The 144,179-nt window shown below is 36.4% G+C and overlaps 8 protein-coding genes and 1 pseudogene across 14 annotated transcripts; 2 read left to right on the plus strand and 7 right to left on the minus strand.

Annotated features, from left to right (window-relative positions):
- Positions 1 to 5,488: 5,488 nt before the first annotated feature.
- On the plus strand, positions 5,489 to 21,317 carry LOC105049393 (AT-hook motif nuclear-localized protein 10). The gene is made up of 6 exons (XM_010929016.4): positions 5,489 to 5,738; positions 6,054 to 6,633; positions 7,440 to 7,492; positions 19,397 to 19,528; positions 19,923 to 20,084; positions 20,804 to 21,317. Exons 2-6 carry the CDS (start codon positions 6,168 to 6,170, stop codon positions 21,011 to 21,013), a joined length of 1,023 nt encoding a protein of 340 aa, XP_010927318.1. The 5' UTR covers positions 5,489 to 5,738; positions 6,054 to 6,167; the 3' UTR covers positions 21,014 to 21,317.
- A 516-nt stretch (positions 21,318 to 21,833) lies between these two features.
- LOC105049396 (uncharacterized) lies at positions 21,834 to 49,914 on the minus strand. 2 transcript variants are annotated; one of them, XM_073262262.1, is made up of 5 exons: positions 49,682 to 49,914; positions 47,584 to 47,926; positions 46,841 to 47,112; positions 42,376 to 42,575; positions 21,834 to 22,667 (listed from the first exon to the last, which is right to left on the minus strand). In XM_073262262.1, the coding sequence occupies exons 1-5, from the start codon at positions 49,869 to 49,871 to the stop codon at positions 22,233 to 22,235; spliced, it is 1,440 nt and encodes a 479-aa protein (XP_073118363.1). In that variant the 5' UTR covers positions 49,872 to 49,914; the 3' UTR covers positions 21,834 to 22,232. The 2 variants fall into 2 exon arrangements, with proteins under 2 accessions (XP_073118363.1, XP_010927322.1); XM_010929020.4 differs by lacking the exon at positions 21,834 to 22,667 and adding an exon at positions 38,788 to 39,782 and having other exon boundaries at positions 49,682 to 49,911.
- On the minus strand, positions 25,267 to 30,995 carry LOC105049394 (pentatricopeptide repeat-containing protein At2g03880, mitochondrial). 4 transcript variants are annotated; one of them, XM_073262261.1, is made up of 3 exons: positions 27,386 to 30,995; positions 26,185 to 26,259; positions 25,267 to 25,448 (listed from the first exon to the last, which is right to left on the minus strand). In XM_073262261.1, exon 1 carries the CDS (start codon positions 30,680 to 30,682, stop codon positions 28,499 to 28,501), a length of 2,184 nt encoding a protein of 727 aa, XP_073118362.1. In that variant the 5' UTR covers positions 30,683 to 30,995; the 3' UTR covers positions 25,267 to 25,448; positions 26,185 to 26,259; positions 27,386 to 28,498. The 4 variants fall into 4 exon arrangements, with proteins under 4 accessions (XP_073118362.1, XP_073118361.1, XP_073118359.1 ...); XM_073262258.1 differs by lacking the exon at positions 25,267 to 25,448 and having other exon boundaries at positions 26,153 to 26,259; positions 27,386 to 28,077; positions 28,295 to 30,995; XM_073262259.1 differs by lacking the exon at positions 25,267 to 25,448 and having other exon boundaries at positions 26,153 to 26,259; positions 27,386 to 28,077; positions 28,265 to 30,995.
- An 8,575-nt stretch (positions 49,915 to 58,489) lies between the features above and the next one.
- On the minus strand, positions 58,490 to 60,137 carry LOC109506195 (heavy metal-associated isoprenylated plant protein 30-like). Its single transcript, XM_019852319.3, has 3 exons — positions 59,753 to 60,137; positions 58,995 to 59,067; positions 58,490 to 58,872 (listed from the first exon to the last, which is right to left on the minus strand). The coding sequence occupies exons 1-3, from the start codon at positions 59,756 to 59,758 to the stop codon at positions 58,685 to 58,687; spliced, it is 267 nt and encodes an 88-aa protein (XP_019707878.1). The 5' UTR covers positions 59,759 to 60,137; the 3' UTR covers positions 58,490 to 58,684.
- A 1,612-nt stretch (positions 60,138 to 61,749) lies between these two features.
- On the minus strand, positions 61,750 to 64,547 carry LOC105049397 (uncharacterized). The gene is made up of 2 exons (XM_010929021.4): positions 63,795 to 64,547; positions 61,750 to 62,243 (listed from the first exon to the last, which is right to left on the minus strand). The coding sequence occupies exons 1-2, from the start codon at positions 64,181 to 64,183 to the stop codon at positions 62,009 to 62,011; spliced, it is 624 nt and encodes a 207-aa protein (XP_010927323.2). The 5' UTR covers positions 64,184 to 64,547; the 3' UTR covers positions 61,750 to 62,008.
- Positions 64,548 to 71,842: 7,295 nt separating this feature from the next.
- On the minus strand, positions 71,843 to 73,063 carry LOC109506159 (pentatricopeptide repeat-containing protein At2g03880, mitochondrial-like; annotated as a pseudogene).
- Positions 73,064 to 77,289: 4,226 nt separating this feature from the next.
- On the plus strand, positions 77,290 to 82,367 carry LOC105049398 (uncharacterized). Its single transcript, XM_010929022.4, has 2 exons — positions 77,290 to 77,687; positions 82,055 to 82,367. Exons 1-2 carry the CDS (start codon positions 77,508 to 77,510, stop codon positions 82,226 to 82,228), a joined length of 354 nt encoding a protein of 117 aa, XP_010927324.1. The 5' UTR covers positions 77,290 to 77,507; the 3' UTR covers positions 82,229 to 82,367.
- A 3,094-nt stretch (positions 82,368 to 85,461) lies between these two features.
- On the minus strand, positions 85,462 to 95,989 carry LOC105049399 (chromatin remodeling protein EBS). 2 transcript variants are annotated; one of them, XR_012143357.1, is made up of 6 exons: positions 95,512 to 95,989; positions 95,072 to 95,414; positions 94,883 to 94,951; positions 86,796 to 86,934; positions 85,906 to 86,042; positions 85,462 to 85,819 (listed from the first exon to the last, which is right to left on the minus strand). XR_012143357.1 is itself a non-coding variant. In XM_010929024.3 (5 exons), exons 1-5 carry the CDS (start codon positions 95,582 to 95,584, stop codon positions 85,793 to 85,795), a joined length of 651 nt encoding a protein of 216 aa, XP_010927326.1. In that variant the 5' UTR covers positions 95,585 to 95,987; the 3' UTR covers positions 85,462 to 85,792. The 2 variants fall into 2 exon arrangements, 1 of the variants encoding a protein (XP_010927326.1); XM_010929024.3 differs by lacking the exon at positions 85,906 to 86,042 and having other exon boundaries at positions 95,512 to 95,987.
- Positions 95,990 to 98,127: 2,138 nt separating this feature from the next.
- Positions 98,128 to 114,570, minus strand: LOC105049400 (serine/threonine protein phosphatase 2A 59 kDa regulatory subunit B' gamma isoform). Of its 2 annotated transcripts, none has more exons than XM_010929027.4 (2): positions 112,898 to 114,565; positions 98,128 to 98,822 (listed from the first exon to the last, which is right to left on the minus strand). In XM_010929027.4, exons 1-2 carry the CDS (start codon positions 114,137 to 114,139, stop codon positions 98,436 to 98,438), a joined length of 1,629 nt encoding a protein of 542 aa, XP_010927329.1. In that variant the 5' UTR covers positions 114,140 to 114,565; the 3' UTR covers positions 98,128 to 98,435. The 2 variants fall into 2 exon arrangements, with proteins under 2 accessions (XP_010927329.1, XP_073118156.1); XM_073262055.1 differs by lacking the exon at positions 98,128 to 98,822 and adding an exon at positions 98,849 to 99,546 and having other exon boundaries at positions 112,898 to 114,570.
- Positions 114,571 to 144,179: the final 29,609 nt, after the last annotated feature.

The following is a 144,179-nucleotide window of genomic DNA, read 5'->3' on the forward strand; positions in this document are numbered from 1 at the left end:
CTTGAAGCCAACCCTATCCACTTTACCAGGAGCATGACTGTCAACAATGACAATAATTGCCCTAGAAGGATGGTTTGAACTGGTTCCTGGGCTGTGTTAACATCCATTTGGTAGAAAAAGATTATTGATTTTGATGCTTCATGCTTCTGCAGCCTCTATCACATCTCTCCTGATGATACCCAGAGTTTTTGAATTTCTCCTGGTGACATAAAAATACAAATAGATTTATGAACATTCAAACTAGCATGCCTTGCATCTAGTAATGGTGATACAAGACACCAAAATCAAGTCCACAGTGCGAAAATTAGTCACCAAATTCAAATGCCTGTTGAATTCTCTTGGCACCGGCTTCTCATTTGCTCATCCAATAGTTTAAGCCTAGAGAATGAAGAGGAGGTGAGTGTTTAGATCAAATGCCTATGGTTTGTAGATCCAGCATGATCTTAGAGATTGGACTTAAGGAGCATCACAAGAGAGAGTCATATAAAGCAAAAAATGCTTTGAGAAACCAATAACATTACCCAATACGATACAGAACCCTGCACAATCATACATTCAAGCAATAAATACATCACGGGATTGGGACATCATGGCATATTTAACTGTAAGTCTCTTTATTAAGCTCAAGGTCCGTTAGGTTGGAGAATGGTCATCTAATAATTTTTAAAAATTATTTATCTAAAAAAAATAATTATAAAAAAAATAATTTTTATTATATTTGGTTAGTAGAAAAATTACTTCGAAAAATAATATTAGAAAAAGATTATTACATTTGGTTAAAGATAAATCTATATAAAAATATGATGAAATTTATAAATATATCTTTTAATATAATATAATTTTTTAATACTAAGATAACATTATCATTTCGAATTAATTTTTATATGATGACTATAATCATATAGCTTTTTACGTAATGCCATCTCTATCTTATTTTTTTGATAAAAGCTAAATGAATTTGAAAAGATATTAGAACATATTCAATGCTTATATATACAGCTTTATTGGGGTATTTTTGTTAAGTGGATTATCATCATCAGAAAATTTATCAAATACCAATCTTCTATGGTATTTGCTTTATCTTCTCTCTTCGAAAAATAAACATGGGATTCATTAATTTTTTTACCATCTCTCTCTTTTATTTTTCATACTAAATATGGTAATCTGACGTGGAATTCATTTTTTCATGTTAGATTAACCCCAACTAAATGGACTCTCAAAATTTTCTAACTTTTCATTTCAAAACTGGCAAAGGGGGTGGTGATTTTTTCTTTCTAATAAAGAAAAGGGGCAAACTTACAAGACTACAAATGCTTGAAACTACAACCAAAGTATAATATGCATGTTGAATTATTTATCTAAAAAAAGTACAAAGTATAATAAAGAAAAGGGGCAAACTTACAAAGCTCAAGGTCCGTTTGGTTCGGGTACGATGATCTGATAATTTTTGAGAATTATTTATCTAAAAAAAAATGATTGCATAAGAAAATAATTTTTATTATATTTGGTTGGTAGAAAAATTATTCTGAAAAATAATACCGAAAAAAGATTACTACATTTGTTTGGAGGTAAATCTATATAGAAATATGATAAAATTTACAAATATATCCTTCGACATAATATAATTTTTTTAATACCAGGATAACATTATCATCTCCAATTAATTTTTATATGATGATTATAATCATATAGCCCTTTGCATAATGTCATTTTCATCTTTTTTTTTTTTTGCAAAAGCTAAATAAATTTGGAAAGACATCAAAACATATTCAATGCTTATATATGCAGCTTTATTAGGAGTATTTTTGTTAAGTGTGGATTATCATCATCAAAAAATTTATCAAATACCAATCCTTCATGGTATTTGCTTTATCTTCTCTCTTCAAAAAATAAATATGGGATCCATCAATTTTTTTATCATCTCTCTCTTTTATTTTTCATACCAAATATAGTAATCTGATATGGGATTCATTTTTTCATGCCAGATTAACTCCAATGAAATGTACTTCCAAATTTTTCGAACTTTCTATTTCAAAACCAGCAAAGAGGGTGGTGATTTTTTCTTTCCGACAAAGAAAGGGGGCAAACTTGCAAGACTACAAATGCTTGAAACTACAACCAAAGTATAATCTATGCCTCAAGGAGTATGTAAATGGGATGTTCATGATTCCAAATGCCCTTTCTCCTTCATAGAACAGGATATACTTGCAACTTGCATGCATGTTTGCTCCTTAATTTCCCTTCTAATACATATTTAACATAGGTGTGGTAGTTCTTAGTTTGTTGCCTTGTTTAGTATGCACTCGATAAGAATGGAGAGTGCCTCCATTTTTTCCAATCAAGTGGACCACCATATGAGAGTTACCCTCCATCCTTATTCTGCTCATCTCAAAGCAATCCATTGTATAAAGTTCCCCCATAAAGTTCCTATCAATTCGGTATTTTATACCAACATTAAAATAAGAGAGATGGCACTGACATCAAGCAATTTATCTAAGTAATCTCCGACAATAAAGCTTGCCCTTGTAATGTTGTTATCCATTGCTCCATTGAAGTTAATTTTGAGTCAGCTTGATTGTGTGGGTTTTAGGAGACTAATAAGGATATCTCTTAATTAAACCTTTAAGTCTAGATAATTATTTTAATTTTTCTGCAATAATAATATTAGGATTTCTTATTTTATAAGAGAGTTTTGTGTTAGAGCCTATTACTATAGATTGATCTGCGTTATAGGTTCAGCTATAATGCGGCTCAATGCACTTGTTTGAGGCCCATAGCTGAACCATAGCCTACGGATCAAATTGTAGGCCTTCTATAGGTCAAGCTTAATTTGCTATAATTTAATCTATGGCAAAATAGCTTGTGGGATGAACCGTAGGCTCGAATTGTAATATCCCAAGCCTCTCCTCTGATGAACAAATGATTAGGTAGACTGTCCACAATAAATGCTATAGACTAAGCTAATGAAAAAAAATACCACAACAGCTGCAACTACCTCAACATATATGTTTAACCACCTCAAATTATGGCTGTGGTACTTTTTTATTGACCTAGTCTACAGTATTTATTATAGATTAAATCTATTTAATATTTTTTCGACAGACAAACTCATGGTTCCTAACTCCTTTGCGTCATCCTTTCGTGCCTCTCGACCCCTTGCCAATGCTGGACCTCCTCTTTCTCTACTCTCCTAGTTTGTCTCTACACTCTCCTGTACTTACCTCGTCCCTTGCCAATGCTGGACCCTACAGCAACTGCCACTCCTTTCCTCCTTTGTCTTCCTCCTCTATCTCTACCCCCTCTTTCATCTTGCTTCGCTCTTATTTGCAACAAATCTATTTTGCTCTCCACTCTCTTGCTCATCTTGCCCTACCTCTCGTTGGCTTTATCCCCTTGCGGTCTCCCTCTTCTTCTCCTCCTTTGCCCTCTTTCTTTAGCTTTCCATCCAAACAAACAAAGTCGAGTTATATGCAACTCATCTACCTACAACTCAAGTTACATGCAACTTGAGCCATAAGTGGAGTTGAGTTAGAAGGCTCCAAATAATTTCTAAGGGAAGCATAATATATGAGTTCACTAATATGAAAGCATTCTCATAAAGAAATCATCAATAAGAAATGTGAAACAATTCACACAAATATATTAATCGAACTCTTTTTCTCGATGTGAACAGAAAAATGTTGATAAGATAATTTTATTTTGTAAAAAAATTTATATTTTTCTTTCAATAAGGAATTCTCTTAGGGTGTTTTTAGAAGCTATGAAAGCTATTCTTCAATTATATCATATATGGCATGGGTTTGAAAGAAGTTGGTGGCAGAGAAAATACAAGAGAATTTTTACTGATGAAAACTTCGAGCCAAAATCTCTAAAAAATTAAGGATATTAGAAATCACCTTTTGGAAAAAATATAATATTCTTAAGTTTCGGAATTTTATGTTATGCACGGCTTCCTCTTTTCATTATTTTTCTATCTTATAGTTGCTTTTCTATTCCAAGGATTCATTTTTATAGGGATTCATTATTGGTTTGGCATGCAAGTCCATACAGGCCTTAAAGATTAAAGTAATGGAGTCCCCAACTATTGCTAAATAAGTTGAGGTGAAAAATTAAAATTTATAGTATCATTTAAATAGATTCATATTATTTGTATATACTTTTAAAAAATCAAATAGAAAAAATAAATTATTGTGCAAATTATGTTTCCAAAACATATATTTTCTTCTTATTTTATAATTTTTAAGACTATAAATAAAAGTAAATAAAATAGAAAATCATAAGAATGAAATGTGATAAAGAATTTGTGAGAAATGTCCAGGTCAATTCATTGTATGTTTCTATTAGTACTTTTAGAAGAGTTTAAAAATATTTTTAAAATTCTTTTTATCTTGTTGGTGTCGTAAAATATTTTGATGTAATCCTAAATATAAATAGGTACCACTTGGATCCTGTTATTTTTTTATTATCTTTTTTTATATTTTTTAAATCCACTAATAAAATAAATAAAATAGAAATTATAGAAAGGAAATGCATTAGAAAGTTTCAAGAAGCATTAAATATTAATTCAATCTTATGTGAATGATTCATCATGATATGCTTTTATTGTTTATTCAATTTTTGCTACGATTAGGTCATTGAATCCTTGAAAGATTTGAAGATATTGAAAAATAAAGCATCATTATTTTATTTTATAAATTTTGATATTCTTTGATAACATATTTAATAAGATTTAGCAATTATATTTATGACAATTTAAAGCTTTATATTGTAAGTATATTCAAATAAATAAATCTAAGCATTAAAACAGTAAATATAATATGTTAAAAGATATGTGATTTAAAAATATTTTAAAATTTTGTAGAGAAAAATTTACAATAATGCTAGAAGAGAATTTAGGAGGTTATACGTCATCTACCATCCAAAGAAACACCATCAAATTGCCATTGTGGTTTTAAATATTAATTCTTCATTTATAAAATATACAATTGTTAAGTATGGCATATGAGGTTTCTAGAAATCATGTTAATTAATTCATAATAGATACCATTTAATTCAAGTAATGACAAATTTGTTTCAGGTTGGAGAACAACAAATCCAACAACACCACAGACGATTATTTCATGATAATATGGTTTTGATTAAATGCTCATTTCTAGATTATAGGATGGAAAAATGGAAAATAAAGTTTATGTATAAAATTTGCTAATTCTAAAAAAAAAAGGAAAAAATAAAGAAAATGGGATAAATGATGAAAATAATAATAAAGTAATTTTTACGCAATCTGCATTTCAGCTGTCAATAAAAATGGAAAAATATGCCTGCATGTATGTATGTATGTATGTATGTATTTTTCTTTATTATTGTGAGTGAAGCCATTTTGGTCTGCTTTACCTGTCCTTTTATTTAAAATAATAATTCTAATGGAGCCCTCCCCATGAGGGTTCGAGGGAATTAAAAGGCGGAGGAATCGTGTATTTTTTTTCCCCAATTTTCTCATCTGGGTCCGAGGCGTTTTGAGGCTCTCCGATTAGGGTTAGGTCTTTCTTCGTATCGCCGCCGCCTTTGCTTCGTTCGCCCGGATTCTTCTTATTTGTCGGACCCTTTTTTTTTCCGAAATATCCGCGGATTTGGTGAATTTTGCAGCGGAATTTTCGGAGAAAAAAAAGGATTTTAGGAAGCATCTGGCCCGAGGAATTCGTAATTTATCTGAATTTTCCGCTGAGATTTAATAAGGCCAGGTATTTTTCCCTTTTCCTTTTTTTTTTTTTACTAATTTCCGCTCGCTTTACCATTATTACTGTGTTTGAAATTATTTTCTGCTGCGAAATTTTGGAACAAGGAACTGATTTCAACCCCAGGGTTTAGGGTGTTTCGAAATCCTTCTCGTCGTTAGGGTTTTCGAGCTCGTTCTACTAGATTCTCGACGGACAAATCGCTCCTTTGGGACATTTTCGTGCCCTTTCTTCTTAGTATTTTGGGAAATTAGCAGACTTTCAAGTCTTTGATCACATAGATTTCTAAAATTTGCTTTTCTACTTTTGTTCTTCTTCCAGAAACGAGCAGAGTGCAATCATTGCTGGATGGTTACTGGATCTCCCTCGAGTAAAGACTGCAATAATAGAGGTAGAGTCGCAGGCGATAGGCTGTAAAGTTTGATCTTGGGGTACATGGAGGCGATGTCCGAACCGGGAACCATGGCGGCCGGAGAATTATCCGATGCAGGCAAGCAGAGAAACCCAGTCCAAGCGCTGCCGCCGGTGTACAACATGCGATTAGTCACCTCTTCTGATGGGACCGCAGTGTATGAATCCATAAGCAGTAATTCTCCTCCTCCACACCCAGCAGGAGGGGGATACGGTGATGGCAACTCGGTCGCCGGTGCACCGCATGGCCTCGGTGTCAGCACCGGGGGGGCGTTCAAACGAAAGCGTGGACGGCCGAGGAAGTACGGGCCCAATGGCGCCCTCGCCCTTCCGCTCACCACCATATCCCCGAGCGGGTCGGCTCCACCGGCGGCTGCTGGAGGGTTCTCGCTTTCTTCCTCTGCTGCCGCCACTGCTGCAGCACAAGCCATGAAGAAAGCAAAGGGTCGGCCGCCAGGTTCCAGCAAGAAGCAGCAATTGGAAGCTTTGGGTAATCTCAGTTCCCTCTTTCCGTCGCTACTTCCTATCTCGTTTGTTAGGTCGTGCGTTTTTGTAAGCTTCCAATGTTTTGGAATTTATGATGTTTCTGCCTTTGTAGATATAGAAACAAAGGATTATGTTTCTATTTGGGATTTACTTGTGTGTTCTCCAACAGACAGATGGGGGCTTGATGGGTTGTGAGCGTGTGGGAGGGAGTTGGATCCGCCAAAGTAGAAAAGAAAGGCTGATTTGTTGTGGTAGATACGAAGTTCTTTGGTAGATCTGACATGCTTGGAATGTGATGTGGTGAAATTACTGTTGTGTCCTTGATGTGGTTTCTGCGGTTGATGAGGACTGGGAAATTTAGAAATGATCGATACATTACTTAATTCCTGGATGTGTTCATTGGCACTTAAAAATTGATACTTATAGTAATGCATGATTGGGAAAGTTGTATTTGCTGGATATTATTTCTTGTTGCCCGATAATTGAGTGGTTCGACTTTTGCTTTTGTGTTAATGTAGTCATCTGCTATCAAAAGTAGTGTTGATTTTCGTTGAATTTATTCAATTTTATCTAAAAACTGCATCTAATTCTCAAAAAACTTGGATTTATGTTGAAGTTGTTGTTCCAAATACAATCTGTGTGATTTTCATGTTGACAAGAGGTATCAGTTATCAGATTTTGAATGTCGTATCTTGTTTTTATGGGTGACTTTGCACATCCTATACCTAGATTTTGTTTTTCCTTCTATATTTCCATTAGATTTTCTTTCTTGTGTACGGTACTAATTCTTGGGAAGGAAATTATTTGCAGGATCAGCTGGGATTGGTTTTACACCTCATGTTATTACAGTCAAGATAGGAGAGGTACTTCTTTCTCTCTGGCATAATGACTCTCTTTTAAATGTCCATAGTGCATTTTATGAGGGAAGTTTGTCACAATTGATTTAAGATCCTTGTATAGAATTAAAAAATGTTTTGTCCTGAGTCCTTATTGGGGATTTAGGTTTTAGGTTAATGATTAGTTTTCTCTTTTTTTTTTTTTTTTTCACTTTTGAACTTATGTCTGTCAGTTTTTGGTAAGAGATTATTCTCTCTTTCATGGCAACTTGTTCTTAAAATCTAAAAGTTATCTGTTGATTTAACATTAAGTAATTTGATCTCTACGTTGTTAACAAAGGCCTTATCAACTTTAAATGTTGATGTTATTTATAGTTACCAGTTATGTAGAGTCATGCTAAATATAACTAAAAACGTCATATCAATACTTTGAAATTTCAGAGTCTTTTTATGTATCCCGACCCTTATTTATCTTAATGATACCTCAGAATGTTTTTTTTCTGGTAATATACTTTAGAATGGTTGGAAGCACTTTTTCTTGGCCATTTTTATGCCTTCTCTAAGTATGAGATCTTGCTTAGGTGCTTGTGTTTATGCATTCTGATTCTTTAGCCTCCTAAACTAATTTGTTCTATTATTATGTAGCAGAAATAGTATCATTGTTTCAACACATGCATTTGATGTTAATTGTGATTGCTGTGTTACAGATCCTGGAGTGTCTCACTTATTTGCAGTCTGGGTTTCTCATAGATCAGCCTAGCATGGCCTTTTTATGCACAAAACTATGGCCTTTATATTGCCATCTCCAGCTCAGTCTAATCTTAACTCAAGATGTAACAAAAGCCCTAAGGACCACCTTCTTCCATCCCCCCCACCTGGAGCATTTGGTTACGTCAATCCTCCCTCTTCCTTTACCCCTCCTCTTTCTCTCTCATGTGTGCTTCTCTCATGTGTGTGCTACTCCATTTTCTTGCTTTCCCTTCCTTCGGCAATCAGTGCACTCACAATGATGGTGACATTGGTAGAGTTCTGTATGCAAGGATTCTGAAATTGGTATCGAGTCCTATACCGATTCTGATGCGGTATGGTATGGTACCGCATACCATATCGTACTGTGTGTTGGTACGCAATGGCGTACCGGTTCGGTACGGTACACCAACCAATTTTTTCTATTGAATTTGATTTAAAAATTTTTTATTACTTTTTAAATTACTTTATATCCAAATTAATGTTTATTTAAGTTATATAACAATTCTACCATCTCAAAAAAAAAATTCTAAAGAACAAACAATGCAATAATATCAATAAATATATTTAAAGTATAAATTATAAAGAATAATATGCTAACCTCAAGATCTCCGCTGATCTAATATCTCGTCGAATGTCTGTGTGGCTCGTAGATATCCGGATCATCCACATACTCTGGAGGAACATCAGTCCATCCCTCTAACCAAGTAGCACTGTAATCTTAAACATTTATCCCGTAAAATTTTCTCTTTGGATTGTAAGACATATCAGATCTCTCGCTCATCTGACTCTGAGAGGTATCCTCGGGATGATGGTATGGCTATGGAGGGGTCCATCCAAATATGTCAGTAGCAAAATCCGATTCATAAGGTGCTCCGGACCGCATAGGATAGTAAACACTAGAAGTCGATGTCTTAGATACACCATATCCATATGGATCATAAGCTGTCTGCAGGTCATAGGATCGATAGTACGAGGATGATTCAGATACATCCATGGATCCTACTTCACGTGCAAGGTCATTTACAGTTGTATCATGCACTGGACAACCTCTGGGAGGTCGTTGCCTATATGAGATCATCTCCTCGTGGGGTCTATCAGGTTGTCCACCGTGGTCTCTATATTGTGTGGCATGTGTAAATTGAGACTTATTAGTAAATTGAATACCATCCTGCGGCTGTGTCTAATGAATAGTGATCTCGTATCCTTCAGTCCCTCCTTAATCATCAGATCCATGACTGCTACTATCACTCTTACTGCCGTTGGTCTCTGAATCTGAGTCAACTGACTCCTGCACTCTCGAGGGTGCTGCAATTGTCGTTTCTTTTTCTTTGCCTTTTCGAGCTCCCTAAGTGTCTCTCTGTGATAGACCTCGTCTCAGCATTCCTCACTCAAACATCTGGCTGGATGATTCGGACATGGAGTCACGTGATAAATGACTCCTCTGTGATCTCTCAGGTTGTGGCTGATCAGTTGAAACTTTATGTGGAATATTTCTATCTGCCCACTGTCTTGGATCCACCTTGATCTCTCTAGCTACCACATTGGCTGGTCGTGGAGGAGATCTCGGCTCATCAAGTTCCAACTTCTGCTGATGGCCTGCAAGCCATCCAATCATCGGATCCTCATCATTAATGATATAATATCTATCGTCAGATCCGTATAATTCAATTGTACTTCATCTTGGATATATTTTAGCCTCAATCTCAAATTATAGTGCACATGAACAAGATCGTTGAGGCACTTCTATAATAGACGATTTTTTTGTTTGCTGTGGATAAAGACGAAAGTCGACTAATGCGCTCACATCCACTAGAGGAGACCGTTTGGGAAAGATTGCGGACGGTCACATTTTTTAAATTGGGTGCGGACTGTCCAAAATGGATCCAACATTCAGCTGTCAGAAAATTAAACAAAATTACATATCAGATTTTATGATATTAGTAGACATGTAATATCAATAAAGTCCTCACTGTTGATATGTAATTTATCTGGATTTATCTTTTTTTTGCTTACGACAGTCGATGAGACTCTAAAGCTGTCTGTCTTCTTTCTAAACTGTTTCATCTGTGAAAAATATATTTATTTTAGTAACAAATATATTATTAAGTTAAATGATCTCATCTTAATTGATATAACGTACCTTTTGCAGACACAGATGCGATTTTGGGATCGAGCACCATCTTTTATATAATATTACGGAGAGCAGTGAGAAGCTTATTATCTATATCTATCTCGAGTATACTGTACTGGAACCTCGGATTCAAATAGTAAGCTGAAAATAAATTCCATAAATGATCAAGTAAACTTGTACTAATACAAAAAAAGAAAAAATTTTAGATGAACTCTTGAATTCATGCTCATTGGCTAGATGCAAATTTCTACTCATCTGGTAGTTTCAACGGCGCTCAATGATATTGATGTATTCTCGGACATGGTTGGAATCATCTCACTGATCTATTGCTTTACCCTCTCCATCATGTGATACAGGAAGTCCATTTGGGGCTATCTCTCGCTGTCTATGGTGTGAAGCACCTCATATAATGGCTTGATAACTTTCACTATCTTATCAATCAATTGTCAGAATAACTGACTGGTCATCAAGTTCTTTACATTACTTTTCTCAGTGCCAGCCCTCGCATATCTGCTCTCCTATCACTCGACACTAATAAACATCTGACGCAAGGTTGCTTTCTTCTGTAGAAGGCTATCAAGTGCTATGTAGTTTGTAGCAAACCGTGTGACATTCGATCTCAAGATCTTTCCCTCAGTATATTTCCACATCAATGACAGCACCCATGTATGATGTATATAAATTTAGTAATAAATTGGGCTGTATCCACTATCTGCTGCACTCTACGAAGCTTCCCAATATCCATTAACATGAGGCCAATACAATGTGCAGCACATGGTATCCAGTAAATATGCGATCGCTGCTCCATCAGCAACTCACTAGTGGCCTTATATTGCGGCTCATTATCTGTGATAATCTGCACGACATTTTGCTCTCCAACTGAATCAGTCACCTCCTTCATCAGTCCAAAGATGTATGCGGCGTCGTGCACCCTATCTGAAGTATCAATTGATTTGTGAAAAAATTTTTCATCACAATATGTTAAGAAATTTATGATACTCCGTTTAGTAAGATCGGTCCAACTATCACACATCACCATTAGTCCATAGATGGGCCATTTACTCTTGTAAAAAGAGATCCATCTCTCTAACTCTTCTTTATTACTATTAAAAAGCTGACCATGGATATCCCTGGGTGCTGGGGGATCTACACCGAGGCCGGCAGCCTGTATGGCTGAAATGGTAGACCGATATCAAGTATTGTCTGCTGCATTTACTAGAATTGGCTAAAATAAAATCACGATCCAATAGCTCGCCATATATTCTTCTTATCCTTCTTCAGCATAGTATTAACCCTCTGTTGTTTTGAATCCTTGCAAGAAAAAGTATGTGGATCCAAATCATGAATAGTGGCTCCTACTGGAATATCTCTGTCGGATCTCTCCTACTGCCAAAAGCTTCCAGTATCGATGAAATACCCCTCCTGCCTGTACTAACTGGCTCCTTGACAAAGGTGGTTCTCCTGAACTCAGACTTTCCTCTAGTGGTCGCAGAGTCGGATCTCGATTCATAGAATGATTGTCCAAATCGCTCTCTATATTTGGCCATTTCCTCCCGCCTATACTGATTGCCCAGACTTGCTTGAATCGCAGTCTCAATCTCTGTCTCCTCGTCATACGGAGCAAAGGCCTCTTCTGACTCTCTGGAATGATAGGAAGGTGGCTTTCTAGCTCGACGGTCCACCTCTGCCCTCTTCTCCTTTGTCCTCTCCTTCGTTGCTTTCTGATCAACGAAGTGCTTCTTCATAAGCTGTCGAACCTTCTATGAACATTTTCAATACATGGCCACATCCCGATAACCATTAGCCAAATACTGCTTCAATCTAGTTACTCCTTTGAACTTTATGTCATACCATTTACATCTCCAATGATGTCGAGCTGAGAGTATCTCACTATGCTCCTAGCCAATGTCACGCTCTGGATCCTTCTTTTTACTCATTTCTGCAAGTTTAACAAAATACGACAGTTTAATAAATTTTTATTTTTATTTTTTTAATTATTTAATTATTTAATATATATATTTAAAAAATAATTAACGAAAATTAATGATTTTAGTGTCATCATATAAATTGTCTAACAATCTATAACATATAATGAAATCATATCAAAATCACAAATTTTGGCATGATTTTTTTTATTTTTCTATTTTTTTAACGGTTATTGGCAAAAAAAAGATAAAAAATAAAATATTTAGTGACAGAATGAAGGATTACCTTACTTTTGGTCGAAATTTGTCACCTCGTCAAAGAAGTTATAGAATTTTTTCAGGATTTTTTTTTTTGGATGTCGTTCGCACCCGTCATCGAAGTCCGAGACACGGGATTGCTCTCGGGCTTCTTTAGAGCTCTCAGGCTGAGGCTACCAAATAATTGGTAGCCCAGCCCCATTAAGGAGACAAAGCCAACCCCCTGGCGCCCCACCCCCCACCCACTCCCCCTTGCCCCCCCCCCACATGGGCATGTCGGTATGGCTCGGTTCACGTGCGAACCGAGCTGAACCGAGTGGAATCGAGCAAAACCGCTCAGTTTTGCATGGTTCGATAGCGAACTGTACCGAACCGATCTGATTCGATAGCGAACCGCACCGAACCGGACACGATAACGAACCGGTCCGGTTCGGTGCGGTTTGCTTGATTTACCCAAAATGGGGGGGGGTGAACCGATCCGTGGTTCGGTAGCGAACTGTACCGAACCGGTCCGATTTGGTAGGGAACCGTATCGAACCGGTCTGGTTCGGTGCGGTTTGCTTGATTTACCTAAAAAGTGGGGGGAGATGGGGGGACCGATTCGGTTCGGTACGGTTCGCTTGATTTATCCAAAACAGGGGGTGAACCGGATCGGTTCCCCCCCGGTTCAGTTCGGTATGCTCCGTATTGGCCGGTTCGGACCGGTACGGAAAATCTTGTTTGCATGAGCACTCGTATTTTCCTTGCCCAATTTATAATTCCATCTGTTTCCTCTTATGACCTTTCCTTGATCCAGCCATCTCCCTTAACTTTCTTTCCTTCTCTTCCATCAATTCTCCATATAAGCTGGTGTCCAAAGTCCTCTTCGACTCTTTTGATCCAGCCATCTCCCTTAACTTTCTTTCTTTCTCTTCCATCAAATTCTCCATATAAGCTGGTGTCCAAAGTCCTCTTCGACTCTTGAACCCACTCCCGCCCCCCCACCCCCACTTCTCTTTAGCCAACCTTGTGGCCCAATAGGAGCCTGTCTAGTCAGCTTGCAATTTCTTTGTGAATATTAATTGGGTACCAAAAGGTCTCAAGCCATATCAACTTATGTCGTACCAATATGATCTGATATAAGCCAGTATAGGTCAATACCCCACAATTTCAAGCTACAATGGCACGAATGTTGACATGCACCCCCCGCATGGTATGATATTGCATGAATGGGCACTTAACCTTGATCTCTGTACTTATTAGGTTCCTAAGTCTCATGGAAAAAACCTCTATTATCTAGAGCTACTTTGGATTGAAATCTAGTGCTTAACTTTAGAGGGTTGATGTCAAATTGGTAACCTATTGAAAAAGTTTTCTCAGCCCTAATGGAGCATTCCCAACTTAGAGATATTCTGGTTTTTAATAATCGTCTCACGTTTGATCGATCTGAAGAGGTCTAGGGGGTGCTGATGAGTATACTTGTTATTTTTTGAAATCAAGATTCTTTTATTGGTCAGGATCATTAAGTTGTATCTTAATGATATGATGTAATAAATGGTTTTCCCTTGTGCACTTTTGGCTAGAAAATAATTTTTATCTGTTCATGTGAAAGCATATCTGGTGATCTAGTTTGATTAAATTTGACTTTTAAAAAGTGCTATCTTGGTAATGGTAAGCTTTTTAGGTTTTGATGAAATCCAAGATCCAAGAGAGAGAAAATTGTGGTATTGCCCATGTTTAAATACTTCAGAGACACAGAAAAAAACTCCAAATGCAAGAATTATGTTATATGAGGCCTCCTAAAGGCAACTTGGCTGACCAATTGAATCTGTTACTTTTCTAGTTTCAATAAGGTTTTTCTTCTTCCTTAGCTTGGTTTCCAAAGTGAGATGTAGTTAATTGTTAATGCGAGACTTATTGCTTTCTCTAAATTAAAGGAGAGGGAAAAAGAGGACTTCAAAAAATATTTCCCTAGAAAGATTTACTATCAAGATTAAAAAGTTCACCATCTTTATGTTGGACACCATGCTAGTAGCATTCTGGTACAGTGTTAGTAATGCTTAATACTGGGTCAATTGGCATACTGAGATTTAATACACCCCTAGTATCGAGTTTCAATTCGAGACTGGTGTATTATGGTATGCTCGGTGCAAGACGATATGCATTGGTAGAGTGAACCATGATTTAGATTTTTTGTTAAACCCTTTCCAAATCCGGTTTTGATTAAGTTCGAATGGCAATTCTATTATTTGATTGGGTCCAAATCCAATTTTAGAATCAGCTGATAAATCTCGCTAGATTCTTATCCGAATTTGGATTCTAAATATCGATCAGCTTTGGATTTAGATAAAAAGAATTCTCTAAAATAAACCACAAGTCCTCGAAATTGAACTAGTGATTTTTTACTCATATATCAAGTACGTATCAATGACCAAGCTGCAGCATATTTTCTACTTTATATTGATAGTTAATTTAATTCATGTATATAACTTCGAGTAATTACATAATAATTTGATGTATATTGCAGTATTTTATTTTTTGATCATCATTTTTATAAAAGTTGTCTTTATAAAAAAAAATAAAAATTTTATATACTTTGTTTTATTCTATATGATATAATCTATTCATGAGAAAAGTCCAAAAGACTTTGATCTCTTTGAAAAAACAATTATCATAGGAGTTGCACATATAAATTCGAATTGATCAAGAAAATGGTTAATATTTCAATATGAATTTAATTTTTTTATTCATCATTAAATAATTTGAAGTATTTATTCAGTACAAAAATATTTATTATTCAATTAAATTACTTAAATTCTAAATGTGTACATATTCTTATATTTATCGTAATATAATAATAATAAATAAATAAATAAAGATAATAAAATTAAAAATCATAATAGAATAATATTAAATATGCACATTAGTAATTAATAAAATATTTACTATTAAATTACATTAATTAATTCTACATATTTATTATTATTATTATGATATTATAATAAAATATTAATAATAACACATTAAATTAGTTCTGAAAGATTAGAGTAAATTTTGACTCTATATAAAATATCAGTTTATTCAAAAATTTATTGTAAAAAAATATTTAGAATATTAATAACTTCTATGTGTTTGTATATTTGTGTATGATTTTTCTTACAAGATCTTGAAAAGTATATAATTCATGATTATTTTATTTATGCTATAATTAAAATGTAATGATGATATTTGATGTAAAAATTATTAATATTTTATCAATTTTTATCTTAAATAATTTTTGATTTTTGATATTTTAATACAAACTTGGTCGAGGCAATGATGGGAACGGCTAGGTCAGTCTTGATGCCAGTTTAGTTTCTTATGTGTTGTGTGCAATTGCATAGTAAATTCTGTTCCTGTACTTATGATTGTATAGTTAATGCTAATTTTCATGATTGATTATGCTAAAATCCAATTCATATCTGAATCATATCTAACTTATATTTGTATTTGGATAAAAAATATGGATATGACTAATATCTGATTTGTATCCATATTGTTTCAAAATAAATGTCCTAGCTGATTTGTATCCGTATCCATTTAGAACAAATGTGGGTATTTATTTTGATATCCTTTTAATATTCGTATCTATATTCAAATTCATAAAAAAAAAATATGGATATAAATATGGATATCTATACCATATCCGATGTCTCTTTATTCGTATCTAATCCATATCCGATCCATTCTTAGCACAACTTCGTAGCACAACTAAACAAAGTAGTCTGATGTGGAATAAAGAGACAAAGCAATATGTTTGGCACTTTTTTCTTAAAGTTTAGCACATTGCTTCTATGAGATCTGATGAGTAAAATTAGATAAATATAAAGAAAATAAACCCAAAAATTCTCTTAAAAAACATAGTTGTGCCTTATGGAAAGTTCTAGGTAGATATATGCCTCCCTTGTGTCAACTCATGTCAAGATCCATCTGATTCAAACTCTGATCTTGAGCTTTGATTAGCCAAGAGAGTAGAGGCTAATTTTGGATGTCATGTATTTGGATTATTTTTTTTTTTACAATTTTAGAGATAATCCATTATGACCTGTGAATTTCAATTCTTAATTAACCTTGGATATTTGACTAGGTGAATCCAAGTTATGATTAAAGAACTGATCATTGTATCAGTGATAAGCAATCATGATAGTGGAAAACACAGTTATAATTTTAATAATTTGGAAATTAATTCTGAAATAAAATCCTCAGATCCTTCAATCTCTCCATTAAAGGATCATACCACATGAATTATCACTTCTAAATTTGTAAGATGCCCCTTTATGGACCTCTAGAATTTCCAATGCCTTTTATCCTATGAATCCCTAGGGACCTATGCATCAATATCATTAAACATCTCTCTGTAGGATTAAAATCATTTATCATCTCTTCAACTTGATGGATTCTGCAGATGGAGGCACGCTAAAATGCTTTCTGCCACCTGATAATCTCATCAGCTTCTTTTCTGATGTAGATTCTGGTAGCGAGTTTCCATATCAAATTCATATAATCTTTCATGCTGATACTAGTTGTAAATCATACATGTTAACCAAATTTTCTTGAAGATCTAAACTGATACTAGATCTGCTTTGGCAAAGATTTGGAAAAAGAGAGCATGAGAGTTATTTCTTCTTATCTGATTACAACAGATATTTTCCTTTTATGAGCAATGCAACCAACCAATCTGTTCCAGGAATAATAATTAGGTGAGTGTCAGTATTGAGTGTTGTGAACTGGTACATTGTGGGTTCACAGGAAAAGAACGTGCCAGCTCAAGATTGACTCTTTCCATGTTTATTCAATGTGGTACAAATTCTGGCAGGTTCAAGTGATTCTTGTTAGTTCATGTCAGGGCCCTTTTTAATCCACATGCTTACCTTTTTTTTACGTCGCTAGAAAAAAGAGGAATGATAAAGATATTAATGAAGGAGTAAAAATATATATGGGAGAATCTCGGAACAAAGGCAATTGATCTTGAGGTCTGTATGTGTCATGCCTATATTTCATATATGTCAAATAAACAAAATTTTGTGACTTTTTTCCAGAGAATGCTATGTGTGTTATGACTGCTACTTGATTAACATATTTGAACTTGCATGAATCAATTAGTTTTTGATTCATACATGGTAACGCATTTTAAATTTTGGAATCTGTTTTTTGTTGTGTGTCAAAACCACACTTTTGGGGGGAAAAAATACATATAAATGATTAAAGAAAAAAAAATTCTGAGGCTTTTAAGTATATCACTCAATCTAACAAATGTGTACCTAACCATTGTCATTTCTATGCTTACAGTTCCTACATTGAACTAAAACTTGTCTTCTTACTTGTAATAAACATAAATTGTGGCTATAAAAACTATCATGATGTATGTAACGAAGACCAGACATATGTTGTAACCAAGAATGAGTAACCTTTTCTATATTTTTCTGCTGAAGTTTTTGTAGCAGTTTTTCTTAACGTTCAAAACTTGTTCATGATTTATCAACTTGTATACTTCACCCTAGTATCAAAGTTTCCTTACGCAGCCTAGCTAGTAGAAGATAGTATAAAAAGTCCTTGATATGATCTGTACTTATATGAGATCTATTACAATAGTATTTATGTGATATTAATCAATTGATGGAAATAAAAGGAAAGAAAAAATTGATCGAAGATAACTTTTCTGAACAAATGGGACTATAGCCATACATTTATGTGTTATCCATTTCAATTGGCACTGCATGCCACATGCCACTCAAATGTCTTACAAGCACGCAGCATGTTTTGTGCTGATGCTTGGCATGCGGCTAGCATGTCTGCTTGGGAGTGCCAAGACACATAAGGATATATATGTGATGGATAGCTGTGATTTCATCTACCACTGAAATGCTTGATAAAGTGATATAATGGGGAATGGTGAATGAAATTCAAATGGCCATTGAATGGGAGTCCAATTAATGGTCAAGAAAGTAAGTTGTCTGATTTTTTTTTTTTTTTGCTCACTCATATAGTGGTGAATGAAATTCAAATGACCATTGAATGGGAGTGGTGAATGAAATTCAAATGACCATTGAATGGGAGTTCAATCAATGGTCAAGATTGTTTTCTACTAAGTGGACTGGAGGAGAATCCTCTTGGATGTTTGTTGCAGAGGCACACCGCGAGAATTTTTATTACATTTAGTAGTTTTTAAATACTCATATAAGAGAAAAAGCCTTTGACTATCACGTGATGCCAAAAAATGGCCATGACATGAATATCACAGTTGTTATTTCATAGGACATTAATGTAAAAAAGACTCCCCAAAACTGTTGAGAAGGCATCTATTTGAAACCATGGGTCTATCCTGTGGTTTTGCCACAGACATATGATTACTTAAGTGACTGAATCAAACTGAGAGATTCACTTCCATGGTCCCCTTTTTATGGCACTTCACCATGTATCATTGGACTGTTGCTCCAAATAGTACCTCGCCAACATATGTGCCATGTGTGCTTCCATTGAGGTCATTATGGCTGCATATGGAGTCTCATTAGAAGTCATCACCAAACTGTGCACATCCTCTCTCTCTCTCTCTCTGTCTCTCTCTCTCTTGTGTGTGCATGCACTCGTGAGTGCATACGCATGCCATTACACACACACACCAGATATAGTCTTTAGGAGGTGGCTCTGTTTGGAAATTTTATTTTTCTTATAGATTGTTTTTTAAGTTCTCCATACTTTTATGGATTATACTTTGATCCATGAGTCAACAGCAGGTGGATGGGATAAGGCTTACAGGTCTTGCAGGTTAAGTCCAACACTGATTTTGAAGTTACATAACTAAATATACAAAAATTAAATTGTCATCAACTAATATATTTTATGTTTCAGGACGTTGCATCAAAAATTATGGCATTTTCACAGCAAGGACCACGTGCTGTTTGCATTCTTTCAGCGAATGGTGCTGTTTCAAATGTGACTCTTCGTCAGGCAGCAACATCTGGTGGAACAGTAACTTATGAGGTTTGTAACTTCAGAAACTTGCGACCGATAATATTTATTAATCTGCATAATACCAGAAACTTTTGTTTTCAGAATTCAATCTGTTTGTTTCCTTCACAACACCCTGATTATCTTTGTTTAGTTGATGTATTTGCACATATATGAGCATATCAATTACAAGCTTTGCGTGTAACTAGGTTATGAGTCCACTAAATATTCTTCATTCTGGTAGAAATTCAGCAATCTGGTAAAATTGTGCTGCTGGTGAATGATCCGTCGTTTTCGTAGTTGTAGAATTGTCTGCTTCATTAATCTAGTATGGCACATGAAATTTATGCTTATGATCGGTTAACTCTTATTAGTTTTTTATCACAAATTCATTCACCAGTATTGATGCCTTATTTTCACTATACAGGGTCGATTTGAAATCTTGTCACTCTCTGGCTCATTCCTGCTGTCAGAGAATGGTGGGCAGCGAAGCCGAACAGGGGGGCTGAGTGTGTGTCTGGCTGGTCCTGATGGTCGCGTATTAGGCGGTGGAGTTGCCGGGCTTCTAACGGCAGCATCTACCATCCAGGTCATTCTCAGTTCATATTGAAATTACTTTTTATGTGTCTTTCTTGGGGTTACTGAATATGATTATTCCATGTAAGTCCACAATTTGAGTGTATGTAATATGGTCGATCGATCAAGTTAATGTTAGTTTTTTTTTTTTTTACTGCTATCATGTACCATCCACGTAAAGCTTATGATACGGTTAGAAAATGTTCCTCAGAAGTCATCTTCTCCAGCACATTTTCCATTTCTTTTCATGAGATATGCAGGTTTTGTACAGGTCACATGGATTTCTAATTAGTTTTGTTTATTTCCTAGATAAAAAAGATCAATATAGGAATATCCTGTCCTCATTGTTTTGATGAAATACTCTCTCTCACCTAAATGATCAAAACAGTTTCAAAAATTCCTTTCCATCTCTCTCAATCCATTTTTTGGATCATATATCCTTTTTGATTAAATGCGTGTCCTAGTCTAGCATGTTAGTGCATGTAGCAAAATCTAATGTATTGTTAGTGCATGTTTTAGATGTTAAATATTGTATAAAGCTGTGTGAAAGGATTACATGTGTGTATGCGTATCTGTATGTGTAATAGTTTGCACAAGATGATGCTAAAAGAAAACTGCATTCTCTCTCAGATGTCGATCAGACTTTGCATTCTGAGAAATTTTATATATTATGCTCTACTTTTTATCAAATTTTTATTCTCAATGGTATGTAACAAACATCGTTCATTGCAGGTAATAGCGGGCAGTTTTATTGCTAACGGGAAGAAAGAGACAACTCAGATGAACGCATCGGAACCTATGTCTGCCCCTGGAAAGCTTGCTGGCCCTGGTGGGGTTTCACAAGGTACGCTGAGCGAGTCCTTTGATGGTCCTGGGGCTCCACTCAACCAGAGCATGGGTACTTGCAATAACAGCAACCAGCTGGGCGTGGCATGGAAGTAACTGCATTTCACACCTTATGTAGCCAGTTTTTAAAGCTTTAGATGTCTGGAAATCTTGTACTACTACCTAATTTGTACCCTTTGTAACCATAACTCAGAAATCCTAAATCCCTCATCTTGTCTTCTATGATGTGCACTTAGATGTTGGTTAGCCAGGGGCGGCTGCATCATGCCACAGAGGAAATTGGAGCTCCTATGCAGTCTCTGTCCGCACCTCTCCCCAGATTTGTCATTAAGAAGCGACTGAAGATGTATACAGATGTATCATGTGACAGATATTTATTATACTCGTTAGTTTCCCTGCATATTTTCTATTCTATCTTGTTTAGATGAGTTCAAAAATAGGCAGCATTCTTCAGTCTTTTCAGGTCTATCCATGTGTATGTCTATCAGTTATATATATTTAATCTTATATTGATTATGCATTAGATAAATCTTCATCGCAAAGGTTCTAACTGAAATGTCAACCAGTGTTTAAATAATTTCCAATTGTGGGCTCGCAATACCATTTAATTGGATGCTGCATTCCGAGATTGACTGCAACTGCAAAACTGTTTTATATCAATTACATCTTACGTGCACAAATTATGTAAAAGCATCTTAGCTTTCTGAAAGTCTGCAGCCAAAGCCTACACATCAATTGGTTGAGCTGATTAAACCCAGCAACATGCTCCAGCTTTTAAAAAAATACAAATATTACATGATTATTGAATATTTCTACATAAAAGTGGTAACAACTGACTTGGCTCTTGGCTGAAAAACTAATAAACTAATCTTTGATAAAACTTAAGAATGCCAAGACCTGTGAAAGAAACTAGAAATAAAAAATATGTGAAGTAACGATCCCTACTTTCAATAGATATAGTCCATAAGATGCTAGGAAACAAAACATGATCAAACGTTTTTGCTGCCTTCTAATGAACATAACAGATTCTGGAAAAGGCTCTCCAGAACTGTGCCAAAATGGTGAGTGTTGGAGGATGTATTTTGACACCTCTTAACCTTAGGCTCCAAAATAAAGTAGAGCTCAAAGAGCTTAGTCATGAAGCATGACATACCAAGATAATATAATTGAACCTTCAACTACAAACAGTAAATGGCTTGTCTCTGCCTTTTGAGATGTTCTGACCCAGCCTCATTTGACCTGCTTGTGGATGGAGGGTTTTAACACATGCATCAAATCAGAGAAAGAATGGGTCCAGTTTGTAAGAGAAATCGTCTCAGCTCCGGGCTCTTTTCAACAAATATCTCAGTGAGAAGAAGCCAAGGACCAAAGTCTGCCAAAACCAACCTTTTGAATTTCTTGGGTCAACCTTCCTTGACAGGTGCCATGCATAGATGCCTTCACCAACGTGCAAAGCTACTGATCCAAGAAAGACGAGTCTGATGGTCCACATTGATTGAAATATAAAAAGACTGAAGGCTCTCACCCAACCTACTGGTCCAACTGGGGGCAGGAAAGCAGCGGAAAACAATGCTGACATCCCGATTACAACAAAAAGCCACACATACATAGTTGGCCCATCTAATTCTCTCTTTTTTCTTTCCTGCCAATATGCTATAGTTGCAGCTAAACCATCTCGAGGGCTCACCATAGGTACATAGCCAAGCTCCTGCCTTGTTTTCAGAGTTGAAAAGTAATGGGTCACACCAATCTGTTTGAAAGGTTTCATTGGTCAGAGATCTAAATAACATTGCAGTCACAAACCTACAGACTATAATACATGGTTTGAAGTTTGAACTTAAGATATGCATAGTGGCATACAAAACGAGAGAACACAAGGCTTGTGAGCACCTGGGCAAGGCTCCTATTATAAGCGACAAAGTGATATTCACATAGTGTTCTCCGAATGGAGCTTTCATGTTGTAACCATGAAACGTGATCCCAGCATAATGTATTGTATCTCTGGGCTCATTGTAGCAATATGGCCTTCTTACAATTGAATATTAGAACTCAAATTACTGAAGGCCTTACTTTCTTTGGTTATAGTAAAGTCAGAAGGTAGTAAAAGCAACTGACAAAGGAAAAGATGTCCATTACTTCCGAATGAGATAGATAAACCTATGTTGATTTTGATTGCTGATAATAGTCAGCATTTAGTAATTTTCCGGCAACAAGCAAAAGGCTGGAGTTTGTTATGAAAATGTAGAAAACTCTATCAGAAGAAATGCAAATTTTAAACTAATTAATTGGCCTTATCACCTAAACTACAATGAATCTCCACCATTGTGTAAAAGGAGAAGGAAAGATAAGGTTTTCATCCTATTTCCTGAGGGGCTTGATAAATTGTGAAAATGCTTTATGGAGCCAAAAAATTCGGTATACGAATTGTCAATAATAGCAAAAAGTTAGTAGCAATAACATATTCCATTTTATCTTCTTTAAAAGATAAGCTAGATGGTATTTCCTGAATTGAATCATCGTGATGGCCCATTTCACATCTCTGGTGAGTTTTCCACCATAACATTATTAGCTAAAAAGTGAAACTGGTAAACAAATGGAAGTCAAGATAATTGCAATATTATGATTTGTCCACTTCAGAAAAAATTACACGAAGACTAAATGAGATCAGACAACATTAGTGAAACAAGTGGTACTCTCTGAACATGTGGTAAAGATAGTTAAGTAGTTGTATTTAAGATCAGTGTTTACAGCTTTGCATATAAAAATCGGCCTGACTATGTTTAAGTGTTGGTCAGACAAAGTTCAGCATTTTATCTTTGACAATGCTTCCATACCAGTATGGACAGGACAAGCGCAGTGATCTCATCTGTTTATTTCTGAGGCAACTCATAGACAATTCAACAAGAAGCTGGTTGTATCTAGTCATGAAAATTGCAGTTAAAAACTGCAAAAAGATAATAAAATTAAAAGATATGCACATGTTTTGCATAGAGCTAGCCCTTTCCTTATCATGGTAATTGTGTAAAAAGACCCTTCTTTTATATAATTACAGATAAACACCTCCTTTATGCAAGAAATACCCCAATATGACCTAGGTTATCTTTCCATCACCTATAATGGAACATTTATACATTTTTTCCCATGCCTCCCCTTGGCCTTTTCAAACTTCTAACTTGGGAGCTACTAGCACAACAACTCAAGACCATTATAATTAGGTTTGAGCTCCTTGCCACCACGATTTCTAAGGTTGCGATCTAAATTATAGCTCAAGCACAATAGGCAACGCCAAGGAACACGAGTCCTCGCTTGATAGGAGCTCCAAAGCTTAGTTTCCAAAATTATGAACAGGTGTAGGAGTAGGGAGGTGGATATTTTAGAAACATTTTTAGTAAGAAAGGGATGAGGAAACAGGCACATGTTCAAGATTCCAAGAAGTTTCTGAAGCAGACGCATTACTCTATGAAGAAGATTCTGAGGTTCAATGGGCCACATGGATATAGACATGGAAAAAGCCAAAATACATACCCCATTGTAGCTATTGTAAGCTTATATCTGAGTTCCCATCGAATAATTTTTCCAATGAGGGAGGAATCGACCTCCAAATATATAGAGGAGCCTTTATGTGAAAGTAAGCTGTAAAAGAAGGGGCTATATACAAAACTCTCAGAAATATTAGCTAAAGTAGAAGTTTTCTTTGTAATAAAGATAACCCAACTTTTAATGAGGTAGATCACGGTACAGATACCTGTTTTCATATATAAATGAATTTTCACTTTTCTGCTCTTGGTTTATTATTTCTTGTATTTAGTGAAAAAGACTACAACTAAGCAGCAAGAGAACAAAGATCTCTAAATAACTCTTAGACTGAACATGTCCTTGGTAATAAGTTCAAACAAATATATGAGACCATAACACCTCATACAATAGATTTGATGAATTAGGTCTTCAAAGTGGAAGCATCCCAATGCAACTGCTATATTCAACGAGGCATTACGTTTCTTTTTTATGACGATGGATCAAACTTTAGCACCACTAAAATAAGATCCTAATATAACTAAACTACAGATATATAAAAATAACTTTCAAGATAGAAAATATAGGCCCTACTAATGGCAGGCATATGAACCAAAACTTTAAAATAAGACATGCATATACAGTACCATATGAGAAAGTTCATAATGTTTATATGATCTAGCAGACTTCACCAAATAAGGTTGAACATATTGTATTAGCTTTTTCTCATGACTGTTGGTCCTTACCATCAGATATGAAATATGGCTGACCAGCAGTGACAGGCTGTCCTTCTCTCCCGAGAATGTCATCCAGAAGCCCCATGCTTGGTGATATCAGGGCAAGCACAAGGTTTTCAACATAGACCCAGTCTGTCTTCACACTTGGACTACCAACTTTAAACAATAACAGTCCCATCTTTGCAAGGGAAAGAATCCTTGGAAGGTGCCTCTCCTCACCTGGTCCATAGATACCAGCAGGACGGATAGCACAGGTATAAAGCCGAACACCATTTTTCTTCCTAGAACAAGGAGAAAAAAGCGCATCAAAATATAGTTCTTAGCTATTTATCAATAAAAAATAAACTCAAGGATGCATGAATTATTCATTAGGGACATAAATAAGACCTACATATATTGATACACACACACACACACACACACACATTAACATATATGTGTATATGTACATTTACATGTACATGTGTATATGCATATGTATACACACACACACAGAGGCAAACAACATGCACACGCCTGCATGTACATACGCAAGCACATGAACAAATTCATGCATGCATAGACACAAATGGATGCACACGTATGCTAGCTGCCTCAGAAACCATATGCAAAGCCATACGAGATTCTTTCTTTACAGGCTTACAGCACAAGTCAAAATGACATGGAAAGACATAGTCCCCCAATTTAATCTACATACAGACGCAAGAAGAATGTGCAGGGCCATGTTTCAAAACAGAAAACAAGATTACTTAGATGGACGACCATTGCTCTTCAGAACTAGCTGTTCTGCAACAGATTTACTACGAACATATGGATCAATATGGTCATCAAAAAGAAAATATGGTAAAGCTTCATTTCTGTTTACAATCTCCTTTCCCCCAAAAACCACATTGTAAGTACTTATATAGACAAGCCTTTTTATACCAAACTCATGGCAGACATCTAAGACATTGCAGGTTCCATTTATGATAACCTCATCAACATGCCTGGCTTGAAGCATTTCCTTCCCTGACATACCATACGAAGCAAGGTGAAAAACACAATCTGCCCCATGCAATGCTTTCTCAATATCCTTTTTCCGACTCACATCACCTGCAACATTCACAAGAACAAGAGGTTTGGTACTGCTATTGTGTTTATAGCTAGACTGGAAATCAACTCCACGATAAAAAAAGAAATTCAGATTATATAATGCATTGCTAGCTATGTCAGGCCACAGTTGAAATCCCAGATCATCTGCTGAACAGGACAAGAAAATTAGGGGCTAAAGACACTCCACAAAATTATAATGTAAATCTAGAAATTTTTTGAAGTCAAAATATAGGTAGTAGAGGTGTCTCTGCTGGTGCTATGTCATGTAGTCACCCATCACTTTGGAAAATTGGAAAGAGAAAACATAAATAAGTTTCAATATGGCAGTGATTGATAATAGGGTGATGGTCAATAAAATCAAACATATTCATCCAACAATCTTTCTACAACAAAAACTCTTCACAGAGTTTTTACATGTTAATGCATGGCCTTGTTGGAAGACTATTTATTTATTTATTTATTTATTTTTACATGACAGAGATTATCAAAATATTAGAAATGGAAAGATGAATTAAATAATTGCCCCTTATTACCAAGATTATAGGCATGTAGAACATATGATGAAGAAGAAAACAAGAGTAACCACAATAAAAAGGAAAAAGAAAAATTTATGAAAAGTATAAATCAACCTCCTTGTAAACTGATCATAGTGAGAATCTTATACTGCCTTGTCTGCTCTATGCCTGCTAATGGGATCTGGACTGTATGTGTATTTCAACATTCTACTTGCAAAAGTCCACTATAAAGACTTCTAAGAACCTATTAAATAAGAACACTGTGCTACCTTTCTTGTGTGTCCTTGTAATCATGCAACTCCAATCATGCATTTAAAGAGCATAAAGTCATGAATAGAAAACCCTGACAAAATCCAAAACCAAACATTAAAAAGCAGAAGAGAGGAAACAGTGACACAGTCAAAAAAATTACTCTGAAAGAGGAATTTGAAACTCAGGAAGGAAAAATGTTAAGAAATGAAGGTTAAACCCCCATAACTAGATGTTATCATTAGTATCATTAGTATGTAAAGATTGAACCAGGCATATATATAGATTAGTGAAAAGACTAGCATCACTCAAACAAGACATCTTAAGCTAAGAAAATAAACAATCTCATCATTCTGTGTTACCTCCAATAAGTACTTTAATTTAGATGGTGCTGGTTATAGTTACGCATGTTTTGGGTAGTCCAAAGTTGAAACTCAAGTCCATAAGAGTAAGCACTGATTGTTTAGTTTTTTGTATTTTTTCCATGTGGGACTAATGGAAGAGGATAGAAATTTGTTTTCTTTTAGAACTCTAAAATCTTCTACTTTGTCGCATCCCAGGCTTCCAGTCCGCTGTCAATCTGCGCGCATGCCCTGAACCCGCGTGACCTCGCCCACATCAGATCGCTCACGCCTGCGTCCAGTCCGCGTGAATTCAAATCGTGCCTCCTGCACAAGCCAAGCCAGCAACGCCCAACCATTCTTTTCTCTTTCTTGTGCATTAAATACACCATGGGCCCCCCATAAACTTCAAACTCTCCCTCTTGTAGACCTCATGCTGGCTTGTGGACCTCTTTTGGCTTTTGGCGCATGGGTTTTGGTTTACTTGGGCCCAATTCCACGTGTTAGTGACAGAGAGAGGGCTCCTGGACCTCTTGGCATGATGAGGGGGCTTGGGTTTCTTTGGAGTGACACCATGAATCGTAGCCATTGATTGGAACATTACTTCTAAGCTCTTAGATGATCTTCCTCCCCTTGATGTGGTTGCTTTTAGCCATTATACTTGGGTCTAAATCAGTTTGAATTAACTTGAATGGACCCAATCTACCAATTACCTGCAAAAGCGATTACGAAGCATCAAATTCAAACGAATATAAATTAAATAACACAAAATTTAATACTTCTAATATCCTATTTCATGTATTTATCACACTTTTATTCAACCAAGTTTGCATTCCCTTTTATTTGGCTTTGCTATATTCTATAACCTTGCTGTGTGAATTTAAAGGATGTGATAATTGCCTTAAAACATTAAGCTGGATAAATTCACACCATATCCTGACTTCTTCCAATATGCAAACTCTTGAAATTCCATCATCGCTTTGGACTGACCATCATAATTGATCAACTCAGCAAGGCTAACCACATATTCATGGCAGCATGTAGGAAGAGCTCTATGGTATCATGTAAGCAAAGCAGGATAAGACCTCACTAGCTTCACCTCTTCTGTGCTGTGTCTTTCTTCCTTTGGCAATGTTACCAGTAATCTCCACATGAACAAACTCCATCCTGAAAATGGTGGAAGCGAACTGGATCCCGTATTACAATGGTCTTGCCTTCACTCTTAGCAACAAGCTTCGCAAAGGTGTGGCAATCACCGCAGATCCTCAGATTCTTCATGATCCTTATGGGCTTTCCTTTTGTTGAGTTCATTACCCCAAATGCAACAGCCAGCTTCTCACTGTGATACCGAAGTGACTCTTCTTTTTGCTCTCGTCCTAGATCATGCAATACAAAGTCTGTGTTGGGAACATATCCCAAGTGAGTTATTCTACCGACCAATCGGTTCAGCTCTTTTACGATACAATCCATTTTCAGATGTGACGTGTCTCCTACAATGAAGACATGGATCTTTTTACCAACTTCAAGCCAGCTGCGACCTGGCTCTTTCCTCACCCCTCGGTCTCTCATGGCTTTCCTCACTTGTTCGACATCACTCCATTGGCGTGAGTCTGCATAAATGTTAGACAAGAGTATGTAAGTTCCCTCATCACCTGGTTCCAATTTGAGAATCTCCTTTGCTGCATATGCTGCCAAGTTCACATTTCGATGAACTCGACAAGCACCAAGAAGAGTTCTCCATATAACCGAATCTGGTTTGAAATTCATCTCGTGAATAAACTTCACAGCTTCCTCAAGCTTCCCTGCCCTCCCAAGAAGATCAACCATGCAACCATAGTGCTCCCTTCCAGGCTCTATACCGAAGAGTTTCTCCATCGACCTAAAATAGTACCACCCTTTTTCAACAAGACCTGCATGACTACAAGCAAACAGAACACCCACAATGGTAATATAGTTTGGTTTTGGCCCAATGACTTTCATTGATTCAAATAGTCTCAATGAATCTGCACTTCTCCCATTCTGAGCCAAGCCTGAGATCATTGTGCTCCACGAGATCACATCCCTTTCCGGCATCCTCTGAAACAAGGCATCTGCCTCTTCTAAGCTCCCACATTTGCAATACATATCAAGTAGAGCATTGTCAAGAATCAAGTCCCGCTCATACTTGAGCACATGTACATGGACTTGCTTCCCCATCTCCAACAGCACCATTCCAGTGCAAGCTCTCAAAACACTAGTCAAAGTCCCCTGGTTTGCCAAAAAACTAGCCCTCTTCATCCGCATAAAGAGATCTATAGCCTTGTAGCCATCCCCACCCTGAGCGAAGCCCCCAATGATCGAATTCCATACAATCAAGTCTCCCGTGACCATTTCACTAAAAACTCTATACCCATGCTCCAAATCTCCAAACTTTGAGTAGATATCGATAAGAGAACTCCTAACAAAGACATCCGACTCCAACCCAAACTTAATTATACAACAGTGGATCGACCAGAGGGTTCTCAGTGCCATGCAGGCTCTTAGGATTGACGAGAAGGTGTACATGTTAGGTCTAATTCCATATCTCTGCATCTCGACTAAGAGCATCAAAGCTTCCTCCTTTCGTTCGAGGTTGGTAAGCGCCGAAATCATGGTAGTCCAGGATACCACATTTCTCTCGGGCATTTCATCGAACACCTTCCGTGCTTCATCCAGGAGGCCGAATTTGATGTACATGCTCACCAACGTGTTGGAAAGGAACAATTTTGGGCAATGCCCATCAGAGGATAGGTGGTGGTGGATAAGCCGGCCATCATCGATAGAGCCACGGTTGAGGCAGAGTTTAATGAGTTGGGAGTAGGAGATGGGATCGGCGCGGAGGCCATGGGCCTGGAGGGAGGCCATGGCGGCCATTGCAGCGGGGAGGGGACCGTGGAGGCATAGGTAGGAGAAGGATTCGATCAAAGGGTGGTGGGGCGGGGTCGGGTTGGGGATTGCAGGGATGGTGTGAAAGAGGGAAAAAGAGAGGTATGTGAGAGAAAGAAGAGGAAGGCGAGGAGGGCGGAGTAATAAGATGGATCTGGAGAGGAGTTTCATATGGGGGGTTTGGATTTGGATCGGGATTAGAAACTCTGTCGTCGCTGCACCGCATATCCTCGGTGTCAGCAGCACCGGAGGGGCGTTCAAACGAAAGCGTGGACGGCCGAGGAAGTACGGGCCCAATGGTGCCCTCGCCCTTCCGTTCACCGCCGTTTCCCCGAGCGGGTCGGCTCCACCGGCGGCTGCCGGAGGGTTCTCGCTTTCTTCCTCTGCTGCCGCCACTGCTGCAGCACAAGCCATGAAGAAAGCAAGGGGTCGGCCGCTAGGTTCCAGCAAGAAGCAGCAATTGGAAGCTCTGGGAAAAATGGGTCAATAGCCCACAATTTCAAGCTACAATGGCGCGAATGCTGACATGCACCGCCCGCATGGTATGATATTGCATAAATGGGCACTTAACCTTGCTCTCCGTACTTATTTGGTTCCCAAGTCTCATGGGAAAAACCTCGATTATCTAAAGCTATTTTGGATGAAAATCTAATGCTTAACTTTAGAGGGTTGATGTCAAATTGGTAACCTATTGAAATAATTTTCTCAACCCTAATGGAGCATTCCCAACTTAGAGATATTCTGGTTTTTAATAATCGACTCACGTTTGATCTGAAGAGGTCTAGGGGGTGCTGATGAGTATACTTGTTATTTTTTGAAATCAAGATTCTTTTATCGGTCAGGATCATTAAGTTGTATCCTGATGATATGATGTAATAAATGGTTTTTCCTTGTGCGCTTTTGGCTAGAAAATAATTTTTATTTGTTAATGTGAAAGCATATCTGGTGATTTAGTTGGATTAAATTTGACTTTTAAAAGGTGCTATATCAGTATCGGTAAGCTCTTTAGGTTTTGATGAAATCCAAGATCAAAGAGAAAAAAAATTTGTGGTATTGCCCATGTTTAGATACTTCGGAGATATAAAGAGAAAAACTCCAAACACAAGAATTATGTTATATGAGGCCTCCTAAAGGCAACTTGACTGACCAATTGAACCTGTTACTTTTCTAGTTTCAATAAAGTTTTTCATCTTCCTTAGCTTGGTTTCCAAAGTGAGACGTAGTTAATTGTTAATGTGAGACTTATCACTTTAAGGAGACATAAAAAGAGGACTTATCACTTTAAGAAGACGGAAAAAGAGGACTTCAAAAAATATTTCCTTAAAAAGATTTACTATCAAGATTAAAAAGTTCACCACCTTAATATTGGATCCCATACCAGTAGCATTCTGCTACAGTGTTAGTAATGCTTAGTACTGGGTCAATTGGCATACCGAGACTTAGTACACCTCTGGTACCGAGTTTCAATTCAAGACTGGTATAGTATGGTATGCTCGGTGCAAGATGGTAGGCATTGGTAGAGTGAACCATGATTTAGATTTTTTGCTAAACCCTTTCCAAATTCGGTTTGGATTAAATTCGAATAGCAATTCTATTATTTCATTGGGTCCAAATCCAAATTTTGATACCAGTGTATAAATCTTGCTAGATTCTTATCCGAATTTAAAATCCAAATATCAATCGATTTTGGATTCAGATTTCTCTAAAATAAACCAGAAGTCCTCAAATTTGAACTAGTAACTTTTTACTCATATATCAAGTACATACTCAATCACCAAGCTGCAGCATATTTTCTACTTTATATTGATAGTTAATTTAATTCATTTATATAACTTTGAGTAATTATATAATAATTTGATGTATATTGCAGTATTTTATATTTTGATCATTATTTTTATAAAAAATATCTTTATAAAAAAATAAAAATTGAATATACCTTGTTTTATTTTATGTGATGTAATCTATTCATGAGAAAAGTCCAAAAGATTTTGATTTCTCTTTGAAAAAATAATTATCATGGGAGTTGCACATATAAATTCGAATTGATCAAGAAATTGATAAATATTTCAATATGAATTCAATTTTTTTATTCAGCATGAAATAATTTGAAGTATTTATTCAGTACAAAAATATTTATTATTCAATTAAATTACTTAAATTCTGAATGTGTACATATTCTTATATTTATAGTAATATAATAATAAATACATAAATAAGTAAAGATAATAAAATTAAAAATTATAATAGAATAATATTAAATATGCACATTAGTAATTAATAAAATATTTACTATTAAATTATATTAATTAATTCTACATATTTATTATTATTATGATATTATAATAAAATATTAATAATAACATTAAATTAGTTCTGAAAGATTAGACTAAATTTTGACTCTATAAAAAATATCAATTTATTCAAAAATTTATTGTAAAAAAATAGTTAGAATATTAATAACTTATATATGTTTGTATATTTGTGTATGATTTTTTTTACAAGATTTTGAAAAGTATATAATTCATAATTATTTTATTTATGCTATAATTAAATGTAATCATGATATTTGATGTAAAAATTATTAATATTTTTATCAATTTTTATCTTAAATATTTTTTGATTTTTGATATTTTAATATAAACTTGATTGAGGCAACGATGGGAATAGCTAGGTCGGTCTTGATGCCAGTTTAGTTTCTTATGTGTTGTCTGCAATTGCATAGTAAATCATGTTAATGTACTTATGATTGTATGGTTAAGGCTGATTTCCATGATTGATTTTGCTAAAATCCAATTCATATCTGAATCATATCTAGCTTATATTTGTATTTGGATAAAAAATATGGATATGACTAATATCTGATTTGTATCCATATTGTTTCAAAATAAATGCCCTAGCTGATTTGTATCCATATCCATTTAGAACAAATGTGAGCATTTATTTTGATATTCTTTTAATATTCGTATCTACATTCAAATTTATAAAAAAAAATATGGATATAAATATGGATATATCAGTATCTAATCTATATCCGATCCATTTTCAGCCTGACTAAACAAAGTAGTCAGATGTGGAATAAAGGGACGAAGCAATATGTTTGGCACTTTTTTCTTAAAGTTTAGCACATTGCTCCTATGAGATCTCATGAGTAAAATTAGATAAATATAAAGAAAATAAACCCTAAAAGTCTCTTAAGAAACATAGTTATGCCTTATGGAAAGTTCCAGGCAGATATATATGCCTCCCTTGTGTCAACTCATGTCAAGATCCATCTGATTCAAAGTTTGATCTTGAGCTTTGGTTAGCCAAGAGAGTAGAGGCTAATTTTGGATGTTATGTATTTGCATTATTTTTTTTTACAATTTTAGAGAGAATCTATTTTGACCTGTGAATTTCAATTCATGATTAACCTTGGATATTTGGCTAGGTGAATCCAAGTTATGATTAAAGAACTGATCATTGTATCAGTGATAAGCAATCATGATAGTGGAAAACACAGTTATAATTTCAATAATTTGGAAATTAATTCTGAAATAAAATCCTCAGATCCTTCAATCTCTCCATTAAAGGATCATACCACATGAATTATCACTTCTAAATTTGTAAGATGCCCCTTTATGGACCTCTAGAATTTCCAATGCCTTTTCTCCTATGAATCCCTAGGGACCTATACATCAATACCATTAAACATCTATCTGTAGGATTAAAATCATTTATCATCTCTTCAACTTGATGGATTCTGCAGATGGAGGCACGCTAAAATGCTTTCTGCCACCTGATAATCTCATCAGCTTCTTTTCTGATGTAGATTCTGGTAGCGAGTTGCCATATCAAATTCATATAATCTTTCATGCTGATACTAGTTGTAAATCATACCTGTTAACCAAATTTTCTTGAAGATCTAAACTGATACTAGATCTGCTTTGGCAAAGATTTGGAAAGAGAGAGCATGAGAGTTATTTCTTCTTATCTGATTACAACAGATATTTTCCTTTTATGAGCAATGCAAATAACCAATCTGTTCCAGGAATAATAATTAGGTGAGTGTCAGTATTGAGTGTTGTGAGCTGGTACATTGTGGGTTCACAGGAAAAGAACGTGCCAGCTCAAGATTGACTCTTTCCATGTTTATTCAATGTGGTACAAATTCCGGCAGGTTCAAGTGATTCTTGTTAGTTAATGTCAGGGCCCTTTTTAATCCACATGCTTACCTTTTTTTTACGTAGCTAGAAAAAAGAGGAATGATAAAGATATTAATGAAGAAGTAAAAATATATATGGGAGAATCCAGGAACAAAGGCAATTGATCTTGAGGTCTGCATGTGTCATGCCTATATTTCATATATATCAAAAAAAAAACAAAATTTTGTGACTTTTTTCCAGAGAATGCTATGTGTGTTATGACTGCTACTTGATTAACATATTTGGACATGCATGAATCGATTAGTTTTTGATTCATACATGGTAACCCATTTTAAATTTTGGAATCTGTTTTTTGTTGTGCGTCAAAACCACACTTTTGGGAAAAAAAATACATATAAATGATTAAAGAAAAAAAAAATTCTGAGGCTTTTAAGTATATCACTCAATCTAACAAATGTGTACCTAACTATTGTCATTTCTATGTGGTGTGGGTAGGCTGTGGGGGGACCTTCCTTAATAGTCCCACATCGGGCAACTCTGGTGTGTGCATGTGCTTAAGAGGAATACGAGCACACCTTCCCTCACGAGGCACCTTTTGCCCAAAGAGCGAAGGACAAAACCGTGAGGCCGTCCGCATAACGTTGGTCTGGGGAGGTACAACCCCCGATGGAGCCCGATCAGGAGCTCCAGGGACAACCTCCGGTGGGGACCACGGGGCACGCTCCCTGTCCGGACCTAGCCGAAGCGGACAATACTTCGTGGGGCGGAGCATGCGGTCTCCGACGACCTGCTTGACACGTGTGCACAACAGTGGCGCGCTAGGTAGGGGGCACCCGCCCCCTGTCCTCACGTGCACCCTCCAGAGTGGGGGGCATGTTGTGGGCAGGCTGTGGGGGGACCTCCCTTAATAGTCCCACATCGGGCAATTCTGGTGTGTGCATGTACTTAAAAGGAATACGAGTACACCTTCCCTCACGAGGCGCCTTTTGCCCAAAGGACGAAGGACAAAACCGTGAGGCCGTCTGCGTGATGCTGGGCCGAGGAGGTACAACCCCCGGTGGGACCCGATCAGAGACTCCAGGGACAACCTCCGGTGGGGACCACGGGGCACGCTCCCCGTTCGGACCTAGCCGAAGCGGACAATACTTCGTGGGGCGGAGCGTGCGGTCTCCAACGACCTGCTTGACACGTGTGCACAATACTATGCTTACAGTTCCTACATTAAACTAAAACTTGTCTTTTTACTTGTAATAAACATAAATTCTGGCTATAAAAACAATCATGATGTATGTAACGAAGACCGGTCATATGTTGTAACCAAGAATGAGTAACCTTTTCTATATTTTTCTGCTGAAGATTTCGTAGCAGTTTTTCTAAACGTTCAAAACTTGTTCATGATTTATCAACTTGTATACTTCACCCTTGTATCAAAGTTTCCTTACACAGCCTAGCTAGTAGAAGACAGTATAAAAAGTCCTTGATATGATCTGTATTTATATGAGATCTATTACAGTAGTATTTATGTGATATTAATCAATTGATGGAAATAAAAGGAAAGAAAAAATTGATTGAAGATAACTTTTCTGAAGAAATGGGACTATAGCCATACATTTATGTGTTATCCATTTCAATTGGCACTGCATGCCACATGCCACTCCAATGGCTTGCAAGCACGCAGCATGTTTTGTGCTGATGCTTGGCATGCTGCAGCCAGCATGTCTGCTTGTGAGTGCCAAGACATATAACGATATATTTGTGATGGATAGCTGTGATTTCATCTACCACTGAAATGCTTGATAAAGTGATATAATGGGGAATGGTGAATGAAATTCAAATGGCCATTGAATAGGAGTCCAATCAATGGTCAAGAAAGTAAGTTGTCTGATTTTTTTTTTTTTTTTTGCCAACTCATATAGTGGTGAATGAAATTCAAATGACCATTGAATGGGAGTCCAATCAATGGTCAAGATTGTTTCATTACATTTAGTAGTTTTTAAATACTCATATAAAAGAAAAAGCCCTTGACTATCACATGATGCCAAAAAATGGTCATGACATGAATATCACAGTTGTTATTTCATAGGACATTAATGTAAAAAAGACTCCCCAAAACTGTTGAGAAGGCATCTATTTGAAACCATGGGTCTATCCTGTGGTTTTGCCACAGACATATGATTACTTAAGTGACTGAATCAAACTGAGAGATTCACTTCCACGGTCCCCTTTTTGTGGCACTTCGCCATGTAATCATTGCTGTTGCACAAAATAGTGCCTCACCAACATATGTGCCATGTGTGCTTCCATTGAGGTCATCACGGCTGCATATGGAGTCTCATTAGAAGTCATCACCAAACTGTGCACATCCTCTCTCTCTCTCTCTCTCTCTCTCTCTCGTGTGTGCGTGCACTCGTGAGTGCATACACATGCCATTACACATACACCAGATATAGTCTTTAGGAGGTGGCTCTGTTTGGAAATTTTATTTTTCTTATAGATTGTTTTTTAAGTTCTCCATACTTTTATGGATTATACTTTGATCCATGAGTCAACAGCAAATGGATGGGATAAGGCTTACAGGTCTTGCAGGTTAAGTCCAACACTGATTTTGCAGTTACATAACTAAATATACAAAAATTAAATTGTCATCAACTAATATATTTTATGTTTCAGGACGTTGCATCAAAAATTACGGCATTTTCACAGCAAGGACCACGTGCTGTTTGCATTCTTTCAGCTAATGCTGCTGTTTCAAATGTGACTCTTTGTCAGGCAGCAGCATCTGGTGGAACAGTAACTTATGTGGTTTGTAACTTCAGAAACTTGCGGCCGGTAATATTTATTAATCTGAATAATACCAGAAACTTTTGTTTTCAGAATTCAATCTGTTTGTTTCCTTCACAACACCCTGATTATCTTTGTTTAGTTGATGTGTTTGCACATATATGAGCATATCAATTAAAAGCTTTGCATGTAACTAGGTTATGAGTCCACTAAATAAAGAAAAAAAAATTCTGAGGCTTTTAAGTATATCACTCAATCTAACAAATGTGTACCTAACCATTGTTAGTTTCCCTGCATATTTTCTATTCTATCTTGTTTAGATCAGTTCAAAAATAGGCAGCATTCTTCAGTCTTTTCGGGTCAATCCATGCGTATGCGTATCAGTTATAGGATGCATTTTGCTGTTCGGCTTGCTCAGAACGCTATGCCACGTTTGCCAAATGATTTATTTAATAATATTTCACTACTAAAAGGAAATTTCCGTCAAGGTTGCATTTGCAGCAGCTCCGCATTTATTTCTGCTTCGTGAATGTGGTAGATGGTTGTACCTCAGCATTGTTTTAAAGGTTGCTTGAGAGACTATCTGAGGATTTGGAGGGATATATATTTAATCTTATATTGATTGTACATATAAATCTTGAATGTTTATACAAGATTAAAAAATTTAAATAATATTTTTTGATAAAATTTTAGATTGTTGTAAATAGTATTAAAGTGAATTTGATCCACAGTCCATAGGGATTAAAAGATATTGCAGCATAAATTCATCATGGTTGATTATGAACTGATCCTGATGTTTGTGATTACACTTAAATGAATTTGAATTCTTAACTTGATGAGGATATCAAAGCTTATACGAGAGTTAAGTAAGAATCTATATGAGTGTACTTAATCCTAGATTGATTATTCGCTTGATAGATTTTGAATACCAGTACACAAACAAAGAATCCAAATAGTATTTTTTGAAAAAAAGTCCTGGATTATTACATGTATAGAGGACAAATATGAGTTATATCTACTGTAACTTTTATAAAGGATGAGGTCTTTTTGATCTGTAAGCAATTTAGTAGTAAATAACATTTCAAAACTTGGGTCATTGTTGAGGGATCTCCATCATTCAATTTAAAAAAGATGCAACTTTGCAGAAGCTACACTAGATATAACTTTAACTTGACCTCTCTCTCTCTCTCTCTATATATATATATATAGACATACACAAATACATATACATACATATGGTATTATGAGCAAGATCACTAACCAATCCGAGAACTAAATTTTTGATGAATCAGTTCCTGCTGTTTCTTCAGAAATGACACATCCGATGAGAACGTGAACCATATTTCATCACTATCTTCATTGCAAAGGTTCTCACTGACATGTCAAACAGTGTTCAAATAATTTCCAATTGCGGGCTCACAATACCACTTAATTGGATGCTGCATTACGAGATTGACTGCAACTGCAAAACTGTTTTATATCAATTACATCTTACATGCACAAATTATGTAAAAGCATCTTAGCTTTCTGAAAGTCTGCAGCCAAAGCCTACACATCAATTGGTCGAGCTGATTAAATCCAGCAACATGCTCCAGCTTTTAAAAAAATACAAATATTACATGATTATTGAATATTTCTACATAAAAGTGGTAACAACTGACTTGGCTCTTTGCTGAAAAACTAATAAACTAATCTTTGATAAAACTTAAGAATGTCAAGAGTCAAGACCTGTGAAAGAAACTCGAAATAAAAAATATGCGAAGTACCTGCTAACAACCATCCCTATTTTCAATAGATATACTCAATAAGATGCTAGGAAACAAAACATGATCAAACGTTTTTGCTGCCTTTTAATGAACATAATAGATTCTGGAAAAAGGCTTTCCAGAACTGCACCAAAATGGTGAGTGTTGGAGGATGTATTTTGACACCTCTTAACCTTAGGCTCCAAAATAAAGTAGAGCTCAAAGAGCTTAGTCATGAAGCATGACATACCAAGATAATATAATTGAACCTTCAACTACAAACAGTAAGTGGCTTGTCTCTGCCTTTTGAGATGTTCTGACCCAGCCTAATTTGACCTGCTTGTGGATGCAGGGTTTAACACATGCATCAAATCAGAGAAAGAATGGGTCCAGTTTGTAAGAGAAATCATCTCAGCTCCGGGCTCTTTTCAACAAATATCTCAGTGAGAAGAAGCCAAGGACCAAAGTCTGCCAAAACCAACCTTTTGAATTTCTTGGGTCAACCTTCCTTGACAGGTGCCATGCATAGATGCCTTCACCAACGTGCAAAGCTACTGATACAAGAAAGACGAGTCTCATGGTCCACATTGATTGAAATATAAAAAGACTGAAGGCTCTCACCCAACCTACTGGTCCAACTGGGGGCAGGAAAGCAGCAGAGAACAATGCTGACATCCCGATTACAACAAAAAGCCACACATACATAGTTGGCCCATCTAATTCTCTCTTTTTTCTTTCCTGCCAATAAGCTATAGTTGCAGCTAAACCATCTCGAGGGCTCACCATAGGTACATAGCCAAGCTCCTGCCTTGCTTTCAGAGTTGAAAAGTAATGGGTCACGCCAATCTGTTTGAAAGGTTTCATTGGTCAGAGACCTAAATAACATTGCAGTCGCAAACCTACAGACTATAATACATGGTTTGAAGTTTGAACTTAAGATATGCATAGGGGCATACAAAACGAGAGAACACAAGGCTTGTGAGCACCTGGGCAAGGCTCCTATTATAAGCGACAAAGTGATATTCACATACCGTGTTCTCCGAATGGAGCTTTCATGTTGTAATCATGAAACGTGATCCCAGCATAATGTATTGTATCTCTGGGCTCATTGTAGCAATATGGCCTTCTTACAATTGAATATTAGAACTCAAATTACTGAAGGCCTTACTTTCTTTGGTTATGGTAAAGTCAGAAGGCGGTAAAAGCAATTGACAAAGGAAAACATGTCCATTACTTCTGAATGAGATAGATAAACCTATGTTGATTTTGATTGCCGAAAATAGTCAATTTTCCGGCAACAAGCAAAAGGCTGGAGTTTGTTATGAAAATGTAGAAAACTCTATCAGAAGAAATGCAAATTTTAAACTAATTAATTGGCTTTATGCATTGATCTTTATAGATGAGCACATCAATAAATACATATGTAATACGTTGCACCTATCAAATATTTTCCACAAGAATAAAGATTTATATGAAAATTCTGAATTGCATTATCATAAAGTAAGAACTTAGGCACAATTTACATACATGGAGACTGACAAAATGACAATTCAATCTTCACATATTTTTTTTTGCAACTAGTTAGAAACAAGGCACTTTGCCTCATAGCCCCAAATGTTGAATTCTTGCACAAAGTTATGCCGAACATGCGGAGGTAATTTATTAGTCTTATAAAGCAAAAGCAAAGAATTTCTTTTGATAATTATTAGTCTTATTAAAAAAGAATACAAGTTAACAAAGAAACAACAGCAGCTCCCAAAGGAAAAAGCATATGATATCTTTGGGAATAAAATATATATATATATATATCAGCATCCTCCAGAAACGATGAATTTGAATTTGCATCCTTAAGAATGTGTAAGAGAGAGATTCCATCTACAAAAACACCCTAACTTTGTTAAACAAGCACAAGCTAGCTTGGAAGGTCCTCAACCATTTGCCCAAGATAAAGCATCACTCACAGTCAACTTGCAAAACACTACTATATTTTAAAAGCTGAAATTCTCCTCTACCCAAAAAAAGGAAAAATACTCATTTTCTCATAAAATTCAACAAGAGATATTCCCACTCATTCACCCTTTTCTATATAGTTAACTTCCCTCAATGAAATAAACCTGATCCTAGGAAGTACATGACTTCAAAATAGCAAACAGCTATATGGCTACCAAACACAAATCAATGGCAGACAGACAGAGTAAAGCCGGATTTTACAAAAAAATTCTCTTTTGTAATTGTTTTAGAAATTGCTGTTTGTAGTGCAACAGTTCACAAAACATAAAAATAATGTTCACAAAATAGGCGAGATAAAACTGAAAAAACTTTTATGGAATTCCTTTCTTCCTTTGGATATTTTGCATATGCTCTAATAAAGTGGGTATAATCATGCAAGGTGAGTCTGTGTAGCAGAATGTAACAGATGGAGGGTGACCAATGTATTCATAGTGGGCAAGGGATGTCAATCATGGTGATAGAGATAAAAGTCGTAGAAAATAGTGTGCAAACATGAAGATGATGATTGCGGGCTCTGGTGGCCAAAGAAATTGGTAACCAGGGAGAAATAAATAAAGCAATTGTGCAGAGGCAACTCCGTCGTCGCAAAAGACTCAACATTTTAGATGAGCAGAAAAGCAAGGAGATTTGCAACAAGGTTTCCATTATTCACAACTATAGTTTGATAATCTTCGGAGTTTGCCATAGTTCGTGCTAACCAAACCAAAAATGGCTAGTTCTATTATAAAAACTTTTTCATTTCAATTTTCTCAGCAACCAAGGCTGCAAGAAGAAACTGCTATATTTTCTTCAAGTTAAGATTACTACCTGGAACTACTCTTACATTTTTCCTATCCAGAATTGAAGACTTTCTAAACCACATTTTAGACTAGCAATTGGTATTATCCAGCTATTTTTTCCAACTGTAATAACTAATGAGACTTGTGGGCTGAATACTGTGAGAATTACCTTCTCATGCATATGAATAGCTGTTTCAGTATCCAAAACCTCAATTGCCAATAGTTAGTTGCCGTAACTTCACAAAGCATGGTATCCCATACATACATTACGCTTGGGAGTACTCCACTTAAAATATTTGAAACAGAGAAATCTTCACTTAAAGGTTTTATGTAATTGTTACCAGCAACAGCTGAAAGTGTCAAACATAAATACAAATACTTACAAAGGCCAAAACTGATCCTAGTTCAATATTCATGAATAGATCTTACGCAGATTACAACTTTTGACTTGTTGATGCACTGTTTCTGATATTTGACTTGGTTTAGCAACAAGTTACCAACTAAAAATTGCCCTTGCATACATACCAGGTATGTGTGCGTATCCTGAAATTGGTTGGTTACAAATATATACATTTAAAGACATGAATGTTGGGTTGACAACAATATCTCCATACCAAATCAGTATAAGAACATGTGATAAGAATACTAACCTTGTATACTTCGGCAGGAAGCAGAAGAGGCTGAGGAAGCCATTTGCGATTAAGCCATGGATAAAACAGGGTATAAACAACCCAAAAACTTCGTGCCATAAATAGTGCATGCTGAACATCTATAGTAATTTTTGGTAAGTCATAATCTAAACTTCGAAGAAGAGGGTTGATTATAAATCCAGCAGTGTTGACAGGTGATTCTGTAAACAGAAGAGGATCGACCTTGTCAAGTCAATGAATAAGAGGTACATCAACAGCATATCAGCAATCATAGCATGCAGCATTGAACTACATTGCACTAATGCCAGACATGCTTATCATAATGCGTGATGAAACTACAAAGTCAACCACAAAAGATGATGGACATAAAACTGGAATAAACAGCAATTTTTTAGCATGATGAACTGCCTGTTTATGCTTGGCTGAGTAAATCCCATCAAAGCAATAAATAACAATGGAAAGAAAAAAAAAGGGTTTTATTCAACATTTTCCTTAAACCCCTTTCCCCTCACACCTCTCTCTACAACCGGTGTCACCTCTTTAATGAATATGGACTTCAGCAACCTCAAAAAACCTAGGAAAGACGAAATCCTCCATGAGACTCTCGATGTACCAATGCCAAAATCAAAACTTCCAATCCCCCCCCACCCACACACGCATACACATGGAGGGAGAGAGAGAGGAGGGGGTGCATAAAAACCTCCACTCCTTGAACCAGCGTTGCCTTAATCATATTGTATCAGCCACTTCGAAAAACCTGGAAACAAAGAAATTAATGAGCTCTCAAATTACTGAAAACCGAAATTTTGTTAGCACCCCTATGTCAAGACTTCTACAAAACACTAGATCTTAAACATTATCATTCATAGCCCAGAGAAACCTTCTAGATTTCTCTGTAGTACATCCTACTTACTGGAATCTTCCTCCAATCTGCCCATTTTTGTGACCTTATCCTCATCTATGCTCCCTAGAACCCCTTGCCTATTAAGGCCCTATTCATGCTCCTCAAACCTTACCTTCGTGTAATTGTCCTTGTATATGCAAACTTATCCTAGTCAATCATCAACTAACATGAAAACACAAACACAGGCATAAAAGGCAAAAATGCTCAAAGTACTCTATGCAAGAGAGAGAGAGAGAAAGAGAGAGATAGGAGCTTTAAAAATAAACATGCAATATGTTACATGGTTAGGCATCATCTCTCAAAAGCCTACTAATGGAGATCAAAGTACTCTTTAACATCCTATCAAAACACTTGACAACAATAACACTGTCCTCAACATCTAGGCAGCTTAATCTCCACGAAAACCTAGGTTTTTTGATAGCCAACTTATGGACTGCACATCTCATGGCATTAGTTTCAACTTGAGTCTTCCCTCTTTTATGTCAATGCTCACTGTAGTACTCTTACTCAAGCAAAATTCAAGTCCAAGATATATTCAAGTCATCTAAGAAAGAAGTTGAAAAGTTATTGGGGTTACCCTTACAAAATGATAGGACATCATGCCCTCGGCCATCTTAAAAGCCTAAGAATATTTTTCTCCTAGTGATGCAGCATGGAGATGCCAGAAGCTTACATCTGTCTCCAACACCCTTTTCTATGCTGAAAAAGATCCAAAGAGCTAATTATGGCATTAGATCCACTAGCACCAGCATGATATCCGACTCCAACTTTGGGCCAGAATTGGAGATATTCAAAGATCAATTTTAAGCTTCAGATGCGTCCATCAGATTGTCCAGTTTGAGTTGAATTGACTCAATGTTATCCTTCCATACGTAGGATTACATAATATAGACAAATTCACAGCTCTCGCATGTCTGAATAATTAAGGGGTCTAAAAAGGCTATAACTTTCAACATCTTATTCACAAATCGTATGGTCAAAAAAGTTAAGCTTTGAGTTCTCTCAATTCTCTTGCATGATAGAAGACCATGTGACACAACCAAAATGCAAGATCCCAGACTAAAGGGAGGCAAAATAAGAGGTGATTTGGTTCGATCAAGATCCTATGAAGGCTGGGATCCAAAGCTGAAGGTCATGCTAGAATAAAGGGTGTTGAGGGGCTACATTTCCTTCATTAAGGTCAACAAAGTTAAGTTTTGGGTTCTCTCAATTCTCTTGCGTGGTATGAGGCCTTCTGAGACAACTACAATGCAAGGCTGAAGATTCAAGATGAGGACACAATATAAGAGGCACACAGCACAATGGTTCCATCTAGATCCTCTGGAGACTGAGGTCTGAAGCTGAAGGTTGTGCTAGAATAAAGGGTGTTGAGGGGCCAAATTTCATCCACTGAGACATTATGAAGACTGCAAGTACTTCCACTCATCCCTCATACAGTTGATGACCCTCAACTCTCGCTCAGCATCTAAAATTCATTACCTCATTCCATTTTCATTTTAGTTTATATTGCCTCTGCTGATAAAATCAAAAATAGTCACTGCTTCCTATATATGCTGCAGGAAAAGGAAGCATCAGTCTTACTTGCATTGTCAACCCCTTATGACCTAAACTACAATGAATCTCCACCACTGTGTAAAAAGAGAAGGGAAGATAAGGTTTTCATCCTATTTCCTAAGGGGCTTGATAAAATGTGAAAATGCTAATATGGAGCCAAAAAATTCGATATACGAATTGTCAATAATAACAAAAAGTTAGTAGTAATAACATATTCCATTTTATCTTCTTTAAAAGATAAGCTAGATGGTATTTCCTGAATTGAAACATCATGATGGCCCATTTCACATCTTTGGTGAGTTTTCCACCATAACATTATTCGCTAAAAGTGAAACTAGGAAACAAATGGAAGTCAAGATAATTGCAATATTATGATTTGTCCATTTCAGAAAAAATTACACGAAGACTAAATGAGATCTGACAATATTAGTGAAACAAGTGTTACTCTTTGAACATGTAGTAAAGATCGTTACGTAGAAGTTGTATTTAAGATCAGTGTTTACAGCTTTGCATATAAAAATTGGCCTGACTACGTTTAAGTGTTCGTCAGACAAAGTTCAGCATTTTATCTTTGACGATGCTTCCGCACCAGTATGGGCAGGATAAGCACAGTGATATCATCTGTTATTTCTGAGGCATCTCATAGACAATTCAACAAGAAGCTGGTTGCATCTAGTCATGAAAACTACAGTTAAAAACTGCAAAAAGATATTAAAATTAAAAGATATGCACATGTTTTGCATATAGCTAGCCCTTTCCCTATCATGATAATTGTGTAAAAAGACCCTTCTTTTATATAATTACAGACAAACACCTCCTTTATGCAAGAAATACCCCAATATGACCTAGGTTATCTTTCCATCACCTATAATGGAACATTTATGCATTTTTTCCCATGCCTCTCCTTGGCCTTTTCAAACTTCTAACTTGTGAGCTACTAGCACAACAACTCAAGACCATTATAATCAGGTTTGAGCTCCTTGCCACCACCATTTCTTAGGTTGCGATCTAAATTATAGCTCAAGCACAATAGGCAACACCAAGGAGCATGAGTCCTCGCTTGATAGGAGCTCCAAAGCTTAGTTTCCAAAATTATGAACAGGTGTAGGAATAGGGAAGTGGATATTTTAGAAACATTTTTAGTAAGAAAGGGATTAGAAAACAGGCACATGTTCAAGATTCCAAGAAGATTCTGAAGCAGATGCATTACTCTATGAAGAAGATTCTGAGGTTCAATGGGCCACATGGATATAGACATGGAAAAAGCCAAAATACATACCCCATTGTAGCTATTGTAAGCTTATATCTGAGGTCCCATTGAATAATTTTTCCAATGAGGGAGGAATCGGCCTCCAAATATATAGAGGAGCCTTTATGTGAAAGTAAGATGTAAAAGAAGGGGCTATATACAAAACTCTCAGAAATATTAGCTAAAGTAGAAGTTTTCTTTGTAATAAAGATAACCCAACTTTTAATGAGGTAGATCATGGTACAGATACCTGTTTTCATATATAAATGAATTTTCACTTTTCTGCTCTTGGTTTATTATTTCTTGTATTTAGTAAAAAAGACTACAACTACGCAGCAAGAGAACAAAGATCTCTAAATAACTCTTAGACTGAACATGTCCTTGGTAATAAGTTCAAACAAATATATGAGACCATAACACCTCTTACAATAGATTTGATGAATTAGGTCTTCAAAGTAGAAGCATCCCAATAAAACTGCCATATTCGACGAGGCATTACTTTTAATTTTTATGACGATGGATCAAACTTTAGCACCACTAAAATAAGATCCTAATATAACTAAACTACAGATATATAAAAATAACTTTCAAGATTATAGCCCCCACTAATGGCAGGCATATGAACCAAAACTTTAAAATAAGACATGCATATACAGTACCACATGAGAAAGTTCATAATGTTTATATGATCTAGCAGACTTCACCAAATAAGGTTGAACATATTGTAGAAGCTTTTTCTCATGACTGTTGGTCCTTACCATCAGATATGAAATATGGCTGACCAGCAGCGACAGGCCGTCCTTCTCTCCCGGGAATGTCATCCAGAAGCCCCATGCTTGCTAATATCAGGGCAAGCACAAGGTTTTCCACATAGACCCAGTCTGTCTTCACACTTGGACTACCAACTTTAAACAATAACAGTCCCATCTTTGCAAGGGAAAGAATCCTTGGAAGGTGCCTCTCCTCACCTGGTCCATAGATAGCAGCAGGACGGATTGCACAGGTATAAAGCCGAACACCATTTTTCTTCCTAGAACAAGGAGAAAAGAGCGCATCAAAATATAGTTCTTAGCTATTTATCAATAAAAAATAAACTCAAGGTTGCATGAATTATTCATTATGGACATAAATAAGACCTACATATATTGATACACACACACACACACATATAAACATATATATGTATATGTACATTTACATGTACATGTGTATATGCATATGTATACACACACACAGGCAAACAACACGCACATGCCTGCATGTACATACACAAGCACATGAACAAATTCATGCATGCATACACACACATGGGACACATGAATGCACACGTATGCTAGCTGCCTCAGAAACCATATGCAAAGCCATATGAGATTCTTTTTTTACAGGCTTACAGCACAAGTCAAAATGACATGGAAAGGCATAGTCCCCCAATTTAATCTACATACAGATGAAAGAAGAATGTGCAGGGCAATGTTTCAAAACAGAAAACAAGATTGCTTACTTAGATGGACGACCATTGCTCTTCAGAACTAGCTGTTCTGCAACAGATTTACTACGACCATATGGATCAACATGGTCATCGAGAGGAAAATATGGTAAAGCTTCATTTCCGTTTACAATCTCCTTTCCCCCAAAAACCACATTGTAAGTACTTACATAGACAAGCCTTTTTACACCAAACTCATAGCAGACATCTAAGACATTGCAGGTTCCATTTATGTTAACCTCATCAACACGCCCGGTTTGAAGCATTTCCTTCCCTGACATACCATATGAAGCAAGGTGAAAAACACAATCTGCCCCATGCAATGCTTTCTCAATATCCTTTTTCCGACTCACATCTCCTGCAACATACACAAGAACAAGAGGTTTGGTACTGTTATTGTGTTTATAGCTAGACTGGAAATCAACTCCACGATAAAAAAAGAAATTCAGATTATATAATGCATTGCTAGCTATGTCAGGCCACCGTTGAAATCCCAGATCATCTGCTGAACAGGACAAGAAAATTAGGGGCCGAAGATACTCCACAAAATTATAATGTAAATCTAGAAATTTTTTGATGTCAAAATATAGGTAGTAGAGGTGTCTCTGCTGGTGCTATGTCATGTAGTCACCTATCACTTTGGAAAATTGGAAAGAGAAAACATAAATAAGTTTCAATATGGCAGTGATTGATAATAGGGTGATGGTCAATAAGATCAAACATATTCATCCAACAATCTGTCTACGACAAAAACTCTTCACAGAGTTTTTACATGTTAATGCATGGCCTTGTTGGAAGACTATTATTATTATTATTTTTTTACGTGACAGAGATTATCGAAATATTAGAAATGGATAGATGAATTAAATAATTGCCCCTTATTACCAAGATTATAGGCATGTAGAACATATGATGAAGAAAAAAACACGAGTAACCACAAGAAAAAGGAAAAAGAAAAATTTAAGAAAAGTATAAATCAACCTCCTTGTAAACTGATCATAGTGAGAATCCTATACTGCTTTGTCTGCTCTATGCCTACTAATGGGATCTGGACTGTATGTGTATCTCAACATTCTGCTTGGAAAAGTCCACTATAAAGACTTCTAAGAACCTATTAAATAAGAACACCATGCTACCTTTCTTGTGTGTCCTTGTAATCATGCATTTAAAGAGCATAAAGTCATGAATAGGAAACCCTGACAAAATCACAAACCAAACATTAAAAAGCAGAAGAGAGGAAACAGTGACACAGTCAAAAAAATTATTCTGAAAGAGGAATTTGAAACTCAGGAAGGAAAAATATTAAGAAATGAAGATTAAACCCCCATTAACTAGATGTTATCATTAGTGTCAATATTATGTAAAGATTGAACCAGGCATATATATAGATTAGTGAAAAGACTAGTGTCACTCAAACAAGACATCTCAAGCTAAAAAAATCAACAATCTCATCATTCTGTGTTACCTCCAATAAGTACCTTAATTTAGATAGTGCTGGTTATAGTTACGCATGTTTTGGGTAGTCCATAGTTGAAACTCAAGTCCATAAGAGTAAGCACTGATTGTTCAGTAACTATAAGTTAGAAAATCCTTTGGGTTAAAGATAGCATATGCTTAAGGCTAGAATGAGTACAAATTTATGTAATTTGGAAAATTCAAACCCGCCACACGACATTCAGCATCCTATAACGATAGTATGCGATCTTGTATTAGATGCTACGAAAACAAGGAAGCACCAATGCACAAGGAAACACCAATGCACCACGGATTATAATCATCCAGCCTTGATGAGTCTCCATTGAGAAATCATGCCTATTACAAGGCTACCTTTGATGTTTACTACAAGATTTAGAGATCTAAACCCTAAATCCTCGAACGAAATTCCAATTCCACCTTATTTCCCGCTAATTACGACTCCCAAAACAAAAATACCATCGCCAGTCAAGAAAGACATCTCAACGACACAAGCGTCCCGATTCTTGATTTCTTTAACAGAAAATGCGGAAGAAATGTGCGATCTTGATAAATTTTAAAGAAACGGATCAGAGAATGAAGCCGTGATGGAATCAAATCGGTAGAAAAGAAGGTTTAGGGGATTGGGGGGAGGACAGACCTTGGATGCAGCGGACGCCGGCATGAAGGAGATCGGCGGACCAAGGGGAGGAGAGGCGGGGATCGAGCGATCGGACCTCCTCCGCCCCTCTCCTCGCGAGCTCCAAGCAGAGCGCCGATCCCACGAAACCCAGCCCTCCCGTCACCACGAATCTGTTCCCCTCGATCCCCTCGTTCGCGCTCAGATGCATCTCTCTCTCTCTCTCTCTCTCTCTCTCTCTCTGGGACCTGGAGCGAAGTCTTCGGAGTTCTCCCTCAGTCTAATAGTAAGAGGGGCCGGTGACGGCACTCGCAGAGGGGCATTTTGGGGATTGCACTTGTAACGGATCGCATTGTAGGACTCTGGCGGGTATCGCGTGCAATGCATCTAATTGATCGACGCGTACACGATTTTAGACCTACCCGCCTACCTATTTATGTCTATCTATCTACCTATATTTATATCTATCCATACCGTAATAATAAAATAATATATAAATATTAAAAATAATATTTAATATTAACACATTAGATTATAAGATAATCTTCACAATATCATATACCTCAATTTAATTTTTTTTAATTTTTTTTTCACGATATCCTTTTGTATCGCTTCATTCGATCGAGACCCCTCGATATTTCTCCCAAGAAAATAATTGAGACTTTATGATGCTTTCTGCTAGAAGAATCTGAAAACTGACGAACGTCGCATCTATGATGAGTAATCATAATCAAATTCGATCTCTTCCATCAATCTCTCCATCCATCTATCTCTCGATAAGAAGAGCGATATGCTTTCAGTTTGATCTTGCAACCGATGAGAGAATTTTATTTTTTTTATTTTAATATTATTTTTTTGAATTCGCTTTCTCCTTTATATATTTCTGATGGCACCATGGATTTTGTAATAAGCTTGTTATGTTGTGAAATTATTTGTGCCCATCATTCTTTTTGGGACCTCGCTGTACCAATAAGATTGGATTTTCCCCTCTATTTTGTTAGTTTTTTTTAAAGTTTTTTAGTAGCTGCTGCTGTATATGAGATAATTTGCATCAAATTTTTGATCCAAAGAACGAATGGAAAAAAAAAAAAAAAGAAGAGAGAACCAGCTTTTTGAAGATTTTTTTTTTTTTTTTTTCATTTCCCTCCTTCCTTCTCTGCATGGCTTGGGTTTTAGAAGGGAGAAGAAAATGTAGCTGATTTTTTTTTTTTTTATTTGATAATGCTGGCTCCTGTGGATGTTTCCAAGGTTTTGGAACCAAAAAAATGAGATTCTTGATAGGGTATTGATACATGGTTGCTTTCATTCAGATATGGGATAATGGAGTTTTCGTTTAATGTATGCAATGGCAATTCGGATTTGGTTGACTAGCTAGAGCCTAGATTGATTGAGGAGCGTAGAATGTTATCTGCTGCCTTTCTGCAAGGAAGAAAAATTTTTAGCTATTCTTTCTATTCCTTTTTTTTGGGGTAAATTAAATTCAGTGTGTGACAATGTAATTGCTTGAACGAATTATGCTCATTTTTATTTTCATGAAATATAGTGCATATCTATGTTTTAGTTAGCTCTTGATAGTTTTATAGACATGTCCTCTGCTTCTGCCATTGAGAGAATGGAGCAGCATGCAACCCCCATTGATAATGAAGGGCACTTTACATTTGTTATGACCCCCAAAAGTAAATGCTGGACTGCTGATCTTGGAAGGAGGGGAAAATATTTAGCAAGCCGTGTGAACTTGAGCTGGATTTGACATTTGGAAAAATCAAGGTTTAAAATGTCCGGTTGATTGCTGTTCTGAGGTCCTTGCAGAATAGATCTAAATGAAGAGGACTAAAAGAGGGTAGGGGAAGTCACTCAAGGTTTTAATGTTTAGGACTCATGGAAGATGAAGGAAATTACAGAGTTTTGAAGGAGAAAGAAGGTGTCTGAAGGGACTTTATTTTATTTGTTCTGCTACTATCTATAACGGATCAGGCATTGAACTGAATGTGGTATGGGGAAAGAGAAGGAAACCAGTAATACTAGGGTAGTTGAGGTTATAAGGATGAGGTATGGTGTTAGTTTTAGGATTTGGAAGCAAGGATAAGAAAGTTTTATAAGCCAGTTATTACTAGTTTGAGGTGAGTAATTTTGAGACGAAGATGACAAAAGAAAAATATAGGAAGTGTTAAGGTAAAAGAAATTTGGGACCTGTATTTACCTTGATGTGTTGGTGGCGTGATCAGATCCGATCTTTTCCATCGATCCACTCGATCCATCAATCTCCCATCAGGTCCCTAATTTCTTTGTTTGTCCCCAATCGATTGGGCGGCTTCGAGCGATTGGAGTAGACATGGGGCGAGCAGACCCCTGATGGATTGCCACCCAGAAGGCCGACGCCGTCGCAGCCAGAGTGGTATGGTTGCAGGCATAGGTGCAGCGGATGGCCATTTAGGTTCGAGCGATCAAAACGAACATGGGGTGGACGGATCTCTGATGGACCATCACCCGAGCTCCTAATTTGCTAATAGACTTTACATTATTATGCTCTTATTTATGTTTTGCTCTTCATTGTCTGATATCGTGCATTTTTCGATTTAGGATATAAATTCAGGTGCTATCATTGGGAACAATCATACAACTAAATCTTGATGATTTTACTACTAATCAAGTACATGACTCTCAAATATCATGGAGAAAGCGAGGCTTAAATAAGAGGAGTTATGTACTCTATTAAAAATATCAAGATTGTTTCTTAAGAACAAAATTACAGATCCACTAGTTTTCGCAACAAAATACAAATTCATGACTAGTACTCTTTTGAAGAAAATCATTGACGATGAGGCCAAAATTTGGATCAACTAATTTGAATTTATTTCATTTCAAAAAATAAAAAAAAAGTCAACGATACAAAGATTCTTACCGGTAATTTTATTATTCTATATTTTTGTACATAGACATCAAATTAATATTCTATACTTCAATATCTTACTTTATGAACTTAGATGCTGTTGGAAAGATTATTGCTACGAGTCCAATGAAAATTAGTGAAGCACGATCAACCACGACATATAAGTGTGTTATTAAATTACTTTTAGATATGTATATTTTTAAATAAGATTGTATATGATTTTATCTATATTTACCATCATATATAATTAAATTTATGTTTTCAAAATAGCAACTAAGAGATAGATACTATGCTATGGGAAAATGTTGCTAAAACCTTTCAAAGGGATGTGTCAAGTGATTTCAATCTACCACATATCTTTATCATCACATCCGCATTAGTCAAGCAATATATAGATAAATCAAATATTTTTAATTATGATTGTGAAGAGCAATATAAATGATAATATAAAATAAACTCTAACTCCATAAATCTGTAGGAAAAATAACCTTATCTTCCACCTACACATCAAGAACTTATCTCAATTTCTGAGTATCTCAAATCCTGAAACTTTTTCAAAGGTATACTTTCAAATGTGAATACAAAATATCATCATATTTTATTGTTCTTCATTATTCTTATACTTTCGTAAAAATAAATCAATTGTTGATACATGACAAAACCAAGTCAAGTACAACAGTTTCAGACAGATGTGATAAGTAAGCTGCCATCTAAAGATTAGATGTTCCTAAACAAACACACTATCAATCAAATTTTTGAAATGAATTTGAAAAATGATTTTGACATAAAGATCAGCACAGTCGTTGCTGTTATAAAAAATATAAACAATGCTCCAAGCTGGTGTTATATGGCATGTAAAAAGTATAAAAAAAAAGTCAATAAGATCGATAGTTATTTTTGTTGTGTTTCATACAATAGAATATCTGAATTTTTAATAGCAAGATAAGATATTCTACAATCTTATAATCTATCATTAATTTAAATTGTTGCTGGATCATCACTGCTGATAGAGTCTCTAAAAATCCATAGATACAAAGTGCATATTGATGTTGAAGATGATAGTAGATCTGTCATTTTTGTGATATTCGATAAAGAAATAAAAAAATTAATCCAAGTATCTATCATGGAGCTTCTAAAAGTACAAAACAGTGATGTTGAATACATTCTTCCTATTATCAACAAACTATGTAGCAGGACATAGATTTTTCAGATTAAGGTCACAACTTACAATATAATTCAAGGTTTTGACAATTACACACTGATCAAGACATTCGCTCCAGATACAAAACTAGAAGAAGAATTCGCAAAAATAAACAACTCCAAGTCAAATATGTATTGGATGGTTTATATTGCTATGTCATTGATTCCATATTCATATTTCTGCTTGTTGTGTAAGGTTCCAACGTACATTTGGAGAGACCAAGGGAGAAGTTGGTAGTCGAAGAGGACTTGGTGAGACTCTGAAAGAGGATGGTAGCCGAAGAGATTCGGTGAGATAGTCGAAGAGGACTCGGTGAGATTCTAAAAAAGGATGGTAGCCGAGGAGGTTCGGTGTGACTCAGACTGGGGTTGGTAGCCAAAGATGGCTGATGTATTGACAATAATTATGGGAGTCGATAAGAATGGTCGATTGGTGCCTGGTTGGTAAGATTAAATGGGTCTAACTGTCCAGCCTGCTAATTGAGGATAATCTAGCTTGATGTGGATCAACTCAGGTGTGAAGATCCTGTGTCTAGTGGATAAAAGCTAATAAACCCCACCTCCCAATAGGTATTTGCCTTTTGAAAAGTTGGTTAGGGGCTACGGTCCTAACATGTGGTATCAAAGCGAGGTTGTAGGTTTGAAATCCAGTAGGCTCCCAGAGTGTTAAAAAAAAATCGCTGGGGAGAGAAATTGTTGTGCAAGGTTCTAGCCCACATTTGGGGAGAGATTCTAGAAGAAGATGGTAGCTGAGGGGATTCGGCGAGGTAGCTGCCCTTGTGCCTAATGGATAAAGGCTAATAAACCCGCCTCCCAATGGGTATTTATCTTTTGAAAAGTTGGTTAGAGACTCGATCTTAACACTGTTACTATTACATAAACTGGCTTTTAACTGTAATCGACTATTTTCATATTGTTCCTACAGATAAAAGAAATGAAATATTAGCATCAACTATATTGCCAATACCAAATTTTCAGGTTTGTACTAAAACAATTCATTATTGACTCATTGCATTAATCATACATATTTTCATCTTATACTGATTGCATTGTCATTTACGTAGGAACCAAAGAACAAAAAAAGAAATAGCAATGATATTAATGACCTTTTAGAGATCAAATGTAAATTAATTAAAAAGAATCTTGCACCATAGTTTGAAGATAAAATTGATGTAATGATAGAAAAATATAAATTATTTATATATTTATAAATAAATAATTATTGATAAATATGTTCTATAATATAGCCATAACAAAACAGTGACAGTATGGATGAGCATGAAAAAGATGATTTTCAAGAAGAGACTGAATCATCAACTACATTCAAACAATCAAGAAAGAATGCAATCACATATTCTGATGAAGATTGAATGATCTAAAATAAAGCATTATATGCTTTATAGTTCACTATATCTACTACATTCTAAACATCATAAATCATTAATTTCTAAACAATTTCATTGTTCCAGTTCATTTTGTTCTGAATTATTACTTTATAATGTTTGATTTATTTTTCTATTTGCTTCAATTAAATTGTAAACTAAATTATTATGTTTATGATTTACTTTATGTGGAAATCTATTATTATGGCAGCTATTCTTTTACGTTGCAAAATCAATAGGCTCGGGCATCACCCGGCTACTATGCTAGTTTTTATTAAAAAGATAGTTTAGGCACTACATATTAATTATTAGACACAAATAACCATTTAAGGCCAACTCCTGTAGCACTGCAATATAAGCCCAAAATTATCCTAGAAAAAATATTTTTTTATTTAAAATAGAAAAATTATCAACTAACTAATTATAGTTAATATTAATTTTATTTCTTTCAAAATTTTCAACAAAGTTTGGACTTTTCCAACAATAGGTGAAATAATAATTTTTTATTGAATGGTACAAAATATATGTGATAGAATGATTTTAATCAATAATTTTTTTCAAAAATGGATTGAGCGATAGATACCATGATAAATTGATGGGATGGATACTTATTTGGATGAATCACATGAGGAGGGATTTGTTTTCACAAAAATTTGGATAAAAATACAGAGCTTTTCCATTTGTTCCATAAGGATTTGTTGAGACTAGAGTTTATAAAGAGCTTCCACAAACTCTTGAGTGAAACCATTGGCCACTGGGGTGTTTCCTCGTGCCCACCATATGAACTCTTCAGAGTGTTACTCTCATTTTATAACCTAACTTGTCCACCATAAGAAAAACCCACCATCTCATTGTCATACTCTCTTCTCCTATTTCCTATTATTTTTCATCTATTTGGTAAGATATCTCCTAGCTCTCTCTCTCTCTCTCTCCCCCTTTTTGTTAGGGTTTTCTATCCTCCATCCAATCCTGATACTAGTCTCTATCTGCAAAAGAAGTCATTGACTCTTTGGACAATGATAGATCGGATTTTAGATCTCAGCTTCTAACCAAAGGCCTGGCTAAAATATTATAGTTTTTATGGTCAATTTAGAAAAAAAAAATCTAAAACCTAGATTTATGTTGCTAGTAACATCGAGCAAGTTTCCGACAATATAGCCTGTATCGCTAAAAACTTCATATTCTAAGTATTGCAAAAGAACCAATTTTATAATCTTCGGTGATGTCTTTTGATATATGTGGACCATCTTTATTGTAAAAAAAATCTAGGTGTAGAGTATGTCCATCTTGGCCTCTTGATTATGTTAAAACCAAATATAATTACTTAGATCTTTTATACGAGCAAAATGGTTCCAATCGAATTTCATAATTTTTAAATTTTATTTATTAATTTTAAATTTTATTTATATTAAATTTTTAGAAAATAATTGAATTGGAAAATTATTTGGGTTTTGTTGATATCAAGGCTTTAAATTCCATGGAAGAGGATGATCCTAATTTCTCCATGAAAGGAAACATCCCATTGTCCTGTCCTGTCCTAATGGCAATTTTGGTTATACATCTCGATAGAGATTCTCCCTTTTTCTCATTTTTCTTTCTTTTCTTTTTTTTTATTCATTCTTTTTTCTTCATTCTTTTATTTTATTTTATTTTTCTTTCTTTTCTTATCTTTTCCTTCCTTTCTTTTTTCATTTTTCTTCTTCTTTCTCTTTCATTTCTTCTTTCCTTCCTTTATTTATTTTCTTCTCTTTTCTTTCTTTCTATTTTATTTTTCTTCTTCTTTTTATTTGTTTTATTTTTTTCATCTTTCCTTCCTTTTTTTTTCCTATTTCTTTTTCTCTCTTTATGTGGATGGGTTACGATGTCTCGGCTCCATTCCGATCTCATTTTTTTACAAAAATGGAATGAGATGGCCAGGATGCCCCCTCTCTCATTATGACATAAAATCTTGGTTGAGATGCCTAAGCCTAGTCTACTATTCTCATTGTATTTGTTTGATTCCTCTGGTTCTATTGTTTTGCTTATTATTAAACTTTGTGCTCACTATCTCTTCCTCTCTTTTATGGAGCTAGAGACCTAAAAGTAGGTACGTAATGCTTGTAGTTGAGCTTGGGAAGGCCTTAAACCTAATATAAAACCAATCAAGTTATTTTGGTTTATATTGGGAAATCTTCTTTTATAGATATTGTATTAAAGAACTTGTTAAACTTGGAAAATTAAGAAGTTGTTTTGTTGGTTGGCTTGTAGATTTGTTTTAATGTTTAGCCTATTACAACACTAAGTGTGGTTATTTTTCGGATTAGCATGTGGCTAATTGAAGTTGATATACCTCGAAACCAGTGATACCCGGCGTGACAAAATTGAGCTTGCCACAAGCCTATTACGAAGCTTTCATCTTGGCCAATCAATTTCTGCCACTTGACCACTTTGAAATGTATAGAGATGTCCAAATCTCCGCCATTTGGCTACAGCTAATCCATAATGGTGGAACGGCCTTCGTAATTATGAGATATATGGAGAATCACCTTGCGATATCCTTTGGATATGCGAGCGGTTATCCGCAACTACAATCCTCACATGTCCCAAGATTACATCACTCTGAGAGAATCCTCCAAGTAAGTTTCCAAGTCAGAGTGTCAAGGGAGATCCAAGTTGAGTGTCTAGCAATTTTAGGCTGAGTGAAGTCCCTAGAAATGGAACTCTTATGAACTCTCTGGCCTCTCTCTTTCTCCTTCACGTGCTCTCTCCTCTCTCTCTATCTTGCACTCGGAACCTCTGGTAAGCGGACTTTCTTTATCTTTGGTGTTTTATGGTCGACCCTGGTGTTGGAGTGATGATCTGGCCACCATCATCCGCTTCGAGATCTCCGATCAATGTCCTGGGTTCCTAAGCCACCTCATCAAGCTCTCAGCACACCAGACAACTAGTCACATCAATCCTCAATGGAAACAGAAGATATTTTTGAAAAATTTACCATCGTCCGCTTGTTATTGGATAGTAATTGCATTTGAGTTCCATTTGTTGTTAACAGGTCGGAGAATAGGCAGAAAAAAGAGAGTAGAGCGGATATCAGATCCTACCATATCTAGAATTTTGGCTACCAAGGTATATATAATAGATTCTTCTTCTGTATCATCAAGCCATGTGGAAGATACCATGATACAATTTCAGGCATCCAGAAACACCACCAACGGAGTGGACCAAGACAAGCAGGCAAACATGCAAACATTGCATGTCTTATGGTTTGCAAACGATGTCTTCTCCACATCATATGTGCTCATGAACGTCTTCTAATTAATAAATAGAAAGCTCTCGGTGTTAATCACAAAATTAAACATTGACAGGTTAGCAGTAGTATATGGTTTCCCTCTTCTCATATCAATTTTTGAATTACAGCAAATAAGAGAGAATTGGGGTGGAAAAAAGTTTAAGTTGTATCTTCTCACAGATCCAGTAACAGTAAACATGGGTAAATGCAGACCCTCATGCTATAAAACAAAAAACAAAGAGACAGGCAAAGGTATTCGTAGGGTTCAGGGGGTGCTAGGTTCTCTAGAGGAAGCTGAAGTTGTTGATCATGAGGCTTCCACTGGCATAGGCACTCAATATCTCATTCTGTGGTGACCAGAACTCTGCTCTCAGCCCCACTCTCCTCAGGGCTTTAAGTATTTTGTTCCTGTGTACATATCCTGTGACCACAACCTTCTGAATGCTGGCCTCCACCTCAACCTTCTCTATCCCTTTGAGTCACCATACAACCAATTATTTTACAAAAGATCATTAGAACTCAAAATTTAGATGCAATTGTGAGGGAGCTCAAGATTTTACACTACTCAGAGGAGGGAGGGAAAGTCATTCACACCTTTTACTTTGGACAGGCACTTCCTCAGTTTCTTCTCATGTAATGCTACCATCTCCACCTTGAGCTCAATAGTCTGCAGCCCATAAAGTAATATAAACATAAAGAACAATAAGAATATAGATCAAATCATTGTGATATAACCATCCTTATCTCATCTTGTCTCAAGGGAAATGAGTAAAGGAGCACAAAACTGATGCAACCAAGAGGGAACAGATCCACCACAGAACAGTTGTCGATCATATATGTTATTATAGACACTTTCTAACGTGACAATCTTTGCACAAAAACAAGGAAAAAGATACATTTCGTTTCCTAATTGTAGCGATATAAAATTTCATCTTGTTAACTTAGGAAGTATTGTTTAAGACATGTAGTCAGAACACAAAAATAAGAAGATGCATAGCCAACGGTACGCAAATGAAATGAAACTATCAAAACATGAGCAGAAATGTGTGGTCTAAAATGGCAGATAAATTGGCATATGAATACAAAGGAAGGAAGAAATCCAGTGAAAAGTAGTGTTGCTGAGATAGAAATGAGTGGAAGAACAAAAAGATAATTTCCTTTCAGACTCATGCTGCACCTTCAAATCTCAAGGCTGATCCCATTTTGAAACACCTTATCTAAATTCACTAACATGATAACCACATTGCGGAAGCAATGGCTTTTAGAAAAGTTACAGCAAGATTCTACCCAAAGTTCTAATGGTGCTTTACCATGTCAGAGACCAACTCAAATTTCAACGAGCTAAAGCATACCTCCATCTAATTCCCAAGATTGGAATGGAAGGGTAGTGACAATGAGAGGATAGAGAAGCGCAAGAAGAGATTCTGAGATGACAAAAAGAGCTCAAAAGAAGGTGAAGAGGCTCATTTGTATGACAAAAGAAGAGATGGGATGCAGGAGGGTGCAAAGAGGGTCACCAGATTCTGAGGGTTCAATTGAGGAATGATATTATTTTGGCTGCTTTTCCCAAAGGAAAGGAATGGTGGCAGATAGAAGCAAGCAAAGAGTTGCATCGAGGTGGGTGGATTTGGGTGTGGAGCTCAAAGATCTAGGCTGAGTCCACAGGAAAAGAAGGGTGTGGGGCCGTGGGTGATGATGAGTGGGTTGGGAGAGTGTTCACGGGTCCAACTTGGCTTTGGGGATCGTTGAGTTGGGATAGGTAAGACAAAATAACAGTTAAGGAATCTCTGGGGTTTACAGGCAGAGTGGCATGAAAGAAAGGGAAAGGGGATAAAGGAAAAAGAGGTCATCCATGAGAGAGAAAGACCATGATGTAAGAATGGTGTTTTTGGAGGAGTATTGCTTGGGATGCTTAGAGACAAGGGTTTTGAAAGATAAAACTTTGACATAATTTTATCAATAAACAAAAAGTTGTTTCCAGTCCTGATGGGGTCATTGAGGAGGTGGATCAAATCTAACAACATGCCTGCTCATCAGAATTCAAATCCAGTACCTCGAGGAAGCAAAATATGACATTAACTATAAATTAAGAGTAGGTATTTTGGTTTCATGCAATCAGTACTTGAATTCTTTTTGCTTTCAAAACTTGAATTTGTCAATGATCAAGATTCTTTGCGATCAAACAAAAATTTTAATCCATGGGGATGCCGTGCCCCCATGTCCTAGAAACTCTGTTTACCACTCATATTCCTAGCTTAATCTCTTCTTTCTGAAAACTAGCCTATTTGATATCATTGTTTTTGTTTTTTTATCTCTTCAAGTTAATGAAATATTACATGAGCTTGATGTTGAAGATAGTATTTACGCAACTTTTTGTCGCTCCTTATTTTTCTTTTTCTTTTTTTTTTTTTTGAAAGGAATCCATTTTTGCTTCCAAGTACTCTAAAGATTTTTCAAATAAGTTTAAAAAAAATAAAGGGTTTCATTATACATCTTATCGAACTAGTCTATTTTGCTTTTTTGAATTTTGAAGCAAAAATTGAAAATGAAAGCAATACAAATTCCTCTATAAGTACATCCTCTTCTAAATAAATATTTTCATGCAATAAAAATCTAAATCCAATTGAGAAAGGTAAGAAAGTGCACAGAGAAAAAAATGAAAGTGCACTATGAATGGTAACCCGCAACAAAATAAATATTATAATAAATTAACAATCCATCGACTTCCTTTAACACGGCTTGCACACGTCCTACATTTCAAGTAACGCCAGGGGACATGGCTACACAAACAAATTCCATCCTACAACATGGTAGCCATTTCAATCAGAGAGAGAGAGAAAAAAAAAAAAAAAAGCAGCCATGAGGGATTGCTATATCTCATAGGAATTGGTGTGAGATATACGGGTAATCCAGCACAATAATCGAATATTAAGTTTATTAATGGGCACTTTGGAGCATTTTCCCTCAAGTGACAAATAAAGACTACCCTTTCAAATAGATTTAGAGCAAATTGGATTCAATCCAGCATGATAATCTGTAATCCAGTTTCAAAGTTCAATTTTACCACTAACCAAGGTGTTAGAGCAGAAAAGTCCTTGGTTGAGCCAACTTTGACGGGCTAAGACAAGTCTTTTTTTCATTGTTTACCTTTTTTTCGGTGGGGTATAAACTTGGGCATGGCCAAAACAGAGGGCTAAGATTTGGAGAATTTGCTTAGGTTAAGGTTTATGGACCTTTTCATGGATTCTATTCAATGAGCGACCCAAACCAGGGCATTTTGTCCATAAGCATGTCCCATAACATAAAACATCAAAAATAAGAGGATTAACTTCAAACACAGAGCATTCACAACATAGTAAATGCTATTTAATTTAATTTTCTAACTCTCTCAAAACTAATCCACGCAAAAATCTACATACCAATGAATACATTAAAAAATTTCAAAAAAAAAAAAAATCAGAATTTAGCAAGAAGACCTATAGGAAAATAACCTAAAAAGCTGAACCGGCAGTTCAGTTGGCTGAATCTGAATTGCCAATGAAATCCTTGAAAAAAGAATCAACTTAAGCCAGTATTTGGTAAAAGGTCTTTCCATTCAACAAAATAGATTAAGTTGGCAGGGCTGTTGCTATTGTCATCACCACCGGTTTTCTTGAGGCATTTTCACTGCTCTTATTGCTGATACTTCCATCTTCTTCATCCTTGTTGCAGATCATCTTCGTGAAGTCATCCAACGTGCCATCACGATACACAAATATCCCTTCCTCTTCCATCTCGCATTCTCTCATGGGACGGTAGGTTCTATCAACCGCTCGGTCCTGCGCCTTGGTAAGAGACATGGTCCTGAAACCAATATACTTATACCATTACATTTGGGGTTCAGAACAAAACAACTTTAGGAGCAAGTAATACTGGAGGAAACTTATATCATCCACACAACCAAACTGCCTCTAATTACTGCCAAAATGAGATACTTTGCATGATTTATTAGCAAAAATTTGTTCAGGAAACTTTAATTAATGAATAGTCATAACAATTTGCTGATGAGATTTTCTACAAAAATAGTTAATGCATTATTTTATGCTTGTTTACAAAATCCTAAGCAGGTTTGGATGTGTAAGGTTCCACAAGCTTCATGTCCTTATTTGCCTATATAATTATCAGAAAAAGCTGGAAGTTAATGATTTTTGAATTTTTAATTATTTGTTTTGAATCCAAAGGTAAGCACGTACAAGTTATAAAGAAAGTCAAACTTTTATATAGAGAGGTTAAAAGTTTCTGCCATACAAAAGGATTGAACTAAAGAAGAATGTAGTGCTTCAAAGGAGTTATGGTTAAATCAACTAGTATTCAACACAGGTGATGCAAGTGATTGATTCATTCTAAAGGAGGGAGGAGCATTTTTAGACACCGGAAATCAATAGACAAATTCGTCCCAAAAATAAATTGAAAAATAATGCATAGAAGCGAAAAGGAAAGAGTTGCTTGGGATCAAGATGTCCTTAAGAGTTAACATTGTATAATAAAGGATGAAAGTTAGGATCTTACCAGTACATTGACCCCTAGAATAGGTTGCATACCAGACAACTAACATTTGTAAGGCTCATGGAAGCTTTGCTCCTGGGAAGTTGACAATTCTTTAGGAGGTTTCGATGTTATGTTGATAGGAAGTTGTTAAATCTACTCAATTTACTTAGAGCCTTCCACAGAGTTGAGCTCTATATCTAATCTTGTTTTGATTGGAAAAGGCTTCAATAATGATGACAGTGATAATAGACAAACTCTTCAAGGACTTGGTTAAAAAAAATTACTGTCACACAACCTTCTTAGTCTAAATCAGCTTGAAGAGTCTTGCACCCACTACCAAATTCAAAAAAGAAGCAATGCAAAAATTAAAATCTAAATCAATCTAACATACAAAATATCGAATGTTTTAGATTCCCTTGGCTTATGCTTAAAGTTGTCCAAGGGAATGGCTAAGTGCAATGTGGCAGCAGCTAGGGTGGTAACAAGTCCAGTAAAGATGGATTTGATTCGAATCCAACTAGGATGGTGACATATATGAAACCATGGCGTATACTTATTCCAAACCAAGATCTAATTGATACTCTTCGACCCATACCCACTCATCAGTGGATCCTTGTGCCTTGACCAATTTTGACCGATATTTTACCATGTGCTATAATGGCTCGCCTCTATCCTCCAAGTCAATCACGTGCTCAATTTGGATCTGACTCGGCCCAATTTCTGACCTTAGATCAACAACCGTGACATTCTTGATGCGGACATTTCTAACCCCCACAAAAACCCGTGGCTTCTCCGTAAATTACCTCCAACTTCACGGGTAAAATCCAAAAGCAAAGGAAGAGAGAGAGAGTGGGGAGGCCCTCTGACCTGACGTGGAAGAGATTGGAGACGTGGTGGACGCCGATGTAGAACTCGACGGCGACGAGGAAGGCCTTGTACGCCATCAGGTGCAGCCCGTCGATCCTCGGGTACGGGAGCCGCGGCCGCGGCATCATCTCTTCCGGCGCCGCCGCCGCCGCCGCCCGGTACGCGTACTCCCTCCACGCCGCCGCCGTCGTCCCCCCTCCTCCCGAAAGCGGCGGCGGCGCCTCCTTCACCGGCAGCGGCGCGAACCCCGCGGCCACCATGATCGGCTCCAGCTCGTCGTGTGTGAATATCGGCCGGAACGTCGGCGTGTGCCACAGCGTCAGCTTCTTCGCCATCTCCCCCAACGTCGCCCTCATCTCCGCCGTCACCCTCCCCCGCTGCCCCGCCATCGCCGCCGTCGGAACAAAAACCACCTCCTCTAATTCTCTCTCAGAGTTCCGAATTGGAACACTTATTCCTTTTCTTCTCCTTGGATTTGGATCGTGATTAGAATCTCCCTCTTTATCTCAACTGTTTTATTTTGCCTCCATCTATCTACGGGAAGAAGGGTTTAGGGGTTTGGGTGTCGGGAAGGAATGGGAAAGTCAGCGGCGAAAAAGAGGGGCGAATTCTCCATTGATTTCCTGCCTCGCATTTTGAATCAGCCAGGTGATTGGGAAACGGTTTGTTTGTTTTTTTTTAAACATACGTGAAACGCGAAGTTGGAGATGGAGACCCGGCGGTTTATTTTGGATTTGGGTGGGTCGAGGACCCAGGGCGAGGGTCCCATTTGTGTTTCAATTTTTTTTTTTTTTTGGTTGGATATGGAATCCAAATTATGTTGAATTGAGGGTTGGGATAAGCATGGGGGAGCACGGATTGTGCAAGGGGAAGCCAACATTGGATTGGTACATCATTGTTGGGCCCTTGGATTTGACTCGAAGTGCAATGTAGGGAAATTTGCCTTGAAAGAAATATTTTGGCCCTTGGATTCGAGCACATGAAGCATGCTTGGATGGCGGCATGCTCTGGATGATAACTTGTCTGGTTTGTTGCTTGCGTGCAGAAATTTCCTACTTTTAATTTGTTATCATTGAGATGATGCTTCGCATAAAAATAGACTTGTTGCACACTTCCTATAATTCTGTAGATATGAGTTAGAATGAGTGGTTATATTCTATTTCCGTCTCTTCGTGTTGCTTTGCTTTCTCAAACTTGGTCACTTCCTATTTCTATCTTTCTATGTTCTTTTATTTTTCCAAATTTGATCTTTACTCTTTTTTGCTAAAGATCACGTGCATCGGCAATCATTCTAATGGTTGTAAAGTTAGCTACATTATGTTATTTATAGTGCCAAAAAAAAAAAATATTTTCACTTATGGAAATTATAACGTTACATGTTATGCATATAATATTTTAAGTAGTAGTAGCAACAATTGTATTTATATATAGCAACACTATGATTATCAAAAATAGTAGGAAGACCAAACTAGTGATTAAGAAATTAGGGGTCGATGAACTGCACGCTTGGGTGATGTACCTCTTATAGACAGAAATTTCAATTCATCTCAATATATTTTGCAAGGGTTCGAGACTGTTTTCTGTTTCACCATTTTATTTGTAAAAATTGGTTTACATTCACCACCTGTAGGATGGTCTTGTTTGAAAATAAAATCAAAATTAAAAGGAAAAATTTTTTTGGAGCTGTGGCAGAATTAATAATCTGTAACCCAACAGAAGAGCCAGTATGTAAAGAAGGCCATATGATTATTGTTCAATGGGTTTGATGGAGGGCCATATTGGGTCACCATCTGGGATAAACCTGCTCTTGGGATGGCAAAACAAGTTGGATTATCATGGAAAAATTAAAGTGAAAAATATCAATCTCCATAGAACATCAAAGAAGAAAGCTGAGTTATTTCGAAGCACGTGTTAAGACTACCTAGAGATGGGAGCATGGCCTTGCTAGTTTTTACAAGAGAATCAGCTCTAACAAATCCCAAGATGCTTGATGCCCTAACCCCCAGATTTAATACAAACTTGTCCCCCTAGAAACTCCAAATCCCATGTGTGGGCGGTCTAAATTTTGGCACTATTCATGGCATCTTATCAAGAAGACATGGTCTTAGGTATTGGCCAGATTGAGAGAGCAGTCGGAGATTGGGTACCACTTATTTGTTGAGCTTACAGTTGCAAGCTGAGATTTATTTCAAATCCTTAGTTAAGTATATTTGCGATTATGTTACTATATTAGTCCATATATGATTAATATTTTGTTAGTATTAGTCTCGATACACTTTCCTTATTAGCGATATTAGTAGGCTGTACATTGATGTACATATTGATGTAATAGTGAACATAATACACAGATTTTATTTTCTTCTTCCTCTCTTGTTTTTCTTCTTTTAGCATTGTGCATCTCTCCTGTATAAATAGCTGATGCTTGGCACCTAGGTTTTGGATGACATGTCTTTCAAGGAATCCAAGGACTACAATACCAAACCAAATTGATTCTATTTATCTAATGAGGAATAAATGATGGCAAATAAATAACTTTATAATAAATGGATGTTTCCTAAAAATATAAGAGAAACAAATGATCATTGGATTACTATCATCTATAGATTGACAATCATATAGCTGGCATCTCATTCATGAAGTACAATTTCATGCCTATTAATCCGTCAACGAGGTAAGCTGACTGTTGTGCCCAGAGCTACCACTAAACCTTGATCCCATCTAAATCTGAAGACTTTTTGGTTGTTTATAGATCAAAAGGTAGGGCTGACGAAATTTCTTGAATTCAAGTATGGGTCAATTGAAAGTTTATAAGACATGATTATAGCTTTACCTCATCATGTATTATGTTAGGATATAAAGTTTGATATTAACCTGTTGATGTGCATTTAGCCTTAATCTTATCTAAGTTTGAAGGCCTGTTGGTTGTTAATGGATTTGAAGATAGCCGGCAATTTTTTTTGGATTCAAGTGCCAGCTTATTAAAAGTTTAGTAGGCACGAACCTGCCTTGACTTGACCATTTATTATATTGAATCATGAAGTTTGATTTTAATGAATCTTGTCCAACATGAGCCTAAACCGAATCCAGATTGAGGGTTTACCTGTTATACACTAGCAACATTATCCTTATTCTTTATTAGTCTTATAAAGCTAATTGTAATACCCAGCCCATAGGGCCTAGCCACCAAGAAAAAACAGCCCAAAAAATGCCTGTGCATGAGTTTTAAAGCACCTAAAAAGGAGAGGAAAAAAAAAAAAAGGGAGGATCGGGAGTTTTCTTTTCTAATAGATTTGGATGAAGCCGGACTTAGGACTCCTTTCTATAACAGGAGATCCTCTTTCCCTCTATGATGTCCACTGTCGAGATCTTTCTCTGCCTCTTGCCGTCTTTCTCCATTTATTTCTTTCTTATTTATGAATATCCGTACCATGCCTACAAAATCATGGCTAAAACTATCGAAGACAAGATAAGATCTTTCAATTAATCTTCCTCCTAAACCCTCTTAATTTATAGAGCTCTAATTTTAGCCGATTATTATCGAAAATTCTTGAAAAAAATCAGATATTTGATTCCCCTCTTTCTATCATTTTTATGGGTACTTTAAGCGTCGTTCATTGCTGTTGATCATCAGACCAAGGATGCATCATGCGCCATCATGAGCAGCACCCTCGGCCACCATCTTTCGATAGACTTTTTTAGTTTTCAGGGGAAAAAAAAATTCAAATGGAATCTCTTGTTTTACCCTCAAACCATGAGGACAGATGAGGCAAGAGAAGCAAAGAAAAGAAGAAAAAAGAAAAAGAAAAAATAAGAGGAAAAAAAAAAAATAAAATAAAATAAAATAAAGAAAAGAAGGTTCTCTCTCCTCTCTCTAGTTTCCCTCCCACCTTTCTTTTAACTTTCTCTCTTTACAATTTTCTCTATGTAGATTATTTTTTCTCCTAAAGGTTTTTAGATCTTTAGAAGACTGTCAATGAGTTTGAATGGCCCAATAAATGGATCATGATCCATAGTTGTCGACAACATGCTAGCACCTATTTTGATTAGATCGGATGCTATTAGATTTTATCATCCATGATTTTTATTGAATCATTTGCATACTAGTTCAATTATGATTTGATTTAAATCATCTTGATCAGATCAATCGAGATATCAGACAGTGTTGCCTGATCAGCCATATTTCATTTTATTAATTTCTCTCTCCTCTGATATTCTTTCTTTATTTGATTTATGAACCAAGTGAAGGGTCCTCAACCCCATCACTTGAAATCCGAATTGACCTGAGAGATAGATTTTGAACCACATTGTCAATTGGATAGCATATCTACATCATCTGCATCTTGTTGAGCATCGCAATATCTAGTTTTTATTGATCTCTTTTGAGTTCTTGTATCCTAACTAACTCTGATTAGATGAAGTTAATCAAATTAATCCCTAATTATCGAATGACATATTGACTTCCACTTTGGTTCTTATCAGATACTATTAATTTAATCACTCTTGATTTCTGTTGAAACATCTATCTCCTAGCCTAAGCTTAATCAATGAAGTTAGGATGATCGGATCAGCTTAAATTGTTAGATGTGACTATCCATCAATCCTATCTTTCCATAATTATTCATACTTTTTTAATAGTAGACTCGATTCGGTATAGGAGTGTGATCATCTTGATAAGAAGATGTTTAGCATTGAAATATTATGATAATCTATTAATTAAAGAGTTTGAAAAAAAAATTATAGAATTATTGGTATTTGTTAGAATATATATAAAGTAAGTAATGCTTCATTTTTTTTAAATTTATCGATAAATTATAAGATTATTATATCAATAACTTTTGAATCATACTATTTATAATGCATGAATTTGATGACTGATATTTTATTATTGAATATATCTTATTTGATATATTATAGTGAAGCATGATTAAAAGTATTGATTTTGTTATACATTATACTTGATTGACTTCGATACTACATGATTATATATATTTTTATCGAATTAAAATATAAAATATGATTTATAAAAAAATTTGATTCGAGATAACTTGAACTCTTAGTCTGACTATGTGAAGGATCCTACCAATGGGGATTAACACATTGGCAATTGATTAGTCCTGAGCATTTATGTCAAAAGCAGATATGCGACATGTCACCAGCAGATTCATGATAATCTATCAATAGATTCATGGTTCTTAAGGATTTATTGTCAGGTAATATGCAATACATTGCCAGATGATACACAGCTTACCTCAAGATGACATACAGTATTATGACACTACTACATAGATAATATGGTCATAGCTCATGATTAACAAGAATTTGATATTTTGAAAGAAATTAAATTCATAAACAATTTTGAACAAAAATTGAATTTGACATGAATAATATTTTGATAATGCTACATATTAGAAATTGATTTCGAACTGATGCATTTTATATGCTTATTTTTTAAAATGATTAGTTATTTTATGTTTGATTTAATTTAGTTGAATTATTTATTTCTTATTGGGCTATCTAGCTCATTGCCCCATATTTTACTGTTTTACAGATCTTGAGAACTAAGATAATATAAAAATATGTACGGGAGAGTGATTAAAAATAAAATTTATTATTTTTATTTTACATCAAAAATTTTATTAAATTTGATATAAGATATTTGAATTTTATGAGACTTTAAAATTAAATTTTAGTTAGTTAAAATTTGGACTTAATTTATTGATTAATTATTCCATTGTTTGCTTTATGATATTGAGATAAGATGCCTTATATGTTTGTTGGAAGAATTCTCTATGAGTATGCGATAGTTGCTATGACTCTGGCTCGTGATCTCGAATCAGAGATATGACACTAATCAATTATGATTTAAAAAGGCATGACTAATAAATAATTTTAATAATATGAATAGAATCAATTTATATTATCTGCTTGAAAAATGGATCCAATCTCGACCCATATATCTCATCCAACTTGGACTTAGATCTGAAACTATACCCAAAGTCAAGTTGGGCACAATCATTTGATAGCCAGAGTTTGGATAATATAAATAATTATTTGATAAGATTGTGTACATAATATGAATAATTCAATATAGCTCTTGATCCAATATATTCAACTTCAAACTATGTGCTGACACCAGTATTACAGATTGTAGTTTCCAAATTTTTTATGAAATTAGTCAAGCATGTGAATGGCATAACTAGCCAATTAGACTATATTCCCAACAGTATTAGAGTTCTTGATAATTTCATCTCCACCCTTAATTTCTAGAAAGCTACAGATTCACATTCATCTTTTCTTTCTTTCTTTCTTTTTTTTATGAAAATTTCACTAAGGCCATCTAAGGTCTTTTGTAGTTGTTGTCTTTATTATAATCTCTAGATCATTGTAGCACATGCCGATACCATTCTCATAGGTTCTTTTACAACATGATCATGATGCATCTCTTACACTTCCTGTGATGTACTCATTTTGATCCTATTCCAATTAAATTCTCACTAAACCACATAGCCATTGTCATCACTATCACTCTAGTAGCATATTCTTGTGCCGTTTAAAAAGATTCTGCATTTCATCATATTTCAGAGTTTTCTTTGATCAGAAATGAAATAACACCCCAAGAGCACTTCTTAGTAACATCATCTTTAAAATGGTTATCAGTCTAGCATTATGTTTTGTTGATATAACTTGCATGGTTGATATTACGCATGAATCGCATTCATAGAATTGTATGTCTTTGCTCAAAAAAGGATTTCTTGTATCTGCAAATAATTGGACAGCATACATAATTTTAACCATGATCTATCAAGTATATCATGCCATGCTTGTTAGGATTTGACATAAATATAACTGTTCAGAAGATAAAAATGGTAACAAACAGGGATCACTCTTTGTGAAAAAAAAAAATCAGAATGAATACAATTCTAACCTTGCATGATTAGTTCTCCTAAGTATGATCTTATGTCCCTTTTTAGATAATCCTCTCAATGGTACTGACATATCATTGATCTGGTTACTTCTATAAGCTTTAGAAATGGCAAGCATAGAGACACATAACAGCTGAAAAGGAGTGAGATCTTCAGTCCATTGGAAATGATCTCTCTCTCTCTCACTCTCTCTCACTAGCTGGTGGACTCATCTTGCCATTCTAAGACCATGTAGGGCCACTTTTATTCAACCAAGTCTGCATTCCCTTTTATTTAGCTTTGCTATTTTCTGTAACCTTGCTGTGTGAATTTAAAAGATGTGATAATTATCTTAAAACATTAAGTTAGATAAATTTACACCGTATCTTGATTTCTTCCAACATCTAAACTCTTGAAATTTCATTATCTCTCTGAAATAACCATCATAATTGATTAGCTCAGCAAAGCTAACTACATATTCATGACGGCATGCAGGAAGAACTCTATGATTTCATGTGAGTAGAGTACAGTAAGACCTCGCCAGCCTCACCTCTTCTGTGCTGTATTTTTCTTCCTATGGTAATGTTACCAGTAATCTCCACATGAACAAACTCTATCCTTAAAATGGTGGAAGCGAACTAGATCCCGTATTACAATGGTCTTGCCTTCACTCTTAGCAACAAGCTTTGCAAGGTGTGGCAATCACCGCAGATCCTCAGATTCTTCATGATCTTTATAAGCTTTCCCTTTGTTGAGTTCATTATCCCAAATGCAATAGCCAACTTTTCATTGTGATACCGAAGTGACTCTTTTTTTTGCTCTCATCCTAGATCATGGAACACAATGTCTGTGTTGGGAACATACCCCAAGTGAGTTATTCTATCGATCAATCGATTCTGCTCTTTTATGATACAATCTATTTTAAGATGTGACATATCTTCTACAATGAAGACAGATCTTTTTACCAACTTCAGGCCAGTTGTGACCTGGCTTTTTCCTCACTCATCGATCTCTCATGGCTTTCCTCACTTGTTCGACATCACTCTATTGATGTGAGCCTGCATAAATGTTAGACAAGAGTCTGTAATTTTCTCATCACCTGATTCCAATTTGAGGATCTCCTTTGTTGCATATGCTGCTAAGTTTACATTTCAATGAACTCTACAAACACCAAGAAGAGTTCTCCATATAATCAAATTTATTTTGAACTTCATCTCGTGAATAAATTTCATGACTTTCTCAAGCTTTCCTGCCCTCCCAAAAAGATCAACCATGCAACCATAGTGCTCCCTTCCAGGCTCTATACCAAAGAGTTTCTCCATCGATCTAAAATAGTGCCACCCTTCTTCAACAAGGCCTGCATGACTACAAGCAAACAGAACTCCCACAATGATAATATAGTTTGGTTTAGGGCCGATGACTTTCATCGATTCAAATAGTCTTAATGAATCTACACTTCTCCCATTCTAAGCCAAGCCTGAAATTATAGTGCTCCATGAGATCACATCCCTCTCCGGCATCCTCTGAAATAAAGTATCCGTCTCTTCTAAGCTCCCACACTTGCAATATATATCAAGTAGAGCATTATCAAGAATTAAATCCCTCTCATACTTGAGCACATGTACATGGACTTGCTTCCCCATCTCCAACAGCACCATTCCAGTGCAAGCCCTCAAAACACTAGTCAAAGTCCCCTAGTTTGCCAAAAATCTAGCCCTCTTCATCTGCTTAAAGAAATCTATAGCTTTGGAGCCATCTCCACTTTGAGCGAAGCCCCCAATGATCAAAGTCCATACAATCAAGTCTCTGATGACCATTTCACTAAAAACTCCATACCTATGCTCTAAATCTCCAAACTTTGAGTAGATATCGATAAGAGAACTCCTAACAAAGACAGCCGACTCCAACCCAAACTTAATTATACAACAGTGGATCGACGAGAGGGTTCTCAATGCCATGCAGGCTCTTAGGATTGACAAGAAGGTGTGTATGTTAGGTCTAATTCCATCTCTCTGCATCCCAACTAAGAGTATCAAAGCTTCCTCCTTTTATTCGAAGTTGGTAAGCACCGAAATCATAGTAGTCCAGGATACCACATTTTTCTTAGGTATTTCATCGAATACCTTCCATGCTTCATCCATGAGGCCAAATTTCATGTATATGCTGACCAAATTATTGGAAAGAAAAAAATTTTGGGCGATGACCATCAAAGGATAGGTGGTGGCGGATGAGTTGGCCATCATCGATAGTGCCATGCTTGAGATAGAGTTTAATGAGTGGAAGTAGGAGATGGGATCTACATAGAGGCCGTGGGCTTGGAGAGAGGCCATGGCAGCCGTTGCAGCAGGGAGGAGATCGTGGAGGCATAGGTGGGAGAAGGATTCGATCAAGGGGTGGTGGGGCGGGGGTGAGTTGGTGATTGGAGGGGTGGTGTGAAAGAGGGAAAAAGAGAGGTAAGAGAGAGAAAGGAGGGGAAGGCGGGGAGGGCGGAGGAGTAATGAGATGGATTTGGAGAGGAGTTTCATACGAGGGATGGCCACATGGAAGAGAGGATTCATGTCTCCCTTTATTTGGAGGTGGGAGAATACAGTGAGCCATTAGATTTTTGAGGGGGTGGGCTTGGTCTTCATGGGTCGGTTGGATTCTGCTAAAATAATCGATTTTATTTTATTATAAAAATTTAATATATCATACTCAAAATTATATTAAAATTATACATAATATTTTTCATATTTTTATTATTGAAAGATATGGAATGTACTACGGATCATGCAATGATCTCGATGACATAGCAAGCTTAGTGGAAGAGGTAGAGGAGGGGTAAGAAGTAGTTTAGGGTTCCTCATCACTCCCGATGATTTAATATTACAAGATTTTTTTTATAATTTATATTGATATTATCTAGGTCAATTTGATGAAATTAACCTAGATAAAGAATGGTACGATATGTAATTTGATAAAATCTTGGATCTGATATGTAAAATAGTTATTTTTATTTAAAATGATTTATCTAATATCATTTTTATGTATTTTAAAAATAATTTTATTTTTAAAATAAAAATATTTAGTTTAAGTTTTGAATGTATTTGTTCCTGGATTTAAAAAAATATTTTAGCAAATCTGAATGCACTCCCTTTCTTTTGCAGTGAATACATATATCTAATAATTACAAATATCTTTAAAATAATACATACATTCTTTGTACTGAAAATGCATATTTTATATTTGTATGGGATGAGTTGGATATATCAATGGAGTCGACAATTTTTAAAAAAATTGAAGCTTAAAATTGATCAATATTTGCTAAAATAAAAGTGAAGTGATTGTTTTTGCAATATTTCTTTTATACCGCTACAGTCTTGCATGTGTGGTGTATTTTAATTCAAAGAAAATCTCTCTGTACTGTAATGTACATGATTAAACCTCAAATTTTGATGGGAATATAAAATGGTGTGGAAGAGTATTTTATCTTTGTAAAAGCCAAATAAATAGAGATTTCAACTTTGAAAGTGAAATACCAGCCAAGGAATTGTTTGGAGCTTATAATTGAAGTTACATTGCAACTCAAGTCATATTATAACTTAAGTTGTAATAGTTGATTTACAAGAAAACTCACTTCTTGTATTTGAAAGGGAGTTTAGGAAAAGAAGGGCTCTCATCTCCGGCAACACCTCTTCTACCAACATCTTCATCTAGGACGCAACTCCACACATTTCATTGCCGTTAGATCCATCCTCTCTCTCACCATTGCTATCGATCGAACCAATCTTCTTTACTCTACCCATCCTTGCTAGCATCAGGCATGTCCAAGACTGCCTCCATCATCACCCTCATTTGTGCCTTCTCCTTCTCAAATCTTAAATCTTCCACTAGGCCCTATGCAACTCTACCTCCGCACTCCTCTTTGACTTCTTCCTCCATTGGACTTAGTACTTTGCCATCAACCTGGCTATCTCCAATGATGTTTTCTACTCCATCTTCATCTTCTTCATCGATTATCATCACCTTAGGATCTGGTACCATTTCAAGTTTGTTGGTGGAGGTGGAGGGGATGTTGGAACTAGAGGAGCTTACCCAAGTGAAGGTAGAGGCAATGTTAAAGATGTTTACTGGGAAAGAGAAAGATCAAGTTAGAAAAAAAGCACTTTCGTTTAACACGTGATCTCCTCCTTAAAAGTCACTTGACTTTCTTGAGAGCTAGGTCATCATCTCCCCAACCTACAGCAGCTGGTAAGTCATTGGAGGAGGAGCAGTAGAGTGAGCATTGCTTAGAGAGTACAGAGATGAAGCTAGGATTGGTCCTCTAAATGTGAGATTGCAAAGAGAGATGGGAGAATTGGAGGAAGGGGAGGAGGAGGAGGAGAGGTTGGTGGTAGAAGAAATAGCAAGGAGAGGTATAGGAGGGATGGCCAGGGACATTCGATGGGAGGTGAGGTTAAAATAAGACACCCAAAAAGAGTGACATAATGATATCAAGTAGGGTGCTAAGGCTTTGATCAAAAGGGACTAAAGAGAAAATCTATTTTTTAAATTAAAATACCTACTTGAGTGGGTGCAACTCATCACATAGCTATTTTGATCGTGAGCTAACCTACTATAAGATAGCTCTAACTTGCAGCCTAATGATAACTCAACTTACTTGAGTTGTTACTGAACTCAAAATAGCACCTAAGGATATGTTATTTACCAAGAGTCAATGTTAAAGTTTTGAATACCTTAAATCCAAACTTAATCGAATCCATTGAGATCCACGCATTTGGTACCTGACTTATCTAGGCCTTCTTAGGTAATCCACAACTCACTTTGGGGATGAAGGCTGACGAGCCTTAGAGTTTTGGGAGAGAAATATTGTGCTTAAATATAACTTCATTTTGTTCTCAAAATTATTCCTCTCTTGAAGGGAAATACAAATGCTTGGACAGGTGGGGAACTTGGACATGCTATGTTCCTTTTCTAAAGAAAAATATTTGTATTTAATAGTTTTCCCTCATAAAAATAGTGCCTAGAGCATTGCTCACCAAGGCAATGTTTAGGGTGGATCCCCTCTAAGTAGTGTAAATGGTTAGTAAGTTGCTATCCACATTTATGTTGCTTGACTACTTAATTAAGCATGTCACATGTCACAAGGTTTTATTTGAATCAGACATGATATATTTACTAATTGATTCATATGAACAACTTGGGCATAGACATCTGGTTAAGAGTAGCTTGTTGGCAAAATCATTAGTCTTTAGAGTATTTTACTTTCACTCGATAGGCAGTTGGGGTTGTGACTCACGTTCCTAAATTATTTTTACCAAAAAAATGGTGCCAAATCAAAATAAAATTTCGATTTTATTTGTGTGTGTATGTATGTGCGTATTATATATATGTGGTAGAACCTAAAATAGGAAACTCCAACCACAAAGGCGTGCGTGGGATCTGCTTTATGCTGAATCCATACAATAAAGTAGCAGGCCAACGTGATGCTGAAGATTGCGTCGCAATGTCATCTTGATGTTATATCTCAAGGTCCAAATCTTTTTTTTACCCAAAAAAAAAATCCAAATCTCTCTCCGTTCCCTGTTCTAGTTTGTGGGCTCTTTTAAGGGTACGCAAATGATTCGATTAATCGAAAACCGAATCAAATCATAATTATTTTGATGTCTGATTTAATTTTTTTTAAAATTTTAGTTTTGATTTAAAATCGAATCGAAATTTTTTAATCAGTTCGATCTTTGATATTTAATTTAATAATTTTGATTAATCAAAAATCAAAATAATTTTTTTTGATTTAATATTTATATTTCGACTAAATATTACTTGAACCAGACAGTCCAATATTTGACCAATTCTCGATTGCATGCTATCCACCATATATCTATCCTATGAGAGAAAGTCCTTGCTTTGAGTTTAGAGTAGTTTATTTTGAAATATTAATATTTTAAAATATATTTATATAAATTTTGTATTTTATTTTTTTTATTTTTTTGAGGTCTCATTTAGATGAGTTAGATTGATGTTATTTTTTAGATAACATTCATGTTTAGGAGAATGTGCGATAAAATTTCAGAGTCAATTTTTTTTAAAAAAAATTATCTTTCATGATTTATTTAGTTTAATTTTGAATCAGATTTATTTATCACGTCCCTTTTAAATCATGGTCCATTTAGAGTAAGCTCAAGTGTAATTCTGTAGTTCAAATAATAAAATTATTGGAGAATTTAATAAGTCTAAATTAGAATAAAAAATTAACATAAAAAAATTTAAAATCCAATTATCGAATCGAATCAAAATTATTTTAATTTAATTTATTTAATTTTAAATTATTTCAATTTTATTTTTGGCTCTATAAAATGCAGGTTTAAAAGCTCGATTCTTCAAAATTTCGACTCGGTTTAAACCGAAAAAATCGAATGCACGCGCCCGCTCTCCCCGCCTCCAACGCACCGGTGCAGATGTTGCTTCAGATACGTGCACTCCATCAAAGCGACAAAAGATTCGCGAACTTTCTCGCAAGCGAGGGCATATTTTGTAAATCCCGCGGAACTCGTAGGACAGTTCCGTAAGGAAGTCTCGGATTCTTCCCCTCCTATTCAATCCGCCTCCCGACTTCCTCTCTTCCCACGACTCCTCTATCATAATAACTTCCGCCCTCGGCCTTTCGCGCGGTTGGAAACCCTAGACGGAAAACATGGGTTTTTCCGTCGATTCTCGCCGGAGAACCGAGAAATTCGGCGAAAACTAGAGGCTTAAGAGGAGGAGGAGGAGAAGGATCGAATTCTTAGGTCTTAGTCGTCGGACGATCCGGCGGGACTCGTGGGACGGAGGAATGTCGCTTAGGATCAAGGCGGTGGTGGATAAGTTCGTGAAGGAGCTGACGGAGGCTCTGCAGGCGGACATCCAGGATCGGATCATGAAGGAGAGGGAGATGCAGAGCTACATCGAGGAGAGGGAGCGGGAGGTCGCCGAGCGCGAGGCCGCGTGGAAGGCTGAGCTCTCTCGCCGTGAGGTAAGGATAAAAAAAAAAACAAAAAAAAGCTAAAAAGATAAGTTTTTTTATGTCGAGGAGATTAAAAAAAAAAAAAAAAGAAAAATCGTTTCTATTTTAGTTTACGAAGAAAAGCCTCCGAGAGAAACTCCTGGTGTTTTGTTATCAACTTTAGCCCACAATTTATTAATTTCCGTTAAGGCTTCTTATTCTATTTTGGAGGCTATATGTAAGCTAAGTTATTGCTAGGAAAGTTTTTTTTCTTTCTTTCTTTCTCTTTTTTCGCTTTTTTTCGCTTGATCTAACTTTTACTGGGTTTAATTGGTCTACAAATGTTTGATTATGGGTTTAATTGGTCTACAAATGTTTGATTATGAGTTTAATTGATCTACAAATGTTTGATTAGTTGATCATGTTATAGTAGTCCTATCTGGTTAGGATTGGTTAACTAGAAATGAATTACCAACTTTTGTCGGAGCTATTGCTCTGCCAGTGTCTATTAGGGAGTATTTGATATTGCATGAGGCTTCAGGAGATTTAAATTTTGCAACCCTAATCATGATTTTTAGTTAAGGTGTAAATTTTTTCTGTTTTCCTTTTTTCTTTTTTTTAAAGAAAAATAAACAATCTAAACTTATTTAGAATTTAGCAAGGAAGGATCACAATGTATATTGCCATACAGGAGAAGAAGGGTCTCATAAGTTTAATTCACCTATCCTTTTGGAATACATTGAATATTAGTAAAGCATATATAGCAATTTTCAAGACTTCTCCCAGTATTCCAGGTAGGCTTTCTTAGTTCTTATTCTCCAGTGTTTCCTATTAAGAGCAACTTCTGATGCCACTTCAACCTTTTAAATACTTTTGTGCTACTTCCGTCCATGTTTCTCGGGTTTCCCCACTTTGTAATGTTATTTTTTGTATACTTAAGCGCCTTTCTTAACCAGGCTTCCTCAAAGCATCATTGCACAAGTCCATACCATACCATCTCAACTAGTTCACTGTCACTTGGTGCTTTATTGGTACCGTTGTTGTTCGGCATTCTATCCTTTCTGCCTTTAACACATATTCATCACAACATTCTCATTTATACCACACCCATCTTTATTTCCGTAGATTGTTTCTACCATCCAAAACTCTTATTCATCACATTCGTTTTTCTCGAATCAACCACCTATGTCGCACTTGCCAGATATGAATCACCAAGGCATATGTTGGTTGCATAGCATCATAGAAGCACATCTCCACTTCATTGGCAGGTTGTTTTTCTTCTTTTCACTCTTGTGTTGGGCTTGCTCTACCATGTTGTGAACATCTGTCATACTACCCCGATATCACGGTTACTCATAAAATTTGAAATTTTACATGATTACATGTGAAATGACTAATATATAATTCTGAAAAATATTTCTTTACTTAGAAAAGGGTACGGTCTTTAGAATTTTGTAGACCTTTTCAGGCATGCCATAATTAAGAAGCCTTATTCAATTACCTTTGTATTGAAACTAGAAGCCTATTTTGTTAACAAGACTAAGTTAAACATAATATCAGTATGTAACGACAATCTCAGTCTAAAAATACCATAATATGCAGTATTAGATACTTCTTAAACTAATGTTAGATGGGATATCTCCTTGAATTAGCATTAGATGACACAAATCAGTTTTAGATCATGAAGAAGTGGGTTGATGATCAATCAAGAGGCCTTCTTGATCACTTGTTTTATTGTTGTCTTATTGTGAATGCCAAGTAGTGTCATGATGGTCCTTTGATGAGCTACGTAATGCTGTTATATTGGATAGCATGACTAATTGCTGGGTCAAATAGGCCTAAGATTGTGGATATGGCTCCTATTACCTATCCAACAATATTAAGGAATATTTATGCATTTGATAGAGGAATTAAGAGCTTCAAGGCATAGTTAGGAAGCTTCTTTGTTAGAATATGAAACATAGGGTGACTACAATGCATTGCCACTATAGCTTTTCCCGACAAATGCTGCTTTCAGTATTTTCTGTTCCTATCACTACTTGTTAATGGATACATTAAATGCATTGAAGATATAGTATCTTGGTTTTTAACATGGACTAACCATTGTTGCCATACATATGCACAAAACAGTTGGGGTTTAAATGCTGTATGCGATTTGATGTAGAGGATGGAAAGAAAAGAATAGTGTTTTGTTAGCAGAAAGAATTGAAATTAGGAAAGGCTGAGATGACATCATAGGCAAGGCCATGTTCCTGTATTTGGAGGCGACTTTCTTTATCTACAGAGTGACATAGATAAGGGTACCTTTGTAAATTTTATGTTTCCTACTTTTGCTTCTTTCTTTTCTTATTTCTGTTTGCTAGTTTTCTTTCTAGTTAACATTTTGTTTAAAAGAAAACGTTGTCCTTGTCCATTTAACTTTTATATATTTTCCTTCATCTTTAATGCCATCTCTTAGCATTTTGGGAAATTCAAAAGAGAAAAAGCTTTGATCAAAATGCCCATTAAATCTGCAACACTGGGATTAGTGGTAGGTGGTCCCTTAATTGTTTCTTATGTTGCTAATACTAACTGTTTGTTAACTACTTCTCTAAAAGTAGCTGCCTGGAATAGGGCTTTGGTGGCCCCAAAATATGCAATTGGGCCACATAATAGTTGCCCAAGCACCTGTATATGCAACCTGGTTGGTACTCAGAAGGATTTTACAAGGTTGTCAAGTTTTCCCCCCTCCATTTTTCTTTATCAGGTCACTTAAAATTTATGAATTTCAGGTACATCATACTTCTTGGAAGAGTAAAATATATGAGCAATTTTATCATGCTTGACCAGCCTATGCAGTTCTCTTTACCCATCTGCTGTGCCAATGCAAAGGAGTCAAATGAGTATAAGATTCGTCAATGGTATTATATTGACAACCAATATTATAGAGAACTGGAACCTTGTAATATTGTGTATATAAATTGGAGTATGGTATCTTGGCACTTGGTAGTAGGAAACTTCTAATTAGGGTGCCATACCCACTTCGAAACCTCTCCCAAAACTCATCCCTGTACTTAATTCCTAGGTCTCCTTATTCTAAATTTCTTTCAGAGCTCTCCTTCCCATAACTGTACCTGAATGTACTCCAGTACCCGCTTCTATTTCCAACTGTTGGTCATCAGCAGAGCCAAATCTCTCCCATGTAACTGATCATTGTTATGATACAATATCGCTATAAAGAAAATCTAAAATCTATATTTGCAAATTCATAAATCACAATTGCTTTTTGTCAATCTAAATAAGACCAACTGTTGTAGGGATAATAAAGAAGCAATGATGAGAACTGATTTTCTTACTTGCATATCTCAATGCCCCTTTTAAACTGGATCTTGGGACTTGCAGTTACAATGATTCTTAATAAGGTACCTTTGCATTTTGAGCAGCCTTCTTGAATTCCCATGAGTTAATCCATGTACTGCTGTGTGATTGATAAGTGTGCACTCTGATTATCCAAAAGCAAACATCCAGGTTGCCCAAATTTTGTGTGAAAACTTGATCCCACTCTGGCATTATAGACCATTCATTTTCATTTCTTTGCAGAGCTCATCAAGGGTCCATAATTAACAGATATAGTAGTGATATAAGGAACTAAGAAAGATGGCATGTGGTATCTTAATTTCATCAGTGCCATGTGCTATTTGGTGCTTGTTGTATCTGATATCGTCATCACACTTAATTCATTTAGACAGATCCAAGTTTCAGTTTCACAGTTTATTTTTGGTGGGCCTTGGATCCAAAACCAGACTCACCAGTTAACTGACTGGTTTTGAGTGATAAGTTTTTTGTTTGAAACATCTCAAGTTTGATCTCAGAAAGTTTTGATGTAGAAATAGCTGAATTTATTTTATTTGGAAACATGTTGAGACAAAAAAAAAGAAAAAAACAAGGTGGCCGTTTTATTCCCTTATTTCTTTTTTCATCATCGAAAAGTTGAAATACCATTATGAACTTTAAGTTTTAGCAAAATCTTCATATCTTCCTTAAGTCTATTGAATGAACTTTTTAATAGTTTTATTTATTATATGTTGCACTGCCTCGATTTGACAAAACAAGAATCTTATGTATTATTTGCACAATGAGCTGGTCAGAGAAATCTGAGCAGTCTATGCAATTATTAGAGTTAATAAATGGTTACTTTTCTGCAGTTACTTAGATCTTGCAGGAATCTTATTTGTGATAAGGACATCGCTGGCTGAAGTAAGAACCAATGATCATGTTAGATTCATGGTTAGCATATGTATTGTGTAGTTTCAGATTTTGTTGCATTTTGGAATAAGGCCATGATCCTGCTCCCCTGTGCAACAATCATATTTTGTACATAGAAGTACCTGGATCCATGTGTACAATCGTTTTTGCAGGCAGAAATTGCCCGTCAAGAGGCAAGGCTGAAGATGGAGAGGGAAAATCTAGAGAAAGAGAAGAGCGTCCTCATGGGCACCGCATCAAATCAGGACAACCAAGATGGTGCTCTTGAGATTACTGTCAGTGGTGAGAAGTACAGGTGCCTTCGATTCTCCAAGGCAAAAAAATGATGTTATGGACAAAGAAATTAAGAGAATAGAATCTAATGAGGGAGGCCAGGTTTAGTTGGGTGATACCCTGGTTGAATTTGTAGTCGTACATGGATCTGCGTGATTTACAGTTTATACCACAATGGCATTTATTTGATTATTTGTACAGAAAGTTATATGCTTATGGCTCGCATTCTGGGATAGGTGATTCTGGACTTGGACTTTAGTAACATGATTGTCTTCTCTACAGACATTGAGAAGGCAGATTAAAAAATTTTTATGTCTCAGTTGGCAAAGTCACTGGGGTGGAATACTTGTGACCTTAGAATTGTTACTGCTATGTTCTTTTTGCAGACACATTAGCAGCTCTTTTTAGCTTCCAAAGTTGGTAGTCCCTAGAAAGCTAAGAACATGGTAGTAATAATTAGAATGAGACGGTGGATGGTTGCTTTTTGTATTATGTTAAAAAGAAATTCTCTGTGGTGTAGAAAATTCGACGTAGAGCATACCGTTTCATCCGATTAAATTACGTAATCATCATTTTTCAATGTGCATTTAATGTTTATTTAATGCACACTGTTTTATTTTTTCGTTTGAAATTTTGAATGATGAAAATATTTTTTTTCTTTCGAAAAAATTATGACATCTTTTGTGGATATTATGGTATCCTGTGTTAAAATTATGATTTTCTACACAGAATGTTATAATTTTTTCGTAGGATATTATAAAGATGAAAGGGTATTTTTGTCATTAAAAAAATATGATAACTTTTTCAATAACAAAAATGTCTTTCTCTCTTTATGACATTCTATATAAAAAGTCATAATTTTAACCGGATGTTATAATATCCGTACAGAATATCATAATTTTATCGGAAGGAAAGGATATTTTTATTATTCAAAATTTTAAATAAAAAAATAGAACTACGTTAAATACGCGTTGAAAAGTAGTGGCCATGTAATTCAATAAGATGAAGTAGTGCGTTTTATGTCAGATTTTTACACTGTAACGGTGTACAAAGAATGTTGGTTATGTAAAATAGATTAGGAGGGGTTCTAAACTCATTCATTCGCTGTACCCATTCTACTCCACTCAGATCAAAACTGAGACACTTGCATAACGAGGACTATGCTTATCAGGGTTGAGGTAATAGATGTCTATTTCCGTATATACCATTTCTTCAGTTGATGTTATAACGACCTAGTGATCCAGGAGAGGTGGGAATGTGATCTATTTGCTTCTATAGATAGATAAAACCTATGAACCTAGGATCCCTTGCATGCATTTTTCTTCCAGCATGACCCCGTTTTGGGACAACTTCTCCCCTGGCAAAATAACTTCGATCAACTTCTTTGAAGCACAGAGTGGTCATATAAAGTACCATCATCAGGAAATAACTGTTCATTAAAAGAGATTTATATAACTCTCCTTCTAGGCATTTACATCTCTTTGATCCAAGGATGGATTCAAGTTAACCATGTAATTATTGAGATTTCTAAACAAATATGTGAAAGAATTTCCCTGTAAATACATGAGTGGCAAGGGTGCGTATAAAAATTGCTATTTTCTAAGTGATCAGGTGTCCTTGGGTGTCGTTCGTTTGTTCTTCCTTTTTTCTAATGAAACAGTATAAGAATAAGAAATCATCCGAAAGGAGGGTGTCATACCTAGCAAGATGAGGTCCCACAAGGTTGGGTGCATTAAGTTTTTTAATTTCTTTGCCAAAGGCTGAGCTTGTGCTTTAAGCTCTGGAAAAGGATACACCACTGGCATCCTGTCTAGCAAATAGCAATTTCCTTTGAGGCTGAAAATTTTGGTTTCCTGAGCTGAAGTTCGTCCCTGCACTGCGAGTGCCTGGAAACGCCAGTGATCGGGGTGATGATATTCTCAAAAAAATAAAAGAATAAAGATACGATGGGTGCATTTGATGATGGGAAATGACTAGGAAAGTATCAGTATCTTTTACTATTTTATTTACTCAAAAAATATTTTCATTTTGATAAACATAAAATTCTAAAACCTTATCTAAAAGAAAATGGTCATCGAATTGGATGGACTTAAATTGGCCATCGGTGTCTGAAAAATGGCCCATAATTTAATTGAATTCGAAAACAAACGTTTTCAGCTGCGCACTTGCAATATCAATGCCAGCATATGTGCCAAAAGTGCGATATAAGGAGAATAAGATACCAATATTTAAAGATCATAATGAGATTCACTATGTTAGAAACGAAGCAAGTGAGAGACGCAATTTTTGGGTCAAAAATATCGAACATTCTAATACAAGAGATTCTAGTTTTACATTGTATGTGCAAACATGCGATTTTGTAACTAAAAAAGTCACATGAGAGATGGAAACTACATAGCAGCTACTTCTTATTAGAAGTTTGTTATCGTGTTAGTTCCACCCTAAGCTACATAGTTTTGGATGCAAAGTTATATTTGTAGATTTTTATTCATTCTCTACAAGTGTTTATTTCTGATGCAACCATTTGTGTCCTCTTAAGACTGCAACAGAGGTGTTATTAAGAATGTAACAGGACTTCCCCCTTTATTTACCAAGAAAAAAAAAAAGTACCAAAACAGCTCCTGTAAATCTTCAATTTATTCGCAAGAAACATATACATTCACAACAATATATTGACCATAGCAAGAATTAAAATTTACAAAAACCCCTGCTCAGAAGCAGCCCAATATATCATCTTAGCAGACTCTAATTTCATAAAATAATCTCGTCTTCTTTTGCCCATTCTTACTCTTCAGAATCATTGACGTTTTCTTTTTTCAAAACAAGTTGATCAACTTCATTCTAGGCTCTTATATGCTACTACCACAAATTCTAATTGAACTGCTGATGATACTGTAGTTCATCATCAGGATGAATCAATGCTAAAGATTCGCTAAACATTGTCTACATCAGTTGGCAAATTGGATTTGAAATCAGGTTTTTTTTTGCACCGTCTTCCTCACGGACTCACCAGTCCAACCAAGACAAGTCGGAAGAAACATACAGGTGGATGATCACAATGAGATGGCCTTTAATAAAAGAGTTTTAAGTATTGATGCATTTTCTTACTAAACAAGCACCCTAAATCATATCTTGAATGAAAGAGTTAGGGACTAACACCATCAAATGGCAGCAATTACCAACAACTTCAGATGCTCTGGCATGCATTTCCTTGTGGCAGATGGGCGCTTCCCAGCACATTCTATTTGCACGCATAAAGCAAATCCACTTAACTCTACAAACCGTCTAACAACTAAATATAAAGAGAGGCCTTTCATTCACACACCATTGAGTACCGGTAATATATTCGCCTCCAGCATCCTCTACAAAATAGTGCCCATGAAAATAAAACAAGATTTTTGCACAGATCATACACATAAAGAGGCACTAAATCATCTCATTGAAGTTTCTCACGACTCATTACCAAGCAAGATAGAAGAATAGAAAAGAAAAAGTGACTCCAGTTTGTGCAAGCAGTTTGATCTCTGCACTGTACAGTTCTACATGACCAACAATAACGGAAGAGCAACCTCACCAGAAAATGTTCACTTATCTGTGACTACCTTCACTATCAACAATTACCTCTTCCGCCTTTTGGATTCAACCTACAAATGGCAAACCGTATTAACATAAAGAAAAAAAATAATGAACAGTTAAATAGAGTTCAGTAACAATATCGAGAATCTATTACCATTTCTCAAAGTAGTCTACATTCTCCGGTTACCATGGACTAACCAGACTGGAGAGAGACTTTGGAAGTTCAGAATCCAATATAACAGCTCAAGAGGTCCATGTGTCATTAAATCCTTAGTGCAAACAAAAGGACATCTAGAATTTGCCCAAAGAAGAACAACATTACAGCAGAAAACAAGTAACCTGAGTTTCATAGTTCTACGCTTAGTATAATTAATGGAAGGCAGATTGAAGTTTATTTAAGGAAAGAAAAGTGCAAGCAGTATGACACACCAGCAAGATTTTACTCAAGCGACTTAACATGGACATGTTCACATGCACGTACATAGATAAAGCTTTAATTGCAAAAATGCATGATGGGTCATTTAAGTTGATGGCTTACACCATTTGTTGCATTTTACATAGCCAAAGATATCTCATATTCATGATCAAAATTCAAGCTGATTGGATCATTTCCAACCACGTTAAATTATGCATTCTATTTCTTGGAATCTGTTCATTTAGGTATCGCTTGATGCATAGGTCAAGGCTCCCAGCCATATGGATACTAGTTGGTGGCACTTAGGGCATTGTAGTTTGTGATGCAAAATGAGTTTCTGTGTATAACCCATGCATCCTAGGAACAGCAACTAGTTTTCCTTCCATCAGCCACTTCAGAATTCAATTGTCACTCAAGGCTTTCAAACACAATTCAATACTCTGCTTTCCCAAAACCATACTGTCCAAGTACACAAAAATATGCCAGGAAATATGCATATTTACGTATGTATTTCTGTTACCACAAACTCTAAAACTTGAACAAAGAGTCATCTTTATAGACAGATTTAGCTCTAAAATATTATAAAGCACTTAGGATATGCTAGGGAAAGACATAGGCATTACTCTCACCTTAGGCTCAGAAGGTGGTGTGACAGGAAAAACATTCAAAGATCTCTTGGCATCATCCTCGGTGGAACAATCTGAACATAGAAAGTGGTCCAATTTTTTAGCTTGCTCGATGGTCATGCCCATACATGATGGATGAAACCTGCACACAAAAGGATGCACATAATATACATCAAATGAATATGTGAACTTGACGATACCAAAAAAAAAAAAAAAACAGTGAAATTGTTAATTCTATCTAGTTTATCCATCTCTATACTAATTGCAAATATCTGCAAAAATAAAAGAACCGACTGAACAGTGAGCTTTGAAAATAATGAACAAATATTTAACAATTTTTAAAAATAATGCAAAAATGATTTAACTTTAGAAAAGTATTCATTATAACATAATAAAGTGAAAAAAAAATGAAATAGCATACTGATCAAGAGCTTCCATAATAGCAGCACAACAGAAGCACTACAATTCAAAGGATTACAATGACCTTTGACATGATACATCAAATAAAAGTGTCAAGTTTCAGCAAATGGAGAAATTGATCGATGGAGAAGTACACTAAGCCCCTAGAAATATGAGCAGAACAAAACTAATAATTCCTAATGGCATATCTTTATACCAAGGGCTTATGAGTTCATGAACCTGAAAGGCTCTGCGATGTTTTTGGAATTCAAGGTAAAATAAAGTCGACATCTATCATTCAATAGCTAATGCATGTGTAAAATTAGTAGTTAAGTCTGGTCATTTTATTTTCCAAAAAAAAAGAAAGAAAACAAACCTAAGGAAAAAGATTGTGGTATTACTAGTTCTATTGTATGTTAGGAGGTTTTGTTAAAATGAACTTCCATTTAGAATGTGGCAGCACTGAGGAAATGTACTTTATCTCAACACTAGCAATAACCCTGGGCACCCAAGCAAAATAGGTGACCGTTTTTCACCTTTTTTTGCATCAAGTATGTTCCTAACCATAAAGTTATAGACCCACTATTAAAATGTTTATTTTTGGTGATTTTTCATTATCTAAAGCACAACATGGAATATCATGCTATCATGGAGTACTTTAACTTTCTATACTGTGGCATGTGTTCTATCTCACTTTCTCTTCTCGTGGTCCGTATCTCCTCAAGTCCCTCCTCTGCATCTCATACCCAGAAAAGGAGGCATTTACCTATCCTATGTATTGATAATCTAAATTGAGCAACCATAGACTTTGTTCGACTATAAACAAAATTGGGACTAATTTTTAACAGTAGCCACAAAAATTTGATGCTTAGTGTCTTTATGAGGGGAGGCTGTTCCCTGGTCATCACTAAATATTATTACCATCAGCTTGCAGTGGTAGCCAACAGCCAATAGTATATGTGCACCAAAGACATTTCTATTGACAAGTTTCTAACAGCTCCTGCTAAATCTTGCAACTAATAGCTGGCATACCAAACAAATAGAATTTTAGTGGCAACTTTTTTGTGTGGCTGCAAAAGGGTTTATAAACAACATTATATAGTCGAGAACTCGATATTTCACCCAGGTCACACATAACCAAGTTGAATCATTCTTCCTGAGTCCTGAGCTCTTCAAATTATACCATCACCATTTGATGAATCTTCATTAAACATATTAACTCTAGTATCTTTGACCATCAGACTGCAATGCTTAGCTGTTTTTTTTTTTTTTTAAATGCAATGATTAGTTGTTCAAAATCAAATTTCCAGTAGTCTAATATTCAATCAATCATCAGTGCAAAAGATATTTTTCATTAAATTCATTGTGACTAGCTTTTGAAACTACATTCCCACCATATCCAACTCTTTTGACCACTTCCCAATCAAGACTCTTCACATGATGAAGAGAATGATTATTTCAGAATTAAGAAAGAGAAGGAAATTTGGGCGATCAATCAGGTCCAGAGTTGATAAAAAAAGGGACAAATCTTCTCTCCAAAAACCTTTATCCACTAAGTAATCATAGGGTTCAACATGCATGGAAAAAACAGAAGTCTTATAAACAATATAATAATTTTCTCCGTATTCTTCCATATAAGCTTTCTACTTTTGTTTTGGTGACCACAGTATATACACATTAAATGACATTCGATCCAGAAACTAATTCAAAAATATGGTGAAGAAAATGGTTAAAGGGCAGCATAGTGCATGAGGCTCCCACCACTGTAAGATCCATGAAAGGCAGATGTACACAACCTTACCCGTGTAGAGAGGCTATTTCTATATTTCAAACATGTGACTTCCAGGTCATAATGGAACGATGTTACCATTGCGCCAAGGCACAGTAAAGAAAATGATACATAAAAAAATTATATGAGACTTTAAGTTGGATTCTAAATATGACATCAATGATGTCGTTTACCATGGAACAAGATAAATAGGTTATAATGCACTATATCATAGGTTGGATCATTGTTATACCAATGTCAAGAGTGATACTAATTTCTAAGATTTGAACTATATAAATTAAAATGTGCAGTAGTTGTGTCAACTGAATCGGTATATTAAAAGGTAAAACACATCTTAAAATATGTACTTAGAACATTGCACATAAGAACAAAGGGGTATCCTCTTATCAAATATCAAGTAAAAGAAGATAAGCAATTCATGTTTAAAACTATTAGAGCTAATAACTTCAAGATCAAGACAACATATTAATTTTTCACTAATTTAGTGCCTTACACTCCCTTTTAATTGTTTCTAAATTGATTGTTTCCACTTTTAGATTAAATATAAATTCCGTCCTACCCAAACATAAAGCAAGTAATCTTCATGACCTCCAAAAAAAATATTCCTTTTATATTTGGATCTCATTTGCATGAGAAATGCACAAGCACCAGGTGCAGGACCTAGAAATAAAACCCACCAAAACCCTAAAGTTTGACTTGATTCTTATCTTTCTATTCTAGATTGCATAAAGTTTAGGTCAAGCATAATCAGATTCGACTCAACAAGAAACTCACGAATACAGACTCAACAAAGACCCAATCTGAATCAAACCAAACCCTACTTTTTTCTAGATGAGAACTGACTGCAAGTTAAAGTTGAACTTTGACTGCAGCTGTCTTGCACCTCTAATAAGAGTTAACATATGAACATATATGTGCGCTCCCTTTTAATTTATTTTCAGGTCATACATAATTGAAGTGCAAGTCCAGAATCCATGCCTAAAAGGCAAACTCAATCTTCAAAGTTGTTGACGACAAAAATAATAATTTCTTAGACATATAAGTTTCATCAAATGTAAAAGTATCTAGGCTCATAAATGCTTGAATGTAATATTTGAACAACCATCCAAACCAAATAACTATAAAGAGATGACTGAAAATTTGATGCAGAAAGTCACAGTCAAAAGCCATATTAGGGAATAAAGTTAGACGTCTCTCTTACTTAAGATGCTTGGGATGCACTAAAAGGCAGGTCATGACAAATTTTGCAATACACAGCCAAAGATAGCATTCTACAACCATGCAATTCATTGGATATTCAACTTTTATGCAAGGTTTGCCGTAGGATCAGTAGCATACAAGGTGTACCATACCAGTACCAAACTAGTACACAATCTCGTACCTACCGAGACTTAGTATGCCTCACCATCTTGTACCATACCATGTACCAATCCTGTAATAGGATGGCACTGGTATGGGGTCCATTATCAAGACAATGAACCTTACTTTTAAGATTAATGCATGAACGGAGTAACAAGTTAAAAGGATATAACATGGGTTTTAGTAACTTCATTAGTTGGCACTGCAAGTTGCTCAAAGTTTCAACAGCATATGAATATCATAGGGGAAAAATATATGAACTTGTCATTTTAATGTCATTCACTCTTCTCTTTATAGGTGATTCAGTTGCATTAGCACAAAGCTGCATATGTCCATAGAAGCACTAACCATAGCCCTTACCCTTTGAGAATCTGATTTCTCACCATGCTCTTCGTATGCAGTCTGTAGATGAGGTTAGTGATTTGCAGGTTCTTTTTCTTGTCCATTAATGTCCAAGAAATTTCCAACTATTGAATTACATGGCTCTTTGTTCAGTAGTCTTTCTTAATCAGTACTTTGTACACATATCTAAGGCATATATAATGCACGTGAAGGTACAATTTATAGAGAAAATGACTAGTCCCACCTCAATGTTAATCATGTGAAACACATGGATGGGTTACCCAATCAAAGCAACTATATATGGGAGACACAAAAGTGCCGGTCCACTGGATGTACCCGGCAAAAACCAACTAAAAAATAACTCTTCTATTCATTTCACGAAATACATATCAATTTGAGCTTTACCACAAAAACATCATCAACTACATTCATGAATCCCAACAAGGGCAAATATATTGCGATAACAACAGAATAAGTTTTTGGTTCTTTATAATGCTAATTACATGAATGATAGGAGATGCTGAGCAGAGAAAACAATTTGTCATTATGACAAGAAGGAAGAAGGGTGGTGAGGGAGAAAGGTAAGGGGAGATGAGGCCACTCCTTTTCCTTCTTCATATAATTGAATTTGTCTTGAGATCATGCTGTCATGAAGCATGGAAGTGGTAAGTATGTTTGACCACGATAAAAAAAGTACCTTTCTCCAGTTCATTGACATGCATGCAAGATCTAAGGCATCATGTATAGACATATATGCATACCACATGTATGTCGACATGCATGCATGTCCACTGACCGCGTGGATGAGCCAACAAGGATGTCCCATGAAGTTGCTGTCTGCATCATGATGTTCCCTCAAGTGGCTAATAAATTTGCTATCTACTCTCACTGCAACTGCCATATGTTTGCAGTTGGAAGATCCATTTGAATTGCATCATTCAAGCTAGCTTATGACAATTTGGTCCTAAGCAGAACTGAATGAAATGCAAGGTTTCCAATCCAACTTGACCAACACATGAATCAGCTCGGATAGGCAAGTTCAAGCATAAATTTGTCACCAATCATCTGATTCTACATGATGCAAAATTAAATCAGTCAACTTATGTCATCCACAACATGTCCAATTGTATATTCCAACACTGGTAAGTCAAGAAAAGCTTGGCCTACAAGATTGTCAAACATCTAATAATTACCAAATCAAATCATTTATCAACTATACTAAGTAGTCAATATTAAAAGATTTAAATGCATGCATTTCTAGTTCTCAAGCACCGAACTCTACTTTACTCACAGATTAAGGGTGCAAAAGTATGGGCCAGTGTAACTCTCTCCTCCCAATTAACTCAAGATCTATGTTGCTTTCAAGTATATTGGTATTCACTTTTAACCTTTTGCGCATTTCACTTGTCTTTAGTCAAATGCACCAATTCAAAATAAGCATTAAATTACCTGCTTAGTTAATGCAATCCTAAGGAAAAAAAATCAAATCCAGCAGTAGCAACTATGCACATTTTCTTTAAGGCAGAAAACTTACGACAATTTTTTGGCCTGTTTATATGCCATATTGGACTCCCACTCACCAATCCAATTGTCATATGATCCTTTCCTCCTTTCTCCCAATCATCCTGTCTTTATTGTGACTCCAATGCTAAAAATTAATATAGGTACAAGGGCCCAAATATACAATCTCATACTTAACTTTGGCCCTAATTGCAACATACAAAAGTGGTACTTTTTGATTTTGTATAAAGTTTTGCTAAGCAAATCGAGAGAACCATAATATACACTTGAAATGCATTGCATGTCAATTACATACATCAGGTTCAACCAGCATCTCCCAAACACGCATCATTGCGGGGATGAAGCTTTAATTAAGGGTATTCATCTGACAACATTTAGGCGTACGTAAACCATGTACAGCTTGAACCTTAGGTTAGCCTGAGAAACCTTACTGCCGGAAGCTTCACTATGAAATCATGTCATGGCCTCAAGCCCTCAAGAGATTTCATTTCTACATGGTTAGAGGCTAAACTTTTTCCCTTCAAGTGTGTTCTTGCTTGAGATGTCTAACTACAAAGGTTAACTATTTATCCAAACACTCATAACTACAGGGAAAACAAAACAAATGAAGCATAGCCTGCCAAACTAAAAGCCAAAAGGTACAAAACTACTCATATAAAAACAGTAGCCAAGCCCACAATCCTTTACTACACAAAGTGCATGTTTGGGGGTGCATTTGTAATCGTCAAAAGTGATTTTGGATTTAAAAGCAGAACTTTGAATGTTTGACAACAACTTAAAAGTAATTCTGAATTGCGTTTAAGATTTCTCAAAACATGGTTTACATAAAGCTGACCTCCTACTTTTTGTAGACATAGTACCGCAAGCTAAATATTGTATTTGCAGAAAATTATTTTTTTATGAAAAATTACATGTTACCCTCTCAATACCCCTCATACATCTATTTTTCTCACTTCCTTGTCTGTCAGCACTTTTTCTTTCTTCAGATTAATTTCAACTCATCTCCATGCCTGATTAATCTCCTCTCATCTTCATCTACATTCCTTGCAGGATTATTAATCTCCTCTCATCTCCATCTCCCCTTTTGTCCGATTTTCTTTTCTATCAGGACTTTTTCTTTCTTCAGATTAATCACATCTCATCTCCATCCACATCTCAATTAATCTCCTCTCATCTACATCCCTGTTTCCGACTTTCAAGATTATTAATCACCTCTCATCTCTCCCTTTTGTTATCCAACTCTCTTGTCTATCACTACTCACCACTTTTTCTTTCTTCGTATTAATCTCCTCTCATCTACATCCTTTTTGCCGACTCCTTGTGAACCCCTTTTTTAATTACTCTCCTCTCATTTCCACCTCCGCTTAATGACACGAAGATAATTTCTAAAGAAAAAGAAAGTCGGTGGATAACTTAAAAAACATACAAAAAAAATAAAAAAAAATAAAATAACAAATTTTGTATCCAAAAAATTTTAAAATCACTTTATATATTTGTCCTTTTTAATCATTTTGTCGTTCAAAAGTAGCTTTTGGGTCTATTAACCAAACATACAGAAATTATTTCCACAACTTCAGAATAGTTTTAGGATATTGACAGCCAAACCAAAAACTTCTTCGTCCCAAAGCAACTTTTGACATCAAAATGCAGTTTTTACTAAAAATTTCTTTTTGGCCTAAAGCTACAACATGTCCAAACAGACCCAAAAATTGTTTCCTTATGACAGAATCAGACTTAAATACCATATTCTAATAAACCTTGTTAATTCAGTACTCCACAACCCACAATGCAGTATCAGTCATCAAAGTTTTCTGTCACCAAAAACAACGGATCTTGTTTCATACAGCACAACTCAGATCTTCCTTCTCCCAAAATTGCTTATTCAAATGAAGCCTAAAATGAAATGCTAATATCTATGATTAGACAAGGGTAACGGAAGAAAGAAAGTTAAAGTGTTAGAAACACACAAAAAAAAAAGGGCAACGCATGGTAATATATACATGCTAAGAGCAAACTCAGGTATTGCTTCATTCCTACTACTTGCAGCTACACAGGAGTAGACGTTCTGTCGGCAGCTCATCGCCATGCCATGAAGATCCTTTTCCTAAATTGAACTAACAGTAATGAGGCACTGAAAGAGAAGAAGTTAGCTTAAAATCTAGTGGAACTACTCTCATAATTAACTCCAATCCTTTTAGCAACACCACCAATGCTTTCTATCCTTAAACACTGAACGCTGCAATAAAGACATGTTATATTAAGCACAGGGAAATTAAAAATTGCCCCTGAATTAAAACATATTCTTAGTAAATCAACGATACGTTTGACAGAAATGGACATCTCAATATAGATGCTTATATTAGAAACCACGAACTGTCAATATAATCCAGTTAACATTGCCCAAACTCTTGGTCACACAAATTAAAATCACCACGGAAGTTAAAAGACAAACAAAAATAAAATAAAAATCCCCCTCAACCTCCAAAAATAGAACACCAAATCCAAGATTTGATGCATATCATCCCCGCTGTTGTTTCATCAGCTTCAACAAAGAAAAATAACTGCCATAACTTCAAAGATAAAAAGAAGAAAAAAAAAATAATCACGGGATGATAAATTTACAAAACAAATACAATAAAGAGAGGAACAGAGCGGTGGTGAGTGGTTTCACGAAGATTACCAGTCCTTGCAACCCTCACACTGGACCATGAGGTCATCCGGGTTATACGGCATCTCACACTTGCAGTACCTTCAATCCAAGAAGACAAACAGAACAGACACCCTATATGTTAAGTATCAGGATAAAATCCTATAGGCGTCGAGAGATGGATGGAGAAAAAAGGAAATGAGAGTGAGGGGGGGCTCTTACACGGCGACCCGGTCGGGAGTGAACCCCCCAGTGGCAGCGTTGTACTCGAAGCGGCAGAAGTAATCCTCGGTACCGACGTTCTCGAGCTTGGTATAATTCTTAAAGGAGTGGACGACACACTTGCCCTCGATGGTGTGGGCGCTCTGCACGTCATAGTGATCGGAGAGGAAGAGCTCCTTGGCCCCATGGAACTGGCGCCGCCCGCCGATCGACTCCTCCGGCCGGTAATACCACCGGACCCGGACGCGGACATTCCCACGGTGGTCCGCCTCGATCTTCTCCACTCTCGCCACATACGGCGGCTTATCGGAGTCCGAGGGCCGCATCAGCACGCAGTCCCCCGCTGCCCTCCAGCGATTTGCACAACCATCAATTATTCATTTCATTCCAATTGAATCCAAAGGAAAGAAAAATAGATAGTGAGGCAGATCGGCGATTACCTCGGACGACCTTGTTGGTGCCTCTGATGGTGTAGGAATCCAAATCCTTCTTCCCCGGTTTCGTCTTCGCCATTGACCGACGTTTCGCTGCTGGTAGTATGCTCTTGAAGAGAAGCCGATGAGATCTAAGGGGGTAGAGATCTGTATTAATTTATATGGACGAGGAAAAGGAGGCTTTAAGGGTGCATTCAATGTTTCATGGTGTTTTATGGGTCTCTAGAAGGCTCTATTTTGGTTGGGTTGGGAAGGGAGTGGGGGGAGGAACAAAATGGATCTTTTGGAAGTGGAGGGAGGAAGGAGGGAAGGGGTGGAGGTGGAGGTGGTGGGTGAGAGGAGGGAGGGGGATTATGAGCCCTAGAGAAGAGAGCGAGGTGGCGAAGGTGGGGCAGTGGGAGTTGTGGGAAGAAAACGGAAAGAAACCCTACCCTACCCCCCAAGGAGAGGGTAGCTGTTGTTCATCCCTATTCCGACAAGGGACAAGTGGTGTTGGCCTCACGGTGCCTTTTGCCCTGATAGGGTGCAGCATGCATCATGCATGCATCAATAGATGCATGCATACTGCATTGGTGCAGGTTGATATTTTTAAGCATGCATCCACTCATCCATCAGCAAGATCTGTGCAAATGGCCATTATCATTTAAGATGGTCCTTTTGCCTGTTTCAACTTTCCAAGGCTTCTCCCTCTCTCTCTCTCTCTCTCTCTCTCTCTCTCTCTCTATTTATATGTATATGTATGTATATATGTATGTGTGTTTGTATATATGTATATATACATATACATGTATGTATAAATATAAACCTAGCTATTACATTATATGCATCTGAATAGTTATTTTTACATAGCATACTTTTTATGTTTTGCTTCTAGTCTTCGCTACCGTAGCCACATCTTCTCTAGATACATCATTTCCAGCTTTGCATCCACTCTCTCTCTGTCTCCATCTCTCTATATACGCACATTAGTATAACTTCCAGAATTGCATCTAGTTGAATGGTGTTTATTAAATGGAAATGAGAGAAATCCTATACATTTACCAAATAAAAAAATATATTATAGAAAAGGTATTCAGATGAGAATCACACTATTCATGTCTTTTCTTATATACATTGCACATTTGCATGTGCCGAGTTCTACTGTAATAGTTAACAATAACCACTATAACAGATATTACTGCACCCGAAATAGACCTGTACGGAGACTGAGCTGGCAGATGACTGTAACTTCCTTAATTTATAACTTTGGAGGGCAGCAATAATGCCATTTTTTTTGTTTGATATTTCTAATGGAAGAATATGAGTTTTGGATGGGAATGATCACTTCACAGATGGAGGCAATCATCCAAAACAGATCGTGCGAGTTAGAGAAACTGCTATTTCTTTCTTTTATAACTTTTCCTGCTACCAACAAAGGCTTAAGATGGTAGGTTTAAGAAATGGAACAGAAAAAGGAGGCTATTATTTTATTGTTCCTCATTTAACTTTCTACTAAGGTGCAATATCAAGTTTGTTAATCGTTTATGCGTGCATGGAAAGAGTCATGCAGTCTGCTATAAGAAGGTACGTGAAACTACCATATGGAAGTAAGCATAGAGGAAGAAATCCATTTTATATTTCCAGTGCTTCTTCCAGAGCAAGGTGAGAGGAAAAGAAAAGAAAAACCTATAGTGTGTGACCATTGTGGGATGAAAGAGTAGAACACATTAAAAAATGTTTTTTTTTTAAAATAAGAAACTAATCGTGTGTGTGAACGCAACACCATTTGTCAATAGTGTGTCACTTTTCTTCAGCGGAAGTGCTAAGGCACCTATCCAGGCTTATCCGTAGGGAAATGGACAGATTCCCCAATCCTGACATAAATGAAGGATGGCCGCATTTGACTTTCGGAGACACGATGATATTTTCCAAGAGCACTAAATTCAGATGGTCTTAGAATCGGCGTAGATTGTAATAGATTCTGTAATAATATTTCAACTTTGCTCTAAATTTAATTTCTCGTGGACAGGTCATGATGCACCAGTGGGATTACATTAAGAAGAAAACATCTGATTTCTTTAATTCTACAAAAGATATAAAAACAACTTTATAACCATCTCTGTAAAACAAATTTAAAAGAGATGCCATATCAAGGAACAATGTACCTAGGGTGGCGATAGATTGGGCTATCTCTAACCCGACATAAAGGGGTTGCACCCCTTAAAATCCTCGTACTTGGAACTGCAAACATCTTTGGATCATGGTGGCACTATGTCCTGCTCTCATACCTACTGGAGCAGACCAAAGATGAGCCTTTTGAGTGGTTGATCCCAAGAGTACCTGTTATTATCCTCTGAGAATACCTAGAAAGAAGGGCAGGTATTTACATGAGACAAGAATTTTCTAAATATTAACCATCCACTGCCACACATTTATTACAAGGAATGTTGACATCAGAAATCGTAGGCATAAGAGGATGCCTATAGAACATTTAACTAGAGGATCCAGTTACAAAAAAAAAAAAAAAAAAAAAAAAAAAAAAAAAAGGAAGAAGCAGCAGCTATCCCCCAATCCAGGGAGAACGAACAAGCCCATATTGTACTAAGAATTGTAGAGAACCCTCATAATAACTTGCCTAGAAGATGAACAATATGAACCCAACATTGATGCAAAATAGTACAGAAAATAAAACTACCAAAAGAACTTGAGCACAAGTTTCTAAAAACAAATAAAATATTATAAGGAATCCGCTGAAAGTTCCATCTCTATAACAATTTCTAATTATACACACATTTTTCATGGCCTAAGAAGATGGATAATAAACAAAATGATTCCAACCTGAGACGCTTTTCTTCATATTACGATGTCTGCGGTATAAGAAACCAGCAGAATTTGCCTACCAAGGATCAGCACAGGCCTGTACCAAATCAGAAGAGTGAAAACATGCATTCTTAAGTTCCAACTGCAGCACGTGGGCTTGAAGAAGCCATGCTAAGGGAAGAGACTATTCGAGAAACAAGCACCGCTTCATTACTGACGGCTTTGGATGCTGCAACATCTTCCAAGCGCTTCCAAGTCAATTCCCTCTTCTTTTGTACCTCCCTTTCCTTGGCTTCATCTTCTTGGAATCTTAGTAAACATTCCTCAAATAGCTCTTGGTCAGCATCTAAAAAGAGCTTCCTCACATTCAGTGTCAGGCTCTGGACAACCTGATTCCAGTGTCCTCTGGTGCTCCTCTCCAGAGCCGGGAATATAATTGGCAAAATAACCTTCCGGTTTTGGGTGATCAAGCTTCTTATATGATCATTATTCCAAAGAAATAAAGCTCGCTCTGCTACCTGAATGATCCCACATCAACTCAGTGCCAGTTTAAGAGAACAAAAATATTTTATGCACATAAGTTCTTCAAACTAAATGTTATCAAAAGAACTACAACTCGGTGCCAGTTTGTTTTCCTTGAGAGAGAGGAGACCCACCCCCATTTTAATTACCTAGGCATAAATACTCGGAAATGCACCATCCAAGACTCAAGACTAGAACCTCTGGTTGTTTAAGTAGAGCAGTGTAACTATTAGGGCAAGTCTCAGTTCACTTAAATTTTTGTGTCCTACAAACACATTTCTTACCTCAATAGCAGGTGAGGTGCCAGTGCATCTGCTGTGCTAGCATATCACACATTGTACCAAAAAAAATCAAAAATGAAATATTAGAAGAAATGGTTAAATAGCTGCCATTCTAATGCACATCAGGTGCTCATTCTAGCCCAGCACTGCACATGCCAACTGACAGAGCAGGCTTTTTGAAACCATGATTTAATGTCATACTCCTCAAGCTTCATGAGAGAGCAATTATCTACATCTCTGTTTTGCCATTTGTGGTTGGAGAATGCTGAAATAACAAACACTCAACACAAGTACACAGCTTGATGGATAAATAGCCAACTGCAACTGCAACATCTGTGCCAGGAAATTCATGGAAGAGATAAATCCACTAAAGTGCACTGCTAGATCAAGACCCGGTGACAATAAAAAAAAGCCTCACCGATGAGGGGCAAAGTTACTTCTGAGAAAAGCAGCAGATGGACATGGTTATTAATATTATATATGAATTGTGCATTATAAAGCACTCAAAAGCAAAAGGAAACGAGAATAAATCACTAACAAATATGGTAAGCTTTGTCTTCCAATCTAAATATTCATTGAAGAGTTTACTCCAAAGATATCATCTATGTTAAAGAAGCAAATCCTATAAAAAACATCTTGACCAAAAGGTAGGAATTTTCCTAATATTCCAAGCACTAGCATTTTATATGAGACCCATGAGACTGCTTGAAGGGAATAGTACTTTATGGGTGACTTTAATCCATCAATGATCAAACAACAAAATGTCTGGATTAGGTCTTCCCATGTGTATATGTGTGGACGCGCATGCATATGTGTGTGCATGATTGAGTTGGACGAAACATTATGTCTTAAATCTTTAACAGAAGATTAGACCATCCAAAAATCAATAATGGACATCCAAATTGTATTCCATACAATGTGCAGATTATTTGGCACTTGAAATGCAACTGATCCAAGAAGGCTAACACTGAGGTCATGCACACGAAAAGAATTAGATATATGGTGAATAACATGTAGATACAGTTTTTAAGTAGATATACCTCGATGTTAATCTTAAGAAAAATTTAATACCACACATTACTATTATTAAGGAAATCTTTGATACACCACTAATTTCCTGTATAATGCAACAAACAATGTCCTATAATCCATCTAACATCTTCAAATTGCTAGATTTTAAGAACACATTTTTAACTTTTTGAAATAATATTAATCACTAAAAGTGATTGTCTAGGGTATTAGGTATAGGCACAGACATATTTTCAATAAATGGAGACCATATTGTGCTTGAACATTCAAGAATCATCAACATCCTTCTATTCAGCCTCTACGTGTATCATCAGTCACATTATTCCTGCACACTACCACTTGCAAACCATTTCAAAGCAGGTTTTCAGTGGAATTCCCACAGCACCAGCAGTATGTTTACAACAATTAAAATGAATTATTATAATTTGTAAACATAGTATTAATGCATGCACATAGTTACACAACCCTGTGCAGTTTTCTCATCAACTTCGAGCCTATTTTGTGTCATTAGTATGTAGCTTAATTATGTAAAGTCAGTTTCCAACAAATTACTCAGGCAACCAATTTGTTTCTGTCAAGACCAAACCAAGAGCACTTCCCAACTTCGGGCTCAGTCAATTTTGGCAGTTTTATTTATCTTAGCTGAAACAGATCGATTTTAGCCCAATTTGGGCCAAAATTGTCCAAAATCTATAAATGTTCTTTAAGTTTTATTTTGGTGTTGACTCTCATATCAGGATTATTTCTTTATTTCTTCCAGCATAAAGGCTATATAATGTTGGATTTAAGCATTTTCCTTTTTCTTGAATTAAAAGAGGGAATGAACAATAAATATAATGCCTGACCGGCCAAGGCCTCTGAAAAGACCCTTATTTCAGTATGCTACAAGGATTAACATGAACAACTCAACACACATCATCCTTCATAATAGCCTTTTGATATAAACACAACATTGTGTAACTACATGCATTTTTTTGGGTACAAGAATATGCAATTAACTAAATGGCCACTTAACTTTAAATATGGAAAAAAGGCTCAAATTCAATATATTTTTGTGTACTATTGAACAAATCATGAAGAAAAATATCTAAATACATTAAGCACTGAAAAGCATCAGAATTGCTAAATATAATGATTTATCCAATAGTGGAAGTTAAAAGAGCAAATAATGAATTTGTCTATATGGCAAAATACCAGCATGCTTTATGAGCTCTATTTATATGCCATATTAATTTCAGTCTAAATCTATCAACACTACACAACAAACCTATATAACAAATAATTCGGTTATAACAACTTTTCTCGACATACTTTAATATTCTATTTTTTATTATTTCCTTTTTAGGTGAAACTTCTACATGTGGAGCGAACCTACTGAAACCACCAAAACTGATTTTCAGACCTTTCTCAAAAACTGCATAATATGCATGCTGCAATCAACACAGATATCGAGGATGGTTTATTAGATTTCTGTAGACTAGATGTAAACTATGCTTTTTGTTAAAAGAGCCTATACACTAGCATAAAACAATATAAATAGACTTCTATAGATGGCTAAAAAAGGAAAAAAAGAGTAGCAAATTTTAGTGTACCAGATCCCTTTATAGACTTGTGTGTGTTCCATGAAAGTGCATGCCAAGTGTTGACATAGCACAACATGAAATATGTACAATATCAGCCCTTGATCAACATGAACTTGGCTACAGATACTTTGGTTCTCGATATAGGACATCAATGCTCAGAAAAGCCAATATGTCAAGCAAATTATATCTCAGCAATTAGCGACAGGAAGGAAGAGTGCATGAAATTTGAAGACCATGTGTCGTGTTGAGCTTCTAGCAAATTATACTGCAAGAAGATGGATCGACGCCAATTATTAGAGTATATGGTTCTATTATGCCGCAAGACCAAGGTTTTAATTTTTGGCTGAGATCAAAGCAAAACTAACCCCCACTTCCAGATTTTGGTCACTTTGGGCCCAAACTGTCCAGTTTTGGTTGTTTCAACTAGTTTTGGCTGCAAAGAACCATAGATGATTTTTCTATACTCACATTTATGTTTAAAGTTTAAACTCATATTTTTAATAATCTCTTTATTTATTTAAATACACAGGATACAAAGTATCAATTTTCAACTATTTTTCTTTCTTTCTCTTCAGTTAAGAGTGTTAAGAGTAGATAAATAAATTTAATCCATAATGGGCTAAGGCCTTCGATAAAAACACTCATACAAAAGCCAGACTAATATGAACAACTAGATACCAGACATTTCACAACAATAACAACTTTTTTAATAAATTAAATATAACATTCTATAAATGCATGCATTTATTAAATAACAACTTGACCAAAAAAAATATGAGAAAAATGTGCAAATTCAACATATGTGTAATCTGCAAAATGAGATATAATAATCATTTGGACAACTAAAGTTTAATAAGTAAATAATATATTCATATATATATCTACATACGCATGCATATGTATATTCATGGTACATAATACCAGTACACTTAATTTTAAGTCAATCTGAAGCTATTATACATATACATATATGATTGAAAAAGGACATCATGGAGCTAAAGTCAGTTTAAAGAAACAAACAAATGCCCAGTGTCCAATGAATAGTAGATTAGATGTAGTTACAAGCTACCACAAGAAAAGTAAACCAAAAAATCCAGAGCTAACCTAAAGCTTGTTTCAAGCAGCTGATGGAGATCCACAATGAATGGGCATCTTTTGAATGGAATTTTTCTTTTTATTTTTGTTTTGTACAAGTTAGCAAAGAGCCACGATGATCTTCGGTCAAAAGCCTGAAAGATTATTTTTGAAGCCTAATATCTCTACTAGTAGAATCAACACATATCGGCTCATACAGAAACATGTTAGTGACGTATCAAAACATTACACCTCCCATTCTAGTGCCATACCGACATGTGTACCCTCATTTGCTCTACACTAGCGGAAAAAGGCATACTGCATGTTAGTATGGCACTGCATGCACCACACCAGTAAGGCACCAGTACAGGTACTAAAACTAGTACCTTCAAGTCTTCAACTTTGATTATTATGTAAATGCTCAAAAGCATGACTACAAGCAACTTTATTTTTAATTTTATTCCCAAAATATCCTTTTCTTGACAAATGGACTTCATATTTTTCTTTTTGAAATGCAACTATGTAATGGGCCTCAACATTAGAGCATTTCCTATTTCCACCACTCAAGTGCATGTGTGCATTTGACTCTCATATGGATGAAGCAAAACCTACCCTTTTTTGGGACCACAACAATCAAATTTTACATGGAGTTTAATATTATTATGAGAATTTATGTTTGACCTAATGGATGATGTTTATATCAAGCATACTATATAGTTTGTCATTTGTACACTACTTAAGAATTCCTGCTTCACTGCTTTCCTCATACTATCTCTCTAATTTGTAGACCCATCATGCAACATGTGTTGGTTCATATTAGAGTGCGTTAAAAACAAAAAGACCTCATATGGCTGAAAACAGATTGGATATTAATAAGATATCAGTATATCCATATGTGTTTCCATATTACATTAGAAATATCCATACCTATTTCCATATTTATTCAGCAGATATGAATCTTGACATGGATATGTACTTGTTCTTACTGGTCATAGATACAAATCAGATGTTAATTGCTTCCATACTTGCTCTAATTATATCTATATCTGTTCTAAATGGACATGGATATAAATCAGATATTGCTCCAAATCAATGCATGGAAACCAATGACCAGGAGCAAACTATTGGCTAGCCAGGCCATGGTTTTCCGATTTGACCATGGGTCAACCGGTCAACCTAAAAAGTGGATACACCATGTGTTTTCTCCACTCTCCTGAAACACAAGACCGTATCTTCTTCCCTCATTCTTCTATAGACGTCAAACCAGTCCTCATCCTCCTCTCTCTCCCCCTCTCCTGGCATACCATCTAAAACCATAAGGAAAGGATCACCATACCCTACTGATCAAGGTCATGCCACCTCCAGGCCATGAGACCCAGTGCCTCGCGTTCAGGATTATGATATGCTGCTGCCAGATCAAGCAATCTCACCTCCATTCCCATGAGATCTGGTTGTCTCTTCTCAGTTACCGTGAGATTTAGCATCTTGCAATGAGACCCAGCAAGCTGCTTCCTTCCTGTCTTATCCAACTCTGAGACCCGCCAAAAACAAGGCAACCTCCGTAGTTGGAGGGATGGTTCTGCAATGTGGGAGGATTTCTTTTTCTTCTTTTCATAATCAACCCAGACAAGCTGAACCCACCCCTTTCAATCAAATGGTTTGAACAGTTGAACCATCTGGATCATCAGGTCAAAAGGGTTCAGATTTTCTATGTTTCGGTCCAACCTGTCACGCATGGGTTAGTAGGTGACAAGTCAGACAGGTTGACTAGTCAACCAGGCTTTTGAACACAGCTCCAACTACAAAAAGATTTTTTGAGCATAGTTTGAAGATAACTAGCAATAATGATAAAATCATTAAAGATGAGAACACTGAATGAGTTCTTTTTTTTTATTCAACTACAATTTCTGCATGGCGTATGTGTGGATGCATGAATTAGATCATGAAAATCCAGATACATAGATTGATTTATTAATATGTTCAGTATGCAGATATTGGATCCACAATGAGAAAAGAGAACTTAGAAACCATACATGTATCACGAAAATCTAGATACATAGATTGATTTACTAACATGCTCATTGGACCCAAAATGAAAAAAGAGAACTTAGAATCCATATATGTCGACCAAATTTTCTATGCATCCAAATCTATATCTATATCCAACAAATTTTGCTTCTCCATATCTAAATCCATATTTTTGAGGAAAAACATACTCTGTTTTTCAATCCAAACGCTCATCCAAATCCAACAAATTTAACCCAATTCAAATATGAATATGGATCAAATTGAATTTTATCCGACTCACTTTCGACCCTGAGCTTAAATATAAGGGGTCAGGCATATATTTTCAGAAACTAGAATAAGGAAATATGAGTGGTTTTAAACTCAACTACCAGTCTTGGTGATAGTTCAAGGGTATTTGGTTATGTAAAGTTTACTCATAATTTAAGAAAAAAATGAGACGTAGAGTGTTGGTTAAAGGGATGGAGTGCTTCTATCGAGACTTTGGGAGAAGATGACACATTTCATATTGCCAACTGCTAAGTTATTCATGACCACCCTCACATGATACGATAAAATCCATACTAAAAGAAACTTGCTAATCAGTAAAGCATGAAACAAGTTATTGATCCTTGGGAAGTTGAAGATTATCAAGAATACTTCATTATGTACAACCACTAAAAAGTTACTACAAGGTGGTTATCGTGTTTGGGAGGATGGTAGAGTTCTTGCAAAAATTATCAATATGGCATCAGTTCCTAGCTCATAGACTATGCTTCTTCATAGAAGGTAAAATAAACTAGACATTTTTACCAGAAAAGGATTGTTAGGTATGCAAAAGCATTATACCTTGTGTTGTATTTTAAGAGATGGAAAGAGTCTTATAGAGTACAAACCATAAATGCTTGCAAGATTGGATAGCCCAATATTGCATAGATTACGTAAAGAAAGTTGAATAACCCTCCAGAAGTTGGGAGCCATTGGCATGGTTTTTTTTCGGCCAAGATCTCATCTTTTGGTAAGGTGGCCAAGGTAAATCTAGAATTGATAAAGGGCAGTGCTTGCGGAATAATTAAAAATGGTATTTAAACACAAAGGTTAACGGGAAGTACTGGCCAAGGTTTACCATGTAATCGTATCATTGAGGACCTGATACTGATGCAAGGCAAGATCTTGATATTTCATCCAAATATATCCACCGAGAACTCGAAAAAAGATCGGATCTTTTCAAATTTTCCCACATTCCATCTCAATTGAAACAAACCGAGATCTCAATTCGTCTCTATGTTGGTTACCCACCAATATGATCGATATCCCAATTTTCAAAAACCTTGACAAGTGGAAAGTTATAAATGGAAAAATAATAAAGAAAGAGCCAAGCTTTCCTATCTTTACTCATGAACCATATGAGAGAGTAGCTTTAGTTATGTCCTTATAAACCCTAAGCTAAGAAATATTAACATGTCAGCAATTAGGGATTAGAAAGCCAACTGTTTATGGGCTCCTTCACTTGTCTTAAATTACCATACACCTCCAGTGTAGAAAAGTAGATCATATACAAAATCCGAAAAATTGTACAATCTGGTAGTGTTTGAAAAGTGGTGCAAGCATTATCTATTGAACACACCAGCCTTACCAACCACCAGCATCCTTAAGTTAAATATACAAATTAACTTTGTAAGTTGGTATTATAAGAGTTTAATTATTGGGATGTGGGCTCTTTTAGTGGTCTAAGAATAGCAAGTTAGGCGCCTACAACCAGACAATAAGGCCATAAGCTGAACCAAGTGGATTTCTGAAAATAATTGTTAATATAAATATATAATTAAGTAGGATGCCTGAAGGAGTCTACGAGCAAGATTTTTGAAATAATTGTCAAAATAATTAAAAGGAGTTGGAGGAGCTTATTGACGAGAATTATCAATAATTAGAAGAGCAATAGCTAATGGATTTATGGGAGTCAGCTTATTGACAAGAATTGTTCATCCAACCTTCTGGAATAGAACCGCTCCTCCATAATATTATACTTTTCCAAATACTTGAAAATCTTCATTATTTATGGATCTAATTTGATTTGTATTTTAATCTTTGCTAGATTATGGATTAGTTTTACTACCTTTAGGATGAGACATGCAAAACCTACACATACATATAGGCAAGTAACGCCAACATGAGTGTGGCACATATCCAATGATAGTCTGGGGATCCCTTTCAAGGATTGGATGGACTTGAAATCCCAGCTTTCAAGGAAAATGCGGTATATGCATCTATGCATCATTGACTTACATGTGCATGTAGTCCAATAGAAGAATTCAAATCTCATCACATGCCCCTAAACTATGCACATATTGGAATAATACAAGATGAAATATTCCTCCCATATATACTCACAATTCATCAAATCAGATGATACTCCATGTAGAGTTGGAAACCATGGTGCAGCATCACTTTTGAATTAAATATGTTTCCTATTCCCTCAAATATTACGTATTCACCTTGCTATCTTTTGCCTCCATGATGCCTAAATACCATTCAAAATTCTTAGTGCCTCTAGTCATTTGCCACATTCAAACTACAACCTGATCTTGTCAAATGCTTCTTGGAACTCTATATAGCACTATAAAAATTTCTTCAACATACATCGATCACATTCAAAACAAAAACTCATTATTTAATGCATCCATCCGGGAGAAGCTATGAAAGCCACTATATGGCTTATGTAACAGAATTTGATAAATTAACGAGGCCTTGAATAATTGGTGCATGATCTTGCCTTGCCATGCAAAGCAAAAAAATGCATATCTTCCTCTTTCCTTCAACAACTCAATGTAAGTGACATCTCACATAATACAGCCATAGTTTGGCCACACGTTTGACATTTAGATCTCCTACCACTCTGTAATTTTCCATTTCCTTTAAAAATAAAAGGACACAATAAGTGAGCATTCTCATATACAACAGAGATAGCCAGCTTTCAGCAAGCTCCTTTGCAGTAATATCTTTGCTGATAGATTATCATGTCCAATATGCTTCGTCACCACCTTCATTTAAAGTTTAGCTAGTCCTCTAGTAACTACCAAGCCCAAATAACAACTATTGTCAAAGATATAGTTTCATTAGCTAGTTCATGTTTAATAATTTCCAGCCCCACTAAAGTACAATAGCTCAAACACTTCCACAAGGTCATTCTCTTTGATATGGAGAACTATCAAGATCTATACATTTGAAATGGAAATCCTAAACAATAGCTTTATCTTTAGTCAATTCCCATACTATAGTCCAGAATCTTTTTTTTTTTTAAAAAACTCCTTTGTCAACATAAAACCCATCACAAAGGAAGCGGTAGAGGAGTTGTACACGATCAACCTTCAGAAGTAGGAAACTTCGATTTAGGGTGTTGCACTTCTCCAAAACCTTGCCTCACACATTTCCTTATTGTACATTTATCTAAGAGGTTTGATTCCCCGTATTGCACCTGAATCTGGTCCTCCACCCACTCCCGATTCTCGCAATTAACCTCCTTCAGAAACATCGCCCTTGCCCCAAGGCACCTCATCGGAGCTGATTAAAGAATTATGGTTACACTTTTCTCCACCAATGTTTACTCCATTCCCCAAATATCTTCTTCAGAATCAATGGACTGGTACCTCCACTTTACATTTGAACCAACAGCAAATAGAGTGATTATGTTCTTCAATCCCAGAAATTTGACAAGGCAGTCAAAAAGTTCTTCATTTTCGAGGCTTGGAAGATGCATGGATGGACTTAAGTGAGCATGGTCAACGATAATGTAATGCAAGGGACAATGCTTGAGGAACAGAGGCCACACCCCATGACCAATTTTTCTTTATTCATGTTCAAAGGACATATGCCTGCAACAAATCCAGCATGTAGACCAAAGGACAAACCTTGTGTCAAAATATGGCACTAGTTATACAGAGGCAAATCTATTCATTTGGAGATGAAAGTGGCTAAATTCAGAAAACAGATGATGGTCATGAATTTTATTATAAGAAAAAAGGGAAAATCATGAGTTGTCCCACAACTTGGATTCAGAATATGAAAAATATTGGGATTAACTCTTTCATTAGAACCCAGTGGCACAAGATATGCCCAACAACCAGGCTGAATGCTAGTATGAAACAAGAAATATAATTTCTAACATTTAAAGTGAGATATCAATTTTTTTTGTTGGCAAAGGAGATGAGATTCTATAAAACACTACATGGTAAGTGCATCATCATTGTTGACATCATTGTTGTCATCCTCACCAACAACATTGTCATCCAAGCCTTTTTCAGTACATAATAATGTATAAAGTTTTATACATCAAGAATAACATGGACACTCAATCCATAGTCAATTTTATGATATGAAAAAATCAAAAGCATGGCAACAAAAGAAATACATATATTTTGCTGATACTACAATAACAGATCAGGTGCATACTGATTGCAAATCTGCAAAACTGAGCCAGAAAATCTGAGGCTAATGACTAAAAAACGATATTATACAGGCTATGGCAGAACCGAACTATTAGTATGCACTAATTGCCAGTATCTGAATAGATCAAAAGCTTGTAGAGATTTTAAACATGCAGTGCAGCACAAAAAGCTACCATAACTACTGGATGCATGAATGTCTAGGGTTACCGGCATTTGACATTGATGCAGCTAAACAACCAGGCCGAAATATTTTTGCCACTAAAAATCAGTGCAACATTAGCAACAAATAATTATCTCATATTTTCCATGAGAGTCTTATACACAAGAAGCTCTCTACAGGTACTGAGATAGACATGCGTGAGACAATATTGCAATGAAACAATTATCAAGGAAGTCCTCAAATACATAAATAAAGGTTTTTTATCTCCCTCACATAGTCACGTTGAATGTTGCCCTGCTTGTCTTGTTGTTTGACTTTTTAAATTTAGGGAGGGTTACATCTATCATTATCAGAGTACATATGAACACCTCAAGACTCGCTGTTAATCATAGTGTTGCAAGCGTGAAATAAGAAGAGCTGCATGTCCAAACTTTGCGGCAGAATTTCTAGATGGAAGTAAAACTGTTACAAAAGCAGTATAGCCCGAAGCACCTTAAAACTTCGATCTATTTGAACTTACACTATTGGTTCTATTATTTTTGGTTGTACTGCTAATGATGCCATGAGTTTTTATGCGATGAAAATAAGCTATAATTTTAGATAAAAATTGCATGATGATAAAGTTTGTACACGTTATGTTTGATGTGATAACATAAGTTCAAAACAACCAAGGCATTTTCATGCCACAGTGAAGTAACAGAAGTCCATTACATGAAAGACTGATCATATGTATTATTAAAAAAAAGAGAATATTTCAACTTCTGTGAAAGAAATTTTTTTTGCATTGATGCACGTTTTCTGTTTGACGGCATCTTTTTTTAATTCAACATCCTTAGAAGACTTCGAAGCCAAGATTTTTTTTTTTTTTTTTCATTTAATTCGAGAAGGTATCATGACACATAATAAATACATGAGCACCATGATGCATAGATTGTCACAGGATTTATCCAGCAATATATGTTACCCAGACCCTTCAACTTAGCCTAAAGTACCCAAACCTGACACTTAAACATGTACATTGGTGTGACACTTGGAAATTTAGACACATACCTGCACCCAATATGCATACCTGATTCCATGTAACATAGTTATCAACAACTGGGTTCGTAAATTTACATACTAGACTGAATCAATTTGGTAAGACAAATGGCACTATATCATTTGGAACTTCACATGGCAACATGATATGGTGCTATTTGTCTTACCAAAACAAAAAGGATGTTTGTCCTGTTCAAGACTTGAGCATCTAGTATCCATTCTAGAATGCCTAGTTCAAAGAATAACATGCAAATAGTGACATCAACTGGAAAAAGGCTTTGTGCCTGGGGTGTGCGCTGTGAAAATCGCAACATTTATTGCATTCTACAAACTGGGACTCCTTAGAATTATTAATGCCAAGAATGAAAATATAGAACTATTTTAAATTTAATTAAAAGATAGATCCTAAGAAGGAAACTTATTCCTACATATTGGAGGCACTTGTTTGACATGCAACTGTGAGGATGTTTAGGTGGATGTGGTAAAATTAATTGGTCCCATGTATAGGTTGAAGGGTTGGGCAAAAAAATGATGAGGATGAAATTAGTGAATACTGACTTAAAAACACTTTGTATTTTGGAAGACTTAGCTTCGAATAGAAACCAATGATGAAGCAGAATCCAAATAGTTGACTAGCTTAGGCTTATTTATTTATTATGTTTATTAGTCTTTATTTTCACATGGGACACTCTCAAAAGCTACTGAGTTCTCCTAGTTAAGCACTGAAAATCCACAATCCACCTATTTACTTATGGATGAAATAGGAGAAGAAACAAAGCGATGTCATAAATGAACAGTACATTAGTGACGAAATAAGCACTTTAACAAAGCAAAAGTGATTACGAATATTATATATAAAATAAAGAGGAAGAACTGAGTTAAGAAACAAAAAGAAGAAATCAAGGTAAAGTTAGTAATTCATAAATTTTGAATTGTCCAGCAATCTCTCTGCTAACCACTCTCCTGCTTGACAATAGCAACCCTAGGCAATAATATGGGCCATAGATCCAACTAAAAGACTCACATCAAGGATGATACATCATTAACTAAGATGCTCAAATAGAAAGCACAAAAAATCAGAATAAATTCATTAATAATTTACAGCCGCAACTTTCTTACCAGTTTTTGACCATTAAAACATTAGATTTTACAAAGATCATGACATATCACTTGTTGATCTCACAAAGTTCTTCCCACTAAATCTGGATCATTGAGATACAGTAATGCAGAAAAAAGTTATGCCTTCAAAAACTTGTTATATCAAATAAGTCATTTTCTCAGGATGGGAACATGGATACATTATGAAACTTTTTTATACTGATGCAGGACTGAATTGCATCACATTCAATAGTCTGAATTTTGTTGATTTAAAGTCCTTTAATTATAGGATTTAAATTGAAATCATTAGGATCTTTTGAAATCCAATAATGTCCCATCAAGACTGTATCATTAGATCTTCAACTCCATGATTTAGGATATCCAAAAGAAGTAAATTTAGACAAGTTAAGGGATCGGTACCATTCACATCACTGTGGCATGAATAGTGCACTACAAAACCTGTGGGCAAATAGGAGTCAATACCTAGCTCATTTTGGAAATGTTTAGAGAGATTTGCTAACACTTTTGTAAAAGGTCTCAAACGGACTAAAATTCATTAACTTGCAGGTCAAGTTTGGGAGTCTTTATAAAGTGGGTGGAGCAAAAGACTCGTACTCTTTGTGAATGGAATTGAAGATTTGAGGCCAGGTTTGGCCCTTTTGTTTCCTCCCTCCCTCTTCCCCTCTCCTCCTCTCTCTATTTTCTGCTACTTTTTCCTCTCTTCTGTCTCTCCATCTTCTTCTTTTTGTTATTATTCTTTATTTCATAAAGATGCTATTTCTCCCTGCTTCTTTAGAGCTTTGAGTAGATCATATTGCTCTCTGCAGATTTATGTGTGCATTATTTGATCTAATCTGATTACAGATCAATATTTGGTTGTCTAAGAGAGCCAGCCCTACGTATTATCTCCTCCCAACTCAACAAGAGCTTGCCTCTAATCCCTGTCCTAAAATTGCCTCTACATGTTTATGTGACTACAGCATAAACTAGAAAAGCCCATTCAACCCTTGTACAAATTTATATTCTGAACAAAAATGCATTAGTAAAAAAACCATCTGTCACAAATAGCTCGAAAGAGGTATTTCATTTGAGACATTCCTTAGTAGAAAAGTCATCAACCTTTGAAAGGCCAAACAACACTTCGTATCTCCACAAAAGGTGATCACCAAAACCAAAGACCTGGGCCATAAATACATGAAAGAAAACTGCTATGGACCGGCACTAGCACTTAAGTGGAAGCAAGTGTAATGTAAAACATGAATGTAACAAATGACCACTAGTAAAGCTGAATAGAACATGGAACGAAGCAAATACATCAATGAAACTTAAAATTAGCACTGATAATGTAAAATGGACTACCTGAAAGTGCGAGCTATTCAGGCAGCGGCCAATCTGTCGGAACAAGGGCACCATACACCTCTGAAACTCTGCGAGCTGAGTGGCTTCCAGAACCTCCTCCAGCTCCCCAAGAAACATGACTTCCTTGGAGCTATTGGTGATTGGCCAGTACTTCAAGAGCCCCCTGATGACGGTATCCGCCAGCTTAAAGTCCTTCTCCACAAACTGGGTAATGCAGTAGGAAAGCTGCTGGTGGTACAGGGCCACACACTTGGGCTTATGAAGCGGGATCAGAGCACGAACAAGGAACAGCTTATGCTCCTCCTTGAGCGGCAATGCAAACCCATTAATTATGCTTCCCAGTATCTCCAGCAGCTCGGCGATCCCATTATGCTTCTCCGTCTCGAAGATGAACCGGTAGAAGATGTTGTTGATGGCCTTCCGGATGAAGGGGCGATGAACCATGAACTTCCCATACACCCGGTGAAGAATTGTCTTCAGGTACTCCCGCTCCCGCTGGTCCTCGGAGTCGAAGAGGTCGAGCAGCCGCAGGACGAAGGAGTGGTCGATGTAGCGCTTGGCCAGCTTCGCGTCGGTCTCCGGTGACGCGACGAACCGCAGCAGGAACTCGTACACGACCTGGAGGTGAGGCCAGGCGGGATCCATGGCGGGCTCCTCCTCCTCGGCGTCGAACCCCTCGGGGAGCCCCCGGCTGGTAGAATCGCAGCTGGACGAGGGGAAGGTGCGGAAGAGGTTGGCGGCCACCATCCGCGTCGCCTCCTGCATCGCCGCCTCGCTGAACTTGGCGGTGGCCGTCGCCACATAGTCGACGAGCTCCAGCAGCGTCTGCCGTTTCACCTCCTTCTCCCGGAGGTTCTTCGCAGGGTCGGTGAAGTCGAACACCACGCAGCACAAGGCAATCTTCTTCAAGAACAAATTGGGCTTCTCGGAGCTGGGTACATCCCGGAAGCTGGGAAGCAGTTCGTAGACCGGCGTCGGCGCGAGGGAGGCGGCGGCATTGCCGTAGCCGTTGCTGCCGGCGGGCCCCGATGACGACTTCTTTCCCTGTGCGGATTTGCCGGCACCAGTGGACGTGGAATTCGGGATTCGGCCGGAGGAGGAGGAGGAGGAGGAGGAGGCCGCAGCGCGTGGGAGGCCGGCGGCGGGGGCCTGGGAGGCGATGAGGCCGTCGGTGGAGTCGGCGGTGGCGGACGATTTGGAGGAGGGCTTGCGGGGCAGCTTGCCCAGAATCTGCTTGATCATATCTACAGGGAGGCAACCCTAAGCACCCTAAAACCCTAAAACCCTCCCAATATGACAACAGATCCCCTGTATCCAAGTACTAAGGCATCTACCAACACAAGAATAAATTAAATTGGGAAAGAAAGGGGGAATTTTATGGGCAAATTGAGGGGATATACACAGAAGAAGGATTGGAGATTGGGAAAGGCTTCGAGGGTGATAAAAACAAAGAAGCTCTCTCACTACTTTTTCCACTGCTTTCAGGTTGTTGTTTTCGTTATTGGTACTAATTGGAGGGAAATGAATGGAATGATAATTAGAGGAGAAAGATTGCGGGTGGGGGGAGGATTTGGGGAGCGGGTTGGTTCGCGGAGAAGAGAGGAGGAGGGGAAGGGGTGGTGAGGGAGAGTGAGTGCTGGCGAATTTGTGGAAGTCGGACAACGCCGGCAGCGTGCGTACGGTGGGTCTCGTATGGGGGCTGACACGTGCTCGTGACACGCGTGACATATGGGAGCTGCTGTTCAAAAAGCAACGCAGCACCTGGGTGGCCGTTAATGCGGGCGTGGAGAAAGGGGCAAAATGTGAAGATGGAGACGTCCCACGTGTGTGTTGGGTGATGGGAATTATTATTATCTAGTATTAATGCACTTGGTCCGGCTAGCTCGGAGAAAGAAGAGGTAATTCACAAAAACATAGCAAAAGTAAAATGCTTATATTATAATTTTTTTTTTTTTTTTTTTTTTTTGGAAGCTGCATCAAATATCAATGCGATGTGGTGTTTTTACGCGAAGTCTTATGCGATACCGTAAGTTTGATTCGAGCCAAAATTAGCTATAAAATGTTTAAGAATCGCATGTTTAGTAATTCTACGATGGTTTGGACAAGCGTCTGCCACTTTTATGTTATGGTATACTAGAAAGTTGAGACTTAAAATTAATAAAGAGTTGAGCTTGGTTAGTTTCTTAACCAAATAAGTTTCATTATGCTAAGCCCAGCCCATTCTCTTCGGCTCATTTATTTTGTCTCTATTTATCGACGGTAAACTCATTTATTTTGTCTGAAACTCGAACAACAGAAGTGGTGTTTGGCATGATCTTTTGAAACCGTAAGAAAACGCTCGGTGTCTCGTTTGATAAACTAACTTTAGCGAGAAATGTGGCATAATTTTTGCAACACTTAGTTGGGCTTCCAATTTATATTAAAATGCATGCAAATATACATATATTGAATCTAGCTTATATGATGATGATATAAAATACATGCCGCATCAGCTATTCTATTGAAGCTGTCCTATAAATTGGTTCATGTAATACTGCTCCTTGAAATACTAAATTTCAATTTCTTTAAGAACTAAATCAAGAAGACAAGAAGAAAGAGAACTGGAACGAAAAGCTAATTTCATTTACCGCAAGTAGCGACATTAATTCTCGCCACCCTATTCAGACTAACCACGTGATTCCACGGTCCCTTTGCCCGGTTTAAGGCTTTAAGCTCGTAAGTTTAGCCAGCCTTCTCACTGTTTAACACCCCGCTAGCTCCCACCCTCTAATACTATTCTGCCACAGTGAAGGAATACCGAAAACTCTCTCTCATATATCGAATCTCTCAACCAGTTTTTCTTCTTCTTCTTCTACTTCTTCTGTCATAATGGCTGAAGAACGACCAATCTTTCCAGCTTCACTTGAAGCCATAATGGCTTAATCATCTTCTCGTTAGACGTCCCTTCACTCCAGGTATTTGGACGGCCATTACCACTCAACTCACGATTCTGGGTTGGCCTTCTAGCTTGCAAAATCTGTAGACAGAAATGAGGCCTAGAGCTGATCAGCTCCTTGCAGCACTTTGCTGGGAAGTGTGGCGAGAAAATGCTCCATTTATTTTGTACTGCAAAAATTTCTGAATTTATTAAAGATCTGGGAACATCTGAGTTCTGTGAAAATTGCTAATAGTCATGCCGAACGGTGGGAAACAATGGCACCACTGGCAGGATCTCCTCCCCGAATATATGTTTCGGCTGGTGCGCCTGGGTTGAAACTGTCTTCTCCAACTCTGTTCAAAGCTGTTGCTGTTGTGACTTTAACTTGAAGCTCCAGGGAGGACCCGGGAACTCAGAAGCTGTCCACAAATGCTGTTGCCTTCTTCAGAAAAGATGCTGAAATCAATCACTGAGAAGATCATGAACAGTTCCTATTGTCTGCAAAGCTTGATCTCTCTATAATTGAGTCTTTTTCTATTCTTTACTGTTGGAGATCTACTGCCCATCAGTATAGAACCATCTCCTTCACCCAATCGTGAGGTATTGTCCGCTTTAAGCCAGTGCGTGCCCGCTACAGAGAACCACGACGCTGCTCCTCACGATTTTGCCCCACAAAAGATGCCTCACGTGGGAGAGGGGAAACTCGTACTAATAAACAGTAGGCTCTCTTGATTGTATCCGATATGGGACTTTCGGGCTCGATGCCTCCGATGCCCATCCCACAACAGCCCCCCAGCAAGGGAGCGTACTGCTGCAGGTAGGAGACTACTGTCTACCAGTACGGAACCATCTCCTCCACCCAATCGTGAGGTATGTCCGCTTTGAGCCAGCGCGTGCCCGCTACAGAGAATCACGACGCTGCCCCTCACGGTTTTGTCCCGTAAAAGGTACCTCACGTGGGAGAGGAAAAATTCGTACTAATAAATAGTAGGCTCTCTTGATTGTATCCGATATGGGACTTTCGGACTCGATACCCCCGATGTCCATCCCACAACACTTACCTTTGTATATATCCCCTTGTGTTTTCACACCTGAGTATAAGCAAGGTGGCAGTCTTGCTTCCCTTACCTTACAAAAAAAAAAAAAAAAAAAAAAAAACAAATCTTTATATATAGTGCTAGTGGATGAGGAACCCGTCGACAAGGAGCAACACCATGTCGGCAACACAATCGACTGCAACCTGAATGGTACAGCGTACAGGAAAAAATAATTCACAAATGGAACATTTCGTAAGTTTTTTTGTTTCGATGGCTGATGCCGGGGAGGACCCGACATCGAGACAACAAAATGAATCCGGCCGATGGGCTGAAACCTAACATCCTAGCTCCATGGCAGCAAATTATATTAGCAACTTGGAGCGCTCCCCCCTGCTCCTGATCCCATACTCTCTGGCAATCATTTCATGCTACTATCAAAGATGAGCATGGCATCATCTCAGGTTACTAGTATCCTGACTATCACAACTCAGATCACATCTACAAAAGATAGCCAGAAAATATTATTTCAGTGTTTTAATTCTGTATAAATATCTAAAATTTTTTCAATGAAATATCAATATGAAATTATACATACATCCGCATGAGTTTTTGTAACGGTGTTCATCAGCAAGCTTATCTATTATGGACTCCATCCATCACTATAACAAAAATAATTTTTAACGGCAAATTACTTATGATATATCTTATTATTTACCATTAAAATTCTTTGTTTTGCTGCATTTTAGTAAAAATATCACTATCTTTCAATAAGTACTTTTTTATTAGTAACATTTTATCATAAATATCACTATAAATTTATATTTTATAATATTTTATTATAAATACCACTATAAATTTATATTTTAAGATATTTTATTATAAAAATCGCTATAATTTTATATTTTATGATATTTAACATATATATCGATAAATAATATCATAATTTATAAAATTTTAAAAATTATCACTAAATTTTTATTTATTAATTTTATATAGAGCTTTATTTTGTTATATCGATCTCATAAAATATATTATTATACAATAATATTCTTAATATTATTTATTTAATAACATGAATGTATATTAATAAGTTAAATAAATTATATTTATATGTTAATAATATAAGTTATAGGTTGGTGGTTAAGAGCATACTATTCAAATAGAAGATCATTGGTTTGAATTTAAATTCTATTCTTGTTCTAATTTTAGGATATATAGTTTGCTATTCAATTAGCTATTATATTAATTATCAAAAGAAAATAAAATACTAGCACAAAAATATCAAAGTTTTAATGGCTGTCATGAATTATTTTTTTAATTATTTTTTGCATAGCTGGCATGTGGCAATGAGGTTAAGTTTTCCTAATATTTCTTTGTAATGGCTACTATTATTAAACGTGGCAATCAAATTGGATTAGGTCAGATTCATGTCAGGTTAAATACAGATCGAGCCAAAAAATTATTAACCCCAATTTAATTTATTTATTAAATAGATAACTTGATCAGAACTGCATAACTCATTTATTAAACAAGCCAAGTTACATTAAATAGATTAAATAGGTTAGATAAATTTTTAATGGATTAAGTGGGTTAAATGGGACAAAAATAGGCTAAGAAATTTTAAATTGATTAAATGGATTAAATAGGTTATTTGACTCAACCTCATCTAAATATTAAATGAATTAAATAGATCAAATATTTGAATTTCAAATCCAACCCAACTATTAAATAGGTTAAACAGATCGATCTATTTATAATCTGAATTCATTTAATCAAAATTCAAACCTACTTATAGTAGGTCGAACAGGACCGGATTGAGTCAATATTTTACCGGCCTTAGCTATCATGCATGATCTAACAATTATTATATACCAAAAACTAAAAATAAAATTTAATAGTTTACGTTCTATTTGAACTTTTAAATTTTCTCATATTTATGTTATTTTTAGATAATATAATGGAAGTGCTATTTCCCATGTTTTGAACTCATAACTATGTTTTTGTGTATGTGTGTATATACGTAGAAAGAGAGAGAGATACACAATTGATTCAAAATCTTAATTTACTAGCCTTTGGGTCCAATTGTATACATCCATCCCTCGTGTTCTAGAGAGATGTGTTCTAGAGAGAGATACTCTGGCGATAGGTCCAAGGCTTTTAGAGAAAGAAATAAGTGAAACCCCATGGCAACTCCCACCCTCCCAAATCTACTCCACTCTCCTCCATCCTGCCTTCACCCACGGCAGATTCGATACCTGCCCCATGCGTCTGGAACAAAAGCATCTTTTGTCCTCAATGAGGCTACTTCCGGTGAGACTCCGGTGCGTTGGCGTCCAGCACATGCTGTGCCACAACGTTTCAGCGAGAAAACATTCCGAGGTTCCCAAGCGAGAAACCTCCCATCCTTGGGTCCCATCAGCCATCGCCCGAAACAAGTTCAAGAAAGTTTCAGAGAGGGAAACTCCAAGAGTCGTAAAGAAAGAAAAAATAGTGGTTCTCCCGCTTTAGGAGGACCCTGTGCTCCGTCAACACATCGACGTTCAGCAGCTGATTCAAACCAGCATGCCTCACTGGGGATAACTTTCATGGATCCTTCTTGGCACCATCCCTCGTCTCAACCAACTACCCAGCAATGCTCTGAGAAGGTATCCTGTAACAGCCCAGTTACTTGGGCCTGTAGCTTAGACGGCCCAACAACAAAAAAAAAAAAAAAAAAATTACAGAAGAGGAGGAAGACTCCTAACCGGAGTCTTCTTCCTTCTCATTTCCGATAAAATCGGACTCGAGGAGTCCGGCTAGGGTAGGAAATCTCTTCTATAAAGATCTCCAGTCCTCTCTTAGGATTTTACAACAAAAATTTCAAAGAAAATCGAGGGATTTGAGAGATTTTCTCAAGGAATACCGTGGGTGGTTGATTAGAAGAGAGGGGGGTCGTTGGAGCTATCTTTGGACGTCGGAGCAAGGTATTTCTCTTCTCCTTTCGATCCTCCGATCATCGGTGTTTTTGGAAGCCGGCGAGGTGCCGGTTCGGGCTCAAACAGGGACACCCTGTTTGTGTTGTTTTTCCTTTTCTGCCGCCGGCAACAGGGATGGTGGCACTGCCACCGACATGGCAGCATCGCCGTCGTCGGGACGCTGCCGGGGAAGGTGGCCGGAGGTGGCTCATCTGGTCGGGTTAAAGGGAGACGTTCGGAAAGGGGGCTCGGGTTCCCTGTTTTCGAGTGGGAGGAAGAGGAGAAGAAAGGATAGCTGAGATGAACTTGGTTGATTGATTTGATATTTAATTGGTTATTTAAAATTTTGGAGTGTTAAATTTTTAGGCCTTACATGATCCTCAGGGCATTGTTCTAGGGTTGTGTGGCCGTGTCTCGTGCCCAACTCAGGTGCTGGGTTTGGGGCGTGACAGAGTGGTATCAGAGCCTAGGTTTAGGAATCCTAAGGTTATTTCAGAGGAAGAGTAAATGGGTAGACTTTTAGATGGAAATTGACTAATATGAGATATTTTTATTAAGTTCCTGACTAAAATGAAACTGTGTAAGTTGTCATGGCACGAGAGACTGAGCGTGGGCGAAATCGAAGACCTACTCGTTTTGCGGATGGCTCTAATGCTTGGGAGCCAGCTACACTACAAGAAAATGCTCCACCCTCATTGGATGATGATGCACCACAACAAGAACATCCTACTGAGCCTGCAGAGGTCACTTCCGGGGAAGAAACTCCAGGAGAACCTGAAATTCAACTTGGGGAACAAATTACTGCAGCTCAGTTAATGCAAGTACTGGTTCAACAACAAGTGACTGCGAGGAAAGATATGAGGAGGATATTGGAGGTGCAACAGGGACAACAACAGCAGATCATATAACAAATATTTCAGGAGCGACAGTCCCAGCAGCAACAAGGAGCTGGAAATCAGTATGAACGTCAAATCAATTTATTAGACTTCAAAAAATATGCACCACTGGCATTCTCAGGGACCTCAGATCCTATGGAAGTTGAAAGCTGGCTAAAAGCAATAGAGAAAGTTTTCCACCTCAGATCCTATGGAAGCTGAAAGCTGGCTAAAAGCAATAGAGAAAGTTTTCCATGCTTTGAGATGTCCTGCTGAAGATAAGGTCACTTTTGCCACGTTTATGTTACAAGGTGAGACAGCCGATTGGTGGAAGATGAAAATTGGGAAGTTAGGGCCAAATGATGTACCTTTTACATGGAAAGAATTTAGAAAGATTTTCTATGAGAAGTATTTTCTCCAGAGTATCTGACTCCAGAAATTTCGAGAGTTCAATCGACTGGTACAGGGCCACATGACAGTTGCTCAATATGCAGCCAAATTTGAAGAATTATCGAGATATGCCCCTGCATTGATAGCTAAGGAAAATGTTCGAGCCAGAAAATTTGAGAATGGGTTAAGGGAGAGAATCCAACAACTGGTGACTGTTTTCGAGCTGCCCACTTATAAAGAAGTCGTAAACAAATATTTAATAATAGAAAAAGGACTCAATGATGCTCAAGCAGCAAGAGAGAAAAGTATGAAAAAAAGGGGTCGAGCAATTGATTCTCAAGGTCAAACTAGCAGAGCCTTCAAACCAAAGACTCTAAAACCAAGTCAGACTACTGTTGAAAGTAAAGCTCAATCTCAGGGGAGCATTATATGTTATAGATGTGGAGGACCCCATCTTAAACGAGATTGCACCTGGCCTGGGGGATAATGTTATAAATGTGGACGAGATGGCCACAAAGCAGTTGTATGCCGCAGTGGAGGAGAATCACAGAGACAGCAGATGCCTCAAAATCCCCAAAATATCCCCGTGAATCGGGCACCCCAAGATGTACAAAGATAAGATGCGGGACAACAAAAATCAAAGACCCAAGGATGAGTCTATGCACTTACACAACAGGATGCAAATGCTTCTAACTCAGTGTGACAGGTACTGAATCGATCTCCTAAAAGTTCTTTTATATATATGTCATGAAATATTATATGCGTAGATATATAAGGACATATAGCCCTGAATGATAAATGAATATCTGACAGGTATGATTAAAATTGCATCCAACGATGTCTATGCTCTATTTGATCCTGGAGCTACCCACTCTTTTATAGCAACTAGTTTTATTAAGAAGACCAATGAGATGTCTCCTACACCTTTAAGAAATGATCTCTGTGTCTGCACACCAAGTGGAGAGGTGATCTTGGTTAACTCAATTTACAAAGATTGTATACTAAGTATTGAAGATAGGGAGATGAAAGCAGACTTATTAGTCTTAGAGATGAAGGACTTTGATCTAATCTTGGGATGGATTGGTTAGTAGCATATCATGCTACAGTTGACTGCTTCAAAAAAATAATAATGTTTCAAATTCTAGATCAGTCAGAGTTTAGTTTTAAGAGTACTAAACCCTTCTTTCACCAGAAGTTCATCTCAGCTATCTGTGCCCAAAATTTCTTAGAAAAGGATGTAAAGGATTTGTTTTAATGCAGAAAGAAAGGTGATAGCTTATGCCTCTCGACAATTGAAGTCATATGAGCGAAATTATCCTACTCATGACTTAGAATTAGCAGCTGTGGTGTTTGCTTTAAAAATATGGAGGCATTACTTATATGGGGAGCATTGCGAGATTTTCACGGATCATAAAAGTTTAAAATATATCTTTACTCAGAAAGAGTTAAATTTGAGACAAAGAAGGTGGTTGGAACTATTGAAGGACTATGACTTGACAATAAATTATCATCCCGGAAAGACGAATGTTGTAGCCGATGCTCTAAGTAGAAATTTTTTGGTGAATTGGCTGCTCTAATTATCTCACAAAAGCCTATATTGCTAGATTTGGAGAAATCAGGAATTGAAATACGACCACATGATTCTCAAGTTCAGCTTGCAAATCTTGTACTACAGCCTACTTTGATTGAAAAGATTAAGACAGCCCAAAAGGAGGATTCAGAGTTACAAAAGGTCATAGAAGCAGTGAAATCCGGTATACAGATAAAATTTTGTACACATGAGGATGGGTCATTGAGATTTGATAACAGACTATGTATTCTCAAGATTTCAGGATTAAGGAACGAGATCCTAGAGGAGGCTCACTGTTCGGCTTACACTATGCATCCTGGAAGCAAAAAAATGTATCAAGATTTGAAAAGAAATTTTTGGTGGTCTGGTATGAAAAGGGATATTGCACAATTTGTAGCCCAATGTTTGGTATGTCAACAAGTAAAAGCTGAACATCAAAGACCAGCAGGACATTGCAGTCTCTTCTTATTCCTCAGTGGAAATAGGAGCATATTACTATGAATTTTGTGACTGGATTACCTAAAATGCTTCGAAATAATAATGCTGTATGGGTAATTATTGACCGATTGACGAAATCAGCACATTTCTTACCCTTTCGGATTGGTCTTTCCTTAGAAAATTGGCAGGCTTGTATATAGAGCAGATAGTACGACTGCATGGAGTACCAGTTACTATTGTGTCAGATCGAGATAGTAGATTTGTTTCTCAATTTTGGAAGAGTCTTCATAAAGTCCTTGGAATCAAGTTAAATTTCAGTACAGCTTTTCATCCTCAAACTGACGGACAATCAGAATGAACCATACAGATCCTAGAGGATATGTTAAGGGCTTGTGTCATGGACATAGGCGGAACATTGGATAATCACTTATCGTTGTCGAGTTCGCTTATAATAATAGTTATCAAGCAAGCATTCAAATGGCTCCTTTCGAGGCATTATATGGAAGGAAGTATAGATCGCCCATTTGTTGGGATGAGGTGGGAGAAAGAAAACTGTTGGGACCAGAAATAGTGCAACAGACAGTGAAAAAAATATACATGATCCAGGAACGGCTTTGTACAGCTCAGAGCAGGCAAAAGAGTTATACTAATAATAGAAAAAGGGAGCTGAAATTTCAGATAGGCGATCATGTTTTTCTGAAAGTTTCTCCTACTAAAGGTATCATGAGATTTGGAGTTCGTGGTAAGTTGAGTCCAAAGTATATTGGTCCTTTTAAAATTTTAGATAGGATTGGAGAGGTTGCATATCGGTTAGCATTACCGCCGGCTTTATCTAGTGTACATAATGTGTTTCATGTATCAATGTTGAGAAAGTATATTCCAGATCCAAGTCATGTGGTGAGTTATGAACCTTTGCATCTTCAAAAGGATCTGACTTATGAAGAATATCCAGTTCGAATTGTTGATAAGAAGGATCAGGTGTTACGGCATCGAAGTATTCCTTATGTGAAAATCCAATGGAGCAATCATAGCGAGAGAGAGGCTACATGGGAACTCGAGACAGAAATGAAGATCAAGTATCCACAACTCTTTGAAAACCCAGGTATATAAATTTCGAGGATGAAATTTTTTTTAAGGGGGGAGATTGTAACAGCCCAGTTACTTGGGCCTGTAGCTCAGATAGCCCAACAAAAAAAAAAAAAATTACAGAGGAGGAGGAAGACTCCTAACCGGAGTCTTCTTCCTTCTCATTTCCAACGAAATCGAACTCGAGGAGTCCGGCTAGGGTAGAAAATCTCTTCTATAAAGATCCTCCGTCCTCCCTTAGGATTTTACAACAAAACTTTCAAAGAAAATCGAGGGATTTGAGAGATTTTCTCAAGGAATACCGTGGGTGGTTGATCGAAAGAGAGGGGGGTCGTCGAAGCTATCTTTGGACGTCGGAGCAAGATATTTCTCTTCTCCTTTCGATCCTCCGGTCATCAGTATTTTTGGAAGCCGGCGAGGTGCCAGTTCAGGCTCAAACAGGGACACCCTATTTGTGTTGTTTTTCCTTTTCTGCCCCAGCAACAGGGATGGTGGCACTGCCACCGACATGGCAGCATCGCCGTCATCGGGACGCTGCTAGGGAAGGTGGCCAGAGGTGGCTCATCTGGTCGGGTTAAAGGGAGACGTTCGGAAAGGGGGCTCGGGTTCCCTATTTTCGAGTGGGAGGAAGAGGAGAAGAAATTTCTTCTCTCTTCTCTAAATAAATATATATATATATATATATATAATATATATAATATAATTATATATATATATACATACATATATATAAAATAAATAAATAAAAAAAAATAAAAATATATATATATATAATTATATATATATATACATACATATATATATAAAAAAAAGGGGGGAACATGGGTAAGAGTCAGATAAATCTCAATATATATAAAAATTTATTTAGTTAAATTAATTTATTTTTATTTGATAGGAGAACAGTCCAACGACCAGGGGGACAACTAGTAGGGTTTGATTTTCTGACTTTAAGGCTGTGAATTTGAATTCTCATTTATCGAGGTAAGAATCCTGTACATGATCATCGCTAAATATATGTTATTTATTTGTTAATCTTATATGTTGAATTTGTAATATCGAAATTATAATCGATGAGTTTTCTATGCTCGAGACATTGAGATATGGCTTATATGAATATTTTTTTTTAAATATGAGTATGTTATGAAAAGATTTTTATGATTGATGGTATGAGTCTTATGGACATGACTTATCAATTTCATCATTCTGTAATAATTGACAAAATCAAGAATTAAATGAAAAGATATGTTTTGGACTAGTCTCGACATATGAATCAGCTGGCTAGGAGCTCATGCCTGGGACAGCCCGTCAGGAGCTTATGCTTGGGACAGCCTCTCACGGCTTTCGTACGTGGGACAGCCAGCCAGGAGCTCATCCTGGGACAGCCTTGAAAGGCTTATATGAAAGAATAATTGGATTGGGAAGAGATTGATGTATGGTCTGGGTTAGTCCAAAGCCAAAAAGGGATAAAACATTGACAGACCGAAAATATGAGAAGATACAACATTTAATAAGAAATTCAACAATGAATGAAGATTTCACCTGATGATGTATGATGATACATATGCATATTTGTGACAATATTCAATTATTATATACTTATGAGTTTTCTCAATTGTATTGGTTTTAGAAATATTAATTTTATCTTCTGGCTTGATGTACATGTGCAGTGATTCTTACTGAGCTAGAGAAGCTCATATTTTCCTTCTTATTTTTTTTCAGACTCACAGGATGCTTAGTTGGATGGTTTGGGCGAGAGCAAATGAGAATTGAAGCCTTTAGTAATTTAGTTAGCTTAAATTCTCTGATACCAATGAACATTTGAATAATTGTATTGAACAAGTTTACATTCAATTTGAAGTTGTGACTCGGTTGATTGATTTGGTATTTAATTGGTTATTTAAAATTTTGAAGTGTTAAATTTTTAGGTCGTACATGATCCTCAGGGCATTGTTCTAGGGTTGTGTGGCCGTGTCTCGTGTCCAACTCAAGTGCTGGATTTGGGGCGTGACATATCCCACTTCAATGTACAGGAAAGATGGTTCAAGTTATCTCAGAAAGACATCGTTCATGACATCGGGTACATCTTCCAGACATTGTTTCGGTTCAAAGGCTTAAGGGATTCGGACGATCCCGACGGCATGTGCCTAATCATTACAATACTAAATGCCATAGTGGCACACAATCACCCAACCTGTCACACTCCGAATCCAACACTCGGGTCGGATACGTGATGGCCGCACACTCCTTAGAGCAAGCCCTAAAGAATATGCAAGGCCAAATTAAATCATTACAACCTTATCAACCATAATAATTTATTTCAACAATAATTCATAAAACTTACATAATTACAAATTAAATTTCTTCAATTCTCTGATCAGATACTATGACACTCTATTTATCCTTCTGTTCACCCGTAAATCCAAGCTATAGCCAATCATAAGCATCCTGTAACTCTGAGAAGAAAAAGAAAGATGAAGGGTGTGAGCTTTACTGCCCAATAAGAATTTCCATATCACACTGATATAGTACTATAGTCTGAAAATAAGGATAAGCAGTAAAATATAAAATCTCATGTTCAATGTCCAGAATAATGCAAACATTCATAAATTTTCTGTCTTGTTAAAATAGATGCATCATCATATGTTAATAGGTAAAACACTTTTGTTCAACAATTATTTCATGTCTTATCTTTCATTTTCCTTTCATAATCACATGATTTTTAACCTTTTCTTTCTGATTCTGGAATATCCAATTCTATACCTCAGTCATCATCCGGATCGAATCCAATTAAAAAAAAAGTCTTTCAAGACTATCTCAGGATGAGCTCCTGGCCGGCTATCCCACGTACGAAAGTTCGTGAGAGGCTGTCCCAGGCATAAGCTCCTGGCGGGCTGTCCCAGGCATGAGCTCCTGACTGGCTGATCCACCTGTAAGCCAGTGGGGGCTGTCCCAGGCATAAGCTCCTGGTGGGCTGTCCACATGACAAGGCTAGTCCATACCATATATCTTTTTCTTTTCATTTAATCATTATGTATTGATTTTATCAAATCAATTCCGACTTACATTATGATCAACTCAGATATGTCATATCTATATAATCATGCCATCAATCTCTGATACATATATATTGACATAACATACTCATGCTCAAAATAAAATAACAGTATCTCAGATATAATAAATTCATCGATCTCAAATCCAATAATGCAAAACCAATAATGCAAGACCAACAGTAAAATAGCATATATATAATAGTGATCATGTACAGAGATTCTTACCTTTACCGGTGACTGATCCAAGCACAGAAATCAATGTTCTTTTTTTGACTTATGAATTTCTTTAACAAAATATTCCACTCGATATCATATGTAGATAATCATCTCTTCATAACCCTGATCAAATATAAAAGCCATATATAGAGAAAATTATCGATAATCGATCTTAATAACACAAATCGAGGACCTCTCTTAGGATTAATCAAAATTAGGATTTATCTAAGTATCTGGATCCTCCACTGATCCATAAGACTTCTAGAGAGAGAAAATCTATGAAGAGAGAGAAAATTCTAGAGAGAGAAAGTGGAGAGAAAGTGGAGAGAGAAATCTTCGTATCCTTCCGATGAGGCAGTCATGATCGAGATCATCAAAGATCCTATCAGGGTGACTCAATATGAATCAAGTATTACAAATTTTGAATAGGATCGGACTGGGATCAGATCTACTGCACGAATTTCAGAGCAATCTCAATTCATCATATTTTTAATTCAAATATATCCTAGGGTCTATGATGCAATCAGAGAGAGAGTAGAAAGATTCTAGAGAGATAAAATTCACAAAAGAGCGAAAGATCTAGAGAGAGAAAATAGAGAGAGAATTTAGAGAGAGAAATTGGAGAGAGAAGGTAGAGAGAGGAGAGAGAGAAAATTTTTTCTCTCTTCTTCTTCTTTTCTTTTATTTTATTTTTATTTTTCTCTTTCTCTTTTTTTCTTTTTTTTTTTTTTCTTTTTCTTTTTCTTTTCTTTTTCTTTTTCCTTTTTCTTTTTTTTTCTTTTCTTCTTCTTCTTTTCTTTCCTTCCCGCGGCTTGTTTTGACCGAAACAGGAGATCTTTGATCCCTTCATTGGTTGGCCTACCGGCGGTGCAGCCAGCGCTGGGATGGTCGGTGACCAAAAGAGAGGTGATCCGACGGTAAGAGGCGGCCAAACCGATGGTCGGCGGTGACCACCGACGACGAAAAATGGCAAAAAGAAAGATTTCTTTCACAACAAAATCCGGCGACTCCGATCGCCGGCGAGCGTGCACATCGGCACGGGAAGGAAGGAGAAGGAGAGAGGAAGGGGAGGAGGCTTACCTCCATCGTCGGCGAAGCTTTTCCGGCGAGAAATTGGACGTCACAGTGATGGGTCTCCGTGAGGAATTTTCGACGATTGCCGCCGTTTTGCCCTGGGATTTTCGATGGAAAAGAGAGAGGAGGGATCTCCTCCTTAAATAGGGCCGGAGGGAGCTTGTCTCTGACTCCGATTGGGAGTCGGTGAATGAAGGAAGAAGACTCCCGAAGGGAGTCTTCTCCCCTTTTTTTTTTTTTGTGGGTTGTGGCTGATTCTGGGCCCAATTTGGGCCGGGGTGTTACATTCTCCCCCCCTTTAAATAATTTCGTCCTCAAAATTAAGTTATGTTGTTGAGATATATTTCAAAGTATACATTCTTCATATCATTCTCAAGCTTACAATAATGTCTTATATATTATTTATTTCTCATGATCTTATTATAACAAAAATTATTTGAAATTTCAAACTCATCCCTTCTTATTGATTTCTCAACTTTTTGAAGAACTGTAACATTTTGAACTTGTATTAATATACCACCCTTATTTGTCTAATACATTCCACTCGAAATTCATAATTATCTCAAACTACCCTTGATAGAAAAATAAAGAAAGGTCGAACATTGGACACTCTTCACGATTATCGATTTCTTTCTTCTCTTGACCTTCCAACAAATTTTATATGTAGACTCTCATCTTAAGAAAACCTCAATCTTCTATATCAGTCCAAGTAACAATATTAAATTTAAAAAAATATGAGATCTATGTCAGGACATTCTAAGTTTGAACTAATATCAGAACTATCAAGCTATTAATAAACTTGAGATATCTAAAATTTCTTGGCATTATCTATAATGAAACAACCTACTGACAAAAATTATCCAGCTATGATCAGATTAGATCAAAATTTATAGCATCCTTTCATTATCAATAAAATCCTTCCTTATTTGCAACTAATGTATTCCATCATAATATCTTTTGATTTAAAAGATTAATATTTCTAATCAATTCAGACCATCATGCTTTTGCTGCGCACTCTGATCTCAACTTACCAAATTATTTAAGTCTATCAAAGATAAAATATCCTTATATGTTAGATCAATCCAGAATAGATCTAACCTTCAAATTTCATATAAGACTTAGGGCAAAATTTTAAGTTTCTTTATCTTTACTACCTTCGGGTATAGCATATTAAATCTTGATCCACTTTCTATGTTTGAAATTATTGTATAAGTTTCATCACTCTTCAAGAATCCAACATATCTAGAATCAATTGGAGTTAACCTTAGATTTACCTTACAATCATTTGATAATTCCTATCTTCCTTCTCTCTCTTTTTTTTTAAAGAATTAATTCTAACTTGACAAACTAGAAGAATTCAAGCCAACATCCTTAAGTAGAGTCAACTTGATTATTTCTTATAAAGCTCTCTTCATCACAACCTTTAATATTAATCGATAAATCCATACAAAATCTTGTCCCTTGTATAAGTCATTCAAAATTTAACACTAACAAGATGTCTTAGTTCAATTAAAAAAAAAAATCCAAACTTTGACTTGAATAATTAATACACTTCACCATCTTCAACAATCATAAGAAAAATTAAAAAAAATCTAATCCAAAGATAATAATACGAATTATTAAAGATTTCATCATAACCTGTATATCATACTTTGATAAAATAATTTTTTTTTAATTTAATAATATCAAAATACTTTTGATCCACTTAGAAAAGTAAGCTTTTGACTTGAAATTCAATGTAACTTGAAGGATCAAGGAATCCTATTCAGAATATGATATTCTGAGTAACCAAAGATTTCACCAAAATGTGTATCTCATATTCTCATAATAAAATTTAAGTATATTTTTCATCTAAGATTGAGTTTCATATATGACCTCTTATAGGTTCAGTATTCAAAAATATTTCTCTCTTATATGATGTAATTTCTTCTTAGACCATACCCTAATTAACTTTCTTTGATAAGTCTAAAATTTATAATGCTCAGACAATTATCATCAAAATTAAAAAAAAAATTATCATGATCTTCAATCATATAAGTTTTACATTCCAAAATCCTCTAGTATACTCAACATATCTTATCAATACCTCCCACTTTATTCCAATGTCAACTCTTTTCATACTTAGGTCAATCTTACTAATTGAAATCTAAGATATAACTCATCAATTTTATTATAGATATCATATGCCACTTATACATAAATTTTATCTTAATATCTATTGATTCGAAATCTAAATATTGAATCTTCTCTTTTATATCTATCATGTTCCTTATGATCATAACCTAACTTTAAATATCACTAAAGTTATAATTTCAAATAATTATAATCTTAAGCTTAAATACCACTTAAATCATATTCTCTAATGATCATAACCTAAATTATAATATCATTCTATTACATCCTTAATGATTATAACCTTAAACTCTGATATTATCTATCATACTCTATTGATTATAATCCAAAGTTTTGATATCACTTATATGACAATCCTTAGTGACCCTAAACTTTCTGTCATATCCTAATCACTTGTATCATGTCTCCAAATAAACGTAACCTAAGCTCTAAGCTCAGATACCATTCTGTCACATCCTATTGATCTTACATTAAGTTTTAATATCTCTTCATAATCTCTAGTGATCTTAAACCTAAGCTTTGATATTATTCTATCACATCCTAATCATTTATATCGTAATCTCCAATGATCATAACCTAAGCTCTAATATCACTTTGTAATATTCTAATCACTTATATCATAATCCCTAATGATTATAACCTATGCTCTGATACCATTCTGTCACGCCCCGAACCCAACACCCGGGTCGGATACGTGATGGCCGCACACTCCTTAGAGCAAGCCCTAAAGAATATGCAAGGCCAAATTAAATCATTACAACCTTATCAACCATAATAATTTATTTCAACAATAATTCATAAAACCTTACATAATTAAAATTAAATTTCTTCAATTCTCTGATCAGATACTATGACACTCTATTTATCCTTCTGTTCACCCGTAAATCCAAGCTATAGCCAATCATAAGCATCCTGTAACTCTGAGAAGAAAAAGAAAGATGAAGGGTGTGAGCTTTACTGCCCAGTAAAATTCCCATATCACACTGATATAGTACTATAGTCTGAAAATAAGGATAAGCAGTAAAATATAAAATCTCATGTTCAATGTCCAGAATAATGCAAACATTCATAAATTTTCTGTCTTGTTAAAATAGATGCATCATCATATGTTAATAGGTAAAAACTTTTGTTCAACAATTATTTCATGTCTTATCTTTCATTTCTCCTTTCATAATCAAATGATTTTTAACCTTTTCTTTCTGGTTCTGGACTATCCAATTCTATACCTCAGTCATCATTCGGATCGAATCCAATTAAAAAAAAATCTTTCAAGACTATCTCAGGATGAGCTCCTGGCCGGCTGTCCCACGTACGAAAGCCCGTGAGAGGCTGTCCCAGGCATAAGCTCCTGGCGGATTGTCCCAGGCATGAGCTCCTGGCCGGCTGATCCACCTGTAAGCCAGTGGGGGCTGTCCAGGCATAAGCTCCTGGTGGGCTGTCCATATGACAAGGCTAGTCCATACCATATATCTCTTTCTTTTCATTTAATCATTATGTATTGATTTCATCAAATCAATTCCGACTTGCATTATGATCAACTCAGATATGTCATATCTATATAATCATACCATCAATCTCTGATACATATATATTGACATAACATACTCATGCTCAAAATCAAATAACAGTATCTCAGATATAATAAATTCATCGATCTCAAATCCGACAATGCAAACCAATAATGCAAGACCAACAGTAAAATAGCATATATATAATAGTGATCATGTACAGAGATTCTTACCTTTACCGGTGACTGATCCAAGCACAGAAATCAATGTTCTTTTTTTGACTTATGAATTTTTTTAACAAAATATTCCACTCGATATCATATGCAGACAATCATCTCTTCATAACCCTGATCAAATATAAAAATCATATATAGAGAAAATTACCGATAATCGATCTTAATAACACAAATTGAAGACCTCTCTTAGGATTAATCAAAATTAGGATTTATCTAAGTATCTGGATCCTTCACTGATCCATAAGACTTCTAGAGAGAGAAAATCATGAAGAGAAAGAAAATTTTAGAGAGAGAAAGTAGAGAGAGAAAGTGGAGAGAGAAACTTTCGTATCCTTCCGATGAGGCAGTCATGATCGAGATCATCAGAGGTCCTATCAGGGTGACTCAATATGAATCAAGTGTTACAAATTTCGAATAGGATCGGACTGGGATCAGATCTACTGCACGAATTTCAGAGCAATCTCAATTCATCATATTTTTAATTCAAATATATCCTAGGGTCTGTGATGCAATCAGAGAGAGTAGAAAGATTCTAGAGAGATAAAATTCACAAAAGAGTGAAAGATCTAGAGAGAAAAAATAGAGAGAGAATCTAGAGAGAGAAACTAGAGAGAGAAGGTAGAGAGAGGAGAGAGAGAAAATTTTTTCTCTCTTCTTCTTCTTTTATTTTATTTTATTTTTATTTTTTCTTTCTCTTTTTTCCTTTTTTCCTTTTTTTTTCTTTTTCTTTTTCCTTTTTCTTTTCTTTTTCTTTTTCCCTTTTCTTTTCTTTTCTTTTCTTCTTCTTCTTCTTTTCTTTCCTTCTCGCGGCTTGTTTTTGACCGAAACAGGGGATCTTTGATCCCCTCATTGGTTGGTCGGCCGGCGGCGCAGCCGGCACGGGGATGGTCGGCGGCCAAGGAGAGGTGATCCGATGGCAAGAGGCGGCCAAATCGATGGTCGGCGGTGACCACCGGCGACGGAAAATGGCAAAAAGAAGGAATTCTTTCGCAACAAAATCCGACGACTCCGGTCGCCGACGAGCATGCACATCGAACGGGAAGGAAGGGGAAGGAGAGAGGAAGGGGAGAAGGCTTACCTCCGTCGCCGGCGAAACTTTTCCGGCGAGAAATTGGACGTCACAGTGATGGGTCTCCGTGAGAATTTCCGACGATTGCCGCCGTTTTGCCCTGAGATTTTCGATGGAAAGGAGAGAGGAGGGATCTCCTCCTTAAATAGGGCCGGAGGGAGCTTGTCTCTGACTCCGATTGGAAGTCGGTGAACGGAGGAAGAAGACACCCTTCGGGAAAGCTTTCACCCCTTTTATGGGCTGTGGCTGATTCTGGGCCCAATTTGGACTGGGGTGTTACACAACCGTCAGCAACTCCACCTCAGATCCTTCTGCACCCCTGCAACGGGGCGAATGCAGTTCTCTTAGGACATACCTTACTCCGTATGACTAGTCACCCGATAACTTCCAAAACCTCTCCTGCCCTAACCCTCCGTCAGGTACGCACGTTCGAAGAGACGAATCACCATCCTTCTTTCTCCATAGTCTCAAGCCCCGAGCTTACACCTCCTTCTTCATTCGAGGGGTACCCAGAAGTGACCCAATGGCAGCACCGCTCCTCTCTGACTCATTCAAATCTCCCTTTCTCCACGGTTGTTTCTGTAATAACCCAGATATATACAAAAAAAAAAGGAGAAAACAGAGGATATCGGGAGGAAGAAGACTCCCGTTGAGAGTCTTCTTCCCACCGTGAAAAGGAGAGGGGAATCCGAGTAAAAAATGGATTCCTCTTCTATAAAATCCCCTTTCTCCTCCCTTTAGGTTTTTATCACGGGATTTTGAGAGATTATTAAGAGTTTAGAGGGATTTTTCCAAGATTTTTGCTGCGAGTTGTTTGAACAGAAAGAAAGGATCGCCGGAGCTCTTCTCAACCGCCGGAGCAAGGTAAGCCCCTCCCCTTCTTCCTCTCCCTCTTTCCTTTCTCCCTTGGCCCAAAGCCTCACCGCCGGCCACCGTCTTTGCCGAAAATCAGTCGCAAAAGAATCCCCTGTTTTCTGAATCTTCCTTTGATTTTTGCCGGCCGAACCTTGCCGCCGGCCGTCCATTGCTCACCGCCGCCTCCACCTGTTGCCGGATCTCCAGCCAAGCCACCGGAGCTCGAGCCACGGAGGGGGGGGACCTCACGGTCCTCCCCTGTTTCAGCCAAGGGAGGCCGTGGGAAGAAAAGAAGAAGGAAGAAGAAGAAGAAAAGAAAAAGAAAAGAAAAAAGAAAAAAAAAGAAAAGAAAAAAAAAAAAGAAAGAGAAAAATAAAAATAAAATAAAATAAAAAGAAGAAGAAGAGAGAAAATTTTTTTCTCTCTCCTCTCTCTACCTTCTCTCTCCAGTTTCTCTCTCTATATTCTCTCTCTATTTTCTCTCTCTAGATCTTTCTCTCTTTTTGTGGATTTTATTTCTCTAGAATCTTTCTACTCTCTCTCTAACTGCATCACGGACTTTAAGATAAACTTAAGATGAAAATAAGATGATCTGAGATTGCTCCGAAATTCGTGCGGTAGATCTGATCCCAGCTGATCCTATTCAAAATTTGTAACACTTGATTCATATTGAGTCACCCTGATAGGACCTCTGATGATCCCGACCATGATTGCCTCATCTGAAGGATACGAAGATTTCTCTCTCCACTTTCTCTCTCTACTTTCTCTCTCTAGAATTTTCTCTCTCTCTTCATAGATTTTTTTTCTCTCTAGAAGTCTTATGGATCAGTGGAGGATCCTGATACATAGACAAGTCCTAATTTTGGTTAATCCGAAGAGAGGTCCTCGATCTGTGGATCGATTATCGATAATTTTTCTATATATGATTTTTATATTTGATCAGGGTCATGAAGAGATACGATTGTCTGCATAAGATATCGAGTGGAATATCTTGTTAGAGAAATTTATAAATCAAATAAGAACATTGATTTATGTGCTTGGATCAGTCACCGGTAAAGGTAAGAATCTCTGTACATGATCATCATTATATATGTTATTTTATCATTGATTTTATCTCCTTGATTTTGCAACGTTGGATTTGAGATCGATGAATTTGTTATATCTGAGATACTGTTATTTATTTATGTGATTTTGAGCATGAGTATGTTATATCAATACATATGTATCAGCGATTGATGGCATGATTATGTGTATGACATATTTATTACACTGCAAAAGATGAATTGATTAATGAAGTTAAATATCATAATTTTATGAAAATAAAAGAAAGAAAAATATGATTTGGACTGGCCTTGTCATGTGGAATAGCTTGCCAGGAGCTTATGCCTGGGACAGCCCCCACAGGCTTATGTGTGGAAGAATATGATCCGAGAAAGATCATGAAGAATCTGATCCGAGAAAGATCATGAATGATTTGATCCGAGAAAGATCATGGCCACTTTGATCCGAAAAAGATCATGAATATTTCGATCCGAGGAAGATCACAGAAATCGATCCGAATAAAAGATCGTCGCATGATCCTGGTAGTCCAAAGCCAAAGCCAAAGCCAAAGCTAAAGCCAAAAAGAAAGGATTAAAGATGATGTGATAATAGAAGAAAATAGAAAGATAAGATATGAAACAATCGTTGAATAAAATTGTTTCACTTATTTAACATATGATGATGCATCTCTTTTGATAAAACAGATAATCTATAAATGTTTGCAGTATTCTGGACAGTGAACATCGACTTTTACGTGTTATTGCCTATCATTATTTTCAGATTATATTATTATATTGGTGTGATATGGAAATTCTTACTGGGCTGTAAAGCTCATACCCTTTCATTTTCTTTTTCTTCTCAGAGTTACAAGATGTCCATGGTTGGCTATGGTATGGATTTGTGAGTGAGCGGATGCATAGATAGAGTACCGTTGATACCTGATCAGAGGATTGAAGGAATGTTAATTGTAATTATGCAAGTTTTATGAATTATTGTTGAAATAAATTATTATGGTTGATAAGGTTGTAATGATTTAAGTTGGCCTTGCATATTCTTTAGGGCTTGCTCTAAGGAGTGTGCGGCCATCACGTATCTGACCCGGGTGTTGGGTTCGGGGCGTGACAGAATGGTATCAAAGCTTAGGTTTAAGATCATCAGAGATTATGAAGAGATATTAAAACTTTATGTCAGATCAATAAGATGTGACAGAGTGATATCTGAGCTTAGAGCTTAGGTTATGTTCATTTGGAGATAATGATATAAGTGATTAGGATATGACAGAACAGTACTAGAGCCCAAGTTTAAGGTCACTAGGGATTGTCATATAAGTGATATCAAAACTTTGGATTATAATCACTAGAGTATGATTGATAATATCGGAGTTTAAGATTTTGATCATTAAAGGTATGATAGAATGATATTAGAGTTTAGGTTATGATCACTAGGAAATATGATTTAAGTGATATTTGAGTTTAATGTTATAATTATTCAGAATTGTAATTTTAGTGATATCTGAACTTATGTTATAATCATGAGGAATATGATAGATATAAAAGAGAAGATTCAATATTTAGATTTCGAATCAATAGATATTAAGATGAAATTTATGCATAAGTGGCATATGTTATCTATAATAAAATTGACGAGTTATATCTTAGATTTCAATTAGTAAGGTTGACCTAAGTATGAAAGGAGTTGACCTTGGAATAAAGTGGGAGGTATTAATAAGTTATGTTAAGTATATTAGAGGATTTTAGAATATAAAATTTATATGATTGAAGATCATGATAATTTTTTTAATTTCGATGATAATTGTCTGAGCATTATGAATTTAGACTTATCAAAGAAAGTTAATTAGGGTATGGTCTAAGAAGAAATTACATCATATGAGAGAGAAATATTTTTGAACACTGAACCTATAAGAGGTCATATATGAAACCCAATCTTAGATGAAAAAAATATATATATATATATATATATATATACTTAAATTTTATTATGAGAATATGAGATACATATCTTGGTGAAATTTTTGGTTACTCAAAATATCATATTCTGAATATGATTCCTTGATCTTTTAAGTTGCATTGAATTTCAAGTCAATAGTTTATTTTTCTAAGTGAATCAAAAGTATTTTGATATTGTTGTTAAATTAAAGAAGAAAATTTATTTTGTCAAAGTATGATATACAGGTTATGATGAAATCCTTAATAATTCGTATTACTATCTTTGGATTAGATTTTTTTAAAATTTTTTTTTGTGATTATTGAAGATGGTGAAGTGTATTAATTATTCAAGTCAAAGTTTAGATATATTTTTAAATTGAACTAAGACATCTTGCTAGTGTTAAATTTTGAATGACTTATACAAGGGACAAGATTTTCTATGGATTTATCGATTAATATTAAGGGTTGTGATGAAGAGAGCTCTATAAGAAATAATCAAGTTGATTCTACTCATAAGGATGTTGGCTTGAGTTCTTTTAGTTGTCAATTAGAATTAATTCTTTTAAAAAGAAAGATTGATTTAGAAATTATCTAAATGATTGTAAGGTAAATTTAAGATTAACTCCAATTAATTCTAGACATGTCGGATTTTTGAAGAGTGATGAAACTTATGTAATGATTTCAAACATAGAAAGTGGATCAAGATTTAATTTTTATATGCTATACCCGAAGGTAGTAAAGATAAAGAAACTTAAAATTTTGCCCTAAGTCTTATATGAAATTTGAAAGTTGGATCTATCTTGGATTGATCTAACATATAAGGATATTTTATCTTTGATAGACTTATATAATTTGGTAAGTTGAGATCAGAGTGTGCAGCAAAAGCGTGATGGTCTGAATTGATTAGAAATATTAATCCTTTAAATCAAAAGTTATGATGGAATACATTAGTTGCAAATAAGGAAGGATTTTATTGATAATGAAAGGATGCTATAAATTTTGATCTAATCTGATCATAGCCTGATAATTTTTGTCAGTAGATTGTTTCATTGTAGATAATGTCAAAAAATTTTAGATATCTCAAGTTTATTAACAGCTTGATAATTCTGATATTAGTTCAAACTTAGAAAGTCCTAATATAGATCTCATATTTTTAAAAAAAATTTAATATTGTTACTTAAACTGATATAGAAGATTGAGATTTTTTTTTAAGATGAGAGTCTACATATAAAATTTGTTGGAAGATCATGAGAAATAAATAATATATATATGACATTATCGTAAGTTTGTGAATGACATGAAGAATGTATACTTTGAAATAGGTATCTCGAACGACGTAACCTAATTTTGAAGACGAAATTATTTTAAGGAGGGGAGAATGTAATAACCCAGATATATACAAAAAAAAAAAAGAAAACAGAGGATATCGGGAGGAAGAAGACTCCCGTTGAGAGTCTTCTTCCCACCGTGAAAAGGAGAGGGGAATCCGAGTAAAAAACGGATTCCTCTTCTATAAAACCCCCTTTCCCCTCCCTTTAGGTTTTTATCACGGGATTTTGAGAGATTATTAAGAGTTTAGAGGGATTTTTCCAAGATTTTTGCTGCGAGTTGTTTGAACAGAAAGAAAGGATCGTCGGAGCTCTTCTCAACCGCCGGAGCAAGGTAAGCCCCTCCCCTTCTTCCTCTCCCTCTTTCCTTTCTCCCTTGGTCCAAAGCCTCGCCGTCGGCCACCGTCTTTGCCGAAAATCAGTCGCAAAAGAATCTCCTATTTTCTGAATCTTCCTTTGATTTTTTGCCGGCCGAACCTTGCCGCCGGCCGTCCATTGCTCACCGCCGCCTCCACCTATTGCCGGATCTCCAGCCAAGCCGTCGGAGCCCGAGCCACGGAGGGGGGACCTCACAGTCCTCCCCTGTTTCAGCCAAGGGAGGTCGTGGGAAGAAAAGAAGAAGGAAGAAGAAGAAGAAGAAAAGAAAAAGAAAAAAGAAAAAAAAAAAGAAAGAAAAGAGAAAGAGAAAAATAAAAATAAAATAAAATAAAAAGAAGAAGAAGAGAGAAAAAATTTCTCTCTCTCCTCTCTCTACCTTCTCTCTCCAGTTTCTCTCTCTATATTCTCTCTCTATTTTCTCTCTAGATCTTTCTCTCTTTTTGTGGATTTTATCTCTCTAGAATCTTTCTACTCTCTCTAACTGCATCACGAACTTTAAGATAAACTTAAGATGAAAATAAGATGATCTGAGATTGCTCCGAAATTCGTGCGGTAGATCTGATCCCAACTGATCCTATTCAAAATTTGTAACACTTGATTCATATTGAATCACCCTGATAGAACCTCTGATGATCCCGACCATGACTGCCTCATCTGAAGGATACGAAAATTTCTCTCTCCACTTTCTCTCTCTACTTTCTCTCTCTAGAATTTTCTCTCTCTTCATGAATTTTTTTCTCTCTAGAAGTCTTATAGATCAGTGGAGGATCCTGATACATAGACAAGTCCTAATTTTGGTTAATTCGAAGAGAGGTCCTCGATCTGTGGATCGATTATCGATAATTTTCTCTATATATGATTTTTATATTTGATCAGGGTCGTGAAGAGATACGATTGTCTGCATAAGATATCGAGTGGAACATCTTGTTAGAGAAATTTATAAATCAAAGAAGAACATTGATTTATGTGCTTGGATCAGTCACCGGTAAAGGTAAGAATCTCTGTACATTATCATCATTATATATGTTATTTTATCGTTGGTTTTATCTCCTTGATTTTGCAACGTTGGATTTGAGATCGATGAATTTGTTATATCTGAGACACTGTTATTTATTTATGTGATTTTGAGCATGAGTATGTTATATCAATACATATGTATCAGCGATTGATGGCATGATTATGTGTATGACATATTTATTACACTGCAAAAGATGAATTGATTAATGAAGTTAAATATCATAATTTTATGAAAATGAAAAGAAAGAGAAATATGGTTTGGACTGGCCTTGTCATGTGGAATAGCTTGCCAGGAGCTTGTGCCTGGGACAGCCCCCACAGGCTTATGTGTGGAAGAATATGATCCGAGAAAGATCATGAAGAATCTGATCCGAGAAAGATCATGAATGATTTGATCCGAGAAAGATCATGGCCACTTTGATCCGAGAAAGATCATGAATATTTCGATCCGAGGAAGATCACAGAAATCGATCCGAATAAAAGATAGTCGCATGATCCTGGTAGTCCAAAGCCAAAGCCAAAGCCAAAGCTAAAGCTAAAGCCAAAAAGAAAGGATTAAAGATGATATGATAATAGAAGAAAATAGAAAGATAAGACATGAAACAATCGTTGAATAAAATTGTTTCACTTATTTAACATATGATGATGCATCTCTTTTGATAAAACAGATAATCTATAAATGTTTGCAGTATTCTGGACAGTGAACATCGACTTTTACGTGTTATTGTCTATCATTATTTTCAGATTATATTATTATATTGGTGTGATATGGGAATTCTTACTGGGCTGTAAAGCTCACATCCTTTCATTTTCTTTTTCTTCTCAGAGTTACAAGATGTCCATGGTTGGCTATGGTATGGATTTGTGAGTGAGCGGATGCATAGATAGAGTACCGTTGATACCTGATCAGAGGATTGAAGGAATGTTAATTGTAATTATGCAAGTTTTATGAATTATTGTTGAAATAAATTATTATGGTTGATAAGGTTGTAATGATTTAAGTTGGCCTTGCATATTCTTTAGGGCTTGCTCTAAGGAGTGTGCGGCCATCATGTATCCGATCCGGATGTTGGGTTCGGAGCGTGATAGTTTCAAATCGTTCTCCCACCACTGCTATTTGGCCATCTAGCACTCCTATTTTAGGATCGAAAGGCTGTATTCTCCAACCTAGTACATCTGGCGATACTAAAAACTCTATAGGAGCAGTGCACCACTACAAGTTTCACTCCGATGCTGATGCTCTGAAGTATGGGGCAGCTGCTACATTGTTAAACTGCTCAGCCGCCTTAGGGGAAACCGCGCCACTGGCAGCATGTCAACGGCCGTCCCAAGTCCTTTCCAAAGGGGAACTATTTTCGATGTGGAGATAAAGTCCACTCCAAAGAGAGCTGTAGAAATCCTATAAAATGCTTCTTATGCAGGAGATTTGGTCACAAGGCACGTATGTGTAAGGATCGAGCATTCTCATTTCTTTTGAGAAAGAGAGAACTAGCAGTAAAGACAATGCATGCCAGGCATCCTCAGCCCATGAAGAGACGGAAGCGAACAACAACCGGTGCTCCATAATCATCCTCAGCCTATGGATCTGGTCCGTGTAAAGCCTTTGTTAATCTCACTTCGAAGATGGAGGAAACGGAGTTCTACCTCGAACGGGCTACCTATGTTGAAGCATTCAGAAGACAGATCAAAGAAGATGATGCTCATGAAGTTTTTGCTCGCAAAGCCAATATTTCGGGAGCTTGGACTGTGAGAAAACACTTAGAATTTAATACATTTTTCGTGGCCTGTCCCTCCAAAGAAATTATCCATCAACTGATGATTGGAGATAGAATCAGAGGAAATGGATTCACCCTACAAGTGAATCACTGGGATCCGTTTAAAGGGGGTCTTCCACACCAATTGAAATTCAAAGTCAGTGCAAGCTTATTGAACGTCTCTCTAGTTTGCTGGAATCTGAAAGCAGTTGCAGCCATCGTATCCGGCTTTGGACTTCCTCATAGAGCGAGCAAAGCCTGCCTTAACTGGGATGATCTCGCCTCTTTCGATCTTGATTTTTTCAGTGAAGACATTGAGGATGTACCTGAATCGGTTAATGTCACTGTTGGTCTTTTCACTTATAATGTCAAAGTTCAAATTAATTTTGTCTCTGAGCAGGGTCCCGAAGGCTCCACTCCACCTTCCTCAGATGGATCCTCTGAAAATGAGGAAGAGGATTGGGAGTACCGGGGTTTGGTCTCCATGGCGGCTCTCCTCCAACAGATCATCGACGTGGACCTATGACCCAACAAGGTAGCTCCTTAGCTAAAAAGCCAGCGTTCCATTCTAAGATGGAAGACAGTCCCGAACTGGGTGTAGACTCTCTCCAAGAAATTCAAACCTTACAAAAAGCGAGAGCAAGTATTCAGGAGCAGAACAATGCCTACCTTTGTAAGCTTCTCTGGGCCTATATTCATAGCCCGATTTCATACGTTCAGCTGACCACCCTTATCATCACCCTAGGTCCTGGCTACCTGATGGTAGGTTCCACTAGACTTGTTTCAAATTCAAATTCTCCACCCCTACTTTGTCATCGGCCAAGTACGCAAGGCGGCAAGCTACCCAAAAAGATCGTTGCACTTAACGGGAGCCTACACGATCCTTTTTTGACATCTGAGGTAATGGAGAAAAGGCCATGCAGTCTGCCGTTACTCACTGGCGAGAACCATCCACACCCTAGGGCACCTGTTTCCATCATTCAGGTCACGACTATTTTCAGCAAGCTTTTAGCAGCGCTTGATTCTGATGGTTCACGCAAACATGCGCTGCCCACCAACCAGCTCTCTGAATATCCAACAACCTTTATGTCACGATCCGAACCCAACATCCGGATCGGATATGTGATGGCCGTATACTCTTAGAGCAAGCCCTAAAGAATATGCAAGACCAAATTAAATCGTTACAACCTTAATATCCATAACAATTTATTTCAACAATAATTCGTAAAATCTTGCATAATTACAATTTAAATTTTTTCAATTCTCTGATCAGATACTATGACATTCTATCTACACATCTGCTCACCCACAATCCAATACCATAGCCAATCATGAGCATCCTGTATCTCTGAGAAGAAAAAGAAAGATGAAGAGGTGTGAGCTTTACAGCCCAGTAAGAATTTTCATATCACACTGATATAATAATATAATTTAAAAATAATGATAAGCAATAAAATATAAAATCTCATGTTCAATGTCCAGAATAATGCAAATATTCATAAATTTTCTGTTTTGTTAAAATAGATGCATCATCATATATTAACAGGTGAAACACTTTTGTTCAACAATTATTTCATGTCTTATCTTTCATTTCTCTTTTCATAATCACATGATTTTTTTTTTAACATTTTCTTTCTGGCTCTGGACTATCCAAGTCTATACCTCAGTCATCATCCGAATTAATTTTCACATAAAAGCCTTTCAAGACTGTCCCAGGATGAGCTCCTGGCCGGCTGTCCCACGTACGAAAACCCGTGAGAGGCTGTCCCAGGCATAAACTCCTGACGAGCTGTCCCAGGCATGAGCTTCTGGCCGGCTGATCCACCTGTAAGCCAGTGGGGGGCTGTCCCAGGCATAAGCTCCTGGCGGGCTGTCCCAGGCATAAGCTCCTGGCCGGCTGTTCCACATGACAAGGTTAGTCCATACATATATCTCTTTCTTTTCATTTAATCATTATGTGTTGATTTCATCAAATCAATTCTGACTTACATTATGATCAATTTTGATATGTCATATCCATATAATCATGCCATCAATTTTGATACATATATATTGACATAATATACTCATGCTCAAAATCAAATAACAGTATCTCAGATATAATAAATTCATCGATCTCAAATCCAACGATGCAAAACCAATGATGCAAGACCAACAGTAAAATATCATATATATAATAGTGATCATGTACAGGGATTCTTACCCTTATCGGTGACTGATGCAAGTACAGAAATCAATGTTCTTCTTTGATTTATGAATTTCTCTAACAAAATATTCCACTCGATATCTTATGTAGACAATCGTATCTCATCATGACCTTGATCAAATATAAAAATCATATATGAAAAAAATTATCGATAATCAATTCTAATAACATAAATCTATGATCTCTATTAGAATTAACCAA

Source organism: Elaeis guineensis, chromosome 8 (genome assembly GCF_000442705.2).
Source record: "Elaeis guineensis isolate ETL-2024a chromosome 8, EG11, whole genome shotgun sequence".
NCBI classification, from domain to species: Eukaryota; Viridiplantae; Streptophyta; class Magnoliopsida; order Arecales; family Arecaceae; genus Elaeis; species Elaeis guineensis.

What these genes read in the sequence shown, in the direction of transcription:
- LOC105049396 (XM_073262262.1), bottom strand. Translation starts at nt 49,871, where the DNA reads ATGCATCTGAGCGCGAACGAGGGGATCGAGGGGAACAGATTCGTGGTG. An exon ending in AGCAATGGTCGTCCATCTAA is followed by an intron (nt 47,113 to 47,583) that starts GTAAGCAATCTT and finishes TCCTTGTTCTAG; the next exon opens with GAAGAAAAATGGTGTTCGGC. An exon ending in TTCCTGCCGAAGTATACAAG is followed by an intron (nt 22,668 to 42,375) that starts GTTAGTATTCTT and finishes CCTTTCAAACAG; the next exon opens with ATTGGTGTGACCCATTACTT.
- LOC109506195 (XM_019852319.3), bottom strand. An exon ending in GTGCCTGTCCAAAGTAAAAG is followed by an intron (nt 58,873 to 58,994) that starts GTGTGAATGACT and finishes GGTGACTCAAAG; the next exon opens with GGATAGAGAAGGTTGAGGTG.
- LOC105049397 (XM_010929021.4), bottom strand. Translation starts at nt 64,183, where the DNA reads ATGGCGGGGCAGCGGGGGAGGGTGACGGCGGAGATGAGGGCGACGTTG. An exon ending in TCCAATCTCTTCCACGTCAG is followed by an intron (nt 62,244 to 63,794) that starts GTCAGAGGGCCT and finishes TATTGGTTTCAG; the next exon opens with GACCATGTCTCTTACCAAGG.
- LOC105049400 (XM_010929027.4), bottom strand. Translation starts at nt 114,139, where the DNA reads ATGATCAAGCAGATTCTGGGCAAGCTGCCCCGCAAGCCCTCCTCCAAA. An exon ending in TGAATAGCTCGCACTTTCAG is followed by an intron (nt 98,823 to 112,897) that starts GTAGTCCATTTT and finishes GGGATCATTCAG; the next exon opens with GTAGCAGAGCGAGCTTTATT.
- LOC105049394 (XM_073262261.1), bottom strand. Translation starts at nt 30,682, where the DNA reads ATGGCTTGTGCTGCAGCAGTGGCGGCAGCAGAGGAAGAAAGCGAGAAC.
- LOC105049398 (XM_010929022.4), top strand. Translation starts at nt 77,508, where the DNA reads ATGTCGCTTAGGATCAAGGCGGTGGTGGATAAGTTCGTGAAGGAGCTG. An exon ending in CTGAGCTCTCTCGCCGTGAG is followed by an intron (nt 77,688 to 82,054) that starts GTAAGGATAAAA and finishes TCGTTTTTGCAG; the next exon opens with GCAGAAATTGCCCGTCAAGA.
- LOC105049399 (XM_010929024.3), bottom strand. Translation starts at nt 95,584, where the DNA reads ATGGCGAAGACGAAACCGGGGAAGAAGGATTTGGATTCCTACACCATC. An exon ending in CACCAACAAGGTCGTCCGAG is followed by an intron (nt 95,415 to 95,511) that starts GTAATCGCCGAT and finishes GCTGGAGGGCAG; the next exon opens with CGGGGGACTGCGTGCTGATG. An exon ending in ACTCCCGACCGGGTCGCCGT is followed by an intron (nt 94,952 to 95,071) that starts GTAAGAGCCCCC and finishes CTTGGATTGAAG; the next exon opens with GTACTGCAAGTGTGAGATGC.
- LOC105049393 (XM_010929016.4), top strand. Translation starts at nt 6,168, where the DNA reads ATGGAGGCGATGTCCGAACCGGGAACCATGGCGGCCGGAGAATTATCC. An exon ending in TTACAGTCAAGATAGGAGAG is followed by an intron (nt 7,493 to 19,396) that starts GTACTTCTTTCT and finishes TTTATGTTTCAG; the next exon opens with GACGTTGCATCAAAAATTAT. An exon ending in GTGGAACAGTAACTTATGAG is followed by an intron (nt 19,529 to 19,922) that starts GTTTGTAACTTC and finishes TTCACTATACAG; the next exon opens with GGTCGATTTGAAATCTTGTC.